Here is a 130244-nt window from a genome sequence, read left to right as displayed (position 1 = left end):
ATACTGATTCTATTTTACTCTTTTCACCCTGAAGAGAGACTACTTAAAACTGGAATGATTGATAAAATGTAGATTACATAGACACAAGAGGGCAGTCTTCTCATACAGATTTTTGAAATAAACTGTCAGGACTTCAAATAATTCTATAGATATTTTAGGTCACATGAGAAAAGAAGGAAAAGGAATCCTAAGCAAAATTAATGCTTCCAGGTGATTATCTTGCCAGGTTTCCTATTTAATTATTGGTAATTCTTGAACTTAAACTAGCTCTCATTAATAAAATAAAATAAGCAGAAAAACATATTTTAACTGCAATAAAATTGCACTGATTAAATGTTTTATGGAGATACAAAAGACCGTGGCGATAGTATCTTATATTCTGAAGCTAGAGTAATTACAACAATGTAGTCAATGGGACACATCCAGCTTTACAAAAATAAAAATAAAAAGCACAGAAACACAAACAAGTAAGAATTTATTATATGATAGAGGAGTCATTGTAACTAACCATTTGGAGAATAAATAAGGTTAAATCCTTAACATACCACACAATAATATTGATTCTAGGTAGATTATATATTTAAATGGTAAATATGAAATAAAATACCAGAGGTAAAGTTGGAAAAAGTCATATGATTTAAAAGTGAAAAAGCCTTCCTGAAAATGTCACCCAAGGAGGGCACCACAAAAGAGAAAATGGCAAACAATTCTTGAGTAAAATCTAAGTTCTTCAGCTCAAAGATGCCCAAAGAAAACTGAAAGAAAACGACAAACGGCAAAAGTACATTTGCAACAACAATAAATGCCAATGATTAATATTCCTTTTATATAAGATCTCATTTAAAAATAATTAAGCAAATCCAGAGTTCCCATTGTGGCACAGCAGAAACAAATCCAACTAGTATCCACGAGGATGTGGGTTTGATCCCTGGCCTCACTTAGTGCGTCAGGCATTGCCGAGAGCTGTGGTGTAGATCTCAGCCATGGCTCAGATCTGGCATTGCTATGGCTGTGGCATAGACCAGCAGCTACAGCTCTGATTCGACCTCTAGCCTGGGAACTTCTAAATGCCACAGGTGAGATCCTAAAAAGCAAATTAATTAATTAATTAATTAAAAATTAAGCAAAATATAATCTCCCACTGGAAAAAAATAAAAAACTTAATTCACACACACCAGGAAATGATCAATAATTAAAATAAAAGGTTCACCTGCTTTTTCTCATAAATTTCATTTATAATAAAGTATGTGAACATTTAAATAACAACAAAGTAACCCACTTGGTTTATTAGATTAGAGAGTGGTAATTATAAAAGAAATTAAACATCTAGTGAGAGTAAGGTTGTTGCAAAATGAGTTTTCATGTTATTATGGATGAATGTATGCCTTCCTCCAGAATTCATGTTATGAAACACTGCCCTTCAATGTGATGATAATAGGAGGTGGAACTTGGGAAGTATGAGGATTAACGAGGTCACGAGAGTGGGACCTTCAGGAATGGGATTAGTGCCCTTATAAGAGTCACGAAAGAGCTTGCTTTACCTCTCTGCTCTCAGTCATGGGAGAAGCAGAAAGGAGCTGGTCACTGCGGGCAGCCTGGAAGAGGTTTTTCACTAGCACTTGACCATGCTGGCACCCTGGATGTCCAGCTTCCAGAACTGTGAGAAATACATTTTACTAGTTTATCAGCTACCTAATTTATGGCCCTTTGTTACAGCAGCCAGAATTGACTAATGGTATTGATAGAATACCATTAGTAGAACCAGAATCCTCGTAAAATTTTCTTTCAAATTTCGATACAGTCAATATGCCTCAGCCTCAGGTTTCTTTAAGTGAGTGAGGTAAAAACAAACCAAGAAAAACCAAAATGTAAAGTTTTTAGAAATTATTAAGAATGTGGCATTTTACTGTCACACATCATCCTAGAATGTGGTTTTCTTGCATTTAAAAATTCTTTTAAATTCTGGGGGTTATTTTGTTGTCTGACTTTTCAATACTGATGACTCTTCTCTTAAACATACATACACACAAACACACACACATTCCTCTAGTCCTTTAAACTTGTTTCATGTTTATATTTCCTAAGTGGTGCACATATTATACGGAGAAAAAAGAATGGAACCTTGAGGAAATATGGGAATGATGTAAGATAATTAGCAGATCAAAGAATGAAGCGCAGTTTTGTCATAAAATGGTTCTCCTGGACAAAATATTTGCAGAAACGTCTCCATTTATCAAAAAAACTTGAATAAGTTTGAAATTTATACTAAGTTAAATATACTTTACACAGAACCTCATTTTTCAGTCACACTGACCATTAGATCCATGTTTATATCTAGGAAAATTGACAATGAAATCAATTCTAGCAAGAGGTAATTATAAGACCTGTTAACAAATTTCCATTTAAAACACCATATGGTTATTTTAGATCCTACGCGTAAATCTTTAGTACCAACGACATGATAATATATTTAGGGCGCTGGAATGAGTCCCATGAGACTTATATTTTAGGTTTCCTCTGCTGAAAAAAGCTGTGAATGTTTGGGCAATTGAACTTCAGCTTCCTGATTTATAGGGTGTTTTTTTCAAGACCAATGTCTGGCACACAGCAGTCTAAGTAATAGTTATTCTGATTATTGACCTCTTAACGACTTCAATCCCTTATTTATTCATTCATTCATTTACCCATTCATTCATTCCTACCCCCCAACCCAAATCAAGTAATGAACATCTACAGTAAACCAAGAAACTTTAATTAATGTTCTTTTCTACCATTGCACAAAGATTTAGTTCTTTGAAGCAGTTCAGTGAATTTTTCTTCAGTGTTCTTCAGGAAAGTACATTACGGTATCCTTCACAATTCTTTCATAAGGTTCCCAATTACTTTGTGAGTACAGTGGACCAGAATGATTGTTTTAGTCCTACTTTAATGGGGGACAAGGAGGGAGGAAGTTGCTGCATGGGCAGCTGGATACTCTGTGGGTAGAAGGTGGAGGTGGTACCAATTTGAGATAAAGACAGACCTGAGATTTTCATCAAAGTAATGGCTTGTAACTGCCTCTCTCCCATTTTCATATATAACCCACAGGCTGATAGTTGGAGTTTCTTATTTGTTGTTTTTTTTTTTTTTTTTTTTCTGAGTATGAAGTTTAATTAAATCATATTTTATCTTTGTGTACAAATTCTGGGTTAGGGCAAGTTGGGGTGAATGGCAGGTCTAATTTGCCATCTAAAATCAGGTCACATGGCCCTGAGCTTGCTACAATCTGGGGATGATGTTTTAACGTCAGGGGATTTTAACTGAATTTTAAAGCAATATAATCACTAATTGAAGAATCTGCGATTCAAGAAGCTGAATTTTCAGACTAAAGTGTTGCACGAATATTTGAACAATTAAAAATGTTCAGACATGCATCAGAGGAATATGCTAGTTGAACCAAAAATGTCTTAGCTCATAATAAATAGAATTTAAGGGTTACCAAATTTTGGCACTTAAGAAAGACAATTTTTTTTTAAGTGTTGTATCAGTTTTATTACATAAATACAAACAAGCGAGTATATTTGTTATTAAAGGGACCAACCACCCACCAGAATGGTATAATGATTACCTTAAGCTAAAAATATCTGACAAACAGCAGCCTCAGAAAGAAAATTTATCTAAACTTCCCTTTACTGACTTAAGCAAAGCCATAATCCCCATTCTGAAGGAGTTTTCTGTTCAGGAGAAGACTGATTCTTAACACTGGCATGTGAGACTTCAGCTGCCATAACCCTCCTTTAGGGGAGCTTCCAGCCCGGAAGGACACTGCCCACAGCGCCTGAATGAAAAATTGTGTGAACAAGCCAGATAGAACCCTCTGTACCTTCCCATTAAAACTCTAAACCACCCCCACCTCCCTTGTTAACCTGGCATATAAACCATGACCCCTGGTCATGAGGAACCCCTCCTTTAGATTGTTCCCAAAAGCTTGTGGATTCAACTTTTCTCTTATGTGATGGTTAGCTCTATGTGCCAACTTGAATGGGCCACAAGGTGCCCAGATTTTTGGTCATACAGTATTCTGGGTATTTCTGTGAGGGTGTTTTTGGATGAGTGTAATATTTAAATGGGTTGAGTAAAGCAGATTGCCCTCCTTAATCTGGGCTGTCCTCATCCAATCTGTTCTGGTCCTGAAGAGAACAAAACGTTGACTTCTCCCTGAATAAGTGGGAATCCCTCCTGCCTGACTGCTTTCATGCTAAGACACTGGTTTTTTAAGTCCTTCAGACTGGAAGCACACCATTGGCTCTCCTGGTCCCCAGGTATTCAAACTTGGACAGGACATACAAAACTAGCTCTGCCTGGTTGCCCGTTTTCCTACTGAATATCTTGGGACTTGTCCGCCTCCATAATCTTGTGAGGCAATTCCTTACACTCCATCAATCATTCAGTCAACCATTCCTACTGATTCTGTTTCTCTAGAAACCCTAATATATCTTGTTAATCTCTGGAGAACTCTAACATATCTTGTTAATCTGTATGTTGTTAATGAATTCACCGTTCTCCACCCCCTTGGACATAAGTTGGTGGAGGAAAAGTTTGTCCCCCAGAAGATTTGATGACGAGAATGAATTGTCTGTGACTCTATCACTCACTCTGAAGGCTGCAATTAAGATTCTGAAACCTCCCACCAATTAAGTGAAGGCAACTTTCACTTGACTTTTTCAAAAGAGAAATGTCCATAATTTAGAATTATGAGAGAAAGCTTTTCAGTTAAAACTAGTTCTCTGGGTATTGTGATTCTTGGTTTGGATCAGTCCTCCCCAGAGATAGTCATGTCCATCTGTTACTGTCTTTTGTGTTACTGTTCTGTATTGGGCTTTCCAAAAAGTGTTTTCTGTAAGAATGAGGATCATAGGGTAGAATACAGGCATAGGTTCTAGAAATCTGTGCTGTGTTTGTGGTGGTCTCATAGACCAATGAGTTTGTGATTCTCACTGGACTGCCGCTCACTTGGACAAATGTGGCTGGAAGTCATCTATAAAACTGGATAAGGCTCTCCTTCCATCTTGATTTTGTGTTCGGAGAGCTCGGTTTACATCCAGAGAGAGCATTCTCGCTAATTTTATGTTTGCTGGGGGTACAGATTGTAGAGTCTGTACCTGGAAGAGGCCTATTGTCAGGTCAGTGTTCTGAGACATGAAGTACTATTATCAGCTCTCAGGGGATTGTCTAACCTAAAACCTTTCCTATCTCATTGCCTTTGTGGTGTTGAGAATTCCCTTCTTATTATTGCCCATCTGGAATCATGGATTAGATGGTTCACGATTGGAGGCATCTCACTTTTGTGGGAGACTGAAGCACCATTCTTATTGCCTGTGGTAACTTATTTTCCTTCTTTCCAGCTATCTTCAGGAGTTACTTTGGATTACAGAGGCTGCATTTTCTGTGTCCTCTTCAGGGGCACCTGTCGTTTACATAGTTAAATTGTATTCTAAACCTGGGAGGTTACCTCTGGGTTTTCCCCTAAAAAGACTTACTGGTTTGTGTTACATTTGAACAGTTTCCCAACTGTCAGCTAGGGGATTTATAGAGACCTCTCATCCTAAACAAATGCCCTCTTGGTACTTCTGGGAGGATCAAATTTAAAGACAAACACAAAAAAGTATCATGGCTAAAAGATTCCTTTAGCAAAATTAAAGAGAAGAAGTCAGATTTAGAACAGAAATTAAAGTTCCCCATGAATTCTCCTCTGCCTCCCTCCTATACTCTCCTTTACTTCCAACTCCCTATTCCTGCCCTCCTCCCTCAAGATCTTTCAGACCTCTGGGCCCCTGTCCTAAATCCAACTCTTCTGAATCCAGGCCCACATCATCAAACAATTCTTTTAATCCTCCCGAATTCTCAGGATTCCCAAGAAAAATCTCTTGATCACCTAACCACCTGCTTTACAACAATTACAGGAGGCTCTAAAACTGACCTCAAAACATGGGGCAGTCAAGTCATTCATATGATTACTGTCAACCCATAAATAGCTCTAGCTGAAGCCTGCGAAATATAAGGCAAGGGTCATTTCACTGTCCTTTTTTTTTTCTTTTTTTAAATGATTTTTATTTTTTCCATTACAGTTGGTTTATAGTGTTATGTCTATTTTCTACTGTACAGCAAAGTGACCCAGTCACACACACACATATACATTCTTTTTCTCACAGTATCCTCCATCATGCTCCATCACAAGTGACTAGATATAGTTCCCAGTGCTATACAGTCACTGTCCTTTTGATCCCACCTACTTTCTGTGACTCTGCGATCAGGCACAAAGCAATCAGACTCAACTAGCCTCAAGCCTTCCATGAAATCCCCATAATGTGTGTACCCTTCACCCCCACCACAAGGAACACATGAATCCCGTACAGTAGCTAATTTTCTAAATTACAAAAGTCCTTTACTTCTGTTTTCTGGAGATCCTACCACATTTAGAGAAGAACTAAAAATATGGGTGGCCATCCGCAACCCCACTTGTAGGGATGCCAGGGAATATCCTTCCCACCTCTGATTATATTAGTCCCGTGACAAGCCAGATAGGCCCCTAGAGAAAATCCTCTTCACTGAATACACAGATGGCCGGACCTTGTCCCACGTTCTCTTCCACATGATCAAGAAGTGGTCCAACTGGAAGCTAATATTCAGGCCACTAGGGAAGCCTTCCTTCCAAAAGTTAACGGGGCTAAAGTAGAACTACGTGCTCGGAAAGGAGCATATTGAGCATATCCCAAAGCCTTTGTGGAAGGCAATGCACACATATTCCAATGACACAACTGAACTAAGTACAGAGGACTCAGAAGATAGAAATATTTTATGTCTTAATACAAAATCCCTATGATAGAGAGAAGCAAATCCAGAATAATGGAATTGAATGGGCAGGCTAGTCTCCCTCCTCCCAGGATTTATTTTCTAGAGGAATAGAGACTCTCATGCACTCCCACTGCACTGTGTATTTACCTCTACTATATTATTATTCTGAAATCTTATTTTTAATAGTTCACATATGCCAGTAGGCCGGGGGTTCCCTGAATGCTGGGACCATACTCTTTCAGTAATGTAACCTTAGCACCAAAACCTATGTTTAGAATAATATCCATTCATTATTGATTGGTTTGCTTAATGAAAATGCCAAGCAGGAAATGAAGAAAACTTGGACAAGGTCACAATGAGGAGCTAATAACCACTCAGACAGAGTGAAGGAAATTGTCTAGAGTAACTTCCAGGGTTTTGATTGGCATGCAGGAGAGCCTGTAATGTATTGCTTGTGATTAACTTGGAGGTGAAACAAAATAACGAAGACACTGTCAGCCTGGGATAGGTGGCTGGGGTGAGGGTTATTTTTCTATCCAGGATATTGCCAGGTTTTTCATATAAAAATAGAAGCAAAATCATTAATTATTAAGATTCAACTAGTGTGTTGGAATGATCAACAGTATCCATGTAAATAATGTTTTCATTTATTAAGTTACCTAAGCAAGGTCAAGTAGCTGAGCCAATTATTGTTAGATCTAGGTTCCTTGAAGATGAGATTATGTAGGCTTTCAGGGATCATTCCGTCCCAGAGTTTATAATACAGAAAAATAAATTAGTATCCTTACATACTGGTTATGTTCTAACTACAATGCAAGGAGTTTGTGTGTTTCTTAATCCACATATATCCTGTTGATGATATATTGGAAGCTCAAACAGAAGTTTTATCAGGAACCAGATAGTAGATAATTTGCCTCTCTTGCTAAGGCAGCTTTTTGCATGTACTGAAGTGTTTTTGCAGGTTGGGCCTGACTGGGAATAAAACGACTTAGCTCACAGTTGGGGCAACGTATGACCTCAAAGACTCATTTTCATCAGGCAGAAAAACATCACCACTAACCATCTCAGCAAGTATCCCTCAGTGCAGACTGGAAAGGTCATGTTCATTGAACTTCCCAGGACTTGAGGTGTAAAAGCAGATATCACCTTTGTTAAAAGAATGCTTTTCTGAGGTTTCTGCAGTTGAATATAATATTTGTAGAGATTTATATGTAAGTGCTCATTTTCACCCATGTGATTTCACCCAAACCACACCCATGCTATCCATTTATTTTTCTTATGGGAAATAAATTAATGACAGACTCAATTCTGATTTAACTAGCTTTACTAGGATGTATAGAAATAGAAAATAGAGGCAGAATATAGAAAATAGAGGTAGAATATGGTCCTGAGCTTTGACTAGACCTGAGCGGTTGCAGTTGGTGTTCCACCAGTTCCTTAGGATGTTATCCTAGGACCAACTCTACTCGTCCAGCCTTCCTTCACTTCCAAGGAAGAGGGAAGATGGGGGAATCAAACAGCCAAGCCATCCTCTGGGAATTGCTACAGAAGCCACACCTGACAGGAGCCACATCCACCCTGAAGGGGAATGTGTCCAGCCCTTAAAGAAATTTAAATGGAGATGAGGCTGAACATCTATCCTTTCATTTTGCTCATAGTCCTGATAAATGGGCCTATTTACATTTCTCTAAGTGCCTGACATCAAGAATGCTTCCTTGGGATTTCCTGTTGTGGCTCAGTGAATTACCAAATTGACTAGTACCCATGAAAATGCAGGTTTGATCCCTGTCCTTGCTCAGTGGGTTAAGGATCCAGTGCTGCTGCAAGCTGCGGTATAGGCCACAGATATGGCTCAGATCTGGTGTTGCTGTGGCTGTGGCATAGGGCAGCACCTACAACTCCAATTTGACCCCTAGTCTGGGAACTTCCATATTCTTCAAGTGCATCCCTAAAAAGGAAAAAAAAAAGAAAAAAAAAAAAAAAAGAAAAAAGAGTGCTTCCTTATCACTGAAGCATGCAGGTGGGCTGAGCAACTGAACAATTCTCTGTCAAGTCACTAAAGCAAGGTCAACAATTGTTGAAACCCTCCAGCAACTGGTCCATAGTGGAATATTGGCTCAAACTGATCAAAGAAGAACATATTTGAAGAGGAAAAAAAAAAACAATTAGGGTAAAATTGAAAGTGTTGAATTTTCAATGCTAATGAGACACCCAGCTGGGTATACTCAGTAGGCTCAGGAGAGAAAGGTCTGGGAATGCAGGTTTGGAAGTAGTGGCAAGAGAGAGAAATCTCACTCACTAATCACCCATCAGTTTATTATATTTAGCCATACAAAGGAAGAGGTTGACTACATATCAGTGTACTATGTCCCTGCACCTGGGGAGTGCTAAAGGAAGGGTAATAATTCTTAGCTGTTTCTTTTATTAAGCTTAAACAAGTTACTAAAAGCATTACATTGGCAATTTCATAATAATCATGTTACAATAAATTAGTTATTGTTTATCTTATTATAGCTGCATTAAATGCAAGAGTTCAAAGGTGATGTACTTGTGTTAATAGCTATACATTTGAAACGATAGCTCAGGATGTGGCACTTCAGGAAAGATTTCAAGAGTCTGTTTTGCATTCATCTTGTTGACCAACTTTAAATCTACGTAATTTTCCTCTTTTTTTTTTTTTAAACTGCCTAATATAGCAACTCAATTAAAAACAAATTAGTGAATATAAGAATAAAAAAAAAAAGATTGTTCTCAAATTCCTAGCTTCTAGGGTCTGAAGTACAATGTGTACTTAAATAGAGTTTGAGAGTGGAGAATTCAAATTGGGAAGATAATTTAAACATTTTTAAGGCAAATAATTTAAGTACTTTTAAACTCAATGATATAGCATTGGAAAAATCAATAACTTAAAATCATATAGGATTGTAGATGATATTAACATTTTAAGGAATGTTTTATGTTTTCTAATAACAAAAGACTTTGATGTAAATAGGTAAATTTGCCTTCTGGTTAGTTCAAATTGGTTGACTTGCTAAAGCTGATATTCAGATAATTCCTGCCTGTGATGGAAGAAGTTGCAAGAGTTCTTTTCAGTTCTAATATTTTAGTTCATGTAACAACATTTCAAAATAATTTTCTTAAAAACATGCCACTCTTCCTTGCTAAGATATTTCTTACATATATAGTTCCTATAATGCCAATCACAATGAAATAATTAATTTAGTGCTAAGGAAAACTGTAAGGCATAAGAATTGAAAAGGCTGAGATGAAGTTAATGTGTTTAAATATATATTTATACATTTTCTATTTATGTAGAAGTATTTTCCCTTTGGCATGATTCTAAATTGCAAAAGCGTGAAATTAAAAAGAAAAATGTCATTTTAAATTTGAATATTCAGAAATATGAAGTTATATAGATCAAGCTACATCAAGCAGAATTTGGTTTCTCATGTTGATCAGATGGAAATAGACTAATATTTACATTTAAAATGCTACTGCATTACATATTTAAAACCAGAAGTTAAGTTCACTTATTCATTTTGCTAAAAACACTTTTATTACAAATATCTGTAAAGTGCTATGCAACATGCAAAAGAAATATCAAAGTATGGCTTTTCCCACTGAATTGAGTGGTTAACTACCAATGAAGTTGTGTGATCCTTTCAATAAGCTTTAATAAATAAATATTTTCATCATTCTAGTTTATGATGAGTTACAAAGCTAACAAAAATATCTGAATAAACCATTCATTTTACATGTAGTGTATTTATCTTCTGAAAATAAATGATCCAGAAATAGGAGACTTGATCTGATGATAAACAATACATATTAAACATTAATGAATTATCATTCTATTCATTGTTACTTATCAAGATTTAAATGTGTCAAATACACTCACTCAAACCTAGTTGGCAATAGAAGTGGATAATATATACCAACATAGCCAACTAATTTTCATAAAATACAGTTAAATCATGGGAAGTAAAGAGGCAGGTATTCCTATTTATATACAATCACATGAAAAGGGAAGGAACCAAGAACTAGCCATGTGATAGTCCTCATTCCTTTGGTATCACAGTCGTACATCCTCACTTTATGTAATAAACCTGTATGAGAGTAAGGCTCTGAGATAACACATTCAGACATAAAAAATAAAGTATTAGTAATAAAGGAAATTAACTCTGCTAATTATGTCTTCATTATGGAAAACATGCAAGTCTTAAATATTTGTATCAGTTTCAGAAAATTCACTACCCACTTCTAATCTCAGCTGGTTTGCAGCTGAGGGCTAGAGGTGGCAATCTCGGAGAGCATGGTGCCTTATCCAGAAGCGCTCAGGAAGTAATTTTTGATTAACAGTTTAGTGCAAATTTATCATCAGTACTAAAATATAGCAACTCAAAGTGCATTTCTTGTTAGTAACACCATTATAAACAGAAAAACACATTTTTTTGTCATTCAAGACAAAAACTGAATAGCAAGTCAGATGTCTTATTTTTATATACTTCAGAGAAGACCAGAAAGCCATGAAATCGGTCGCTTAGTAGAATACAGATTCTTTTTCTTTTAAGAGAACTAAGACCAGTGTAGACAAATTTCATTTGAATGTAACTACTAGTATCTTTTTTTCTTACTCTTTGGGAACTTTTGGCTATAGTCATTTCCTCTATTGTTTTCTGTGCTACTATCACTATCACTAGTCTGTTTTTGCCTCTTTCGTTTATTCATCTGGTAAGGGTCAGAGTCACTCGGTTGTTGGTGAGTCCATTCGTAAGAGCTGGGTCCAGCCTCCAGATCTGGAACACAATTCAGTGAGGAAGACAGCGACGTGCTGTTAGGAAGCGGTGCTGTAACCTCATAGTAAGGAAGCTGCAGTGCTGGATTGTAAGCATGCCACTGCTGTGGAAAAAAGCCCACAAACATTCATCTACCAAAACAAGCCCAAGAATTACAAATAATAAAGTTAACAGTTTGCAGCTGTTATACAAATAACTACAAACAAATAAAACCATGTGTCAGTTCAGGAGGACAGTGACATTTCCAAGTAAGGATGTGGTAGTTTCCTTAAATGGTATTAACATAAAGATTCAAGGCAGTATATAGTTTACCACAGAGAGATTAATGCTGTTCTACAAAAATACAAAGCAAACTGCATATGTAGGTTTAAATCTTCTAGTTGCAATATGAAAATAAAAATGAAACAATATGAAAATAAAAATGAAACAAGTGCAATTAAAGAGTGTATGTTATTTATCCCCAAATATCCAAACTACTGTAATTTCAACATAATGTAACCAATATAAAATTTATTAGTGAGATATTTTCCTTTTTTTGTACTAAGTCTTTGATATCTGATGTGTCATACTTACAGCAAATGTCAATTTGGATACTAAATTTTCATTGAAAATACTTCATATGAATTTAGATCACAAAAAATTTAGTTGGAAAGTAGATATGCAAACCCAGGTTCTTTCAAATGTACTTAAAAGTTTTGCAATAAGCGAACCAAGTTTTTGTTTTTAAATTTAAATTTTAATTAAAAGTAAATAAAATAAAAAACTCAGCTCCTCATGGATGGCTAATGGCTAACATATTGTATAGCACAGATGACAATTGTTGAGACAGACACTTCCTTGTTTTAAACTCAAATTTCTAATTATTCAAATTAGATTTAAGATTAATAGAGGTAACATGAGCTTGTGTGTGTGTGTCTTTCTCACCTCATCAAAGGTGAAAAAATGCCACAAAGAAAATATTGACAGCTTTAGATAAGAACTAGCTGTTTACTAATTATCTCACTGAGAAAAGTTTTTCCAAAAGTTAAATTATCACTTTTGCTTTTGATTATAAAGTGAAAGTGGTTATATGAAAAATGTGAGGCTTACATATATACTGGAGGTTTGAAAAAAATCACACCCTGTGAATCAGAATACCTGTATTCTGGTCTCAACAACTGTCCCTAATAAGTTATATAATCTTGGGCTTGTTGGTTAATATCCCTGAACCTCAATTTTATTATGTATAAAATGGGTAGTTAGAAGAAAGAAAAAAAATCTCCTATGTTCCCCTTTAACAAGAAAGGTCATTGTTATGATATAAATTCCAGAACCATATTTCTGAGTCTTTGAAAATAATGTAGTTTACTCTACCAAGAGGGAATCTTTGCCTTTAGTTAAGAGAGGAAATTCATTTTTTTAAAAAATCATGTCCAAAAGCAATGAATTTGTAATGGATGATTATATTATATAAAATGCTTCATTAAATGAAATTATTCAATTGTAAAAAATCTTGTAAAACAGTTATTTCAATGAGAACTCTATACTCCCATTCTACCTGGGCCGCAGTGCATCAACACGACCATCTGAGCCCTTTCTGTTGATACGCTGGCTGTGTGCCAAGGAACTAGGTGTGGGATTTCAGATGATGGTGTCAGAGCAGACCACCCCCGGGGCACAGTGCTCAGGGCAGCTTCTGTCTTCGGTCTAGGTCTAGATTTGAGCAACGTGGTTTCTACGAAGTTTTCATATTCTTTGTATCATGTTATATATTGAATCAAAGGCATATGAAACTTACCATATGCTGAAAGAAAAAATATTCTTGAGGTAAAGCTGCACTATTAGTTGGAAATAACTGCATGGGAAAGGAAGATCTGCCCATGACTTCTTCATTTCTTGGGAGAGGTAAAAGAAGTAATACAAAGTTAAAATTCCCAGGCACATATGTCTTTTATTCTTTACAAATAGGATAGCTCTTCATATTTAAAAATAAAAACAGCTTTTCTATGAGAGCTCAATAAGATAAATTTAAACATGCAGTTATTACATATGTTACTGTATGTGTGGTATATACATATTATATATAGCATACATTACATTACTGATAACGTAGTAACCTAGCAGTATCTCAAGTCTTATTAATGACTACATACTGAAATCTCAGTATTTAGAATCACCTTTGGCTCTCTGATAGGAAAATATTCATTAATGTTATGGTTGTATAAAGACAAAGAACACAGACATAAAGAAAGCCAAGCAAGTCATATGAATATTAGTGTAATCAGAACCCAGCTAGTATGGTCCTTCTGCCCACTTGTACCCTATCCTATGTAAGCTAATCTAGCCAGTCTCTTTCTTTTTGGTTTTCACTAGCCAATATCTTTCCTTTTGCTTTTCACTGTTATCTTTTAAATTGGTTTAATAAATGGTATAATTTGAGCATCTTAATTTGGTGTGGGAGACTTTCTGCTCCATGACCTCTGGGGATAGCTGAACTGACAGTGTCCTTGGAGGCACTGTTGTACCAAATCAGCCTACACAAAATTTGAAAATATTTTGAAAGTTACCATAGAGAAATTCTAAAAAAAAACAAAAAATAAAAAACAACAAACAACAAAGCAGTAAGATAAATAGTAGAGTGGCTTAATGTCAGAAGGCTTAATTTCAAGCCTAGCGACTATCATTTTTTCTCTTAGTAACCTTGGAAATTAGTTAACTTTTGCATCTCTGTATTTATTCAAGTATAAAATATGATATGGATAATAGTATCTCTATGAACCACACAATGAGAATTTAGATGCTTTAAGATTTAACAGTTATAAAAAGTACATATTAAAGAACACTACAAATATAAATCTCTCCCACCTATTGCTGAAAATATCGACTAGATTTTTTTTCTTTCTTTTTTTTTTTTTTTTGCCACACTTGTGGCATACAGAAATTCCCAGGCCAGGGATCAGATCTAAGCCATAGCTGCAATCTACACTACAGCTGCAGTGACTCGGGATCCTTAATGTACTATGCCGCAGAGGGAACTCCTGACTGAACTTTAAATGAAAATATTTTCTATCACTTTTCACAGTTCCAGGAAAAAAATAAATTCCTTAATTTTATGCTATGTCTAAACAGCATGGTTTTACAATAGTTTAAAATACATCAAAAAATGTCCCTGGCATAATTTGTTTTACCTTTATGAAAAAATACCTTTAATTACCTGTAGCTGTGTGAATTTATCTTAACACAGCTTTCAAAACTTTGGTTGGCTGGTTCGCAAGAGCGAGAACTCCCTTCAAAAGAAACAGAATTATTAGGTTACTTCATGGTACCATTTTTTAGAGTTCTAACACTAAATCATTTTCTAAAACTCCATATAAGATACATGATGTCTTTAATATCCCAAGTAAAATTTACAGGTTGTTTATGTAACTATAAATGACTGAATTATAACTAGACTTTGTCCAAAGCAATGGCTGTACAGAAGAATTATATTGACATGGGGCCATGTAAGATACATGATACTGTTTGGTTCTACACACCTGTAAACTAAAAAAAGTCAGAGACACACCTGAAACTAAAACTGGCAAATAATCAGTATTATTTACCTCCTATGTAGAAGGCATGCATTCTCTAAATTGTACTGACAAAAGTGAATGCAACCTGACAAAGGATGCTCAGCAGCTGGTTTGGGGACATGTCAGAACATGATACGGTCTGTCCCATTTTACCAGACTGTATGCATTAATCGGACAATACTTGAGAGCACCATGCAGCCAATTATCTTTGCAAAGATAAAATAAAATGAACACAAAGTTGCATTTTTCCTTTGCAATAAAGCATTGTTTTCTTATTCTAATTCTTATTTATTTATTAGTAAGAGGAATGAGAACAAAATAAACAAGGGATACATCATTAGGCCTAAATCATTTGGGAAGGGAGGCAACATAAACACTGGAGGCACTGCAAAATAAGCATAAGCACTGCCTCTATCAGTCCCTGAAACTATGAAAGGGCTAGAATAATAGTACAAAGTTCTCTGAGCATCTAATCAAAGATGATCAGTTCTTGACATGTATGCAGGAGGAGGCTTTTGAGGTCAATCATGTCAGGAGAGTTTCCTCCATGGTTACTGAGGGCCAGCCTTTGGCCAGCTGCTTTTACAGGGGATCAGATCCAGGGCAATATAAACAGCATGAAAACCTAGAAGAAGGACTAAGGTACCCATCCTATCTTCCAAACAGTAGATATGTGATACCATGCATTAGCATTGACAAGAAGATCAGCAAATAGGCTTGCTGGATAAAAGCTAGAGTTGTGTGTCTCCAGTTCATTTGAATTGGTTTAATTTTTTATAGCCAATAGCAATTACATAGCTATTTGCTGGATGATAATAAGATAGAACATTTTAAATTTTAATATAGAAAAGGGGCTATAGAGTTGGCAACGTAATTGGTAATATTAATTAATTATATAACATTATAATATCTACCTGTGTTCTGAGAAAATTTAAGAGAACACTGGGGCACATTTTTGGTCTTAGGCTACACAGAAAACAAAATATTTACATCTCTGGAAACACTGCCACCAATAAAACCCACTTGGAAGATTCATCAGTGACAGAACCTACCAAATCGATACTGCACATTAATTGGTCTTCCATATAAACGAATTCCGTTCAGCAAAGCTATGGCATAAGATACCGATTCTGGGTGTTTAAAGCAGACAAATCCAAAAGACTTTGGATTTCCATCTCTGTCTTTGCATATAGTCACTTTGGTTAATGGTCCAGCCTGTAAGAAACTTAAACATTATTTTCTCATAAATCTAGAGATTTTTTTCACTCAAAAAATCAAGTATATTCAACTTCAGACTAAAATAAATCTGTTAGCAATAACAGTGTTATGCAGTTCTGTTAATGATATATTTTCCTAACAATAAATATCATATTTCATTACACTTTCTTGGTATTTTCTAGCTCACAAAAAAACATTTATGATGTTAAGATCGTGAAATTTTAGGAGTTCCTGTCATGGCTCAGCGGAAACGAATTGACTAGCATCTATGAGGATGCTGGTTCAATCCCTGGCCTGGTTCAGTGGGTTAAGGATCCAGTGTTGCTGTGAGCTACGGTATAGGCTGCAGATGTGGCTCGGATCAGGCGTTGTTGTGGCTGTGGTATAAGCCAGTGGCTATAGCTCCAATTTGACCCCTAGCCTGGGAACATCCATATGCTGAGGGTACGCCCTAGAAAGACAAAAAAGAAAAAGAAAAAAAAAAAAAAAGGAAATTTTAGGTAATGGTTCCAAACCTTAAAAAGAAAGATGTTACCCTTATGTTAGGCTTAACAAAATAATTTAGACAGCATTTAAATCTAAGATTAAAGTACTACTTTGTCTACATACATATTAACAGTGCACAACTCACAAATAAATTGAAATGACAAACCCACTGTTTGTTATCATAAACTGGTAACATCACATCAAAGCCTATTTTTCTTCTGACAAGATTAAAATTTTTTACATGAGAAACTAAATTTTTGATCTATACAGAAACTGTATTTTGATTTGGTAATTCTATTTGGTCAATATTCCCTAAAGGAACAACTTTTTAAAAATGTTTAAAGCTTTTAAGTAGGTACATGAATGAAAAATTAAATCCAACAATGGGAGAAAATTATTCCATGGTGTAATATTAAAATAGAATAAAATAAATTGAAAATATTCAGATTTTATTGGTAGTAAAACCTATACTTACCAATATAGAGTAAAAAAGCAGAGCCAAATATTATAAAAAAAGTGTTAATTACAATTAAAGAAAGTTACATCTCCACGATGATAATGATAAGAGGAAGTACTCAACAAGACTTATAAACAGCTAAGATTTAATGGCAAATAGCTCATACTTTTTCATTGTGCTTTTCTCTGTTTTGTTTTTTTCTTTTTAGAGCTGTACCTGTGACATATGTAACTCCCGTCTAGGGGTTGAATCAGAGCTGCAGCTGAAGGCCTATGCCACAGCCACAGCAACTTGGGATCCAAGCTGCATCTGCAACCTATCCTTCAGCTTGCAGCAACACCAGATCCTTAACCCACTGAGTGAAGTTAGGGCCACACCCTCAGGGACACTACTGGGTTCTTAACCTGCTGAGCCTCAAAGGGAACTCCCAGGCCAGCAGGTTAAAGGATTCAATGCTGTTGCAGCTGTGCTCAGATTCAATCCCTGGCCCAGGATCTTCCATATGCTTCAGGTATGGCCATTAAAAAAAAAAAATGCTTTTAATCTAAAGAAAAATGTTAGTTTTCATCTTTAAAATGATGCTCTATTTTAAGATTCAATCTTTCATTTTTATTCTCTGCTTTGCCAGGGAGTAGCTCATCCTCCCTTCTGGCTTCAAGAATACCTCATCAACAAATCTATTTTTCCCACTCATGCCTCTTTCATGGAGACAGTATCCTAGAGACCTCCATGTGGCTGTACTTCAAACTCAATAGACTGAAACTGAATTCATTATCTTTCCCCTTGAAATCTCTACTTCAGTATTTCTTGGTTAAAAGTACAAAGATATTAAACCTGATTTTCGCTCTTCAAAGGATCATCAGAAATTTGAAAGAAATCAGTAAGAGGATAAATATGCAGTAACAAAACAAGCTGCCTTTAATCAGTACTTTTCTTCTTTTTTTAAATCTTTTTGTTTTTTGGCCACATAGAAGTTCCCAGGCCAGGGACTAAACTCATGCCACAGTAGTGACCCAAGCCACAGCAGTGGCAATGCCAGATACTTAACCTGCTGAGCAACCAGGGAACTCCTCATTACCACTTTTCCACTACTGATATTAAATATATGAAATGGATAGAATATGCTTATATGCTTTGAATTTTAAAAATTGAAAGATATGCCTGAGCATTTTTAAAGATAAAGTTCAACAAGGATTATTGTCCGTAGCAATAATTGCATCATAATTGTTTAGTCTCTTTAAACCAGAATGAAACACACAAACAGTGTTGTCAGTTGTCTAGATTTGCTAAATTCTGTTGAGTTGAAGCCATTCTAATAGATAACTCGGTTTGGCAAATCCTTCCAGAAAACAAAGAACTTGGGCAAAAATAAAGACATATGTTTGGTTGCCTGATCTGTTAGAAGAGATGAACATTTTGTTTAGGTATAAATTATATATACATATATATATATATATATGTATTAGATCCATAAAACTGCCATAGATCCAGTCCCTACTGATGAGAAATAATATATGTGCATGTGGAACTTCATGCTTATCCCACTGCCCCCTCACCAGTCCCCACCCCTTTTTTTTTTGGTTTTTGTTGACTCAACATAAAAGAAACTTTCTGGAGAAAAAGAACTGTAAAGTTTTCTTTCTCTCTCCCTTTTTCCCTCCTTCCCTCCCTTCCTTCTTTCTTTCTTTTCTTTCTCTTTTTATTTTTTTTTTAGAGAATTAAGTTTCAAATGGTACTGAGAGAAAAAAATAACTATAGAAAAAGACAAGTATTAGGGTATATTTAAAAGGGCAAGTTTAAAACGATGGCATGTTAGAAGAATAAGCATAAAAGCTTTAAATGTTTTGAGTTTCTGCAGGAAATTCTATCAAACTGTGTGTCTATAATTAATAGACCAGTGCTTTAGTTCAGAGACAAAGATAGAGCCTTTCAAAAACTACATAAAGAAGCCCTTTCACCTCTAGTACTCAAACTTAGCCTCTGAGATATAATTTTGCTATTGTCTCCCTCGGAACTTGCCCTCATTCTGATAATGGGAAGTCACTCTTGATTTCTGTTAGTGTTAGTGTTAGAAGTATTATTAATAGTAATTGTAGTACTTTTAGTAGCAGCTGAAGTAAGTTTCACTTCAGCTTCAGGTTCAGTTCTAACTGGACTAATTTATTCAATCATCACACCACATCATATTGTAGATACTATTACCCTCATTGACTTCTAAGGGAACTGAAGCACTGAGCAATTCCCTTACCTGGCTAAAGTCACATTGCTGACATCAGAGTTCCCACTCTAAACAACCCTGCTATACTATTTGTTCCTCTTTTGTGCAGATTATCTTAAATCATGATAATTAATTTTAAATGTTTCCTTTTAGAAAGACCAAAGGCTATCTCTTAAATTTGTATGCCGAGCACCTGTTTGTCATGTAATTCTGGATCATAAAACGATTAAATGAAAGGCTGGATGAGGATTTCTTTAGCAAGTGAGACTTATGAGCATACAGTAGGTGAGTGCTTATAGGAAACAGGAGGCTTAATCCTGGAGATACCAAGTCTCAAAAAGTTTTCAGAAGTTCATCTTGGTATGAAATACAGGAAATTGGCCAGGGCATCAATCGGTCACAGTCACGACTTGGCTGCCTAAATCGTCTCAAATCTCATTTACTATTCAGGAGTAAAAACACCCTCTGTATAAAAGAGCTTGAGGGAATAAGTAATGTATATGGAAACGTGTTATTAAATCTTTTGCTCTCATTTCCCAATATATAAGGTATGAAGGTTCTTATTACCTCAAGGAAGGCAGTGACAGGGCTGTTTTCTGTTTTGCCTGAGCACACCCAAGGGCCCAGACAGCCTCTGTGAAGCTCTTACTCAGGGCTGGGAGGTTGGGGGGGAACCCAGCCACTGCTCACCGAGGACTCTGCAGTGGCAATGAAATGGGGATGGGGATGCGGAGCACTCTTTGTCACTTCAGCATTCAGCTGCTAACCTGGAGACAGGTGCGCCAAAGCGGAACTAAATTAAAACAGGGGCACAGGATGGGGAGGGAGGGGGCCGGGTTCGGGCGTCCAGGTGCTCCCCGCCCCTCCGGCTGAGCTTCCGGCTCGACATGCCCCGCCCCTCCACCACCCCATCCAGACCGACAGTACCTGAAGGAACAGCTCGTACAGAATCTCTTCCCGCACTCGAGCCTCTAAGTTTCCCACAAACACCGTCCTGTCGGCTTCCTCCTGAGCAGAGAACATCCCTTCGTCTCGGCCCAAGGATGGAGGAGGCCCCGAGACCACGCCCCCTCTCCTTGCCAGCTGGGCCGGCGACCGAGTAAGCGCGCCCCGAGCGGAGCGTGGCTGCGGCGCCACGCCCCCAGCACCCCGCGGTAACCGTCCTCCGCGCCCCCGCCACGCCCCGAATCCGGCTGGGACTTGGGAGAGTGAGTGCGAACGAGATTAGTGTGCAGGGGACCTGTACGTCTTGCCTGTGGAGGGTTCTTCATTTTCCCGGGCACAATATTATTAATTGATTTGGGGCGTATTCAATCAACAGTTTAAATAAAATTACTCTAAGAGATGATTTAAGACGTACTACAACTTACACAACTTCACGGTGAATAGCAGAAGACAATTTGTTTCTAAAGAGTAAATGAATAAATCACTAGGGTTTACAAATTATATTCTTCATAAAATACATTTTGAAAGAATGAATGTATTCATGCATGAATGCGGATTCAGTAGAGCGCTAAAATTAAAGTTCATTTACCCAGGAAGAGCTCCCTAGTTATCCTTGAAAATGGACCCAGAGGTTTTAGGTGGCTTACAGAAGGCTTTTGAACTTGAAAAGACATCCTATACCAAGGAATACTGGAAAGAATATAGCAAATTTTGTTGCTGTAGCCAGAATCCTTGAGGATGGCTGCTGGGTGATTGTAGTAGGATCTGATGTTTGTATTTTGTATCAGTTGTAAACTGTGGACCAGGGTGAAGAATTAGTTCTTAAGGAGGATGTAAAAAAAAAAAATACTGAAAACAATAAATGTAATTAAAAGAAAAGAGGAAGAAAATTTAGACTCTCAACACTTTGATAAATTGTCAACTATTAATTTGGCTTTCTTTCTGATACCACAAGTCTATTTTAGAACCGTGAAATCATCCTGTAAATACCATGCAAGCAATCAGGACTGTTTGGCCTTTACTTAGATGTGGTGGTAATCCATTTTGAATTGAAAAGCCATGCTTTTACATGGTTACTGGACCACAGAAATCATCTTTTCTAATGAAAAGGGATGTATCTTTGGAATCCTGGTTTCTAACTGAACTCTGACATTACTTAATTTTATGACTTTAAATCAGTAGTTTCATTTTTTTGGAATTCTTAAGGAATAGATTGGTCTAATATGATTAGTTCAGTTCATAGATATTTTCTGAGTGTCTGGCGCGGTTTCTAATCCTTGGGAAACAAAGGTAAACATAAAGATCTGCTCTCCTAAATCTTAGCGCATAATGGTAGGAACAGACTTTTTCAACATATAAATACAAAACCATGTGCCTGTATCTTCAGTGGCCACCTTCAGTTATATATAATTTGTCTATAAGTCCTGTCTCCATTTTTTTCTCTTTCCTCTGCCATCAACATTGTTATAGTAGGGCAGGAAGGAGTTGAGAAAACTTGCACATTATAGGCATATAATGATCAAATGGTAAATGATAATGATCAAATGATATGATGATTAAATGAATAGATACTTGCAGATCTCTATTATGTGTAGATGTATTGAATTTTTAAAAATTCATTTGCCCCATAAATCTTATTCAAACCAAGATATTTTCTCTTTAACTTTCCCTCAGACACTGTTTATTTGGGAGCTGTAACTTTAGGTTTCACTTTAAAATAGGCAGTGCAAATATAAGTCATGATCATTTTTTCTTGCTGCACTGAAGTTTGCATCATTCTTTTTCTACAAAGTGTATGATTTTGGTGTTCTTGTCACATTCTCTTTTCTTTTGGTAGTATACAAGTTTATGGTACATGTAAATCTAGAGTAATGTTTTAGTATTGTAAGCTCTGAAAGTCTGCTCATGCAACTGGCTATTTGTTCAGAATTTGATCTCTCGCTCTCTCTCTCTCTCTATTTTTTCTAATGTAAGCTTAGTGTATTTCCTAATTCAAATTAAGTGAATGCATAGTGATAAACCTAAACATTTTATAAATGAGCCTACACCTAGCTAAAAAAGAGATCACTCTACTCCTGGAATTTCCTGGGCCATTAGTCATGTAAAAGGTTTAACAGGTTAAAAGCATGGAAAACTATAAGAAATTACCCTTTCTACAAACATATCAGTATGTCTTATACCCCTAACTACATGAAGACATCAAAAATGAAAATGTTTCTGTATAGATAGATAGATAGATAGATATAAAACTAGCGGTCCAGAGTTCCTTTCTCTCATTCTTTGCCCAGGTGGCTTATTCCCTTCTGTAATTTAGCCCAGGCAGCATCTTCTGGACAGCTTCCCCAAATTCTGCACTGTAGATTAGCTGGCTGCCCCACCTGTGTGGTTCCATAGTTTCCTAGTTACATCTTTTCCAAACCCTTCTCATTGTGAAGCACTATAAGGGTAAATATTCTTTGGTACTTAGAACAATCCTTGACACTCCTATAGATATATCACTAATAGTTGTTGAATTAATACAGTTTGACTAGATGAAGGTCTCTACTTTGTATGTCCAGCAATTAAGTTATGCGTGGAAATCAGTAGATGTTTAATGAAAGTGCATAAATGAATGAACACATAAATGAATGAATGAATGAAGACACTTGGGAAATTAATGGTAAGGGAGTGTGATGGATACTTTTTAAAAATTGATCTCACTTTTTCTTCATTTTTTTCCTTACCCTCATTTTGTCTTTATTCTGATTTTCCTATCCGTATGTCTCAAGTATGGGTTGTTTTACTAATATTAGATATTTATTATAAAGAAATGTAGTATTTAAAGAGGTAACTAAGAGTGTGAAAATCACCGATGAGTCTACCATGTGGAGATAAATATTTTGGAGGAAAACCTTCTTAATTTTGATTTATGCATATATACATAAAAGATATTTTAGGAAAATAAACCTCACTATACATATTTTCTTTTTAGCTTGCCTTTTATCCCCTAAAACCATGTAGTGAAGGTTTTCTACACCAATAAACATTAATTCACAGTATGTATGTAACTAGACAAATCTCCCACTGTTAGACATTTACATTGTTTCCATAGTTGGCTGTTAGGAAAATTCTGAGATGAGTGTCCTTGTTCATATACCTTTGTGCACGTGTTAGTATTTCAGTAGAAAAGTATCTTACATGTTTAGTTGCAGAACCGAAGAATAAGATCACTAAACATTTTGACACATATTGCTTCATTATGCAAAAAGATTGTGCCAAAATACATTCAGACCAAAAATGACTCCCCCATCTTAATAAACACTACTTAACTATCTACTATAATTACTTGAAGGAGCCTAGAAGCATGCCTAGTACAGAGGCTCCATCAATTTTGTATCTTCATCATCATCCTCATTTTCACTTTTCTAATGTGGTTTATACTGTATGCATATCTGTAAAGATTCTTAAAATCATTTTTATATCCATGAACTAAATAGTACCTAAATATTGTCTTGCTAAATTCTAAGCATTTTAGATAATATTTCATCATTCCTCAGTATTTTGCTATTTAATTCAATGAACATTAACAATCTCAACTTTCTCACTATTGACAGTAATTTTAAAATATGAAAATGAAATATAATTTTATATTTTGAAACGGGCATATATTGCATTGTCTTAAATGCCAGCCTGATATTTTCAATATGAGCTCTTTAGAATGGTAGATTCATATTGCAGTGCCACATCAAAAGCAAAAGGAAAGTTACATATTAAATAGAAAAGACATCTTTTAATTTGATTGTAAACTTAAGAATTTCTCTTAAGATGAATGACAATTAAACTATCTTCTTCCTGCATTCTGAAATAATGTGGTTTATGCATATCTTTGTTAGAAAAGTGCAGTTGTTACAGCCAAATGGTGTGAAAGGACCTAGGTTATTTGTTGGTCTCCAGTCAAATTATAGTGGTGGCACCCTTTTAAAACTGAAGTCTCATGTAAAATTTCCAGAGATTAAACAGGTCAAACTAATGATGAGGTCTCATGAGGAGTTAAATTTTTCATGATTTTTAAAGGAATACTGCATTTTGTTTGCAGTTCCTCTGAAACACCTCCTCAGACCTCAGAATAATTTCTATTGATTAATGATGTAAATTAAACATGTCCATGCTTAAAGTATCTCTGGAAATTTACAGAGACTTGATTTTCCCAAAAAACCCAAATTTAATGTTTAAACATATGATGCATGTACATAGGGAATAGCAATTCTCTATTTTCCTCGCCTACTAAAGTCTACTGCTGGGAGGAAAATAAGGGAGAAATTAAATAAACATGTGAAAAGAAATCCTGTAATAATTTTACATTTGTTATATTAAAAACAACTATTTTTATTTTCAAGTTGTAGATCTCAAGAGACAGGCTAGCATTTTGAATTTTAAAATAGCCACTAAATTTAGGTTGCAAAATGACAAATATAAAAAGGTCATATTTTATACTTGGCAACTTGATAGATATGGATTTTTATTATTCATTTTAGGGTATATAAAGGTAACTTAGTTTGTAATCAAAATGAACATATACCACAACTTTTTCTGACTCTTGTCATTTTTAGCATTTTCTAACATCACATTTGCTTTAGGCTTTCAACAAACATATTCTTCCTGACCACTTCTAAAACCCTGAGGTTAAGAGGAATAAAGAAAGATATAATTAGCTTTTCCTTTCCCTTAAATCCAACTGTGTAGCTGAATGTTTTGACTTATTACAGTCTTTAACTTAAAAATCCTTCTCACAACCACAAGTTGAATGGGAGAAAACAGACAACCTCACCTTTTCATAAACAGGGAGGAGCAAAAAAGCCAGGGATATTTTCCATTAAAACCTAGCAGTCTGTGACAATTTTACCAAAGAGAAACCCTAATGAATTTCAGAATTTCTTTTGTTGTGAATCTGAGTGTTTCTTTTACTTTTATCAGATTCCAAATGAGAATATACATTTTTCTCTCTTTGATGTGCTGGGCGGGATCTGGTAAGAACTAATAATTTGATTTATCTTAAAAAATTGTGTATAATCATTATGGTCTGTATTCTGTAATAAGGAATGCTATGATATAATATAAAAATACTATGACTGGGTACTAACTATATCAGATTATTATAAAGAAAGTTTGTGTGTGTTGTATTTGTGTGTTTGGTAAATTACATATTCTGTATTTTATTTTACTTTCCAGATGATTAGTAAATAGAAAATCTTTTACAAGGAGATATAAATACAAATGTAAATATTCAAGATAAAATTAAAATAATTTAGTAATCAAGAAATTAGTTCAGTATTTTAAAATCATGATTTAATAAACATTTTAATTTCACTTGTTTAAATAACACTACTTCTGAGAAAAATTTTTATGTAGGTAAATTGTCAATTGCAAAACAAAAAATGTGAACGTATACTACGACTTTCTCTTTTTGTGTGTCCTATTATGCTAAAGAGAAAGAAAAGCCAAAACAAGTTTATGGTAATGAAGTAGAACTTTATAGTCCTGGTGTACTGGTTTATGGTAATAAAGTTTACTAATTTTAGTAATAAATTTATTACTTTATGGTAATAAAGTAGAACTATTTGTCCTATTTTATGGTAGTAAGAAGAGTAGCAAATTTGAAATTCACAATGAGTAGTTTGCTGTAGAGATTTTGCAAAAGCAGGTCATTTTATTCATTTTAAATTTCCTTTAATAATTTTTTGAATATGTACTTGAATAACCTGAAAATATCAGCTAGAAATTCAAATTATTTCTTGTTTCCAATTGGATATGTGAGCTAAAAATAAATTCTGGAAATGTTTGGGTTTTGAATTAAAATACATAACCTAAATGGTACTAATATACAGTTATCATTTATATTTTACTCACTTGGAATTCTCTTGATAGGCATGTTATAGTTTTTTTTTTTGATGTATAGTATTGGTACCTTAACTCGAAAGTCAAAGAAATCTGAAGTCTAGGGCCCTAATCTTTATGTCATATCATAGTTGACATCATTTTACCTCATTTCAATGTCATAGTTTAGACTATAAATTTATATGGTAGATTTTCTTAGATTATTGTTCTGATTAGTAGTTAGGAAGTTACCTACATTTCAACTGGGGAAAAACTCAGATATAATTGCTAAGTATGCTTCTGACTTTGTTGACCAAATTAAAATATCAGACCTTTAGATATTAGTAACAGTAATTATAAAATAAGAAAATTAAAGATTTTGTGAGTATTAAAATCATTCTCACCCCATGCAAACTCTTACATTTTCTCTCATTTTGCACAAATTCCTACCTGCCTGGGATATTTTGTTGAAATTTCAGTAATTTATTTCACGCAAGTGTGTCTTATTCAAAGTATATATGCCCTTACTTTCTCCACTACAGGTTCTGAAGTACAACTTTTGGAGGGCAGATCTCGCACTCCTCAACATGGGACTCATTATAATTACATCTGCTTTTGAAAAAGGAAAAATTCTTTGAAAAACTGGGATTACTCGGATGGATTCAAAACTTTTTTTTTTTCTTTTTAGGGTCTCACCCAGGGCATATGGAAGTTCCCAGGCTGGGGATCGAATGCCAGCCACAGCCACAGCAACGTGGGATCCAAGCCACATCTGTGACCTACACCACAGCTCAAGGCAACAATGGATTCTTAACCCACTGAGCAAGGCCAGGGATTGAACCTGTGTCCTCATGAATACTTGCCAGATTTGTTAGCCATGAGCCACAACGGGAACTCCCAAAACTTTTAAATAGGCTCAAATGGGAATGGAGAGCATAATAGGACACACACAAAAATAGAAAGCTGTAGAATATGTTTACGTTTTTTGTCTTGCTTTTTTTAAATGATTTTTATTTTTTTCCATCATAGCTGGTTTACAGTGTTCTCTCAGTTTTCTACTATATAGCAAGGTGACCCAGTCACACATACATATATATATTCTTTTTCTCACATTATCATGCTCCATCATAAATGACTAGATATAGTTCCCAGTGCTATACGCAGACAATGTAAAATTTTCCTCAAAAGTGTTAAACAAATGAAATTGAAATAAGATGTTTACTAAATCATGATTTAAAAATACTGAACTAATTTCTCTTAAATTATTCTTTTTCTTGAATGTTTGTATTTGTTTTCTATTTATATCACCTTGTAAAATATTTTCTAGTTATTAATCATCTGGAAAGTAAAATAAAATACAGAATACATAATTTACCAAACACACACAACACACACAAATGTTCTTCATAATCATCTGCTTAATATAGTTAGTACCCATAATCATACAAGTATATATCTATATGCATGTATATTCATTGTATAGATATTCTGTGTACATTTTCAAATTGCATAGATATTCTGAGCATTTTCTGATTCCCAGTAACTGCTTTAATGTTAGTGTGGTTTTTACCATTATTATTATAGCAATTGTCAGCAAACATTTCTGTGAAGGGCCTGATAGTCAATATTTTAGGCTTTGAGGGCTTCAAGTCTCTGTTGTGTCCCTTCAACTCTGCTATCACAGCACTAAAATAGTCAGAGCCAGTTTGTAAAGCAATGTGTGGCTGTGTGTCTAACTAAAATTTAGTAGTGGACACCAAAATTTGGAGTTATTGTAATTTTCATGTCACAGAGTATATTTTTTTACATCCATTTAAAATGTAAAAACGGGAGTTCCCGTCGTGGCGCAGTGGTTGACGAATCCGACTAGGAACCATGAGGTTGCGGGTTCGGTCCCTGCCCTTGCTCAGTGGGTTAACGATCCGGCATTGCTGTGAGCTGTGGTGTAGGTTGCAGACGCGGCTCGGATCCCGCGTTGCTGTGGCTCTGGCGTAGGCCAGCAGCTCCAGCTCCAGCTCCAATTCGACCCCTAGCCTGGGAACCTCCATATGCCGCGGGAGCGGCCCAAGAAATAGCAAAAAAAAAAAAAAAAAAAAAAAGCCGAAAAAAAAAAAAAGTAAAAACCCTGGGAGTTTGGGGTTAGTAGATGCAAACCATTATACTTAGAATGGTTAAGCAATGAGGTCCTGCTGTATAGCACAAGCAACTATATGCAATCATTTGTGATAGAGTATGAGGAAAAATGCTTTAGACTTCAGTCAATTTAAAAATAACAAATATTATCAGCAGAAAGAAAAAGATATTTAGATATTTATTTTTTCTATTATAGTTTATTTACATTGTTCTGTCAATTTCTGCTGTATAGCAAAGTGACCCAGTCATACATATATATATATATATATATATACGTTCTTATGTCCCATCATAAGTGACTAGATATAGTCTGCTGTGCTATACAGCAGGATCTCATTGCTTATCCACTCCAAATTTAATCCACTCCAAATGTAATAGTTTGCATCTACTAACCCCAAACTCCCAGTCCATCCCACACCCTCCTCCTCCCCCGACTATATACACACACACACACAAACTTTTTATTTTTTTGCATTTTAGGGATGCACCTGCGGCATATGGAAGTTCCCAGGCTAGGGGTTGAATTGGACCTGTAGCTGCAGGCCTACACCACAGCAATGTAGGTTCCCATCCATATCTGTGACTTACACCACAGCTCACAGCAATGCTGGATCCTTAACCCAGTTAGCAAGGCCAGGGATTGAACCCACATCCTCATGGATACTAGTTGGGTGCATAACCTGCTAAGCCACAGCAGGAACTCCCAAAATTTCAATAATACTGATTTTTACATTTGTTCATCATTTGTCTTCAGCAGAAAACTTTATATTTTTCATTTCAACTTGCAGGGCTTCCAGTAGTGCTTTATATAGAGCAGTGATAGTGATAATGAATGAATGAACTTCAGCTTTTGCTTGTCAGGATGTCTTAATTTTGCTCTCATTTCTGAGGAACAATTCTGCCAGATATAAAATTCTAGGTTAAAGCTTTTCCTCTTTAACCACTCTAACTATATTCTCTTACTGCCATGTGGCCTCCAAAGTTTCTGCTGAGGACCCTGCTGATAATTTTATTGAGGATTCTCATAAGTTTTTTTATGCCTAAGATTTTATTTTTCTTTCTCTTTCTAAAATGTACCAGAGTTGAGTCAGCTTGATATTCTTTAAGAGTTTCACAGTACATTAGTTTAATTTTTTTGTGTCATATGATGTTTTGTTGGTTTTTTTACGTGATATTAATATTGCCAACAAAACTGATTATGATGCCACAATAAAGCTAAATAAAACAAAGCTAAAAACTCAGATCCTCAGTAGCAATTGATATAATGCAGTTATTCGTCACATTTATTGAGTTAGGTGGGAATTGGTTAGGCACTGGTCTTTGTTGGGTAAATAGGCACATTTGGCCGTTGACTGGCTGTCAGTCAGTGGGGAGATTAACACAATTTGGCTTTTACACCTGTCTTTCCTTTTCTAGCAGGCCCTATCTGGGATATTCTCATGGTGATTGCAGAAGTGTGGAAGGCCCAGCCATAAAGTGCAAGCCCAGTTCAGCATCTGCTTGCATTGCATCTACCAAGGTCCTATTTTCCAGGTCAAGCTGTAATATTTGTGCCCATATCACAAAGTGGGGCAAATCATTCCCCTTTTAGGGAAGAATACCTCAGAGTTACAAGGCAGATGGCATGGATTCAGAAAAGGGCTCTCACTCAGAGGCACCATTGCAATCTAGTATATCGACCTAGTTTCCTTTCATTTTATCTGTGTAGAATATACCTATATCTCCATTTATTTAAAATTTCCCATGTACTACTTTTAACTATTTTATAGCTAAATTTCTTTTTTTAAATGAAAGCTGATTTTTTTAAATAAGCAGACTTTATACAACTATGTAACTGTTTTTGTTTTTTCTCATGTAATTTTATCATTTTAGGCTCTCTACTTTGTATATTGACTTTTTCATTTTCTTTATATCTTTTATTTTATACACTGTTTGCTCTACTTTTATATTTTTTAGTGTATAGAAAGTTATGTGTACTGTTTTACATAGTATAGTGGTTAACAGTTAAAGTTTCAATAATCTCTTAAAGCCCATACTTATCTATTTATTCAATTTTTAAAAGTTGACATCTTTTGAATCCCCCAGTTAAGGAATTTTGATACAAAACTTACTTTTTTCTATACTTCTTTTAACCTACATTTCCATCTTAATAGTATATTGGTTTATACTCATATTTAAATATTCTTATTAAATATTTGAACAAGAGTAACATCTGATATTGATTTATGTCTTACTTTTATAATATTTACACTTACATTGGTGTCCAATTTGTTTCTATGCTCACTTTTGATCTTTATATACTGTGACTTTCTATGGATCAAGTCATCAATAAAATTCTCACTTATTTAACAATGACGATGTCAGGAACCGTACTTAGTTATGAGTGGTGTACTTTAGGAGAATATAAAAATTTTAGGTCACAAACTTTTGCACTTAAAATCTTCATTTGCTACACATTTATCTGTCTGATGTATTGTTTCGGAAGATAAAAATGCAGCCATCCTAACTTCATTGTTCTATTTGTAATCTGAAATTTCTGCCTTGATATTTTTAGAATATTTTTCTCTTTTACTGAAAACCAAACCAGGTTCTGGAAGGTTTTTTGGTGAGTCTGATTAACTTATTTTATCTGGATCTGGGTGAGCCTTTTTCAGTTTGCATACCCTGGTATGCAGGTATTTCCTTAACTGTTCTAACTGCTGTCCTATCCCTCCCCAGTTCCTCTTCCAACTGCCAGGGGAACATCAGTGATTTTTAATCTGAATCATTATTTCCTGTCCTATATCTCTATTCACCATCATAATTTCAATCTCTTTCTTCCTTCATTTCTTACTATAAAGTGAGTTTCCATGTTTTAGCATTTATAATGTGAATTTTTATTCTGCAGTTGCATTTTTGCTTTTCCTGAATTGGAATAGCTTGTTATTCCATTTTTAACTTTATCCTATTGCTTTTTACCTCAACGAATTTCCTCTAATGGCCTCTTGTTTTTGAAATGTCATTTTTCTTGCATTCCAATGAGGGTGCTAAAGAGTTTTTTGCAATTATTTTTACATCTGGTAATAGACAACAGATTTTGCTGTTGATTGATTGTTTTAGGTGGTTTATTTCCCTTATTTTATCACAGGGAGTCTATTGTTTATTTCAGGGCCAGGTAAGATATACCTTAGTTTGGAGTGGACAGCAATTTGTATGAATCAGTTGCATTTGGACTTCTCAGAGTTCTAGCTCATAGGAAGGTGGATATACACAATTCCCTACACAATTGGTACACTGTAGTAAGTACTGATACTGAACTGAGATTTAATTTCCCCTCCTCTCCACTTCCCCATTCCCTAGTTCTTAGGACAAATGAAGTAACAAAGTTTTCCTTCTGTCCAAGTATCTTTCAGCTGTTAACCTGGGAATTGAATAGCAGTCTTGCTTCTTCTTTACTGCCTTTCTCCTCTTCTAAATAATTGTAACAATATTACATATATAGTTAGGGTTAGGGTTAGGGTTAGAATAATTGTAACTAATGCATATATTATGGATTTACCAAATATATACTATATATATGTTGTTTTAATATATATTTGTATGCTAAAACATAAACCTATGAAATACATATACATGTATTTTACTTAAACATGTCATTGTTTGGGGGCATTTAAATCCCCTCTATTTCTCCAGTATTAAAGTAATGTATATTAGTTCATTTTTACATGTTTTTTGGACTATTTTCTTGGGCTAAATTCCTAGAAGTGTAATTACTGGCATAAACTTTACTAATACTTTTGTGAATTTGTGATAAATGTTGACAAATTGTTTTCCCAAATCTTATTATCAAGTTAAATTTCCAGAAGCAGTATAAGCATATGCTCTGAAATTATATTCCTCTTTTGAAAAAAAATTATAATTCTTGAAGAGAAAATAAAAAGCAGCCATGTTTCACTGCCTAGTAATGATTCTTGCTGTTGTTTTGGCTTTGTTATTTCATTTTATGCCCTACTTCCTTCTAGAATGAATGGATGGATAGATATATGTAGGTAGATAGATAGAAAGATAAGATTCACACATTGATGAAATTTGATGATAATTAAGGTATTTTAAGTTTTGTGTGATCATGTATAAACCTTTAATGCATGAGTAAGTATTTACTAATAAAGATTAATATCTTTACATTTAATACAAATGTTTATTTCATTAATATAAATCCTAGAAAGAAAAGCAGAAAGAGTAAATATTTTTAAAACTATGTGTAGTAGTCACACACATATATGTAAAATTTCAAAAGGATATATCAAATTATGCTCTCAGTATCGACATAGATGAATATTTGTTGTATTTACCATTATGCATATATGTGTTAAAAGGATTTTTATCTTTTAATTTGACAGGAAGAAAATTATTTTTGTTTTGATTTATGTTTGATCATTAGTCAGGTAAAATATGTATTTTATAGTGCTTATTATCCATATCTAAGTATTCTGCAAAATTTTCTTAAGGTTCATAATTTTATGGACTTTTATTGGTGTATGTATATATATATGAGTTTATTAACGATATTAACGATTTTAGTCAAACCATTGCTATTTTGTACAGATAAAAATTAATTCTTATTTTTTAACCAACCACATTGATTTCTATACTTCATCATAGATTTCAAGTATATATACCTCAAAAATCTTTTTAAGGAATTCTCTGGTGGCTCAGTGGATTAAGGATCTGACTTTGTGACACAGGTTCAATCCCTGGCCCATGAACTTTCCTATTCTGTGGGCATCGCTAAAAAAACTAAGCATATTTAAGCAGTCAGAGGATTACTTTAAACATTGTGCTTGCTAAATAAATTATGCTAATGTGATAATAAATACAGTCTTACTCATCCTCCAAGTTCAATAATTTTTTGCAACAACAAGAATCAAATCAAATACTATCCTAGTACTCAGCATAACTGATTTTTTTTTTTTTAATTTCAGAGAATAAAGGACCATGCCTTGAATTCTCTCAGCTAAGCGTAAAGGATTCCTTCAGAGATCTGTTTAACCCGCAAATGGAGATATTTCTGATATTGTATACAAGGAAAAACCCGAGCTGTGCTGAGCCCCTGTTTGAGCAGGATAACTCACTTAGTGCTAATTTCAACACAAGCAAGAAAACAGTCTGGCTTATTCATGGATACAGACCAATGGGCTCTACTCCATCATGGCTTCGGAACTTTGTAAGGATTTTGTTGAACCAAGATATGAATATAATTATAGTAGACTGGAACCGAGGTGCTACAACTTTTCTTTACAGTAGAGCAGTAAAAAATACCAGAAAAGTTGCTGTGAGTTTAAGTAGGTATATTCAGAATCTTTTGGTAAGTCTGATATTTTATGTTATATATGTTATATGATATACAGTATGTAATATCATAAAATAAATACTGTTTTCCCATAAGCATTAAGAATTACTGCATTGATATGTTAACATATCGACCATCTTTTCTTTGTGTAAGTGGATAAATCCATACCAAGACATGACCTATTTTTTAAAAAATTATCTTAAAGACCCAGTTACTGTGTTTTATCTTAAAATCATTTAAGATTTCTGTTTTTTGTTTTAACTTTACCTATACTGACTTCAGGATAAGCTAGTGATTCCATGTGCACAGAGGGGATAAACTATAGTCGTTAAATTTCAGAGAAATCTTTTCAAAGGTATGTCTAATATATTTATAATTAGTCAAGTGTGCATTGATAAAACTGAGGGGAAAAACAGCTTGAAAAGTAGCATACTTTTGCCCACCTTGGAGGCAGGTCTCCTTTCCATTTAGGTCCAGGGTTGGTTGAGATGGGTGAAATAAATTCAGGCCAGTTGTAGGTCATTTGTAGTTTGAATGATCTTTGGTTACTAAGTTGATACATATGGAGACCCACTTCTGTTCTAAAGAGAGGTGGTGGTGATGGGCAATGGAGAGTGAAAAGGGTGGGGTCTAATAATGGGGACATTCTTGAGCTTGAAATCTGCCTTTGAGTTGTGTTGTGTTGAACTTCCCAGCCTCTGATGAAATTGAGCAAGCATCACAGATCCAAGAAGCAGTTGCACATAGCGGTTAGAAGTCAGAATGGAGGGCTTCTAAGACCAATCCATCTCTTATCTGTGTGACTTGAAGCAGTGGCTTAACCTTTCTGCCTCCTTTACTTGTCTTTACATTTAGAATAACAAAAATTTATAGTAATATTTAAATATTAAATAAAATTAATTCTTGATGAGTGTTTGGCATATAATAATCATGGAATAAAGTCAGCCATAATTATTTATTTTATATCCCCAAATTTGGACAAGATCAAACCTCCCTCTGCGGAGATTGAAGGGGATCTCATTCTCGGGAGTTCCCCTCATGGCTTAGCAGTAACAGAGAGGAAATCGATTCACCTGTTCTTACTGATAAATTGATTTTTCCTTTTAGCAGTGGTATTCTCTCTAATAAATATGTACCTCACATTGTGGAACATATGAATGTTAAGTAGAATAAATGACTGATTTTTCCTTTTAGCAGTGGTATTCTCTCTAATAAATATGTACCTCACATTGTGGAACATATGAATGTTAAGTAGAATAAATGTGTAGTATTCTATAAATTTCTAACAGTGTTTTTACTTGCAGAGGCTTCACATTAAAGAGAAGGGATGAAAAATTCAGTAGCACTAAAGTAGAGAGCAACACTCCCTTGGGGTTCTGGGCATTGGTCTGAAAAATTTGAAGAAAATTATCAGCCTGTGTCTGGAAAACCTGAATCTAGTTTCTCATTAGAATCATTAGAATAAATATTTCCTATTTTTTTTTTTTTTTTTTTTTAGGGCCACACTCACAGCATGTGGAATTTCCTAGGGGTTGAACTGGAGCTGCACCTGCCAGCCTACACCACAGCTCATGGCAATGCTAGATCCTTTAACCTACTGAGTGGGGCCAGGGATCGAACCCACATCCTCATGGATACTAGTTGGGTTTGTTACCACTGAGCCAAAACAAGAACTCCACTTCCTATCTTTCTATAAGCCATCAAATATGTCACTCTGTAGACTGAACCATGAGCTGCTTCCTGAGAGTGTGGTAGAAGAAATTCTCCCTCATTCAAGGTCTCAATGCCACAAACCTTCCTTCCTAGCCTGGGATTCTAAGATGTGTTCAGAACTTGGCCTTGGAAGATCAGACCTCATCACTCTCCAGCTTGTGATCTGGGGGAATCACTTAAAATCTGTGAATCTCATTTTATCATCTCTGACATAAAGATAATTATTCAGGAGTTCCCGTCGTGGCGCAGTGGTTGACGAATCCGACTAGGAACCATGAGGTTGCGGGTTCCGTCCCTGCCCTTGCTCAGTGGGTTAAGGACCTGGCGTTGCTGTGAGCTGTGGTGTAGGTTGCAGACGCGGCTCGGATCCCGCGTTGCTGTGGCTCAGGCATAGGCTGGCGGCTACAGCTCCGATTCGACCCCTAGCCTGGGAACCTACATGTGCCGCGGGAGCGGCCCAAGAAATGGCAGAAAGACAAAAAAAAAAAAAAAAAAAAAAAAGATAATTATTCACACTGTTCAGTCTTCCTAAAGTTTTTGACACAGTCTACAGATAAAACAGGGAGTTCAATTAGTTTATATTTTGGAGTTAAACAGATCTTGTTGACCTGAAGACCATCTTTTTCCCATATAGTAATAAGTGTATATGGCTTTGGTTTTGGGCAACTCATTATCAAACCATATTTAATAAGCATTTAATAGGTGCCAGGGAAAGTTTCAGGCAATAGAATAAAAAGAAATGTCATAACACTATTGTGAATGTTAACTAAGAGGTTTATAAAGCACTCATCAAGGTAGATAGCACAAAGTAAGTGCCTATATATGTTTAAATATTATTATTATGAAATGCTTTATTCATTATTATTTTGCACATGCTATTTTAGTTAAAATGATAAAAGTTTTTTTAATATTTAAGTAAAACTTTAATGGTATTAAAATGTGTAAAGAAAAGCCAGATATTTTTATGGGAAAAGTTGAACAAAGATATAGTTGTTTTGAAATTATAAAATCGCATTCTTGGGAGTTCCCCTCGTGGCTTTGTGGTAATGAACCCAACTGATGTTCATGAGGACATGAGTTCTATCCCTGGCCTCTCTCAGTGGGTTAAGGATCTGGTGTTGCCCTGAGCTATGGTGTAGATCACAGACGTGGCTCAGATCCAGTGTTGCTGTGGCTGTGGCATAGGCAAGCAGCTGTAGCTCCAATTCGACCCCTAGGCTGGAACTTCCATGTACTGTGAGTGTGGCCCTTAAAGGAGAAAAAAAAAAAAAATCCCATTCCCTGTGTTCCAGGAATAGATTAAATCAGAAAAAAATAATGAATTTTAGAATATTGATTCAACAAGACATAATTTGTGATTTTCTGAAACGAAAATTATAACACTGCATTTTGAATTGCAGAAACATGGAGCATCTCTTGATAGTTTTCATTTCATAGGTGTGAGCTTAGGAGCTCATATTAGTGGATTTGTTGGAAAGATATTTCAAGGTCAAGTTGGAAGAATAACAGGTAAAATATTTTTGACAATATTAAACAGTGTCTTTGTTTTAGTTAGACTCTAAAGTCTTTAGTTCTTAACTGAAGTTTTATATATATAAATATATAAATGGGAGGGGAATGATTAATTTCTGCAGCCTCATATGAATTTTAAGGACATATTAATATAACAATCCAGAAGAAAGTTTGGCCAATTAAATGTAATTTTTTTTCATGTATTAACTAAGAATATAACCTACTACCATGTACTTTTACAAATTTTGATTTATTTTAATCATTTTACAAAAATTTTACTTGAACACTAGAACAGAGAATCAGGAGTTGGTATCCATGTTCTGGACCTGATTCCTCTTATATTTCCTTACCAAGGTTACTGCTTCCAGAAAGCTTAGTAACCAAATAATGCTAACATGGATTTTCAGGCTTATCTCTAGGAATGGTAGTGATTTTAAACTAGGAGGATAGTAGCCCTTCCCAGTTAATTTATCTTTTTAAGAATTATTGAGATCTATTCCCACTGAAGATTTATAATAATTTCAAATGTTAGCACTAGAGTCTTTAGTTAAACAAAGGGGGAGGGGAGAGGTGCATCACTTGTTTAGCTATTTAGGATCCTTACAAATCTTAAGTATACCTTACCTACTTTGATCAGTTTTAACTTCATCCCCATTATACAGATGTGAAAACTGAGGTTCCGAAATGAATGCAGGAAAATCAATAAGTTAGTAACAGCTAAGGCAGGATTTATACAAAGCTCTAGAATCCAAAGCCCATTCTCTTTCAAGCACCACACTAGCTCAGTTTGATTTAGTGGTAATCCTACCTTATTTTAAAGTGTATTTACTCACATATTAGTCTAGTTCCAATGGCTCCACATGCCAAGTAATTATCAGGGTTTAAAAAGCCAGCAAATTTGGTAGTTCTACATCAGAGAAATTTATAGGGAAAGAGGAGTTTCTGCCTCATTCAGTCATGTGGGCCAAATTAATGAGGGATAACAGAAGGTCCTGAGATGAGCAATATTACATTTTATCTTTTAAAATATCTCTTTAAGGAGTTCCCACTGTGCCTCAGTGGTAACAAACCTGACTAGTATTCATGAGGACGTGGGTTCCATCCCTGGCCTTGCTTAGTGGGTTAAGGATCTGGTGTTGCTATGAGCTGTGGTGTGATGTATTCAGTGTTGTTGTGGCTGTGGCGTTGGCCAGCAGCTACAGCTCTGATTCGACCCCTAGCCTGGGAACTTCCACATGCCGTGGGTGCAGCCCTAAAAAGACAAAAGAAAAAAAACCTCTTTAGGATGCTTGTTTACCCATTGCATTGTTGTTCTCAAGGCATTACATTTCATCTCTTCTGCACCTTTTTACACTCTTCAGGAGGTCATGAGCCTAGAGTTTTTTATTTAGAATTTTCAATAACGCTAGACATAATATCCATACTTTATGAAAATTTTAATATATTTTTCTTTTCTTGTGTATGTGGGAAACTTTTGTGAGGAAGGAATGATGAGCTAATAATAAATATGTTTTATTCCACAGCTCAAATTGCATCTAACGCTTAAAATCATTTTAGACCCACAGATAGATCCAGGATGAGCTAGTACAGCATGAGGTTCAAGACAGGACCGGGATGGTATTTATTATTTTATCCCCTCGGGAGTAGTAGTAATTATATTTTTAATTAAATGTAAAGTTGCAACCAGTATATTCCTAAGTACTTTATAAAAATGCTAAAAAAATCCCACAATATTTTACTGAGGCATCTGTTGTGTGGCTTAACACTACATTGTTGGTAAACTCTGAAGACTGGTAAAAAAAAATTCAAATAAAGATGATACTTGCTATTCATTTAGTTTTATTAATCCTGAGGTTTATTTTTGGACAGATTTAAGCTAAAACTATATAGGCTTGCTATGTTTATAATGTAATAATGCAAACATATGATCTAATGAACCCTGTGATACAACTTGATTAATAGATAATTTCATTCTTGAATTTCAGGCCTTGACCCTGCTGGACCACAATTCTCTGGAAAACCATCAAATGGCAGATTAGACTACACTGACGCAAATTTTGTGGATGTCATCCATACTGACACCAATGGTAAAAATGTGGGATTTATTCCTTAATTATTTGAAATTGAAAAGGAGACATAGACACTGGGGAAGAGGAGAACATAGGGAAAGAGTAGTGGAGGAAGCGATGATAAGACTATAATTATATAATGATTATATTTCCCACAAGCAACATTTCTTGGAGCTAGTGATTTCCTGTGGTGTCAAATGTCACTCTTTGCCTTTAGCTTTCCTCCTTCAGTTTTCAAGAACTGCCACATCCTCCTAAAAAACTGAGATTTTATTAAAATAAAAAAAAATATATATATACTTCATCCTGTTCATGCTATTGACAGTTCTATTGACTTGATCACAATTTCCCCCATGCTTAATTTTCCTGATATATTTAGGTTACCATTCTCTCTACTCATTTTCTCACTTTGTTATGAGAACAGATGGAGATGCTTTTCTTAAAGGCTTTCAATTATTTTCCTAAAATGTCTGACTATTGACAGTTTTGGACAGAGAGCACCTACTAGACATTTCAGATAATATTTTAGATGCCCTGACCCCCTTCCTTACTTGAAATCCATGATACTATTATTATTTCCTATACATCAGGGACTTTTTCTTTATGTGTATGTATGTATGTTCATTCAGTGAAATACTATATAGCAATGAATGATTACAAACTAGTAACTACATTTACACTTGACAATGTGGTTTAACATCACAAGCACAAATATACTGGAAATTGAAAGAAGCCAGACACAAAAGCATGCATGAAGTATGAGTCAATTTATGTGTTTTTTTTTCCCAAAATTTGCTAATCTAGAATCTAAAATATATTGTTATGGAGGTATCCTTAGCAGGTAAAGAATAGCAATGGTAAAAATACATATTTAAAAAGAAAACAGTTTTTTTTTAATATAAAAGAGAAAAGCTGGTGATTGGGTTAAGGCACACTGAGTTTCTAGGTTCTGTTTCCTGATATGGGTGTGGTAGCTAAGTGGCTATTTGCTTTATATCCTTTAATTAATTTTTAGTTTTATATTTTATGATATTTTCTGCATGTTATATTTTACAATAAAAAGAAAATTAAAAAGCCATATCTGCTCTCCCCACCCTCCTTGAAACCAAAAGAATGAATGACCTAAACAGACCAAACAAGCTGCCCTGCCCCTTCCATCTGATTAAAGAGAAATGACATGCTTGAATCAAGGGCTGCTTGTAAGTTAATTATAAATATCTTTTGCTTCTTCCTGATTTCTAAGCAGTCTTCTTGGTCTGATTTGATTCTACCTCAGAGGCAGATTGGAGAAAATGTTGGCTAGCATACCCTTACCATACAATCACATCATACATGTGCTTCCCTGGATTGCAGGGAGTTCTAATGAAGTCCTCTAAGTTGTCCTTGGTCTTTCCTTTTGTGCTGAAACCCCTCCCCTGTAATGCACATGCTCAGTGCTCTCTTGCCCTGCTAATACCTCACTGTCATGTTCTGATACATAAGAGAACTAATCAAGGAGCTACATTTTTTTTAGAATTATTTTATAGATATTTAATGGATTCACAGCTGCATTTTAATCCTTATTGCCAGACCCAAGTATTTATCTTGTGTTTTACTGAATCTATTGCTGACCTCACTCAAGAGTTCCTTATGTTGTAGGAAATTTCTTTTATCCCAAACTAAAGTTTGCAGTCTTACTCGGCAGCCGTATTTTATATCTAATCACAGTCCTGGCTATTCTGAGCTTGCTAACCTCTTTCATTCTTAGGGCTTCCCTGAGTTATGGACCCCATATTGGTAATGCACCCAGAATTTGCACCTTCCTCAGTGCCCCAAGGCTCTACAGAATGGCTATCAGTATTTGCAGATGTGGAACTCAAGAGTACAGAGAGATGTCTGTAATGTGACATTTTATATAAGCAACTTGGGTACCCTCAGATTTTGGTATCTTTGGAGTTAGGGGTAGGTGTGGCGAGGCCTGGAACCAATACTCTATGGATACCAGTGGACGAGTGTGTTCTGAAGCTCTTAAGTCATAGCTATGTGTTTCATGTCTCTCTGGCCCAACTTGTTCCAGCTATGATGCAGCATCTTTCAATTTTTCCAGTTAGTGAATTTTAGCATCAAATCCTTCATATTATTATCAAGAAAGAGAATGAATCATCACACTCACCTAAAAGGTCGTAAATGACTTGGTTTCATTTCCTCTAATGCTCTGTCTCACATATTTCACCAACTTCTTTGAATACCCCATGTGCAAGCAGATATCAGCTTGACTTACTGCTTCCATCACATTTTTCACTGACCCTTTGCTCTATTCTCAACTCCTCATGGGAGATTTTCCAAACAAGCTAATTAAAACTGCAACCTACCACCCTCACTAGGCATTTGTTGACCTTTATTCTGCTTAATTTTTCTCTGTTGCACTTACTATTATCTTAAATACTGTATTTTTGCTTACTTATTACATCTTTCTCTACTAGGAAATACTTTCCACTACAATAAGAAATTTTGCTCTTTTCCTTTTTCACTTACGTATTCACAGCACAAAGAACTATGATGTGCCCATAATAAACTGATCAAAGGTAAATGTGTTAAATTAATGAAACATAATTTGCATGAGGAATTAAATTGAGGAGTTAAGACTAGAAAAACTCATCTTTTAAAAAATAGCATTTATTTTCTGATTCAAGTTTTTAGTCACTTTCAGTGGATTTTATAGGATATGTGGCTGACCTGATTATATTTACTTTGTGATTCTTGAGTACTTTTCTTCTCAGGTTTAGGCATTAAAGAACCCTTGGGACACATAGATTTTTATCCAAATGGAGGGAAAAAACAACCTGGCTGTCCTAAATCAATCTTTGCAGGTATACCAATAGTATTTTAGAATAAATTGTTCATGACTCAAAATAATGAAAGAAAATCAGTTTACCTTTTCCCTGCTTAATCTGTGGGCAAGATTTTTATCACTCTTGCTCAGGATTCGGGAGTTATTGGTGGAAAATAGTTTAATTTTATCTTTCTCAGTTCATAAGTGTTACCGTAAACATCTCATTTGGTTATGGGTGAAACTGATTATAATACAGTCTCAACAGTTTTAGTTCATCATTTTAAACATTAGGAGAAATTTACAAGTCAAATGAAGAAGCAAATGTAGCCAAAGTATCATATAACACAAGTTTGGTTTCAGGATTTAATTTTTCTGTTATAGTATTGTACAAACATAGGTTTATGAACTTCTGCACTTGGTTATTCTGTACATACATAGCTGAGCAACTGTTTCAGGTGTGGAATTTGGCTCAAATCAGAGCCATAGTAAGAAATATTCTGAGGTCTGCAGTGGCAGCTGGTCAAGCATCACATCATTAATAGCTGCTACAACTAGAGAAGTTTGGCCAAGAGGATAATGATGTGAGCAGTTGGGAAAGGAAAGGGACATGATAAAGTGTTAATGTCACCAGGTTTCTTAGTCATGTCCAACACTGGATAGAAATGTTAGGGGATAGAGTTCCCATGTGGCTCAGGATCCATGAGGATGTGGGTGTGATCCCTGGCCTCGCTCAATGAGTCGAGGACTGGGCATTGCTATGAGCTGTGGTGTAGGTCATAGATGTGGCTCAGATCTGGCATTGCTATGGCTATGGTGTAGGCTGACAGCTGTAGCTCTGATTGGACCCCTAGCTTGGAAACCTCCATATACCACAGGCGCGACCCTAAAAAGCAAATAAATAAAAATAAATAAATAAATAAATAAAAATAAAATAGAAATGTTAGTGGTGAGAGTTAAAAGAGAGCTATGTGTACACTAGTTACAAAATATGGTAACACTATGTGTCTAGGATTTGTTGAAGTATTGAAATGAAATATATTTTGCTGTTTTAATTATTATTTTAGAAAAATTTGCTATAAATCTCACATACAAGGCATTGTATCCTTAAGTTTTCAATTGTACCATTTGTTTAGTTGCCTGAGATAAAACACTGCATTTTAATCAATACTTTAATGTTCATAAAGTTCACAACATTATGTAGAACTTAATCTTTATTTTTTTCTAACATATGAACTTAATATATCTAACTGCCTGATTTTTAACACTAAAGGAATTGAATTTATTAAATGCGACCACCAGAGAGCAGTTTACTTGTTTATGGCAGCTTTGGAAACAAGCTGCAATTTTATTTCGTTTCCTTGTCATTCTTACAAAGATTACAAGTCTGGCTCATGTGTGGATTGTGACAACTTTAAGGAAAAATCATGTCCTAAACTAGGTAAGAGAGATTGTTCTAATTACTATAATTGTTTGTGGAAAATGGACAATATAATTGTGTTAGTATTTTCTACTGGAAACTTTCACATTCACTTGTGAATATGTTAATGCTTTATGGGAACTTTTTTTATGGAACAGAGAAAATAGTTTATTTCGTACTAAATATTTTTTTCAGATACTTAGTGAGAGAATTTGGTGAACTGCTTTTCTGTGCTCAGTGTAGTGGGTGCATTTGGTGCTCTCATGATCATCCTTGTTCTTGATACATGAAAAGATCTTTTTAAACTTTTTTGTCTTTTTTTTGGGGGGGGGCTGCACCTGTGGCATATGGAGGTTCCTGGGCTAGGGGTGGAATTAGAGCTGCAGCTGCTGGCCTATGCCACAGCCACAGCAATATAAGATCTGAGCCGCTTTTGCGACCCTACACTAAGCTCATGGCAACACCAGATCCTTAACCCACTGAGCGAGGCCAGGGATCGAATCTGCGTACTCATGGATGCTAGTTAGATTCGATTCCACTGAACCATGACAGGAATTCTGATATACCAAAAAAACTTACTATTTATTATCTATATTTCCACTAAAGAAAGAGACTTGTACATTCTTCTTAGCAGTACTGAGTTTTGTTTTGTTTTTTAATGGGGAGACTTATGAGCAAGTAAAGAGGTGTGAACCATGGTTAGCTTTTCATTTGCTATTAGCAAGTAGTACGAATCGTACATGGTTTCACAACTCATAAATCAGTAAACTTGATAAGAGTAGTTAACTGTTGCAACTTGTGATTACTAAAGGCTGCTGGTGGGAAATTATAGAGAAAAAAGAATCCATGTAAAAACCGAATGTTAGAAGAGGTGGAAAGAATCTCAGAGGCTGTTTGTTCAGGATTTGCCAAAAACAATACCAGACCCCAGGCATGTCATGAACATCTAAACATCTGATCAGTATCATGTAGTCTCTCCTAGAAATGTTTCCAAAACCAAAGTGCCTCAGTGAAATGTGTTGCAATTATCAAGTCTGAATTAGCCTCCTGCACTTTTCTTTCACAGGAACTTTATATTAACATACTCGGAGAATTGCTAGGAGAGGCAAGCAATATGCAGGCTTTGCCAGACTTTTTTCCTTATAGACCCCTTCTATCCACAAAATGTCTTGTGGGATTAGTTTTCTTCAGACCTCATTTTGGGGATTGCTTTTCTGGTCCTATTGCTTTTCCATATAAAGGAAAATTGTAACCTAGTGTGAACATATGGATTGCTTAAGGGCACAGTGAGAACGAGAGTTAAACCTCTGAATTTTCAATTCAGTATTCTTTCTACTACATTCAAATCTAAAATTTAGAGGTAGCAATGTGGAAATAGACACATCCATGAAGCAGGAAGCATCTTATAGTGTGTATATTGCATATTCTCAATGTACAAATAATGTTTGTTTCTGAAGTATTTATTATACACACAAAATATAGTGTATATAGGTGCTATCTCTATTTTGTATTGTCTATATAACATGTACATAAGCATATCGTATCTGTATGAATGTGTAAATAGGCAAATTGGTGGCTGTGCTCATGAACTAATTTTCATGTTTAAGTTTTATCTAATCAATTTATTCTGCTGAATTTACTAAAAAGAATTTCAAGTAGAATTCCGAATTTACAATATAGTAGTAAAAACTTCTACAAATGGGCTTTAACCATATGGAGTATATGCTAAACTCTAATAAGATTTCCAGGTGGTAGATTTATTTATGAATCTCGAATTTAAGAGTTGTTATCATAATTAAAAATAAATAGAATGTGAAATTATTTTGAAAAATGATATTACGTTAGAAAAATCCTCAAATTAAATTATTATTATAATTTTATCCTTTATTTTTTTTTAGTGATTTGATATTTTTGTATGCTGTTTGAAGGAAGTCAAATTACTAATGTTCTATTTCTCAATTCTCAGGTTATCAAACTGAGCTATGGAAAGATATCTTAAAAGAAAGAATAGAAAACAGATCTCTCAGGACCACGGTGTTTTTGGATACTGTTCAAACAAATCCATTCTGTAGTAAGTTAACATTTTTTTTTTTTTTCCTATTTCTTGGGCCGCCCCTGTGGCATATGGAGGTTCCCAGGCTAGGGGTCGAATCGGAGCTGTAGCCACCGGCCTACGCCAGAGCCACAGCAACGCGGGATCCGAGCCGCGTCTGCAACCTACACCACAGCTCACAGCAACGCCGGATCGCTAACCCACTGAGCAAGGGCAGGGACCGAACCCGCAACCTCATGGTTCCTAGTCGGATTCGTTAACCACTGCGCCATGACGGGAACTCCTCCGTAAGTTAACATTTTTAATAAATGAGCCAATAATTAGTTTTATATACTAATTTATATTTTTATCCAAAACAAATTTTACCAGGCACTTTCATGGGATTTTAAAATTTATTAGAGCCAGTTGTACAAATTCAAATAAGGATTCTTAAATAAATTGAGCATATGCTTTGTGTAATATTTTCCAAAAAAAATCAAGGTCTTTTGTTTTATACCCCTAGTTTCCTACATTTAGAGTTATGTCAGTGTATAACAGGTTACAGAGTTTAAGACATCTATCTATACTTTTTATGATTATCTTTTTGGAAACTGAAACTAAATTCTATAAATACAAAAAGTGCAAATAAATAGTAATTTTCCCAATATATTTAGAGTTGGATAAGAGGAGAAAATTTGAAGAACAGGAGATAATCTCTTAGAAATATTTTAATTAGACTTATGAGAAGCTATTTAAAAAGTGAAATTATCCTCTTTAGAGATCAAATCTTGAAGTGGTTTATAAATAAAAGCCCTATTATACAAGGATATCATGAAATAAATTTTTTAGTCACTGCCATTGATCTTGGCTACTGTGGAATAAATACTTAAAATAGCTTCTTATATTTTAAAATATTTTAGGCTAGGTAGTATTACCATTTTGCAGGCACAGTTACCATCAATTTTAAGATAGTCTTTAAACATTTGTAGTGTGCCCTGTCATTCATTTGTGATGGATCCTGTCATCCATTTTTTTGGGGGAGGGCAATCCATTTTGAAATTAAAATTTTAATTGAATTAAATTTAGATTCACATGTAGATATAAGAAATAATGCAGAGGAGAGCCTGTGTACAATTAATTCATTTTTCTTCAATGGTAAAAATTTTTCATTAATATAGAATAAATAAAATGTCACTACCACAATATTTATCTTGCTAAAATCCATCCATCTTATTTATATTTCATCACTTGTGTGTGTTTAGCTTTGTACAAGTCAATCATTTAATCATTCTATAGGGCTTTATATTTATCATGACAGCAAAGCTATTGAACAGTTCCATCACCACAAGATCACTTGGGTGGCACTTTTATACTATATATACAATTTTCTTAACCTGACCTTTCTAATCTGTGACATCCATGAACATATTCCTAAAATTCTGTCAATTTAAAAATTTTGTATAAAGGGAATCATTAACTATGTGACCTTTTAATTTGGCCTTTTAAGCATAATTCTCTGGAGCTTCATCTGTGTTGCAGCATGTATCAATAATTCATTCCTTTTTATTGCTGAGTAATATTCCATTGCATATGTGTAGTGTAGTTTGTTTAATTATTCATTTATTGTAGGGTATCATGGATATGGTTAGATTTGGCTATCATGAATAAAGCTGCTGTGACTATTTGCATAAATATTTTTGTGTAAATTTAAGTTCTCATTTCTCTGTTATAAATGCCCAGCAATACAAATGCTGGATCAGAAATTAACTGTACGTTTAACCTTATAAGAAAATGACAGTGTTGGAGTTCCCACTGGGGCACAGTGGAAATGAATCCGACTAGGGAACCATGAGGTTGCGGGTTCAATCCCTGGCCTCGCTCAGTGGGTTAAGGATCCCACGTTGCCATGAGCTGTGGACTTAGGTCACAGATGGGGCTCGGGTCTGGCATTGATGTGGCTGTGGTGTAGGCCAGCAGCTACAGCTCCTATTCGACCCCTAGCCTGGGAAACTCCATATGCCGTGGGTGCGGCCCTAAACACACACATACACACACACACACACACACACACAAAAAAAAAAAAAAAAAAAAAAAAGAGAGAGAGAGAAAGAAAATGACAGTGTTTTTCAGTGTGGCTAACCGTTTTTTATTCCCCACAGTAAAGTATGAGTGATTTAATATCTCTGATTTCTTACTAGCATTTGGTGTTGTCATTATTGTTAAAATTTATCTATTTTTTTTTTTTGTCCTACCTATGGCATACAAAAGTTCCCAGGCCAGGGATCGAATGTGAGCCACAGACATGACCCAAGTCGCTATAGAGACAATGCTGGATCCTTAACCCACTGCACCACAGTGGGAACTTCAAAATTTATCCATTCTGATAGGTGTATAGTGATGCATTGTTGAGAGTTTAATTTTTTTGCTCTAATAACATGATATTGCATATATTTTCTAGTATCTCCTTTGGTCAAATGTGTGTTTCAGTCTTCTGCTCATTTTCCAACTGGATTTTTTTTAACTATTGAGTTTTGAAGGTTCTTCATATATTTTTGATAGAAGTCCACTTTTACTTGTTGAAGATTTTGTCTGCAAAATTTTTTTTCCCAGCCTGTAACTTGATTGTTTTTTCATCTTCTTCATGAGAAGAAGGTGCCATTCCCTTTTTATGAGGCCTAATTTATTACTTTCTCCTTTCACGGAACATAGTTTTGGTGTCTGAGAACTCTTTGCTGAGCCCTAGGTCCTGAAGATTTTCTCTGGAGATTTTTTTCTAACAGTATTATACTTTTATGTGTTACTTCAAACATAGACAATCTTATTTAAATATATTTTGAAAGGCACATACTGCAGAATATCTAAAATAATCATTAAGATTAAGAATAAAGAAATAAACACTTTGACTTTCCTTCTGCATCATGTCTCTTTTTCTGATTCTCCTCTTCCACTTTTAAGGCTTTGTGATTATAATCCTTGGGATTATTTTGGGTCCACTTGGATAATTCAAAATAATTTATTTACTTTAAGGGCAGCTGATTAGCAACCCCAATTCCCTTTGAGATTTTAATTATCCTTTGCCATTTTAAGGTAATATATTCACAGCTTCCATAGATTAGGACATGGGCATATTTGGGGAGGCCTGCCACCGATATAAAATACATATTTGAGTTTTCAAAGTCTACTGGCATTAACATTTACCACTTCAAGTGAAATGTGGGAACTTTATTTCCATTTAGGTTATTTTACATTCTCCACTTTTAAATATTATTATCTCGAGTATCAGATTGTGTGATAATTTTTATTTCAAGTAACAAATATGATTTATAAACTCATAAGGAAAACAATAATTTATTGTATGTATCCATATTTCTTTTTTTCCATTTCCCCTTTTTGTTTCTGATACTCTAAGATTATTAATTTCATCAATTCCTTTGTGTACCTTTCTATAATATTTAAGAATGGGTCTGCTAATGAGAAATTCTTTAAGTTTTTTTTTTTTTTTTGGTCTGAGAATGTCTTTATTTCTCCCATATTCTCAAACAATGCTTTGGATAGAAGATTAATAGTTGAGGTCTTTCTTTTAGCACTTAAAAAATGTTCCTTTTGGTCTCTGTGGTTTCAGTTGAGAAATCTACTGTAACCCACTTGGTGTTATCCTGTAGATAATGTTTTCATCATTCTACTTTGACTGCTTTCAAGATTCTTTTCTTTTTTTTTCAGTTTTCTGAAGTTTAATTATAATTCTTTTGTTATAGTTTCACAGGTCTGTGGAGCTCTGTTCATTTTTTTTCTCGTAGTCTATTTTCTCTCTGTTTCAGACTGAGTGACAGCTTGATCTGTCTTCAAGTTCACTTGTTTCTATCCTCTACCACTTCTACTCTATTATTGAGACTATCTAGTAGGTTTTTTTTGTCCATTATGGTATATATATATTTTTGTCTTTTTAGGGCCACACCTACAGCATATGGACGGAGCCGAAGCCACCTGCCTATGCCACAGCCACAGCATCATGGGATCCAAGCTGCATTTGTGACCTACCTCACAGCTCATAGCATTGCCAGATTCTTAACCCACTGAGCAAGGCCAGGGATTGAACCTTCGTACTCATGGATACTAGTTGGGTTCATTAGCCGCTGAGCCATGACAGGAACTCTGGTATTTTTCACGTATGTAATTTCCACTTTATTTTCCTTTTTCTTTTAAGAGCTGCACCCGGGGCAAATGGAGGTTCCCAGGCTAGAAGTCAGATCGGAGCTACAGCTGCTGGCCTACATACACCATAGCCACAGCAACATCAGATCCAAGCTGCGTTTGTGACCTATACTACAGCTCATGGCAACACCAGATCCTTAACACACCGAGCAAGGCCAGGGATCAAACCCGAAACCTCATGGTTCCTAGTCAGAATTTGTTTCTGCTGTGCCATGATGGGAACTACCACTTTATTTTCTTTTATAGCTTCTATTTCTTGGCTGAGACTTTTCTATTCATATTTTGAAAAAGACTCTGACTTTGAAGCATTTTTTTATGATGGTTTCTTTAAAATTCTTGTTAGTTAATCCCAGCATCTGATTCGTGTCAGTGCTGGCATTAGTTGATTGTCTTTTCTCACCAAAATTCTGATTTTCTCTGTTCTTTGTATAACACGTAATTTTCAACCACCTACTGGACAATTTCTCTATGTTACAATTTGAGTTCTGTTTAAACCTTCTATTTTAGCAGACAGTTACACTGTCTAGATTTTGGCTTTATGTATTGTGAGACTGTGAGTTTATGCTATATAAAGTTTCAGGATTGTCATATTTTCCTGTTGACTTGCTTTGCTTTTTTTTTCTGTTTTAGGGTTGTTTTTGCCTTGCAGGCTATTCTATCAGATACTCTCACAACAACAATTTGTCTCATAAAGCTTGGAATCTTGTGTCTTCTTTTCTATCATCAATATTATGTTCTGTAATATTTTATTTCACTTCTTAATTAACAATAAACAGTTATCAATATTATCATAACATAAAATGCTCATTTATAAGTTTCAGATTTCTACATTTTATATTCTTCTTTCCTCCCTCCACAAATCCTTCCTTTTGAATTTAATTTCTATCTTACTTAAATAGACCCTTAGTGACTTTTCACTAAGTAATGCCTCTCAGTTCATTTGTTTGTTTCCTTGAAAATGTCCTTATTTTTTTTTTTCCTTACGCTGGAATGTAAATTTAGTCCAGGATAGAATTTTACATTGAAGGTTGTGTTTTTGTTGTTGTTGTTGTTATTGTTTGTTATTTGTCACAGCCTGCAATGGGTTGATGTGGGATCTCAGTTCCCAGACCAGGGATTGAACCCAGGATGCAGCAGTAAAAGTGCTGAATCCTAACCACTAGACCACCACTAGAAAATAACTCTGAGAGTTATTTTCATTGAGTACTTTGAAGGTATTAAGTTTCATATTTTAAAATAAATTTCTTTTTTTCATTTATTAGCAATATTATTCCTTGAATATAATCTATAGTTTTCTTCTGGTTAAACTTTTGTTACATATAAACTTTTATTTATCTCTCTTAATTTATGCATGATTTATTGTTGTCATTTTCTGACCTCAGTGGTCAGTGTAAGTCTCTACTAAAATTAAAGAAAATATTTGTTTTATTTCAAAACAAAGGTTCATGAAAACTCTCAGCCGTCTGACCTTCTTCATAATCTCCATTCAGAACAAGTTGGATTTTGTTTTTTTCAGAATTTATGTACCATAAACCTGGAGCGTTTTTCATGTAAATTTTGGGACGCCCTTAACCAGCTGATGCCTGTTACCTGGGGTTTTATTTAGTCTCATGGAAAAAGATTTTTTCCACCTGCGTCCCATATAGAACCAGTTGGAAGACATTTCCAAGTTTCCCTTTCAATGACAAAGATTCCCTGACTGTGCATGAATTTTCATCTTAGCTCCATCACTTTGTATTGTCTCTTGTTGCAGCATGGATGTTGACACTTCTGCCTCTGTCTCCATGCTACACTCAGTTCTCAAGTCCTGTGGAGATCCAGGGCTTTAGTTCTTCTAAAGCCTGGCCTTTAATTTCTCTTAATCTCTGCCTCCTGATATTTTCTCTTACTTCATATGAGCTTGGTTGCATATTTAATTTATGAATTGAACACCCAGAATTTCTAGATACCTGTAGCAGAGGTCAGCTTATTATTAACATCTCAGCATATCATATTGCCAGAAATCATCTGAGCAAGTCTGAACACTCACTTTTTTGGGTGAAGGGAACAAAGTATTTTATCTAAAGCTGGGCAGTTGATTTAAAGTAAGAAGTGTTCCCTTATGTTTTTTGAGTTAGCAATTGATGAAGGCCAAGTATAAATTCATTACCTTATATTTGAGGTGGCACTAAACATCAGGCACAAGGCAAGAAGTTACTCCAGTTGATCAATAGCAACATTAAACAGCTAGCATGCACAATTTTAGTAAGTGTGGTGAATCGCACAAGAAAATTCATGCATTCCATGTCCTGTTTATATACTTTGTCTTTTAAGAGTTGCTGCACAGTACTCAGAAAAACTCACAGAGAGTAAGAACTTTTGGCGTAGCCCAGATGATACTGAGTATAGGGATGAGTTCAGCATCTTTGCCTCTGAAAGATAAACCACTGTTTTGTATGGGCATTTTGAAAAAGAACTATTATGAGCTCACTCTATATAGGACTGATTTTATAGTCATTCCTAAACAACCAGTGAAGTTGTAAATTATATTTGTCAAGCAAATTTAGCTAGGTCTATTAATCAGATAATTAAGGAACCTAATCATAGTTACCTTAGATATGCTATAGATAAAGAAAAAAATGTTGGGAGTTCCCGTCGTCGTGGTGCAGTGGAAATGAATCCGACTAGGAACCACGAGGTTTCGGGTTTGATCCCTGGTCTCGCTCAGGGTTAAGGATCCGGCGTTACCCTGAGCTGTGGTGTAGGCCAGCAGCTACAGCTCTGATTTGACCCTTAGCCTGGGAATCTCCATAGGCTGCGGATGCGGCCCTAAAAAAGACAAAAGACAAAAAAGGAAAAAGAAAAAATGTTTGATTGACCTAAAATCTCATGTTTTGGGGTTTACAGAACTGTTAGCATTCACTAATTATTTGACCAACTTTTTACCATACCCATCACTGTCTGGAAAGCTTTTCATTCCTCATTTTCAAAACTAGTTAAAAAATAATAAGAAATAAAATGTATTACTTATGTACTAAATGTGTGCCACTCATTATTATTTGCAGATATACATGCCTAGATTACATAAATATATGTTCATATGCATATCTGTAGCAAAACAGAATTAAAAAAAATAACATGAAAAAATTTTTTTTTAAATAACATGAATTGCATTCTATATTTTTGTTTTGTAGCCTATTATTTTGTTCTCAGTGTAATTGTTCTGGATAAGACTATGAAGGATGGCTATATTACATTTAAATTATTAAATCAGCTTGGAATGGTTGAAGAGCCAAGGCTCTATGAGTAAGTATAATTTAGTACTATTTTCTTTTGTAAAATATATTTTCTTGAGCACCCAAGAAAACATTTGGAAGATAATCCAAGTAGTGTAAATACTCTATGCAATGAGTCTTAAACTTTTAAGTATTAAATGGATCTCTGGTGTCATATTCTAATTCATTTATTCTATGAAGGGAGCTAACTGAATATGAAAAAGACTAAATAACTTGTTTGTTATACATTTATCTACCACAAAGGTTAGAAGAAGAGAGGAAACCTTCCACTTAATTTTGAGCATCGATAGAATGTGTTATAATGAATAAAAATACTATTCCATTATAGTTTATTACTTTAAATTGCTTAACATTGTATATATAATGTATATCCAATGCATACATTTATGTATGATTCATTACTTATTCTATCAGATACATGGTTTGTTGGCTTTTGAATTCAATTATCCAACAAACAATCAGCAGTAATCAAATGTATTCAGGCCTTTCAAAAAATAATGGGGATCCAAACTGACATAGCAATATTACCATTCTCAAAGAGGTCTCAGAATACTAGAGGAGACTAATGCATAATTACAGGTCTGAGTAATAAGTTTTATACTAGCAGAACACTTTTGCGCTATGGGAGTACAGAGGAAGAGGCAAAGAAACATTTGAAAGAGGGCTATTGCAGTCAGGGGATAGAAGAGAGTCTTTAAAAGGCAGGGAGATAGGAAAGTATGAGACTTCAGTAACACAGACTGCAGTTCTGGGGTAGTTGCTTTAAACTTGTTCAGAAGGCACTCAAATTATGAGTCTTAATTTCCTTTACCAGCATCATGTTCTGTGCAGAACATGGTGAGGTATTGAAACATTTCATTCAAACACTTGATTAGTCCATTTTTTTATGAAAATATAAAATATGAAACCCATACACAGGGTAAATCTGTCTATCTAAGCCTGACCAATGGCTTTATTGTTTTTCTATTAATAATTATTTGCTGATAAGTTTAGTCATGTTTTAGGATTTTAACTGTTTTAGTTGCCAGGAAAGTCAGAGACTTTTAAATGATATTTTATTTCCCTTTTCAAAGTTAAAATAGGAATGCTTGCTTGCTGTAAAAAAAAATGTGTTATATTATACAGTAGAAAATGAGAATCATCTATAATTACATAGTCCAGGGATATTCAAATTTTTTCATTTGGTTTATACCCGTTCCTCTTCCTCCTTCTCTCATCTTCCTTCTGCTTCCCTTCCATCTCCACCTCCTAATTTTTCTCCTTTCTTCCTCTTGTAATGCCCTGGGGCATGCACACATTTTTTTATTTGGCAAAATTAAGATTCTTTTTGTAGATATGCTCTGCATTCTGATTTTTATATGGGATTCTATAATGAGGTCATTTGTCCTATGTCCCTAAAAATCACTTACACATCATAATATGATACCAAATGTATTAATATGGCTATTGTAATAATTTATTTGAAAGATAATGAGGACCTGGATAAAGTCAGTGGAAGTGGGTTTTAAAAATTTAGAATAGATTTTTTTTTGGTTGTGCCCATAGCGTGTCTGTCCCTAGGCCAGGCATTGAACCTGCACCACAGAAGTGATCCCAGACACAGCAGAGATAGCACTGGATCCTTAATCCACTGAGCCACCAGGGAACTCCAAAATAGATTTATTTTCATGATTAATTAAAGATATGAAAGTGAAGTGGAAAAAAACTGAAGTGACTTTGCATTTTAAGCTTGGCAACTATTTAAATTATGGTGCCATTCACTGAGGTGGGAGATACATGGAGAGAAGCCAATTTAATCATTCAATAAAATTTCTTGAACTGTACTAGAAATTAAGGACACAATTTAGGACAAACTAGATTCCTGTCCTTCCATAATTTTTGTCTAGTAAGCAGATAAACTTTATAAATAAAATGATGAGGTTCATCATTACTGTATTCAAACAACTTTCAGTGAATATCTATATTAAGCTAGGTACTGTGCTAAGGGCTGAATATACTCTGTACTCTGATGAGAAAAACAGACATGGTCCTACCCTTATTAATTTTACAGTCTAATAAATGATACACAAATAAACAAATCATTATAAAATATGTAAATAAAATGTGTGAAAAATGTCTTGAGGCAAATTTTGGTATGTTTGGGAACATAAAATAGGGGATGTGAAATCGTGGGTTCACTAATACTTTCTCTATGGACATTTTATATTAGTTGATACCAAAATGAGCAGCAGCAGTTGGTCTGCTCTATTGCATTACAGGCAGAGTGTCCAATAAAGGCCAAACTCCTGAAGGAGGAGGGAGCATAGCCCATGTCAGGTGCTGAAGGAAGTTTATTATGTATGAGACTAGAGGCAGGGAAAGGACAAGAATGATGAGAGAGGTAGAGAGGACCTGGATTTTGTAGGAATTAGAACTTATAGGACATACTCAAGGATTTTTATTGTATTCACTGGGCAAATGAAAACCAATGAAGTGTTTTAGCTGGGGAGGTCCTGTTGGGGCTAGGATTGGATTTTTATTTTGGAAAAATGATTTGACCATAATGAGCTAGAGAGAGAAAAGACAATATACTGATGCAAGAATGAAGGCAAGGAACAATGGTGCCATGAAATAAAGGGTGGTGAAGGTGGAAAAATGAGGATGGATTCAAAGCAGATTCAGAATATTTCATCTATAAGGTCAGTAGGCATTTAGGATCAATTAGATATAGGGGTTGAAAGAGAGGATGATCTCAAAAATTTAGCCTCGTTGTCTGGCTTGGAAAAAAGGTGTTGGCACCATTTAAGAAGATGAGGATATTTCTAAGTTTTAGGGGTATTTTTTGTTTGTTTTGTTTTGTTTTGATGAGAGGTAGGTGTTGGGAAAGATGTCATTAAATTTGAACTTACTGAGCTTCAGGCATCTTTGAGATATTCAAGTAGGCAGGGGGAATAACAGTGGATATATGTGACTGGATCTCAGCAGACATGGCTGAGCTAGAGGCAGACACTTTGTGTTCAGGAGCAAACAGTTGGTGTTTGGAGCCAATGGAGTAGATATGAATTTGTAAAGAGAGACAACATGTTTCCATCTGGAAATGTTGACTTTGAAGTATCTCAGAAATCTAGATAAGCTCTTAGATGGAAATTAGAGATCTGATCAACCATGTTATATTCTGTGAAAGAGGAGGTAGTCACTCTTCCAGGAAGGACCAGGGATGGGTTTTGAGGGAAGTAATAGCAACTGTTGTTGGACCTAGCTGGTGTAGAGAATCAAAAGGAGAAAGGAGCAGGGACAAATATAAGATTGCATGCATTTTGGGTATCCCACGGGTTGTTTTTCAGCTATTTTATATGTGATTATTGCCTTTGCTCAAGTAAATCATTGTTGCTTCAAAAGAAGAAATTTTTTCAATAGATTTTTTAAAAACATTTCCTTTCCTCTTCTTTCCCTTCCCTTCTCTCCTTTCCTCTCCTTCATGCTTTTCCTTCCTTCCATTAGATCTCCCAACCTTCCTCCCTCCCTTCTTTTTTCCTTCCTTCTCCTCTTCCTTCCCTTTCTCCTCCTTCTTACACTCCTTTGTTGTTTCTTTTGGAGTTAGGCAGACCCACGAAATGATACAGTGGCGGAGAATAACAAAGGATTATTATTTGAGGACATAGCCTATTCAAAGAACAGTCATAGTTGTTCAGATTTCTATAAACAGAAGCAGAATATGACTTCTCCAATCTTAGATAGCTAACTGTACAATCTAGACACCTAGTCAGAAAGATAAGATGTACCACTTTTTCTCAAAAAAAGTTTTTCCACAAAATTTGAGTGTGGGGATACATATATTATTATTAATTTATTTTGTTTTTAATTACTGTTTAAATTATTTTAACACTTTTTAGCACATATTTTTTGTTTGGCCTTGTTCCTGTAAGACTGGTTTTTCTATCTAACATTGATAAGATTATATTGATTTTAAAGTTGTATTCTATTGCAAATTACTCATATGCCGTGTATCAAATTTTCTGTTTAGGAAGAACAAATTATTTTATAAACGTCAAGAAGTCAAGATTCTTGCTCAGTTTTTAAATGATGTTGTAAATATTTCAAGCATTAGTTTGGCATATTTTCAGAGCTCAAATCAGCAATGTTCCAAATGCAAATACACTATCCGGCGTCTCATGTTAAAATCACTTACATATCCAGAAAGGTAAGAAAACTAAATTTTGATTTTAATGTTATCTTTTACACTTGAAAATATTGCTTTGATAAGGAGTTGTTTGAAAATTCACATAGTTAAATAACTGTTTATCATGTGCTTTAGATTATATTTTATAAATATTAGAATATCTAGAAGGTACAAATTTTATTTGGCTTGGATGAGATCTGGAATCAATGTTACCCAAGTGAAGAAAAAAACACATACAATCATTTCATGAGACGTAAGAAACACGAAAAAAGTGAGACAAATCATTTCAGTGGATTTCTGGGTGGCTAGGAATCACTTTGGTTGACTGCAAAATTTTCTCTTTATTTCTCTTTAATGTACCTGTATTTATATATTTGATGTCCTAATTACCTTTTTGTGATTATCAAACATAGTAAATAATAATATTTGGAGAATAAAATAATAAACAAAATAAGTGATAAAATATGCATTTAGATGAAGTCTATATCAACAGAGGAGAGCTGGGAAAATTCTTTAAAGTATAAGATATTTTGTAAGCTTTTGGTATGAGAATATTTAGTCATTCAAAAGTCAATGAGTGAGATGTCACTGTAAAGGAAAAAAAAAGGCACTTTTACTTTGCATTTGATTGAGATACTTACAAAAATACCAAAATATATGGATGTTTTCAATTAGGAATATTAGCAACACCCATTCCTTAGGAAAGAATAGCAAAGAAAGGAAGAGAAAGTTTGGGAGGTCATGTTTAAAGGACTAGAGCTGCAGGATTTTTAATCTTCAACTGACCTCTGTTGAAGTATTGTTGTACTTGTTATTGTTGTTGTTAATTAATTAATTAACTAACTTACATTGCTTTTTTAGGGCCACACTTAGTTCCCAGGCTAGAGGTCAAATAGAAGCTGCAGCTGCTGGCCTACATCACAGCCATAGCAACACAGAATCCGAGCCACATCTGTGATCTATACCGCAGCTTGCAGCAATGCCAGAGACTTAACCCACTGAGCAAGGTCAGAGATCAAACCTGTATCCTCATGTATACTAATTGGGTTATTAACCCACTGAGCTACAATGGGAACTCTCTGTATCTATTAATTTAACAATGCAAAGCATCTACTAAATATAAGAGCAGAAACTACATTCGTAGCCCCCAAAAATAGTTTTTAAAGAGGTCAAGGTTGTTCACCATTTATATTCCATAGTCTCCTCCATTCATACCTCTCTGAACAGCAGGATGGTGAGTATGAATGAAGAAGTCTAATAGATTTCCATATGGCTTAGCGGGTTAAGGATATGACATTCACAATTGCTGTGTCTCTGGTCGCTGCTGTGGTGTGGGTTTGATCCCCTGACTGGGAACTTCCGCATGCTGTGGGAGCAGACAAAAAAAAAAAAAAAAAAAAAAAAGGATTCTAGTTGTTTCAGTTTACTGACATCCTCTGTTTCTGGCACTTGAATGTAAAGGATTTATGCTGTCCTGGAATCAAGTATCCTCTCTATATATCATAACTGGAAAGAGAAGCAAAAGAGTTTCTTCCTCAGTTTTGAAGAACCATATGTTGTAAGTCTTGGCCAGATGCCAGAAATTTTAGCTAGAATCTTTGTACATAAAACAGCCCACAAGCTCACTATGAGAAAGAGGGATTTAGTTCCATACATATGTGCAGTAAAAAGGACCAAGGATGCTCTGTATATGGGCAAGTGCCAGGGCTAGACTCTCATCTCTCATTGTTCAAGCAGAGGTGAAGATGAAAAACACAACAACAACAAAATGGTACTTTGACTTCATCATCAGCAACATAAAGATCCAATAATCAAGTTTAGAAATAAGTTTGACTTTTTAAAAGATTCATGACAAGAAGTAGGAAATTACATAAAGCATTGGTTGGTGTTCTCAATAATATTTAAGAAAACAGTAATCCATGAAGGAGCAAGTGAAGAGCAATGATGAAGCAACTGCCTGAGATTAAAAGGAAACAGAGTGAAGAAACTAAAGTCAACATCAAATTTAGTATCGACATTAGAAAGAGTAGAATTGATCAAAAATGTAGAAAACATTTTAGTAACCTACAGAATGAGGTGATATAAATAATAGAGAAGACTGGGAAATTTATTGGGGAAAATAATTAAAACACAAAAATATAGATACCTAGTGTTGCTGGTGGAGACACAACAGAAGAACTAATTACAGATATGATGAAAGAAAACACTCCTCAACTGAATAGAAGATACAAATCTCAAATTGATAGAATAAACTAAGAACCAGGAAACTAAGAGAGCAAAATTTAGACCCACTCATATATTTCATTTTTAAAATTTGGTGATGAGTATAAAATTCTGCAGTGTAATCAAAGAAATCTTCATGGAATGGAAGATTTAATGTTGCAGCAATGGCCATTCTTATTAAACACACATACGTTTTACATGACTCCAATCAAAATCTGCAGAAAAGGAAAACAATCTGGAGTTCCCTCGTGGCTCAGTGGGTTAAGGATCTGCTGTTGTTACTTCTGTGGCTCTAATTACAATTGTGGCATGCAGGCTTGATCCCTGTCCTAGAAATTTCTACAAGCCACAGGCATAACAACAACAACAACAACAACAAAAACAACAATAAACTACAGAAGAGATGGCTCTTCATAATTAACATGAAGTAACAAATTATTGACATGGGCCAAGAAAATGTGAATAATGAGAGTAATGTTTATAACTTTAACTATAAAACAGTAAAGCAAACTCCAAAACATTTAAAAAGTTTGATACTGGCAGAAGAATATAAATGCATTTAAGAGAGTAAAAGGAAAACTCCAAAACATGGTTTTGCAGATGATGTCAGAAACTTTTCAAGTGGTGACACAAGAATAAATGATTGACAACTGAAAATGCCTGATATCTTAATTATAACATAGCCAAAATTAGTTATAGATAGAGTAAAAAATTAAATATAAAATGGTAAGCAGGAAACATAGGCAAATTTTTGTTTGAAGAATAATGAAAACCAAGACAGAGCAACTCAACAGAAAATGTTGCTCAGTTTACCTCCATACAGATAAAAAAATTGCATGTCACAAACATTATTAACAAAAGAAAACTTTTGTAATACATGAAATATAGAAGGACTAAATTATTTACATATTAATAATTTTTACAAAATGTATAAAAGGACACATCCCAGCTGAAACAGAGAAATACTTTTTTGGTTAAGACAAAAAACCTGGGTTAATTATAGATTAGTGTTTTCCTCTCACTCTCCACATCCAGTCATAAAAACTGTTGTCCCTACCTTCTAAACATTATCCAGAATTTAACCAGAATCTCAGCAAAAGCTGAAGACCTCACAATGGTTTAGAAGATCCCACCTGACTTGGGAACTGCACCTCTACTATCCTACACCCTTCCACCCCAGCTCTTCCTTTACTGAACTGGTTTTTTGGCTCTAGGCTTGAGGGCCTGCTTGCTGTTCCTTGAACATACCAGGCAGGATCTTTCTTAGAACCTTTCCACTGGCTCTTTCCTCTTCTTGGAAATTTCCTTCCCTAGACGGCTAACTTGTTCATCTCCCAAGATTTTCCTCAGATGTCATCTTTTCAATGAAGCCTTTCTACCACTCCCGATCTCCCTTACCCTGCTTAAGTTTTACTTTGTTTTTACTCATAGGACTTATGGGTAATATACTATATTCTTATTTATTACACCTTTTGTTTATTGTTTGGCTATCCTCATGTAAAATTTAAGTACCTGGAGGACATTGATGTTATCCATTTTGTTCACAGGAGTACTTCAAGTGCCTAAAACTGTGCTTGGTACACAGTAGGTACCAAGTGAATAGTTGTTGAATGAAGAACCACAGAAACAAATAAATTGACAAAGGACAATTTAAAAAATTAAAGGGATAAAGATTTAATAGTCATATTTTAAAATATGTAACCCCAAGAGTATTCAAATAAATTAAAATTAAGTCAATGAGATATATCTCTTCCAAATTGGAAAAAAAAAAGTCTTTTGTTGCTAAAATTATACAGAAATTGCCACTGTGCTTCACTGCTGCTAGGTGTATACACAGGTAAACATATTCTGGAAAGGATTTAGGAAAATATGTCAAGAACCCTCAGATGTTAATACTTTGGGCCCATTATTTCTTCTAGAATTTTTACCTTAGAGACTAGGTAGCATAGGGTAATGTTCAGAGTGCCTCAGCTTGAATTGAATATAAATTCAATTCCTTACTAGCTCTGTGACTCTGGCAAACTGATTAATCTTTTTGTGTCTCAGTTATTTTTTTATCTATAAAATTAGAATAGTGATAGTCTACTTCATAAACTGATCAAGAAGTTTAAACATTGTAACATTTATAAAGGATATAAAATATTTTCTGACATACAATAAGTATTATACAAATGTTTGTTAAATAAATACAAGGAAATAGAAATGCACATAAGTATTTCTATGGAAGACAATTTTTTCAGTCTGATTTGCAATGCTGAAAATTAGAAATAAATTAACTGCTCAGTGAGGCACTTGATACATTTAATATGGAATATCCATAACGTGAAACATTAGGCAGTCATTACAATGGCAAAATTACCATAACATTTGGTTAATGACTCATTTTTTAATGTAACAAATACATGTGTATACCATAATTATGAAAACCTTAATGAAATTATTTTTTCTCATAAAGGGATATTGATAAATTGAATTTATACTGATATTAAATGAAGGACTTTCTTAAGTTGTAATTTGCTATATACATTAACAGTTATTGCTTTTCTTGGTTGATATATGAAAAAATTAACATATACTAAAATTGGTATTTACAGAATGTGAAATTATTGAATATTTTTATATTTAGGCAAGACATTTTTTTGGATTTTGAAGTTTATTATGTGCTTAAAAAATTATTTCCATATCTACCTCTTAAATTTAAAAAATTGCAGACTCTTTAAAAATGATGAGGCAAATAATAGTTTTTGGTAATTATCAGAATTGAGATCTTTAGTTCCTCTAAAAATAAAAACAGTGAGGGTTTGCTGTTTTATTATTAGTAAGTACTGTTATCTAATTTATAGCTCAAAAGGGAATGGATAAATTAAATAATGCCATATGGATTGTCTTCATCATATGCCAGCTGGAGAATAAAACAGATATCAGGGAGTTCCCATTGTGGCTCAGTGGTAACAAACTCAACTGGTATCCATGAGGATACGGGTTTGATCCCTGTCCTTGCTCAGTGGGTTAAAGATCTGCTGTGAGCTGTGGTGTAGGTCACAGACACTTGGATCCTGTGTTGCTGTGGCTGTGGCATAGACTGGCACCTATAGCTCCAATTTGACCCCTAGCCTAGGAACTTCCATATGCCATGGGTGGAGCCCTAAAAAGCCAAAAAAAAAAAAAATTAAATAAAAGACATCAGTAGTAATTAGGAATGTAAATCAAAACTAAAAAGAAGTATTGCTTCCCCCCTATTAGAATGGCTATCATCAAAGAGACAAGAAATTGAGTTGGCTAGAATGTGGAAAAAAGGGAATCCTTATGAACCACTGGTAGGAATGTAAATTGTTGCAATCATTATGGAAAACATTTGCAGATTCCTCAAAAAATTAAAAATAGAACTACCATATGATCCATCACTTCTACTTCTGGGTATATATGCAAGGGAAGTGAGTACAGGATATGGAAGATTGAAGAGATATCTGTACTCCTATGGTTATTGCAGCATTGTACAATAGCCAAGATATGGAAGCCACCTAAAGATCCATCAAAGGGATGAATGGATGAAGAAAATGTGGTGTGTGTGGGTGTAATGGAATATTACTCAGCCACAAGAAAGAGGGATATCCAGCAGTTTGTGACAACATGGTAAGGTCCTGAGGGCATTAGGGCAGGTGATGTAAATCAGACAGAGAAAGATAAATATTGTATGATATCACCTGTGGAAGCTTAAAAAAGCTGAGCTCATAGAAACAGAGACCAGAATGGTGGTTAATGATGCACTATGATAACACTATGGTGGTAATCATTTTATAATGTGTAAGTGTATTTAATCAATACCACATTGTATACCTTAAACTAACACAATGGTATGTAGCAATTATATCTCAATAAAACCAAAATAAATAAAAAGTAAACAAGCGAATACAGGGATGAACATGCAAGGATGCACAAAAAGTTACAAACTATAGAAGTGATCTTCTGATAGCTTTTAATTTTATCTTTTATTTTTTGTCATATAAATAATGTGTAATGTTGGAGATGTAAACAAAATATACTTCCTAATAGCTGTGGACAGTCTGGTAAACACCAGTGCACCCCATAATTTACTTCTGTGTCATGGAGGACTTATGTATAAATTCATCCTTTTCCAAATTAATTAAATATTAAAATTAGCTTTGGCCTCTATGCCTTACTTCATGTTAACTTCTCCAGTTATTTAATATTGTATTTCATTAAATAGTTTCAAAATTCTTTGACGATATTATACATAAAACTTAGATTTAATGAAGGTATTTGGTTTAAAGCAGCTAAAGAACTGTCTTTAGGTCTTTAGAGAGTAACCTCAGAAAACCAATTTACAGTTATGCTATTTGTGCTGAAGTCTTTATCATTTCATTTTTGTCTTTTAAACTGCCTGGTAAAAGATCAAGGGTACTTTGGGAGAATGTGGGGATTGGGACTCTAGAATTCTTAAGGCTGTATAAATGTAATGATTTTGTCAAAATGATTTTATGTTTTTATAAATTTTGTTCATTTATTCTGAAAACTGTCCCCAGCTTTACCATTCACACCCCATTTTCTCCTGGGTCCTCAAATGATGCTCTAGCTCCGTGTAATGTTGACAGGTGATACAGATAAAGAACTCCAAACTATGTGAACAGTGGGAGCAGCCCCTGTGTGTTTCTTTTTGTCTTTCTGTCTTTTTAGGGCCTCACCTGCATCATATGGATGCTCCCAGGCTAGGGGTTGAATTGGAGCTGCAGTTGCTGGCCTATGCCACAGCCACAGCAATAAGGTATCCAAGCAGCATCTGCAACCTACACCATAGCTCACAGCAACGCCAGATCCCTAACCCACTGAGAAAGGCCAGGGATCAAACCAGCATCCTCATGGATCCTAGTCGGATTTGTTAACACTGAGCCACGATGGGAACTCCATGTGTTTCTACATGTAATGTAAGCTACACCTCATAGAAGAATTAAGTGGTTTTAGTGTATTTGGAAATGAGTTTTCATATAAAATTTGAGTTTTTAATGAACAAAAGTTTTTAGAAATTCAATGTTAATTATCATATGAAGGGGCAAGATATTTTATTCATATTCTACTTCTAAAATTATTTGTTTGGATTAAAATTTTTTGCAACTATATAAAAATTTTTAAAATATTTTATAATTCAGATATCTTTCTAATTTGCCTAAAAATTATGACACAATTTTAACTGGTAATTTTGTAATTGGGCAATGTAATCAGAAAGTTTCAGGTTATAATCCTAAAAACTCAGCACATATCCTTTTATTATGCTGTAAGATAAAATTATAGGTAAAGGCAGACAGGCATGTTCACTATTATATGACTGTCTTCTTAATCATGTTTTAATAGACAAATGTTATTATATACACCTCCTTCACTGGTTAAATAAGAAAATAGGGTAAAATCATTGGGATATGCTACAGAGAAAAATGTAGTCATGCATGTAATTTTAATTTTTATGTAAAATTTAAACAGTGGACAGACTATGAAAATTTACTAAATTTATAAAATGTAGAAGCATTATTTCTACTCAGGGAAAAAAAACCAAAAATACATTTTGTGGGTGGTTAGCAAAACTCTTAACATTCCCTGCTGGCTGGGGATGCTAACAGATGCTTGAATGAAATAGATGATTTAGGTTTAATTATCTAGGTAATTACCATCACCATTTAGTTGCCTTTTCTATTTAGATCTACCCATACAGATAATGTGCCAATTAATGAGAATCAACACTGCCAGATTATTGAGAATGTGAGTTATAAAAATGTTATGCCTTACGATCCAGATTCAAACAGTAATTAGCTGTCTGTAACAAACTATGAGAGAGACTACACAAACAACATAGTTCTCCTGGGTATTCCCAGTAGGCTAGTAAATTTAGGGACTGAGAGGAATATTCATATTGGAGGCACCCAGATGATTTCCTGAGAAATGTTAAGCTAAAGCTACTTTTAAGAACTTTACTTAAAATATAGTCTTTTTGGAATACAGTTCTATGAGTTTTAATAAATGCATAGTCATGTAACCACCATGCAATTAAGATATAGAACACTTCCATCACAAAAAACTGCCTTGTGCTGCCCTTTTATTTTCAATTTCCCATTCCTACTCTCTGGCAACCTCTGTACCTAGATTTACCTTTTTCCAGAACATTATATAGATGGAATTGTATAGTATGTGGCTTTTTAGGTTTGGCTTCTTTCACTGAGCCTTTATATCTTTATAATTCATCATGTTGTTGTCTATATCAATGGAATGTTAGTAATGAATAAGATTTCATTGTATGGATATACCACAGTTCCTTTATCCATTCACCCATGGGAGGGAATGTAATTTGTTCATATTTTTTGACATCTATCAATATTTATCCAAAATAAATATCTGCCTGAAGGTTTTTATGTGAACATAAGTTTTCATTTCTTTTGGATGAAAGAGAAAGAAGAGAGATTGCTGGGTCATAGTGTGAGGGTAAATTTAACTTTATAAGAAACTGCCAGATTATTTTCCAAAGTGACTCTACATTTTGCATTCTCAGTGGCACTTATCGAATTCCATTGTTTTCTTGCACCACAAACTGCACTTTCACCAGATTTTTTGTTGTTTTTTTTATTTTTACTATTCTAATACTTGTGTAGAGGTAGTTCACTGTGTTTTAAATTTGAACTTTTCAAATGACAGATGATGTTGATGACCTCTGCCATTTAATTGAGGGTATTTGCATCTTTAAATTTAGTGTAATATTAGATACAGTTGATTTTAAATCTGTTCTCTTGCCATTTTGTTTTGTTTGTCCCATCTGTTCTTTGTTCTGATTTTCTCATTGTCTGCCTTCTTTTGGATATATTGAGGTCTTATGGTTCCATTAGATATCCTTTGTGGGTTTATTATCTATAACATTTGATTATGTTTGTGGTTTCTTTGGGGTTTACAGTATATTATTACATTACATTATCTTTATTTCATCACAGTCTACCTTCAAGTTAATTTTACCACTTCAAATATGAGAGCCTTACAGTAGTGTAATTCCATTTCTCTCTCATGCTATTGGTGGCATACATTTTACTTGCACATATGCCAAAAACAACAATACAATGTATCATTTTTTTAAAGAGATATGCCTATTAAAGATACAAAGACTTAAGAAAAGTCATATATATTTTTCGACATAGTTATCATTTCTGGTGCACTTCTAACCCTTATGTAGATGCACATTTTCATCTGGTATAACTTACCTTGTGGCTAAAGATGTTGCTTTAAGATTTTTTTTTTATAGGGCCTAATGGTTGTGAATTCTTTAAACTTTTGTGTGTCTGAAAAAGTCTTATGCTTATGATGTACAAGTGATGTCTTTATTTTGAAAGATAATTTTTCTGGGTACAGGATTTTGGTTTGATAGTTGTTTGTTCTGTTTGTTTGCTTGTTCTACCTCTTTAAAGAGGTTGCTGTACTATCTTTTACCATGTAATGATATTAATGAGAAATCTATTACTATCTTTCCTTTTTCCATGAAGAAAATTAGCATTTTTTTTCTCTGGCTGGTTTTAAGATTTTTCTCCTTTATCAATGATTTTAAGCAGTTTGATTATGATGTGGTTTCTGGAATTTTTTCCATACCTCTTGTGTTTAGTATTTGTTGACCTTCTTGGATCTATGAGTTTAAAGATTTCATCAAATTTTATCTAAATTTTTAACTTTTGCGATTTTTTTTTTCTGTGTCCCTTCTCTCTCCTCTCCCTTATTAGGCTGATTGAAGTTTCACTGATGCTCTGTGAATTTTTTTGTTATTATTATTAAAGTATAGTTGATTAGAATGTTTCCTCAAGTTATGTTTAACAGCAAAGGGACCCAATCACACACATTTCCCTGTGCTGTACAGTAGGGGCCCATTGCCCATCCATCCCAAATATAACAATTTGCAACCAAAAATCTCCAAAAGGCCCATCCATCCCACTCCCTCCCTCCCCCTGGAAACCCTAAATCTGCTGTCCTTGGCCATGATCTATTTTTGTTTTTTTAGGTAGGATCATCTGTTACATATTTTATATTCCAGAAATAAGTGATATCTTATGGTGTTTGTCTTTTTATTTCTGGCTTACTTCACTTAGTATGAGAATCTCTAGTTCCATCCATGTTGCTAGAAATGGTGTTAGTTTATCTTTTTTTTATGGCATATACCAAGATATACCACATCTTCTTTGTCCATTAATCTGTCGATGGGCATTTAGGTTTTTTCCATGTCTTGGCTATTGTGAATAGTGCTGCAATGAACACAGGGGTGCATGTATCTTTTTCTTTTTTCTTACTTTTTTTTTTTTTTTTTGGTCTTTTTTTGCTATTTCCTGGGCCGCTCCGCGGCATATGGAGGTTCCCAGGCTAGGGGTCGAATCAGAGCTGTAGCTACCGGCCTACGCCATAGACACAGCAACCCGAGCCGCGTCTGCAACCTACACCACAGCTCACAGTGATGCCAGATCGTTAACCCACTGGGCAAGGGCAGGGACCGAACCCGCAACCTCATGGTTCCTAGTCGGATTCGTTAACCACTGTGCCACGACGGGAACTCCATGTATCTTTTTCAATGGAAGTTTTTTCCAGATATATGCTCAGCAGTGAGACTGCTGGATCATATGTTAGTTCTATATTTTGTTTTCTGAAGTATCTCCATACTGTTTGTACTAATTTACATTCCCACCTATAGTGAAGGAGGGTACCTTTTTCTCCATACCCTCTCCAGCATTTGTTATTTGTTGAATTGTTAATGATGGCCATTCTGACATGTGTGAGGTGGTGCCTCACTGAAGTTTTGATTTGCATATATCTAATAATTAATAATGTTGAGCATTATTTTCATATGCCTGTTGGCCATCTATATATTTTCTTTGGAGAAATGTCTATTCAGATATTCTGCCCATTTTTCAATTGGGTTGTTTGTTTTTTTGTTGTTGAGTGTCATGAGTTGTTTGTACATTTTGGAGATTAGATCCTTGTCTGTTGCATCATTGGCAAAGATTTTCTCCTATTCTGTAGACTGTCTTTTTTTTTTTTGTCTTTTGTCCTTTTAGGGCCTCACCCACAGCATATGGAGGTTCTCAGGCTAGGGGTCTAATCGGAGCCCCTGCCCCGGCCTACACCAGAGCCACAGCAGTGCTAGGTGTGAGCCACATCTGTGAACTATACCACAGCTCACAGCAACGCTGGATCCTTAACCCACTGAGCGAGGCCAGGGATCGAACCTGCAACCTCATAGTTCCTAGTCAGATTTGTTTCTGCTGCGCCATGACGGTAACTCCAATTGTCATTATTCTTCAAGTTTACTTTTCTTCTGTAATGTCTAAGCTGATATTTATCCTATCCAGGGTATTTTTAATTTCAGATATTGTAGTTTTCACCTATGCAAGTTTTATTTTAATCTCTTAATATCTCTCATGTCTCCACCTAACTATTTGAACACGTGAATGAATTGTAGTTATAACTCTTTCAATATCTTTGTCTGTTGATTCTCACCTCTGTTCTGGGTGTCTCTTGGTTTTGATTGGTTGACCTTCACATGGGTCCATTTTCCTGCTTCTTTTCATGCTTGGTACTAGATGCCAGACATTGTGTATTTTGTCACATTAGGTGCTCCATATTTTTGAACACTTATAAATATTCTTCAAGTTTATTTTCAAGATGCTGTTAAGTTACTTATGAACAGGTTAATTCTTTCAGGTCCTGCTTTCAAGGTTTTTAAGGCAGGCTTGGAATAGTGCTAAATTTAGGGTTAATTATCCCCACTTCTGAGGCAAGACCATTCTATTCTCTTTACTCAGTGATCATATGGCAGGTGGGAAGAGGCACCTTTGTTAGTGCTGGGAACCTTATCCTAGCTAACTTTTTAAAAGAATACTATATGCATAAATATGGTGGTATGTTATACAAAAGCCCTAGGGAGCTTTTTCAAATAAAGAGACATGTATTTTGTGTAATTTGGTAAAATATATATAGATTAAAATGAAAACTAATGGTATTTGAATTCTAGAGAGATTATTTTTTGATTTCTTCTGTTTTTATTAAAGTTTATATTTATAAATGTACTGCACTCATTTCTGCTAACTCATGGTGAAAAAAGCATTGGAAATGCAATAGTCAGTGCTCTTTAAGTTAAAAAAAACACTAAATATTGTTCTTCTCAGGATAGTTGAACATACGTCACATCTTTTCTAAATTATAAAGTTTAACTTTTTTTATTATGAGGAGAAGGAACTATTAATGACATAGGATAAGTAATCTCAAAGTAAGAGACCTAGCAGTGGAACTAGATAGGCTTTTTACAATGCAAAAAAAAAAAAAGAAAAAAGAAAGAAAGAAAATCTTTCTCACATGTTTTGGTAATATTCAACTTTGGTAGGCATGATGATCTTACCTAAACTGTTTTGTAATGCTTGCAGAGGACTTGTAAAATATGGAATATTTAATAAAAATATACATTTACTACATTGAACATATTTCAGTGGTAACAGGGTTGCAAGATTTTATTGTAGAAAATAAATAAAAACACATTTGCCTTAATATATTATAAATATATGAACAGGACAACTAATGACTAAGGTAATTTATTAATAAGTTTAATGACACTCTTTTTCTAGTATGAAAAGTTAAAAATGAGGTGGATCAGGGAGAATCCAGAGCATTGAAGACTCAGTGAATAAGAGTCATAGCATGACAGATGAAAAATTTACATAAGTATATATACATTTGTTAGTGGAAGTGGTAAAGTCATTCTTCTGCTTCTTCCTTCCTCTCTCCCTCCCTACAGTTCTTCTTTCTTTCCTTCCTTCCATCTTTTTAGGGCCACACTTGCGGCATATGGAACTTCCCAGGCTAGGGGTCGAATCACATGGGATCCAAGCTGCACCTGCAACCTACACCACAGCTCATGGCAATGCCAGATCCTTTAACCCACTACGTGAGGCCAGGGATCAAACCCACGTCCTCATGGATGCTAGTCAGGTTTGTTACCACTAAGCCACAATGGAAACTCCCCCACTTATTTCTTAATAATGGAGAAAGGATGATGTCTGATTTTCAATTATATTCTGATCTCTGGTAATTTAACATAAAGCTATTTTTGTTAACATCTAAAAATCTTATAAGATTGAGGTACTGTCATTTCACATTTATTTCTATACTATTAAACTTCCTAGATGACTTTATTATTTCAAATGGAAAATAATATAGTATCCTGTATTAGCTTTTATCATTAAAGATGAATATGTCTGTATTTTATTACTTTTCAAATATTAGATATAGGAAATTGATTTAAAATTGAATAATTTAACCTAACAATAATGTTAAATATTTTAAAAATGTATTTAATGATGTCTTAATCAAGCTAGGAGACAAGGCTCAATCTATCTCTTAAACTAGAGCAAGTTCATTTGTCAAATAAAGGTGAGCCACCAGCCCCCGTGCAATTGAATTGGTCTCTTTCCTTCACTAAGTTAGTATGACTGATGCAGGAAATTTCCGTTTATTACTACCATTTTTTCTTTAGCTCTTTCTCTGAACTTTGACCCATCTTTGCTTATTCATTGATTACTTTTTTGAAGGTTTTTGAGGTATTAACAGGAAAAAAAAAATATGACTAGAAGAGATAGCTGATTTACCACAGCGACTTGACTTTTCAGAAATCTTCAGATACTACATACACAATCTCTCCAAGATACAGAATACTTTAAATTTTATGTCCATTTTAGTAGGTGGCAGAGGACTGATTAAATCATTTGGCAAAAAATTGCCTGTGCAACTCAGCCCAACTCTTGGTGGCTGATGGTTTGGTGGCTATCACAGTAGAAGAAGTGGCCTAGATACTAAGAGTTGAGTTCACTTTTCAGCTATTTCAGTATCCAAAATATTTTTTTTATTAATGTATGGTTGATTTACAATATTTCTTCAACTTCTGTTGTCCAGCAGAGTGACCCAATCACACACAGTTCTCTGTGCTGTACAGTAGGAGCCTATTCCCTATCCATTCCAAATGTTACAGTTTGAGTCTATCAACCCCAAATTCCCTGTCCATCCCACTCCCTCCCCACTCCCCTTGGCAACCACAAGTCTGCTCTCCATGTCCACAACCTGTTTCTGTTTTGTAGATAGGATCACCTGTGCCATATTTTAGATTCCACATATAATTTATATCATATGATATTTGTCTTTCTCTTTCTGACTTACTTCACTTAGTATGAGAATCTCTAGTTCCACCCATGTTGCTGCAAATGACATTAAGCCAAAATATTTTGCATTCAATGTAAGTATTCCAATGAAGCAGCTATGAGAGGGGTTGTTGAAGCACAGAGAACTTTTTCTTTCTAACAAATATTGTATCTGTTCATCCCTATGTAGTCAAATGAGACAGAGTAGAAATGATCCTGTAGGTTTGTTTCAACTCCCTGCATTTTAAGAAGTAGTTAGAGGCATAGAATATTCTAATATTTATGAGAAGAAAATAAACTTTATTGTTTTACTAATAGTTTTTTTCTTTTTTTCCTTCATAGACCACCACTTTGCATCTATAATTTTGTACTTGAAGAAAGCAGAGAAATAGTTCTGAGTCCTAACATATGCACACTAACTGAAATATAAGATGCCTTTTTCCATCAAATGTAACAACTTGTTTGTGAACTAAAGAACTTGTAAGTAGGAGTAATGCAATTCATATTTCTTTTAGAATGTATTGCTCAATCTGAAATTCAGATATTTCTACTTCTTGAATATGTTTTTAAGAACCAAACATATAGGATATTTTAAAATGCATATGGCAAAACATTCTGAAAATATTTTGAAAGCTGTTTATTTCTGTTTACCTTCATTAAATGTTTTTCATTGAGTGTTTCCCTTAGTTACTTATTATTAATAGATAATATGTCTTTAGAAAAAAAAGAGAAGCTTATTACTTCCACATACTGTCTAAATAGTATTGTTTTCCACTCAGACTGCAATAATAAATAATTGAATTTTTTAATTTATAAATTTATCATTTAGAGAAATCATTTGGATTAATGTATATCTTGTTAACATAAATGCACCTTCTTTTTAGTGATCTATTTGGTATTTTGTAGTGCTTTGTAAATAAAGTCTTTGTTTCTGTGGAGCACAATAATCTATGGGCCTGTCATCCTTAATGTCAGATCCTGGGTCTGCCACTTACTAATGGTGTAATCTTGAGTAACTAAATTTACCTCACCATGTTTCAGTTAGCTAAGAAACTTAGCTGCAAACTAAAGTTTGCAGATGCAAACTATTACATTTAGAATGGATAAGCAATGAGGTTCTGCTGTATAGCACAGGGAATTATATCACTCGTGATAGAACATAATGGAAGATAATAAGAGAAAAAGAAATACATATATGTATGACTGGGTCACTTTGCAGTACAGCAGAAATTGTCACAACACTGTTAGTTAACTATTCCCTAATTTTTTAAAAAAAGCTGAAAAATGTCTTTTGCAGAAAATTTTTTTGTGAAGATTGATTCAACTTTTTGATTGGAATCTGCCTGTAGTGATAATAAAAATAACAACAGCTAACACATATAACACTGTTTTCCTGGCACATTTTAATTCTTTATATGTATATTAATTTATTTAATACCTACAAAAATCCTATGAGATTGGCCTTGTTATCTCCACTGATGAATAACTGAGACACAGGAATGTTAACCAGCTCATCCAGGATTATGTACAATACCAGAATTGAAATCTAAGAAGCCTCTCTCTTCAATCTGTAGTTTTATTTATTTATTTATAATCATTTATTTATTTTTGCTTTTTAGGGCTGCATCCATGGCGTATAGACGTTCCTAGGCTAGGGGCGGAATCCAAGCTACAGCTGCCAACTTGCACCACAGCCACAGCAATGTGGGATCCAAGCCATGCTTTCAACCTACACCACAGCTCATGGCATCACCACATCCCCGACCCACTGAGTTTAGCCAGGATTGAACCCACATCTTCATGAATACCAGTCAGATTCGTTTCCATGGCACCAGAATGGGAAACCCAGAGTCTGTAGTTTTAATCCTTATGTTAATGCTTCTCTAAGGATCAACATGTTAACTGCTATATTTATAAATGATCACATTCAAAATAAAGTCATCCCTGATTATCCTTGGCAGATTGGTTACAGGACCCACCACAAATAGCAAAATCCACAGATGCTCATGTCCCATAGTTGGCTTTTCATATCCATGTTTCCACATGCATGGATTCAACCAACTGCAGATTACACAGTATTAGTATTTATTGAAAAAAATCCCTGCACAAGGACCCATGCAATTCAAACCTGTAGTGCTCAAGGGTCAACTATAATAATCTAAATGTCCTTAGTGTTCTTCAATTTACACATTTAGCCCAGGAATATCCTGGGCCTCGCTTATATCTGAATGCTCCCAGGGTTTGTTTGTTTCTAAACCAATCTGTCAACTACAGTCAGTCTCTATGCTTTTGATTTCCTGCTGTATTAGTTTGCTGGGACTGCCATAAAAATATCACTGACAGGGTGGCTTAAACAGCATAAATTTATTTTCTCAGAGTTCTGGGCTAGAAGTCTAAGATCGAGGTGTTAGCAGGTTTAGTTTCTTCTGAGGCCTCTGTCTTTGCCTTGCAGAGGGCAACCTTCTGTCTCTGTCCTCACATGGTCTTCCTCTGTGCACTGTGTCTCTTTCCTGTGTCTGAATTTCCTGTCATAAGGAGACAAATCAGAATGGGTTATGGCCCACCCTAATTGACTCATCTTAATTTAATCACCTCTTTAAAGACCCTATTTCTAAATATAGTCACATTCTGAGGTACTGGGAGTTAGTACCTTTCAAATGCCTTTAGCATTTGAACTTTGTGGAGAAACAGTTCATCTCACAATACCTTCCATCACTCAGTATCTCTAAATTGATGACCTCTGCTACTAAGACATTTGCAAGTGAATTGGGGCCACTGTTGGTGCCTATCTAGAAGCCACTAATATGTTAAGACTCTTGATGTATTAGATGTATGCTCCAGGCAGAAACTAGTAGAAGGCTCTTCATATTTTGCTTAGGGGTTTAAGCAGTGCTTCCTGTACCTCTACTGTCTTCCAGTCCTTGAAAACAACTCCTTCAGTTTCTGCTGCAGCCCTTCACTCCATAGGCCTCTGATGCCAGATACTGTCTCTCTCCTGTCACTAAGGCATTTGCTTGCAAACTTCTCACATTCTTAAAATCACGAACACAACATAATTTCACTCAATTAGTTTGCCAGATAGCCTCAGAAATTGTGAATCTCAGTTTGTGACATTAATGACATTTAAAATTAAATAAAATGCATTAGAGATATGTTACTAGGTGCAGAAATCCTGCTCCAGTATTCCTGATTGCTTAGTGCCTCAGGATAACAAAAGAAACAGTAACTAAATTGTCTCATAGCTTATCGAAGGACCTTGTAACCCTCATAACAAAAACTTCTTGTCATAGGTGATAGAATCTTTCAGGGATAAGATATAAACTTAAGAAATGTTCATAGGTTTTCATATTTCAATATCTTCACCAGTATCCTAATCCCCTCCAGTTTTGTTTTTTTTTGGTTTTTTTTTTGTTTTTTTTCCAAGATGAACAATGACAGAAAGACTTTGGAGCTTGTCTTGGGGGTGAGGGAGGGAAACTTCTCTGATCCACAATATGTTCATAGCCTTCAAGCAATATTTTAGTCATATTTTTTCCCAAATTTGTAGAAATCATAGATCAAAAATAGTATTAAGAGGGAAAATGCACTTTTCAGAGGACCATAATGAGGCACAGGTATTTTATAGCATTTATCTAGGACAACAGAGGGAATAGATAGCCATCACATGCAAAATGCTTTACACCAGGCTGCTCTGATCAGATGTGGAAAGCTGCAAAGAGGTGAGCTGTTTTAATACTTTATCCTTCAGGATGTCTACCTAGGACCAGTCACAGACTGGGACTCAACATTGGTGTTCAATGTCCTTTCAACAATGTAGTATTTTTAAGTTAATATGAGGACTTATCTAATTAAGTAATATGTTCCTTATTTTATTAAATATGCTTTGTTTGTTCCTCCATTGAATAATAAGCTTCATATTTAAAAAAATATCACCAACAAAGCAACAAATCATACTTTGTTACCCACAATGGTTGCTGAAATGACGAGTGGATATAATCAAAGAGCAACGAGATTTCATTTAACAAATTACAATTTTAAAAAGTTACATCATTCAGATAAATTATAGTACCATTTCGATTTATCAGATGATTGTGTGTGTGTGTGTGTGTGTGTGTGTGTGTATAGTATAGAGAAGGAACAATTATATAAGAATACTTACAATCTGTTATGTTCATAAAAGTGTTGTACATTATAACATTTATGCATTTAGCTCTGTTTTTCACATCATTATCATAGTAAATATGTAATGATTACTATGTGCCAGTCTGTATTTTAAGTCTTTGACTTGCAATATTCCATTTAGTCCTTACAAATGCCCTACAAGTTTTGTAGCTTTATTACCTTCAGTGACTGAGGGGATATAAATAGAAAAAAACAATCCTTCAGACTATTACTTCAATACTGAAAGATATATTTGTTGCGCTTTGATAATGATTCTATTGGGTATATATTAGGCATTATGTAAATATTTGCAAATGAATCTATGGATGAATGGGTGAACAGAAAGCCAGATCCTCTGGATAAAAGGCACAGGATAAAAGAGGGAACCTGGCCCTGAGAAATTTGGATGTGGCTGGTCAGTGTCTGCCAACAACCATGGAGCTTGCTGCATACAAACATCCTGGCAAGTCACCAAACACATGTGCTGGTTTTCTGTCTGTGCTTTTAGGATCTTAGGATGAAAACACTGCTAAAATTTACCTAATACCTGAATCCTGCGTCAAGGCAATACAACCTACCTCTCCAAGTGGCATAAACAACATTGCCGGAGAACACTGGAGACAAAAGCATTATGAGATGCAGGACTTCAATGCAGAGATAACATTTTCATTGATAATTTCTTTTATCCTATGAACATGTGGACATGAAAAAAGAAGGAAAAAAGAGAGGGGAACAGCTGGTTATGCAGATGGTGTTGATGAGTTGAATTTGGATTTCTGTACCATGGCTTAAGTTTCTGGAATGTGAGGCCCTTGGCTAGGGGTAGAATTATATATCTTACGAGGACATGGAAGAATGTGTTTGCGTGTAGGCTAGCAGTCATGATTAAAGTGTCTTAAGTGGAACATAATATTGCAGAAACAGAATATTATAGAAGATTCAAAGCAAGAGATCATTCACCCAGAGTCATTAGGACCTACTGAATACTCTTCCAGCTTTCCTGTGGGTTCCTATCAGCACCTGCCGGTTCTTAACTCGGATTTGCCCTTACACTTTCCTTCCCGCTGGGACCCTTTCTTGGCCTTTGCAATGGTTAACTTGTTATCTCTGTCAATTTAGTCCTTCCTTTGCTTTTGCCTCATCCTCTTTTTTTCCCCAAACATGCTATTTCATGTCTCTGTTACAGCATGGGGTATTATAACTCTTTCTTTACTTGTTCATATCCATCACTAGAATGTGATCTTCCTGAGAGTAAGGAATTTCGTGTTATATACACATCTTTGTATTTTCAGGGTCTTGATGAATGCCTGGCTTGTTTCAGGGGCTCCATAAATATTTGATGGGAGACTAAATGCAAAACTAAATAAATGAAGCAGAAAGTTTATTTCTGACTTAGTTGGGGAAGAGTGGGCAGATATTAGCAACTGCTGGCTATTTAGAAGAACAAAATGTTTCAAGTGGTTGTGGTTAGAGAGCAGAGAGCTTTCAGTACAGCAAATTTAAAATTATCTGTACTTGATATTTTTTTCTAAGAGTGTAGTAAAACCAGATTTGATTTTAATACTAGATGACATTTGTCAAGACAAATAGAGTATTTAGGAATAATTTACATTTATTTATTTATTTATTTAATTTGTTTTTATTTCTCCAATTTTATTTTTTAATTATTTCCCCAATACAATTTTTTTTCTACTGTACAGCACGATGACCCAGTTACACATACATGTACATATTCCATTTTCACACATTATCATGTGCCATCATAAGTGACTAGACATAGTTCCCAGTGCAACACAGCAGAATCTCATTGCTAATCCATTCCAAAGGCAATAGTTTTTTAGAACTGAATTCCAGAATTCTTTTACATATATTGTTAAAGTATTAAAACATTAATGCTCCAAACATACAGATGAACAATATATTTCAAGTATACCCTTAATAATTCTCTGGGAAAAGAAAACAATTTGTTGAGTTCCCATTGTGGTGCAACAGAAACAAATCCAACTAGTATCCATGAGGATATGGGTTCGATCCCTGGCTCCACTCATTGGGTTAAGGATCTGGCATTTCTGTGAGCTGTGGTGTAGGTTGCAGATGTGGCTTGGATCCCGCATTGCCGTGGCCATGGTGTGGGCTGGCAACTGTAGCTCCGATTCAATCCCTAGCCTGGGAACTTCCATATGCCACAGGTGTGGCCCTAAAAAGCAAAGCAAAAAAACCCCCAAAAAACAGAAAACCAACCAACCAACCAAACAAAAAACTCCAACAACAACAATTTGAGAGTTAAAAAAATAAAATTTCCTGCAGGCATGGATTCTGAAATCATTGGAGCTTTGTCAGGGGAACTCATTATAAGTTTTCAAAGGATTTTTCACTTTCTCATATTTGTCAATGTTGTGATTTCTCTTTAACACAAAATTAATTAACAAAAAGTTAATCTGAAAATTAATCACAATATTAATCACAATATTCTAAACTTCAGGAGAAGATGCTAATACACAAACACAAACAGGACATTGAGGCAGATAGCTGAGCTGAGAATAAGGGAGAAAAGTGACCCACAGCTCTGTGATTCCATTTCACTTTTCATCTGGAGGTATATGGTCATTTATCTACTGGAAAATAATTACTTCTGAGAGCAAGAAATTTTCCAACCTCAACTACACTCTCCCCATTATTTCACTTTCCAGTAATCAGGAGCCCACATGTCCAGGAAAATTACGTTACTGGAAACAAATATAGACAGTCAACTATGGTTTGGCACCTGTGGAAGATTGTTTTGGTGAGGGCCCCGAGTTTGTTCAAATCTCCCTGTAGATAAACCCCTCAAAGCCTGACTTTGGGTTTGAACATGTGTCTTATCTTGGATATTAGGACAAAAACAAAATATGATACAAGCACTTGAGTCCTAAAAAGTACCTGATGCCCTTGGATCCTAGACACATCATGTTAAAATGTCCAAGGTAGGCTCCTGGAAGGATGAGACATTGAATGGAGGACAACTAAGACAGTCCAGCCAAAAGCTGCCATCCAGAGAACTGACCACAGACACCGAGGCAGGCAGAGCTGTCCCAGAACTGAAGATGCACAAAATCACGAACTCAATAAAGACACTGTTTGGGATCTGTTTTAAGACACTTTTTTGGGATGGTTTGTTATACAGCAAAAGTAAAGCAATGTATTTTCTGAAACTTGAAATAAGTAGAGCAAGGATGATACAATAAGTTGTGTGATATATAAAAAACTGATAGATACCAAAGAAAATATATATCTTATAAAGTATGGTATCTAAGATTATATATATATATATATATAAAACTCTACCATCTGCAAACAAGGCTGTGAGTCTTCCCTTCCAAAGTTATTAGTAATAATAATACTATTAACCAACAAAACACAATGGAGTACACTGCCCTTATGACAAATAAGAATGCTGTAGAGTGGGAGGATATAAAAACATACACAGAAACGAATAACTTCCCTATATTATTAGCTAGAAAGCACTGAAAATGCAATTGTAAAAAAGATCTAATTGACCTTTGCAATGAAGAATATACCTTGTACATTATTTTTATAAAACATTGATTTATTTTTATGTTTATAAACCTATTGATTACAGAAAATGGAAAAATAAAATTAAAATTCAAAATTAAAACCTCATCATTATGAGTACTTTTCTGAGATTTCTCTTTCTCTCCACTTCACTGATTCACTCCAAATCTGTTATCTTTGTATAAAAAGGTACCTTAAATTTTTTTAGATCATATTTGTCAAAAACATAGAAAGTTCTGAGACACTACCCAACTTGCAAACTAACGAGTTTTTCTGCCAAGTTTTATGGGTGCTGGCTAAAGATTTCTGGTTCAGAGAAAATATAACCTCACATTAGCATAGCCAGAGTCTCCAGGTTTGACAGCTCCAGGTCTCACAGGGCAATGCAAAGAGGGCCAAGTGATTCCTGAGTATCAGAGTGCAGGACAGAAACCCAGGCTTAGGAACTCAAGTCTCGAATTAAGGCACTTCACTTGCAGAACTTTCTCCCAGAGGGAAACATTATATTATCTGTATCATACTGAACAGTAAACAAGTCTTTCCTTTACTCCAGAAAGAGACACTGTCTTATATCCCATAGCTGTTTCCTTATAGACATCCTCCAAAAGATATTCAAGAACTAGGAGGTCAGTGCTTACAAATTGTACAGAATTGAGAGAGACCCAATAATTGTATCTACCCTCCCCCATGTTGCCTACAAAATCCTATTAAAAAAAAAAAAAACGGTTAGGGTGTTCCTGTCGTGGCTCATGGTTAACAAATTTGACTATGAACCATGAAGTTGCGGGTTTAATCCCTGACCTTGCTCAGTGGGTTAGGGATCTGGCTTTGCCATGAGCTGTGGTGTAGGTTGCAGACGCAGCTTGGGTCCCGCATCGCTGTGGCTCTGGTGAAGGCCGACAGCTACAGCTCTGATTAGACTCCTAGCCTGGGAACTTCCATATGTCGAGGGTGTGGCCCTAGAAAAGGCAAAAAGACAAAAAACAAACAAACAGTTAAAAAAATATACAACAATATACCTTTAATGTGCTGTCATATTCTGGAGTTATATTAAAAATTACTCTAAATTCTGAGTCTAGAAGGATAACAGGGATTTAATTTTATTTAGTATCGCTCTAAAGAGTAATAATTATAATAACTATGAGTTATTAAATTTATAATATTAAGAAAGAAACAATAATGTTGTAAGCTGATGTACAAATAATGCCAGCCACCATCCCTAGCTGTAATAGTGAGCGCGGTGATTATTTTCTGCGGTAAAATGGAATGTAGCTTGGCACAATTGTGGTAAGATTAGAACGTATGAATTAAATGGTAAATTTTCACACATAAGTGGGGCAAGTGGAGTTGGTTTCTGAGAAAAAAAGAATCTTGACAGAAATGCCCATGAAGCATACCCCTTCATGGTAAGAACTGCCAGGACATCAGAACACCTACATCAGTCAGAACTCTGTAGAGTCCCCTATGTACCAACTGCTATGGTATGAGGAGCAATCAAAGCTAAACTCAACATGCAACACCCACATTCAAAGCTACCAAGTAAGGAGTCTTAGTCCATGGTAGCTCTGCATCAGCCTGAGAAGGGGATTATTTTTGAAACATTTTATCAAGATTGTAAATATACTCTGCTCACTTCCTCTGGGGTTGACCATATTGAGTGCATTTATTTATAAGTGTGGAATAAACATATAAACTACGTGTTTAGGCGTAAAATGTCGTGATGAACAAATGCACAGTAGAAAACAATGCAATGCCTCTATCACTGTCATTATTTTTCCCCTGCAATCTCATCTTACAAAATAAGCTACAGAAGGAAATTGGTCATCCCTCAAGATTTCATGTCCTAAGCATTTCTGAATGCACCTCACAGAACCGGAGTGCCTGGGTTCTGACTCTATTGGAGGATGGCTCCTGTCTAGTGATGTGGTGCTGGAAAAGGGTTTCAAGTCCAAGCCTGGGCATCAGTCCTGAGTTCAAATCTTGGCTCTGCCACTTACCTCCTGGGTACTTTTTATCTGACTACCTAAGTCCCCCCTGCCCCAGTCTCCTCAGCTGAAAAATGGTGAGATTAATTACACTTTCTTAACAGGGTTGGTATGAAGATTAAATAACTATACTGTCTAAAACATAATGACAGAATTAACAGAGATTTAGTAATTATCATAATTACTACCTCTATGCTTGGAAGAGACCAGAAGCAGGACATCGGTAATTTGTGTCAGCTAGTTCAGGAATTAAAGTGTAGCCATGCTGCACGGACAATCATATGTCAGAGCAATATGTGTTCTAATGTCATTAAAAGCTGGTTATTTGGATTGATTGTAAACCAGATGGTCTCCAATTGAATACCTCCTGAATTTTTTATTTCATTAAAAATTTCTTCAGGGGAGTTTAAGCTTCATTGCAAAATTGAAATGAAACTATAGACCTTCCATACACACCTCCTGCTTACACACTTGCAGAGCTTTCTGCATTACCAACATCCCCCACCAGAGCAGTACATTTGCTACAGTTGATGAATATACATTGACACATCATAATCACCCAAAGCCTGTAGCTTACATTGTGGTTCACTCTTAGTGTTATACATTCTATGGGTTTGGACAAATTCCACAGTTTTACTTTTTTCCAGAATGCCACGCAGTTGGAATCATACAGTATGTAGCCTTTTCAGATTGGCTTTTTCACTTAGTAATATGCATTTAAGGTTCCTCCATGTGTTTTTATAGCTTGGTAGTTCATTTCTTTCCAGTGCTGAAGAAATGTACCATTGTCTGGATATATCACAATTTACCATTCACCTACTGAAGGACATCTTGGTTGCTTCCAAGTTTTGACAATTAGGAATAAAACTGTTATAAACATCCATGTGTAGGTTTTTGTCTAGACATAAGATTTCAGTTCCTTTGAATAAATATCAAAGAGCACACTTGCTGGATCATATGGTAAGAGTGTGTACAGTCTTGAAGGAAACCAAGAAAGCTGTCTTCCAAAGTGGCTGTACAATTTGCATCGCTACCAGCAATGAGTGAGAGTTCCTGTTGCTGTGCATCATCATCACCATTGGGTGTTGTCAGTGTTCTGGATTTGGGCCATTCTACTAGATATGTGGTGGAATCTCGTTGTTTTAATTTACATTTTCCCTATAAGATATGATGTTGGGCATGTTTTAACATGCTTGTCATCCTTATATCTTCTTTGGTGAGGTGTCTCTTAAGATTTTTTCCCTATTTTTTCAACTGAGTTGTTTACTTTCTTGTTGAGTTTTAAGAATTCTTTGTATATTTTGGATAAGTCCTTTATCAGATGTGTTTTTTGCAAATGTTTTCTCCCAGTCTGTGGCTTCTCATTATCTTGCCATTGTCTTTTGAAGAGCAGAGTTTTTAATTTCAATAAAGTCCAGCTTAACAATTACTATTTCATGGATTTAGAGTTTATAAAGAAGTATACACACACACACATATATATACAAAGTAATGGCCATGACAAAGGTCATTAAAGTTTTCTTCTATGTTATCTCTTAGGAGTTTAATAGCTTTTCACTTTTCATCTAGGTCCCTGATCCATTGAGTTAATTTTTAAGGGTAAGTTCTTTGTCTGGATTATTTTGTACATTGATGTCCATTTGTTCCAGTTCCACTGTTGAAAAGATGACCTTTGCTCTCTGAATTGCCTTTGCTCCTTTGTAAAAGATCAGTTGAGTATATTTATGTGGGTCTGTTTCTGGGCTGTCTGTTCTGTTCCACCAATCTAGTTGCCTATTCTTTTGATGAACCATCATGACTATTGTAGCTTTATAGCAAGTTTTAAAGTTTGGCAGTATCAGTCCTCCAACTTTGCTCATCTATTTCAATCTTGTGCTAGTTATTCCTTAAAACATTTTTTAGAGAGTGCATATCTGAAGACTTACTTTTGAAGCTTTAAAATATCTGTAAACACTCAAGTGTTCTTCATGCATCTTGAAAAATGTGAGGTTGCAGTGAGCCTTCCTCAAGCATAATAGTATTTGGAATATTAAAAGGGAAACATTTGAATTCCTAGATACAAGGAAGTTATGTTCTATTAGGAAGGCTACCTGGTTGAAAATATGTTGCCATACCCTGTGATGATTGCAAAGATAATGATCACTCCAAGGTCTGGTGTGAGCAGAGGCTGAATATCAGGGACACAGAGGTTAGGGAAGACCTGACTGATAACAGAGATGATTAAACCAGCTCCTGATAGATGTTTAGGGATTATCTCATGCAAAGAAAAAGGTATAGAAGAGAATATAGTTTGGTACAATTGTAGAGGAGGAACCAAGAAGGGAGAACAGATGTAATACAGACAGGTCAGATTATATGAAGTTTGTATATCATAGAAAAGGAGTTATTCTAGACACGGCCTTTTTAAGATTGTCTGTTAAGAATAGGGCATGAGCATACTTGTGATTTTAAAAAAATGTATCTCTCATATGCCTTATTGGAGAGGTTGTTACCAACCTTTCTGCCAGAGTCCTCAACATACTGAGATATGATAATAAAGGGAGTTGTCAGGTAAGCAGGGGAAATAAAAGATGGAGCATAGTGATACACTGGAGTTTTGCCACAACAGCCTGGTAAGAACAAAAGAAACATTCACGTGTTGTGTAGATGTGGCCCTGAATGTGGCATAATCTTTTTCATTCCTTTTCTAATACATGTTGAGACTCCCTTTTGAGCTCCAAAGGGAAAACCTGTTCTGTTTAAAGTTCTGTTAAGTGCCCTCAAATGCAGTGAGTGACAACACAAAAGAAACAATTAAGGATTACTGGTAGTTCCACTTGAAAATTGTGTGGGTTTTATTTTGAAAGAACATATTACAGCCTTTCTTTCTGGCAAAAGCAGAGACATGAAGAATACAACAGATTGAGTTGACCTACATAATAGAGATAAAATCTGGATAGTACCTGCTACTTGAAGGGCTACCAGTAGTGGTGATCTGAAAATCCACGTCTGGCAAACACAAAGATCTTAAATGAGTTAGATCAATAGTGTCCAGGTCCAAATTGCTTCACATCTCTGTAATTCTGTCTCCAAAATAAGATTACTTTTTGTTTGCTCATTTTTTTTTTTAAAGGAGATCATGAAGAGTTCCTATTGTAGCACAGCAGGTTAAGAACCCAACTAATATCCATGAAGATGTAGTTTCGATCCCTGGCTTCGCTCAGTGGGGTTAAGGATCCAGCATTGCCACGAGCTGTGGTATAGGCTGAAGATGTGGCTTGGATTGGCATTACTGTGGCTGTGGCGTAGGCCAGCAGCTGAAGCTTTCCTTTGACCCCTAGCCTGGAAAGGCCCTAAAAAGGAAAAAACAAAAAAACAAAAAACACATGATGAGGGTCTTAAATGTTACTTTTATTTTCTCTTTCTTTCTAGGAAAAATCACTATATATATTTACTTATGCCCCCAGGTGGGGGAAGGGAGGGAGTTAGTGAATTTCCAAATTTTCCCATTGAGAAGATCCAGCTTTTCATGTGAGCAAAACTGAATATATAAATTATTTATAGATGTTATGTTGTGGATAAAAGTGAAATATCTACTTATAAGATTTATTTATTTATTTATTTTTGTCTTTTTAGGGCTGTACATGCAGCATATGGAGGTTCCGAGGCTAGGTGTTGAACTGTATAGCTGCAGCTGCTGACCTATGCCACATTACCAAAATGTTACAGTCACCATATTTGTAGTATAAGATTGTGATGAAATAAAAAGAAAGGGAAAGAGTCAAAGGGTACAAAGGAAAGAAAATCCACAAAACATTATAACCCTTATCACACTGCATTCAAATTATTTGTAGTGTGGTTCTCCATTGCATCCTAGCTCCTTAGAAATAAGGATTAAATATTTTCAATAATATATCTCCAGTATCTAGAAGGCACTTAGCATGTAATCAAATCTTGTGTGTCTTATTTAAAATTTGGGCATAGCAGGAACCTACCTCAACATAATAAAGACCATATATGACAAACCCACAGCAAATATCATTCTCAATGGTGAAAAGCTGAAAGAATTCCTGCTGAGATCAGGAACAAGACAAGGATGTGCACTCTCGCCACTACTCTTCAACATAGTTTTGGAAGTCCTAGCCACGGCAATCAGAGAAGTAAAAGAAATAAAAGGAATCCAAATTGGAAAGGAAGAAGTAAAACTATCACTATTTGCAAATGACATGATACTATACCTAGAGAATCCTAAAGTCTCTACCAGAAAACTGTCAGAGCTCATCCACGAATTTGGCAGAGTTGCAGGATACAAAATTAATACCCAGAAATCAATGGTATTTTATATACTAACAATGAAAGAGTAGAAAGAGAAATTAGGGAAGCAATCCCATTTACCATCGCATCCAAAAGAATAAAATACCTAGGAGTAAACCTACCTAAAGAGACAAAAGACCTGTACTCTGAAAACTATAAGCCACTGATGAAAGAAATAAAAGATGACACAAACAGATGGAAAGATATACCATGCTCGTGGATTGGAAGAGTTAATATTATCAAAATGACTATACTACCTAAGGCAATATACAGATTCAATGCCCTATCAAATTACCAAGGACATTTTTCACAGAACTCAAACAAAATATTTTAAAGTTTGTCTGGAAGCACAAAAGACCCAGACTAGCCAAAGACATCTTGAAAAAGAAACATGGAGCTGGAGGAATCAGGCTCCCAGACTTCAGACTATACTACAAAGCAACAATCCTGAAAACTGTATGGTACTGGCACAAAGACAGAAATATAGATCAGTGGAACAGGAAAGAGAGCCCAGAATTAAACCCATGCACCTACAGCCAACTCATCTATGACAAAGGAGGCAAGAATATACAATGGAGAGGAGTTCCCATCGTGGCTCAGTGGTTAACGAATCCCACTAGGAACCATGAGGTTCAGGTTCGATCCCTGGCCTTGCTCAGTGGGTTAATGATCCGGCATTGCCATGAACTGTGGTATATAGGTTGCAGATGCAGCTCGGATCCCACGTTGCTGTGGTGTAGGCCAGTGGCTACAGCTCTGATTGGACCCCTGGGAACCTCCATATGCCACGGGAGCAGCCCAAGAAAATGGCAAAAGGACAAATACATATATATATATACATATATGTATATATATATACACACAATGGAGAAAGGACAGCTTGTTCAATAAGTGGTGCTGGGAAAACTGGACAGCCACATGGAAAAGAATGAAATGAGAACACTCCCTAACACCATACACAAAAATAAACTCAAAATGGATTAAAGACCTAGATATAAGACCAGACACTATAAAACTCTTAGAGGAAAACATAGGCCAAACACTCTCTGACATAAATGACAGCAACATCTTCTCAGATCCACCTCTCAGAGTATTGACAACAAAAACAAAAACAAAGAAATGGGACCTACTCAAAAGTTTCTGCATAGCAAAGGAAACCCTAAATAACAAAAAGACAACCCACAGAATGGGAGAAAATCTTTGCAAGTGAATTGACTGACAAGGGATTAATCTCCAAAATTTACAAACACCTTCTGTAGCTCCATATCAAAAAAACAAACAACCCCATCAAAAAATGGGCAGAAGATCTAAACAGACAGTTCTCCAAAGAAGACACATGGATGGCCAAAAGACACATGAAAAGATGTTCAACATCACTCATTATTAGAGAAACGCAAATCAAAACCACGATGAGGTACCATCTTACACCAGCCAGACTGGCCATCATCCAAAAGTCTACAAACAATAAGTGCTAGAGAAGGTTTGGAGAAAAAAGAACCCTATTACACTGTTGGTGGAAATGTAAATTGATGCAGCCTCTCTGGAAAACAGTATGGAGATTCCTCAGAAAACTAAAAATAGAACTACCATTTGATCCAGCAATCCCACTCCTGGGCATCTACGCAGAGAAAACCATGACTCGCAAAGACACTTGTACTCCAATGTTCATTGCAGCACTATTTGCAATAGCCAAGACATGGAAACAACCCAAATGTCCATTGACAGAGGAGTGGATCAAGAAGGTGTAGTACATATACACAATGGAATATTACTCATCCATTAAAAGGAATGAAATACCGGCATTTTTAGCAACATGGATGGACCTAGAAACTATCATGCTAAGTGAAGTCAGCCATACAATGAGACACCAACATCAAATGCTTTCACTGATATGTGGCATCTGAAAAAAGGAGAGACTGAACTTCTTTGCAGAACAGATACTGACTCACAGACACTGAAAAACTTATGGTCTCTGGAGGAGACAGTTTGGGGGGTGGGGGATGTCCTTGGGTTATGGGATGGAAATCCTGTGAAATTGGATTGTTATGATTGTTATACACATACAGATGTGATAAATTCATCTGAGTAATTAAAAAAATAAAAATTTAAAAAAGAAACCAAAAAATAAAAAAATAAAATAAAATTTGAAAGTATCTCCAGTATTAGTTTATCCTACTCAATTTCTCTGTTTTTTTTTTTTTTTTAAAGCAAATTACATTCCCTTGCATTCTTCCAGGTAGAGTATATACACCTGTGCTTTGGTGTTTGTGATTTTTTTTTTTGCAATTGTTTATTTGCACCATCTATCTCCTACATTAGAGCAATAATTCTTCAAAGCCAGAAGATATGTACTATTCATCTTACCATAGTGATGTTTACTACTTAAATGATTCTTCAGTCTGGAGGGACATTCATAGTTTCAATAACACAGATGACAACCTAAGTTTTTGTTTGTTTGTTTGTTTTTGTTTTTTGCTTTTTAGGGCCATACCCAGAGTATATGGAAGTTCCCAGGCTAAGGGAAGAATCAGAACTACAGCTGCCAGCCTATGCCACAGCCACAGCAACTCGGGAGCCGAGCTGTGTCTGCGACCTACACCACAGCTCATAGCAACACCGGATCCTCGACCCACTTAGGAAGGACAGAGATCGAACTTGCATCCTCATGGATTCTAGGCAGATTCGTTTCCACTGACCTACAACAGGAAGATCACAACTTAATTTATTAAATTCTATGATGCATGCCACTGACACCTCAAGCTATAGCGAAATTTAATTTTTTTCAAGAAACAGAAAAGTGGGTTGTATATATTAGAAATACATCCACTAAATTAGGTAAATAATGAGAGATGCTTAAACCTTCAGTTCCCTAGAACATCTACCTAATCAGAACAATACATTATCCAAAATCAGCATATAAAAAAATTTTTAAAATACTCCAAACTACATTCAGGTTTCATTTCTTTTTAATACTATTATGAGTTAGATTATAAAAAGCATAAGGTCAAATTTTTCCAGTAAAACATACAACATAATTGTCACAAGAGGGCAGCCTTTTAACATGAATTGTTCAAGGAATTTCAACTATTCCTTGAAATTTTAAGACAGTTACTTTAATCCACATAATAACAATAACACAATACAAAACATTCAAATTGACATTTTGTGCAATGTGTTTTTTCATTACTACTAATGAAAAATATTTAAGATCCATAAGCAAAACAAGAGCTGAATTATCTCATGTAGAAAGATGCATTTATAGTGGTTATGTCTTTTAAACAGGTCAGTGGCTGAGTTAAGTGCACCCAAATTTCATGTGATCGAATGCGAAATTCTCCTCTGAGCTACCTCAAATTCTAACCAAGCAAAGACAAGCTGGAAGCATCCAGAGTGATACAGTGCCCAAGGGCAAGTGAATGTACTTAGATGCATGTTTCTAATTTTTAAACTCTTAAAGTGTCTAAAGACACAATGCTATTTGGATATATTGATAAAGAGTAAGTTAAGATGTCTTTGTGTATAGCTTGTCTTGCATGTAAGACACACAGAGGGGACTCAGATCAGCAGCATCAGCATCTCTCCCTGCTGGGGAATTCCCCCTGGTTGCCTCTCTAAAAGTCCATATTCTTTCCAGGAATAGCCCATAGTGCTATAATTGCCTGGCTCCACCTTGCCTGAGCTTGCTCCAATCTGTTTCTTTACTTAGAGAACTGGAAGCTCTCCCAACCAACTGAAGTTGCACAAGCCCTCCAGGTAATTCTGATTGAGAACTTCTGGCGGGTGCCGGCAGAGAACAACAAAGGCCAAATCCCTCTGTGTGAATGAACGACTGCATTGAGTGTTCAGCCTTAATACTTCACTCCTATCTGCAGTCTCATCCCCAGTAACAACACATACTTATCTGTAGGCTATGCCCCCCACCCCCATCCTTGTTTCTAGGACCAATCCTGACCTATGGCAGAGGGACTGAAAAAGCTCACACTGCTTTTTTATCCAATCTGCCACTCTGTGTCTTTTGATTGGAGCATTTAGTCCATTGGCATTTAACGTGATTATTGATAGATATGTATTTATTGCCGTTTTAAACCTTGTTTTCCAGTTGATTCTATGTTTCTCTTTTCTTTTTTGGGTTGGATGGTTTTCATTTATTTTATGCTGGAGTACTTTTCAGTTTTTGTGAATGTAATGTTTGGTTTTGACTTGTGGTTGCCCTGTTTTTTAAGCACATTAAGCCCTTCCTATATCTGCTTGCTTTTGTCTGGTAGTCATATAGACTCAGACACATCATTAAAATAAAAAAATCTATATTTTCTTACTTTCCTTCCCTACTTTGTATGATTTTGATGTCTTTTTTTTTTTTTTTTTTAACATCTTCATGTTTAGATCTGTATGCTGGCTTTACTTAAGTGATTGTTTCCCCCATCCTAATTCTTCCTTTTTTCTTTTCTGTCTCTCTTTCTTTTTTAATTTAGAGAAGCCCTTTCAGTATTTCTTTTAGAATGGGTTTAGTATTGCTGGATGGAATTAGAGACTCTCATACTGAGTAAAGCCAGTCAGAAAGAGAAAGACAAATACCGTATAATACCACTTATATCTGGAATCAAATACAAGGCACAAATGAATCTTTCCATAGAAAAGAAAATCATGGACTTGGAGAATAGACTGGTGGTTGCCAAGGCGGAGAGGGAAGGAGTGGGGTGGTTGGGGAGCTTGGGGTTAATAGATACAAACTATTGCCTTTGGAATGGATTAGCAAAGAGATTCTGCTAATCAGGGAAGCCCTGGGAACTATGTCTAGTCACTTATGATGGAACATGATAATGTGAGAAAATAGAATGTGTACATGTATGTGTAACTGGGTCACCATGCTGTACAGTATAAAAAAATGTATTGGGGAAACAACAATTAAAAAATAACAAAAAAAAAGAAAGAAAGAAAAAGCTCACACTGAAAGTTTTATTTCTGCATCACGTCTAACAGTTATGGATTATTCTCACTGTGATCTCAGGTTACACCATTTATTTTCAGTCCCACGTCGCTCCTCTCTACCACTGTCTACCTCATAATTGTCTAAATAATCTGGTAAGTTTCTATCCCCAAAGAATCTATATTCCTGAGTTCCTGTTTTGGTAACTGATTCAGTAGTTCAGTTATTCTTACTGCCTGGAAGCCCCAGCAGACAGCCTTCTGCCTTGGCTTCTTTTAAAATTTTGAATTACAAGATTTCCTAGGGCCTCATTTTATTCTTAAATTGGATTTTTGCTTTTCTCTTGCCAATTTTACTCAACCTAAAGGCCTAATCTCTAATTTCAAGTATTGACTATTCTAAATGTTCTATTGTGGGTGATACACTCTTTCATCCTAGACAGTATTGCCAATCCATTTATCTTGAATGTAACTGAATTAATCTGTATTACTTCTCAGTAGCAAGGATCTTCTTTACTAGACTCTGAAGGGGGGTCAGTAACAGCATGGGATCCACTCCTTTCCCTCTACCCAGCTTGGTTCTCAGTAACTATATCTGCTCCACAGAGTTCCAAGATAATGCTCATGAGTCAGTGTAGTTTCAGAGGCTGATACAAACTATAAAATAAACTGGTCTTAAATATGGAATTATAGTGTAAAGGGGTAGGAAAGAACTGTTTTTTCTTTGTTAGATATTTAATTGTTCAACTATACCCACTAGTTTATGGGTTTGTTTGTTCATTCATTCATGGAACTCTTGGGCAAGGGATCAGATCCAAGTTGCAGCTGTGGAAACACTGGATCCTTTTAACCCACTGTGCCGGACCAGGGATTGAGCCTGCATACTGGCATTGCAGAGACACCACTGATCCCACTACACCACCGTGGGAACTCCTGATTTGTGAATCTTAAAAGTGTTTTTTTGTAGCTGCTTTTTGCTTTTGTTTTTAAATTAGTGAAGAACAATTCTTCCCCTTAAAAATTTGCCTTTTTGGGGGGGGGGTTGCAAGTGGAAATTGTAGCTGATCTTTAGACTTTTGATACTAAGCATTCTTGAAAGAATTTGGGGACTGCTCTAGGACTCTAGATAAAGCATTTATTCCTTAAAAGAAAACTAAATTATATCAGTGTTTGTACTCTTTAAAAATTTAACTATGTATTTAAAAAATATATATCATAGGAAAGAGGCATGATATATTTCCAAAATTAGAGATATAATACACAACAGAGAACAACTGTTGTGATATGGCATGATTATAAATTTGTATATATTTTATTTAGATATGGATGACATTACATAGGGCACAAAAATATTGTCAGGCTCTTTCCATTTTAAAACCTAAGTCAGGATCCAAACATTTTGGAACTACAGCTATAGAGAAGTGCTCTCCTAGATTCCTTAGGTCAGGGTGTAGGTGGGGAAGAGGAAAAAAAACAAAACAAAACAAAACAGAGGGAAAGCAGCTTAGATATCAATTTTCAATTTCTAAGATGGCTTAGAAATTGATGGTGAGAATCCTCACTTCAGATTGAGTCTGGTACTGGGGAGTGGTTGTTGGAAATAGATTTGGAGAATCCAAGAAGAATAAAAAGCAAGATCCCAATGTCACCTCATACCAGCTCCTACAGAAGCAGAAATGTCTGCAATATGGTGGAATCAGTTTGTCCTGAGCAGCCTCTCTGTGACTCTGTCCTGGACATTGCTTTCAAGAAAAAGTGAGGCAGAGTTCCTGTTGTGGCTCAGTGGTTAATGACCCCAAGTAGCACCCATGAGGATGCAGGTTTGATCTCTGGCCTTGTTCAGTGGGTTAAGGATCCAGCCTTGCCGTGAGATGTGGTATAGGTCACAGACATGGCTTGGATCCCACATGGCCAGCGGCTACAGTTATGATTCAGTGACCCTTAGCTTGGGAACTTCCATATGCTACGAGTGCTGCACCTAAAAAAAGACCAAAAAAAAAAAAAAAAAAAAAGTGAGTCACTTAGTCATATTAGTGCACTTTCTGCAGTAGGTGGAGTGACAAGGGAGTTTCATCATATCCTCTGGACCTGATATCAGGAATATGTGTTCCACAGACCTGGCAGGTCTGAAGAGGCCTTGTGGTTATGCTTAGAATGAAGTGGACACAGCAGTGATCTTCAGGGACTAATGACTAAAGATCTAATAAGAGTAAGTTTGTCTCCATGGTTAACTTTTGGTGCTACTACCCCACCACTGCAAAAGCTCAACAGTATAGAAAAGCACCCGTTGGTCCTCAGAATCTAGATGCAATTCGAGGGATAAGATGAAGGCAAATGTGAGTGAACAATTAAGTTTTGCCATCTGGTGTTCATGTGTGTGACATGTACACATATCAGCTACCTTCATACATTCAGTGGCAATTTACAGCAACTTTCAGCCTTGTAACTAGGAGAAAATAACTTTTTCTTTATAAAGTGATCCTTGCCTTTATAAATGTGTAAAATGATAGGTAACATTACACACCCGTCAAGCCAGATGTAAACATAGAGCACATTATGTTCTTTACCCTTGAAGGTGGATACAGCCAAACTTTGTTTGAGATAGAGTTGAGTTTATTTAAACTAGTAGGATACAAAATCTTCATTTTTACCTTCTGATGGTAAAAATCACAGTAACTCATCAATTTTCAATCTAAAATATAAATATTTCAAGGCATTTTAAGCTTCATTTAACTTCTTTTATATCAGGAGAGAAATTCATTAAATCCTTCAGAAGAGCCAAAAGCAAAAGTTTAAAATATAAACTATAAGGGAATTTGGATGGTATATCAGTGAAATATCATGTAAATTTGCACTGAAAATTTTTTATCTGCACATAGTAAAGCACTGGAGCTAATCATTATGGTCCATTTTGGTCTCAAACTAGAAGAAATATGATTACAGTTGAAGAGAATTATTAATGACAATAATTTAAAATATATACATTAAGTATGTTATGAATTTGGCTAGCTTTTTGTAGCATTAAATTTATCTTTATAATTTAAAGTCTGGCGCCCCATTAATCATTTTATGAATTGAATGTAATTAGATAAACTTACTTATCAATTTATGACTGAAGGATTTTTAGACAAGCAAACTGCCAAAGAAGTACCTATAAATTAAATACTTTTAAAAGGCATTGATAGTGTTTAATGTGTAAAGATTATGAATCTAAAAATTAAACCATTTCTATGTGATGGTATAGTTGTTTTCTGTGTATTAGCAGCATTTCAGCCTAAATGATAAATGCAGTCGGGAATTTCATGGAATAAGGTAACTCTATTCTTGGGACTTCACATTTCTTTTTTCTTTTTTTTTGTCTTTTCTAGGGCCGCTCCTGTGGCATATGGAGGTCTAATCGGAGCTGTAGCCCCACAGCAACGTGGGATCCAAGCCACGTCTGCAACCTATACCACAGCTCATGGCAACGCCGGATCCTTAACACACTGAGCAAGGCCAGGGATCAAACCCGCAACCTCATGGTTCCTAGTCGGATTTGTTAACCACTGCGCCACCGATGGGAACGCTTACATTTCTTTTTGATTCTAAACTGAGTGTATTTCACTTTCTGTCTTTAAGTAAACAGCAAAATTACCTGGGTAATTTTCAGCTACTTTCCTAGGACTAACATATAACTGGAAATATAGTCAGTTGTCCATAAGTATTTGTTGAATAAATGGATACTATACTTGCAAAATAACTAAATGGTCAAGTTTATAGTCAAAACTGGCTTTTACATAGGAAAGAAAACTAACTTTGGAGAAAATTAATGAGGCACATGTGGTTGAATAAGGCAGAGTCAGACTGCACAGTGGAATCACTGGGAAATTAGTAACAGACAAACAGACAAAAAAAAAATAGAAGTTTGGGTGTCATCTCTTATGAAAATAATTCAGTTCTTACAGATATTTTTAAATTTTCAAGGAAATCTACTGTGGTTTGAAAATCACTGGATTAAGTGATGAAAAAGACAAATGATGTGACAACTTTTCCAGTCAATTTAGAGAAATTACATTCCATTGTTTAGAAAGAACAGAATTTAGAATGGAATAGAATTTAATCAGTATTTTTTCCTCCTTATTCTTCATATTGGAAATTTCCTCTTGATCTGTCTTAAAAGTTTACTGATTTTTCTTCTGCCATCTCTGGTAAACAATCAAGTAAATACAAGGAATCTAATAATATCATATTCCTTGTACTGCTCAACTTTAGAATTTCTATTTCCTTATTTCTGTATAGTTTTTATTTCTTATTTGAGATTCCCCATATATTAATATGTATGACATGCATTAATTTAATCTTGAACTTGTTGTAATAGCTAATTTAAATTCTTCATCTTCTGATTTCAATATGTAGGCCTTCTCAATGTCTCTTTGCATTGTCTGCTTGTTTTAATGTGTTATATTTTCCTGTTTCTTTATGTTTATTTTTAATTATATACTAGATTTTGTGACTGATATATTGCAGAGACTCTTGAGTTCTGTTATTTTCCTTTGAAAGGGGTCCTCTTCTAATATTATGTATGTATATACTCAAACGTCATTCCTTCATGGTGGGGAGTGATTGAACTCTCTGATCTAATTCCCCAACTATCATTTTCTGCTGGGGTCTAATGCATCCCCAAGGGGTCTATGCATGTGTCCCCCGGGATCACCCGTAATATGAATGGCATTTATATGCATATTTCAGAGCTTCACTATCTGTGACATTTTCCTTTGTGATTTTCACTTGCATGGGACTCTCTCCTACCACACTCAATTTCCCATCTCTTCTGTTCTTTTAGCCTGGAACTCTGCATTCTTATTCAAGTTAGAAAAACATTACTGCTTGAGTTGTAGTCATCTAAGTGTTCACAGATTGCAGAGTGTCATCAGATTTATATAAAACTGTATTAATGCAAACTTAACCAATGCAGTTATCATTTTCATACTCTGATATTTCTGCCTATTTTCTTTTTCATGTTATGACATTGAATGTGTTTTTTAAATGTTTTAAAATATTTGTAAAAATGTTTTTATTAGAGTTTATAATTTTTCCTCTGCAATTGGGTTGGTCATGTATGATTTACTACAATATCATTGTAAGTTAAAGCTTTGTACATCATGTTTTGAAAATCCTCTCTACAATTAAAGAATTTTCCAAGTTGTAAATCCTTCTGTAAACAGAAGCAAGTCTTCAGTTCTTAATATCCCTTGTAGGCAGATATGTGTATGAAACTTAGGCCTGGCTAATCTGATATACCCATACATTTGAATGTAAGAAAATTGATAAAATGATACCATTTTAGTTGGTGCAGGGAAGGACAGCAATAATCAAATTTCACAAAATAACTCTGTCTTTAGTTATTATTTTCCTGTGGATAAGTCATTAACTTCATGGCACAGAAGCAGAATTGGTGTTGTGGTAATGGTTGATTCCTGATAATATTCTAGCTTTGTTCTTTTTTTTCCTTCTTAAATGCTATCTTTTTCTTATTTCTGGTTCTACTACTTATTATATAATCAATCCCTCATATACACTTTGATTCCAGCCTTTTTTTCTAGGTTAAGCTGGATTTTTGTGGGCAAAATTCTCACTTTTAAATGAAGGGAATAGTTTTGGTTGACATTAGAAATAACAAAAGAAAATAAGGAACTATCACATCTTATGATATTAGTGAATCATTGAAAATTCAACAATCTTTTCTGAAAGAGGGAAGTTTCTAATGTTTCCTATCAAGCTCAAATCCATATCATTAAATTACATTTATACTTCATGAAGGATTTATAGAAATATGCAATACTTAATAGCATCCACATTATTGTGGGGCAGGAGGAGATGAATAGAAGACTGAAAGAGGTAGCCCTGTGCAGTAATCCTAGTGGGGACACAGGTGTGTGCATGAAGCGTTAATACTTTCTATCGTTACATTTATAAAATAAAAGTTAGGTTCCTGTAAACTTGCTAATTAATATGATTCTCACAGACATGTCATTAACCTAAACAGTTTAGGTTTCCTGTAGATAGACTGCATGTATTCTCATCTTTAACCTTTTTGCAACCTTCCCTAATTACAGATTTCATTGATTCTTAATAGCAGAGGAACAGCAGTGGTTTATAAAGTTATGTTCTAATTTGTTTTTTACTAATATGTGAAGTGATTTTGTCTTTTATTTCACCTCTGGAGCTAATTACACATTCTAGGTTAACAAAAATTCCTGATCACGCTATCATTGATTTAAACTTTACAATGAACTCATTATTTCCATGCATTACTAGCCTGCATTATGGTGAGATGTGGCTAATGAGTTCTCAAAATGTTGTCTGAGAGGTTAAATAGTACCTCAAATAAATGCCAATGTTAATTTATTTGTGTGAATTTTCAAAAAAAAAGTTTTCTTTTTCACCCCAAAGGGCACTAATGAATTAGGACATAAGCACTCTCTGGCTAATGAAATTTCAAAAGTTAAAGTAGAGGATTTCATTTTTTTTCCCTCATACTCTGATGGTTATATGTTTGTTTTAAAAAAATAAAACACTGAAAAAAATTTTCAATAGCTGTCTAGTGTCTATTTTATTCAAAGCGGTAAGCTACTCAGTTTAGCTGGTTTTTGAAATTTGAGCAAACTGTCTACCTTTTGTTTACTTACTAGTCCAGGCCTCCAGAGTTACTGGTATATACGAAATCATATAAACAGTCATTAGATACATATAGAAAGCAGACAGCATTCTGTAGTAACCTTTGTGCTTATAAATTCTATGCAACTGGACACTGATTTCTTCAGTTTATAAACTGTGAAATACAAGAGGTAACAATAATCTATAATTTAAATTATGTAAAATTTTTGATTGTGAAGAAAATTTTTCCCAACTGCATATAAATAGAAAATGGAACCTATGAATAGCTGTCTATAGGTGAGTAGGTGAAGACACCATGACTAAAACAAAATTTGGTAAAGTTTCCAAAAAATACTGAGTGCTATAGTACCCTGATCACGAGGTACAGGCAGGAGACAAAAGACGAGGTAGGGGTGAAAAGGAGAAAAAATAGAAGCAATAGAAGTAGTCCTTTAAGCGGACATGTTTTTGTAAGAAAATCATCAGATGGAAGATTATTTCAAAACCTGACTTTACCAGGTAGAATTTTAGAATGTAACACAGAAGATGGATCATCTGTTGATGTAGATCATGCCAGTACAACAAGCAATAAAGACTATTTATTGGAGTCTTAAAAGTGGATGAATTGTTTTTATCTATGTTAAGAGCAATAGAAACTTGATTTTTAGGGGGTGTGATGACTTCCTGAAAATATCCCCCAACAGATTTTCGAGTTGGCAAAAGCTCAACTTTAAACAACTATCTCCATCAATGTGTGCAGGATATTTACAGCTGGATTTTCAGCAAGTTTCAAGTTCTTCTATTCTGACATGTCTAGAATAGGAATGCCTACCAGGATAAAATATTAAATGGTAAATTTAATTGGATCTTACAAGTGAAATACTAGGCTACCATCATTCTTCCTTCTTAATGATTGATTTTCATTCTTCATTCATGACTTTGTAGGTGGAGCAACACTCTTGAGACCTTCTTGTGAGACCCATGGTCACAAATATAACAGTGATGTATAACTGATTAGCCCACTTTCAGGGGACTGGCAAATCTAATTAAAAATAATATCCTAATTGGCATATCTTAATATGCCGGAAAAAATCTAATAGTATTTGGAAGAGTATAAGCTTGAAAAACATTTCTATCAAATTTTACAAAACACAAAGTATACATTTTGGTTTCTTGAAGTTTGGGTACTGTGTATAATGCAGTGAATGTACCAGTGTACAACATTTGCTTATTAAATGAATTTATGCAAAAGCTTTGGGACAGCTGTCCAGCTCTATATAAAGTTGATGTCTGTGTTCAGAGTCTCTCCCTTAGAGGTAACCCACATGTCAAAAGATGTATGGGCTGTGGGTAAAGCATCCCAAAACTGCTGGTCGGAAATGTGCCATGAATAAGTAAACCTCAGTAGCCTGCATTTTCCATCAGTCTTGCAGACAGCAAACACAACATTGCAGGTCAATATCTCTACACATTTCTGTATATGGCAAGACCAAGGAACATGCCTGGTTAAGATATGCGCAAGCTACAGGACATGTCTGTTACCAAGAAATTTATTATTATATTAAATTCAGTAAATAAAATAATGGTATAACAATAATCAAGACATAAGCAGGGTCTTAACAACTTTACCTTATCAAGGCAAGTGAAGTTTAGGGTCTAACCCGAAGTTAGATCACTGGAACAAACACCACTAGATAAGGCTACCCAAGGCACAAAATGAAGTTATCAATATTCAGTAGTATTTTCTCTTTCCCTTTCTTTCTTTCTGTTTCAGTTTGGTGAGAACACTTAAGATCTACTCTTAGCAGATTTCAATATAGAAACAAAGTCTTGTTTATGCTAAGAATCCAATAAAACACAGTTTACACAAAGTATAGTTAAGTATATAAACCATCACCATGTTATTTATTATAGTTCCAGAAATGACTTCTCTTTTTCTTTTTGTTTGTGTTTTTGGCCATGCCCATGCCATGTAGAAAACTCCTGGCCAGGGATTGAACCCACCCATGCCACATCAGTGACAACGTTGAATCTCTTAACACACTGAGCCATCAGGGAACTACTTATAACTAAAAGTTCATAATCATTCACAAACCAACAACTCTCCATTCCCTCCCATCTTCAGCCCTTGGTGACTACTATTCCACTCTCTGGTTGTTTGAGTTAGACCTTTTTAGATTCCACATATAAGAGGAACAGTATTTGTTTTGTCTAGTTTATTCCACCTAGCCTAATGTATTCCAGATATATCCATGTTGTACCAAATGGCAGCAGTTCCTTCTTTTTTTATGACTGTTATATTTCAGTGCATATGTGTGATGTGTGTGTGTGTATAATTTATAAATATATAATTGTTTATATTATATATATAATTTCATTTCCTCCAGCTATATATCCAGAATGATTGCAGGGTTCTATGATAGCTGTATTTTTTTTTTTAATTTTGGGAGTAATCTTTATATTGTTGTCCTATTTAGAAATTTTAGCAGTCAAGGTATAACCCAGAAAAAAGCAATAGATTTGGTTTGGAACTGTTGAAGAGGCATTTAGCACTTTAAATCTATTCAGATTCAGATTAAGCAGGAGGTAAGGTAGCCTATTCATTCTGCACCAACCCTTTATTACTGCCAATTTATCTATGGATTCTTCCATTTCAGTGTTCTCTAGATGGCTGTGGGCATGGCTGCCCTCGGTGTTGGTAGAAAATGGTGCCATATATAAGCAACACTTCACTTGCCAGGTCTACATCATCTCATTGACTGAGTTTATTTTGTTGTTGTTGTTGTTGCTCTAGAGGACAAGGTGACATTATACAAAACAGTAGTTGGGAAGTTAATGTAAGATGCTTCTGTAACAATGACAGAATGGAGGAATCAAATGTAAGTAAGTGAAATATCTGAGAGCTGTTGTGACCCTGAAACTGTATTTTATGGGATTCTTATCATAAACAAGACTTTGTTTCTATTTTTGATAGAGCTACAATGTCCATTTCCCATGATGTTCACATAGTATCATCTAACAGTGAATTAATGATAGTATCAAAGTACCCATTGCAACTTTAACAAAGGAAGTATGTTTGCTAAATTCTCAATACCTGAAGTGACAGTTGACTTCCTTCCTTCTCTCATGGATGTCCCCTTGGAATAAACTGGAATCTTATAAATCCTAGAATCCTCTAATGGTACATAATGAAGACCACCTGTCAACAAATCAGATTAAAAAGTTACATTATAAGAACAAGTATTTTCTTGTTAATCTTTAAGCAGAGAAGATATAGGTCTGTAGTGAATATTTCTGTAGTTATTACAGACTACATAACAGTCATGGGTCATGATTTTCTGGCTATTTATCGTTAAAGACAGTATTTAGTTTGGGAAATGTTACTTGATATGTGATGTGAATAGTAAGCACCATTTATGAGACTCTTTCAGTCATTTTTTGGTCAAATCTGGTGTATCCAAGAGGCATTGTTAGTGGTCTTCATTGTCAACACTAAAATACAGGGATATCTCTCTATGATTAGGTAGGATTTTGGCTTTCTCCTATATTTCTGGATTGGGGAGCTGGGGATATACATTTCTTTTCCACATCCTTCCAAATAATCCTTATGTATGCTTTTCATGGGCTTGCATTTGGAAACAACTGACAAAGGAAGAATCCTCCATTTCTTTGCTCTGGAAAAATCCTCCATTTGTGTGTGTGTGTGTGTGTGTGTGTGTATGCAGTGATAATTTTCCTAGACCAATGTTCTATTTTTGAAATTGTAAATTTTGGATAGTGACTGAAAAGTGTAATTCCCTAAAGTAATAAAATTTGACTCAGGTGAACTGTGTTTTATGCTAGAGTTGTATAGATTCTGAACCATCACTCACTCCTCCAGGGTCCTTGCTAAGTTTCAGGGCAATATTAATGTTTCCTCTCTAAAGACAGTCATGAATCGGGTAGTTTCTATTTATTAGAAACATGTACTCCAAACTCAGCATCTAGGTTGTGATAGCTATTGAAATGCACCATAAATTTAATTTTCATAGAATCTACAACTCAATTTACACTCATGTTAAGTTTACATAGCAATCATCAACACTTTCAAGAAGTTTTCTTTGGTATTTCCAATCTGAATTGGGTATGTCTCATCAGCTTTTGTAAGACTTACCAGTCTGCATTTTACTTGTTTGTCAGCACCTTAGGCTGGAAACTAGTTCCATGTAGGCAGAGACCATTATTTTTTCTTATTTTTATAATGCCTAGTATAGGGTTAATTGCCATAAGTAGATGGTAGGGCCATAATTTCTGAGGAAATATATACACATTGTAGGGACACAATATTCAAAGAAGATGTTCTGAGCAAGAATAAGCAATGTCTGGAATGTAATAAAAGGTAAATAGTTACATTGTAACATGATCTGATAACTCATTAAAAGTAAGGGTGTTGATAGTAATCTCTACTTTGCTCACCAACAATAGATTTTTAAATCTTAACGGTTGCACTGAAAGACAGTAGATTTCACCCTAGATGTAAAGGATCACTCGATTGTAGACACACATTGCTGATACCTCTGATTGGATGTTATTGGTATTTCTGAGGAATGAAAATTGATTTCACATGGCCAAGTCATGTAGGTGTAGTTTTATTAGTCAGGAAATAATGATATTATAATCAAAATAATTTACATATAACAGATTTTTACATCTGTCACTCTTTAGAAAGAACTTCAAGTATGTTATTACTTATATTCTTTCCCTTTACTGCATTTGTCTCTTGTTATTGAACTGTCATATCTGCTGACTTCAGAAAATGTCTTTTTCCCAACACTATTCAATCATCTTTTTTCCTTTGTCAAAACTTTTAAGTCTCAGGGTCTCCAAGAGAGTATCTCAGACAAACCTCATTAGTTTCCAGTCACTGATTCACCATTGTGATCTCATCCTTAGAGGCTTTCCCTTCCCCTTCTCAATTTAACATGGCTTTCAAATATGCTTTCCAGTAAAGTGGAGTTGTTTATATGGTTTTATGTTTCTTCCTGTTGCTTTTATAAGCATTTATCCATATTGACATTGATTTCTATCAGGCCATGAACTATTCAAGGTAAAGAAAAGGGTACAAGATGGCCAGCTACTCTTTATCTAAAGCCAGGCACCATTCTAAGGGTCCTATAAGCATAAGCTAGTCTAATACCAGCTTATAAAAGAGGACAGATTGATGCACATGTAAAATTAAGACACAGAGAGGTAAGGGGACTTTCCTCCAAATCACACAGCTACTAAGGGAGATAAGTTAGAATTTGAATCCAGAGCCCGTGCATTTAACCATCATTTGTACTCCTTTCCTAAATTAAACTCTACTTACTAGTTGATGACTTCAGGTCTCAACTATACCACTCATTGATTATCTGGATGTCATTACAATTTACTCCATATAACTCCTTCTCTGTAAAATGACAAAGTCAGGAAGTTTCCATTGTGGCTCAGTAGTTAACCAACCAACTAGTATCCACAAGGATGTGGGTTCCATCCCTGGCCTCACTCAGTGGGTTAAGGATCCAGCATTGCTGTGAGCTGTGGTGTAGGTCACAGATGCGGCTCACATCTGGTGTGGCTGTGGCTGTGGCTCCTATTTGACCCCCTAGCCTGGGAACCTCCATGTCCTGTGGGTATGGTCCCAAAAATAATAATAATAATAATAATAAAATGATAAAGTCAGTATATACCTCATAGTTACTATAATGATTGCATGCAATAACACATAAAGGCTTGAGAAGGAATAGGCAGATGGTAGGCTTTTATTTTCTCAGTAGTATATCAATGCCATAGGGTTGATGTTAAGTATGTTCTGGCTCAATGAATAAAATGTTAATGCTTAGTAGTGTTCGAGATATTTTTAATATAAAGTTAACAAATGTAGTTATTTATTTAACTAATATTAATTTTGCTTTTCTTTTTTTTTTTTTTTTTTGGTCAGTGTATGCACTTCTTATGTTTGGTAGAATAATTCTTAAAGGCATCTTATTTTACACTTGCCTTGGTAAATGCTAAATTCTATCATGCAGGAAAAAGTTTTGTTATTGTTTGTACACTGGTTTAATATTCACTTTTATTCCCTGTGTGGTAGTTTAATTGGTGTTTAGAATAAAGCTTGCCACTTATTATATGCTTTCATAATTGAAAATTTGTTTTAATACCTTCTATACACTATATACATATATTGTGCTTTCCTTTATTTGCTTAATTTTTTACTGTTTCATAATCATGGCATTAAAATCTCATAAAATGTTATTTGGGGGCTTGCTGGAAATGTCATCTACATAGTAATGGCTCAAGTTTGTAGCATCTTTATAGCATAATAGGCAATGGAATTCATAGCAGAGTAATAAACATCTCTCTTTAGGGTATGTATTTGTGATTGGTATGAATTTGCTCCCAGAGGGCAGTTGGCAAAACAGCATTATGACTGTGTGCAGGAGAATAAAACAAGAAAAAATATCATTTGAACGGCGCAGAATTATTTTTTTTTGTCAGAATCTGAAGTCTATGAATGCTACCCTTGTGACCTCTTAGTTTAGATTTCTGAATGTCATAAATGGACAGGATTTTCAGGGCACACCTGGGTGCATAATATGAATTCAGAAGAATACTGTCTGAACACATCTTTAGAAACTTGCTCTAACTTAGCTGTATCAAGCAAAGAATCCCTGTTGGATGTAGCACTCTCCATCTCTTCCTATGGAAGTAGCTCTGGATATACAGCTGGAAAGTTTTACACATGACCTGATGAGGGAGAAAGTTTAAAAGAAAGTGCTAAATTTAATTCAGAGGAATGCCAAATCAAAAAACAATTAGCTTTCCATATGTTCTTTTCTCCATAGGTGCTATTCTCAAGACGGCTTAAATGCATTCAAATTCTGTGAATAATTACAAAAGTCTTCATTAGCAACATCCAAGCATGCTAAACTTCTTGCTCTGTGAGCCCAAGCACATGGATGCAGTGTTTCCTTTGGATATCATGAAGGCAAGTTCAAGTAATCAACTGATTTTCCCCATCATGTTTACATGCCAGTACTATAATTTAGAAACTAGAACTACAGAGCCAACTTGTGTCAAGTTTCTCAGAATCTCAGAGACTGAATGTTTGCATCTGCTATTTTTGCATGATTAATCAGGATCTTTGCCTAGTTATGAAAAAAAAAAAACACATTCCCATTCCCCAATTACTCAGAAAATTGGACAGTTTACAGTCTTCAATATATTATGTAATTCTGGTAATAGCATAATATACATAAAGGGAACTTCTAACTAGAAGCTAGAAGTTATTCCTAAGGCTAAAATATATTAAGAAGAGATCCTTGGTATTAAGGATAAGACCCTCAGTATTGATCCAAAATATGTAATTGCAAGTTTAGATTGGGAAGGGTTCAAGTGTTAGATAAATACACTATCAAAAAAAGTCTTCTAGGAATCCTAGTGGAAAAAATTGTTGGTGATTTTGAGAGACTCATGGAGAGGGTTTGAGATGCTAGAACCCTAAAGATAGATAACTATCCCAGGTTTAATAAAGCAAATGGTGAATTCCAAAAATGCTCTCTCAATGAGCTTCATATTGATCCTGAGCACAATTTCAGGAAGGTCCATTAAATGGGTGTTTTGAGAGCACTTAGGAAAAAAAGCTGGCAGCAGAAATTCACTAAGAATGAGTCATGCCAAGCTTATCTCAGTGACATCGCTACCTGACCAAAAAAAATGTAGGTTTTAGACATTGACTTTGGATATTTCCAGGGTAAAGATACTGTGGGGCTACAACTGCCCTTTGCTTCAGCCCACAGCTTCTCCTCAGGCAGATTTCTGAGGAAAATATGGTTAACTTTTGATCTAGAAATTTATATTGTTTGGCATTTAAACTATCCTTCATCTAATCATTCTATGCTCAAGTTATTAGATCATATGAATGTACCCTTAACAGGAAGCCCAGAGAAAGCTCACACTGCAGTCTTATAGAGAAGACTTTCTTATATGTTCTTTTCTGTTTAATGTTCTTTTAAAAGACCTATTATTTTGCTTCAGCAATCAGACTACCAATTACTTGAAAACAGGGGCCATATCTTTTATCTTAAAGTACTTATCAAATGTTTTTCACATGGGCCTTTAACTTTTAATTACTTGATTATTAGACAGTGCATAAGCCATAGAAGATATATTTGTTGCTTCCATCAGAGACATTCTCTATTCCTCTAGTTAACAGAACTCCCACTTTACACAGAAATTGGACATCATGTACTTCGATGAGTCCTCCTCAGCCCTAGAATGAATAGTGATAAATCTAAGACAATGATTTCAGCTCTATCTGACCCAAAATCTCTTATTCATAACAAATTCTTAAGTGGCCCATTCACTGGTATAAAATGTTAGTGAAGACATATGTATTCAAGTCATTAACAAAAATGATGTCCCAACTAATGTAAAGAAGAAATAATTTGAAATAAACTTATAATTAAAAATGTGCATTGTTGTGCTTTAGCTTTTGCATATTTAAGTACAATGGAAGGTAAAAAATGTTCACGTCTGCACCCAGATCACTGCAAATGCAAAACAATACATACGGGAGTTTCACTGGAGAACTTAAATACTGAAACAGCCATCTCCCTTATTGACGTGATTGATTTGGACTGGCACATGTGATATGCTCTGTTTGCATATCTGTTCCTGAGTTGTACTCCACACTCTACCCCACTTCTATTCTAGGAGGATGACCTGTATTGAAAATATCAGTAGGCTCCCTTGTTCTTTGGCTTTGGTTTGTGTTTAAGAGATTAGAGAGCAGAGGAGAGAGGGTCAGATCTTATTCCATAAGCTCCCTCCCTACTTGGTCTCCTTGGCCAATCTGTGTTTCTTGAAAAAGTCATGCTTCCTTCTTGTCTCAAGGTGGCTTCTTCCCCATGATTCTCTGCTGCTATTAACTCAGAGTTACGTGCAGCTCACTGTGGTGCCTCTCCTATCTCCCCACACATTTGTAAGTAGTCTCTTTGTAAATAAATCTTTGTTATCTTAATTTGAGAATGCTCTTTTTTTTGGATGGGAGTACAAATATTTCTTTGAGATCATTATTTTGCTAAGGATTGAGCAATTGAACAGACATTTTGCCTAAACCCATGATGCCATTTCTTTCTTTTCACCCTCAAAATTACCAGGATAATTTCTTTAATGATCAATTTGCATGTTTAAAAGGCATTTTGTGCCATGTCATATGATACATTCAATATTATGCTATATTAATTTAACTGTTATATTATTTCAATTATGTAAGTACTGTTTAAATCCATGATGTTTTTCAGTATCATATGTGAAGCAAAACACATTTATTTATAATAGGCTCCTGTTGATTTTTAATTTTACAAAGATTATGTATTTATGCAAACCTCCTCTGAATTTTCAGCTTCTGATACTAAGATTATGGAGTATAAAAGAGGAAAATGAATCAGTGTCTTATTCTAGTCTGAGAATCATCATTTGGCTACCCATCCAACAATGTGTGTGAACTTTTATCTACACTGTGTGTGTGTGTGTATATATATATATATAAAACACCACACTGACTAATGTTGGGAAAGGTGAATCTTCTGTAATGTCTTCATGCAGCTATCCATCTCACTACTCCTTGGTATTTTCTTTTTAAACCTTTTTTTTTTTATTTTCTGCTGTCAATAATTATCTTTTAAGAGATGAACAAGTATGAAAAGTTCAAAAAGAAACAATCTAAGTAACTAGCTCCCCTATCTCAAGAACTTTTCATTTTCAAATAATTCATTTTCCTTCTTTTCAAGATTTTTCTTTACGCTTTAAACACCAGACTTTCCTATTTTGTTTTCTATACCTTTTTTAAAAAGGCACCTATAGTAAAGAAAAAATAAACTGACATTTCGAATGCAGTTGCAAATTTTGCATTGCTATGGAAAAGTATTATCAGCTTACAAAGGAAAAAACAAACAAAAATACGAACCAAGGAAGCACAGAAGGTAGTAATCACATTTAGTTGTTTATCATGGGATCATCTTTATAATCCATCTGTTTTGATTCCACAGAGCAAATTGCAAGTAATTAGGAAGTTTTTCCTCATTTTATAGATTTGGGCTCAAAAACTTGCAAGGCCAGTGCCACACAATTTTATTTACTTTTTTTTTTTGGTATTTTAATTTCAACTTGAGTAAATGGCCACCAGGTGGATGATGGAGGCTTATGGAACATACTGAGAGCCTTCCTACTGCTTTGATGATGTAAATGCTACAGTATACTTTCTAAAGAAGCATACTTTTATTTTTTTTCTGTTTTTGGGGCACACTTGTGGCATATGCTAGTTCCCAGGCTAGGGGTCTAATCAGAGCTGCAGTTGCTGGCTTACACCATAGCCTCAGCAATGCAGATTCGAACCTGGTCAGCAACCTACACCTCAGTTCTCCGCAACTGTGGAACCTTAACCCACTGCGTGAGGCCAGGTATCAAATCCACATCCTCATGGATACGAGCTGGGTTCGTTACTGATGAGCCACAATGGAACTCCAAGTACACTTCATTTTAAAAAGACAGCATCATATCAACAAATCATAAAGTTTAAAAGGCAAATGTGTTATGGAACCAGTTCATTCTGCCTGACTCACAGCAAGCCAAACAGCCGAGCTATTGAGATTTGCAGCAGAGATAAGCCTATTCGCAAAGCAGCCAAGTCAGGAAATAGAACAAATCCCAAACCCACCTTCCAGAAAGTAAGGGGCTCCAGGTTTTCAGGAGATAATTGGAAAGAAGCCATTCGTCTGAGGCAGGGAAAGCGTGGGAAACATGACCAGAAAAAAGTGCCGTAGTCTCCTCTGCGCAGGCGTAACTAGGCTACAGGCCTCTGCATGTCCTATGCGTGAGGTTTTCACCCTCTTAGGTCAAAAGGTCGCTGAGGGGACGCTCGCGCATGCCCAGCATAAGGGTTGGTCTGCCAGTCTGGTCTTAACCAGCAATTGAGCTAGACGCAGATGAGGCCAAGTTCCTGAAAAATAACTCAGACAAACATCTTATTGTTTAAGCTACTTAAGGCTTGGAGAATGTGCAAGTCTTAAATGACCTTGATCATTGAAAGCAGGTGAAATGGATTTAACCGAGGGTTTCACGTGGTTGGCGATGTTAAAAATTAAGTTCCTGTGTAAAATTAGTTGCCATTGTTATCTTCAAATATTTTTAGCCTCTTTAAAAGTAAGTCTGGTTTTATCCCAGGTGTGTGGACCTAATGATTTTATACATTTGAAACTTAAAAATATTTTTATGTTGCCAAGGGGGAGGAGGCGGGAGTGGGGTGGTTGGAGAGCTTGGGGTTAATAGGTGCAAACTGTTGCCTTTAGAATAGGTTAGCAGTGAGATCCTGCTGTGTAGCACTGGGAACTGTGTCTGGTCATTTATGATGGAACATGATAATGTGAGAAAATAGAATGCATACATGTATGTGTAACTAGGTCACCATGCTGTACAGTAGAAAAAAAATTGTATTGGGGAAATAACTATTTAAAAATAATAAAAAAGAAAAAAATACATATGTATATTGGGCATTACCTGCATATCAGCTTTTCTAGGTGCCAGATTCCTGTTTTTAGCCATTGTGATGGTAGCAAATCAGGTATCAGGAACTCTAGCTTCTGGAATGGTCTTGATTGGTCATAAGTGAAGTTGGCTGTGAAGTGGATTCAGCCGAGATACGTGATTGTTTGGCTGGGTTTTAAATTGACCCAATGAGACGCTGCCTGGAGTCTAGTAAGTCAAGAGGAGAAGGTTGGGCAAAGTTACTGGTAGTTTATGACGCGCCGCTCTGAGCTGGAGAAGAGAAGGATGGTGAGTTGAGTATTTGATTTTGTTTTCTTGATAGTTAAGGAAGTTTGGGTAAATCATTCCCCATTCCTTATTCCTTTAACTCAGGGCCAATTTGGGACATGGGCTCCACTGAAAACAGCATTGAGATACAGCATAAATATTTGAGCTTCTGAGACAGTTGTTCTGGCACCAAAGATGCTTCTTTTCCTTTTATCATCTGGAGTGTGTTTTTTTTTCTTGCTGTTTGTTCCCTGTGAATGAATGTTGGATGAAATAGAAAGTGGCTACGCTGGAGAATGGAAAGAGCTTCTAGCAGTGGTACAAATGAACCAAGAGCAGCAAAAGTAACCTTTTGTGGACCAGGGGAGAGGGCCAAGAGAACCACACTGCTTTCTATACTTTGTGAGAGTGAAATTGTCAGCAATATATATCAATAATTAATTAGAGCCTTTTTAGAAAGTAAGACTTCTAATAGATAAATAGCTGAAGTCCCTCCTCAATACTACACATGACCTGTGGACAGATTTTAGTCATCATTAATTATTCATTTATTCAACAAATAGATATTAAGTTCAAAGTCCTAAACTACGTAGGGAATTAAAAAAAAAAAAAAAAAATGAAGGGCACTCTTGGAGTTCCCGTCGTGGCTCAGTGGTTTATGAACCCGACTAGCATCCCTTAGGACATGGGTTCAATCCCTGGCCTTGCTCAATGGGTTAAGGGTCCCGTGTTGGTCTGAGCTGTGTTGTAAGTCACAGATGCAGCTCGGATCCTGCATTAATATGGCTATGGGTAGGCCTGCAGCTACAGCTCTAAATTCGATCGCCTAGCCTGGGAACCTCCATATGCTGTAGGTGTGGCCCTAAAAAGACCAAAAAAAAAAAAAAAAAAAAAAACAAACAAAACAAGGGACTCTCTCTGCCTCATAAGACATTAAAATCCTAGCTGCTAACAGTAAAGTGAGGATTTCATAACATACACCTGGGCTGTAATTATAACTGAGATTCTGATGGATCTGTTCTGTTCTTGTAAACTTCCTATCATTCCATTCTCTCTCTATCCCCTCCTTCACCATAATTACCTACTTAGATGTTTGTTTTTAACTATCTGGTTAACCTTAAGCAGCAATAGTTTATAGTTTGGAACGTGAGACTTGATGTTAAGCAATGGCTGACGTTCTCTTGATTCAAAGACCTCTGGAAAAAAGAAGTTAGTAGCCAAAATTCTTTGGAAATTTTCTTTCACACATCTGGAGTTGAAAAATTATTTACCGTCTACTCCAGTGATTTTTTTTTTAACAGGCATTCATGCAAGTCAATTCTGGTGGGAGTTTAGTCTTCTCCTCCATTAACAAGTAGTACATTCCTTACTTAAATTCAGTATAAGTAAAAATCCCATATATATAGACTATTTTTTTTTAAATTACTGCTATGGCATATACCAGACTGTAGGTTTTAGGACAGTCCAGGTAATATTTATGCTTTTTAACATTTTCACGAGTGTTCCTTTCATTACAGTTTATATAACTTTAAAGTTTGTAAGTTATTACCTGCTAATTGGATCACTAACTTAAATCAGCATGACTAAACTTATTTTCCTATTTATCAAATTGTCTAGATGCTTTCTTAGAGCCCTCTTACGGCTTTTTGAAAATAGAATAAGAATGCTGTTTAAAATTAGAATTTTATAGTGAGAGAGGTTATATATATACATATATTTTTCTAGGTGTTCACAATGGATACATTACTTTTTCATGTGTCAGCTTATCATTAAAAAATAAGTCACTCAACTCTGACTTTGAATTGTGCCTTGTAAAGTGAATCTAGGCAGTGAGAGGGCATGTTCCACCATCTATAGTTTACCAGAAAGTACCGATCATCAAACTTAAATGCATATTCTTAACCATGGAATGTTTCTTCAGCTGCCAGGAGTTACCTCAAATGTTGAGCTTGGAACAAGAGCTAATTAGGTATGCATTCACCCATAGTGATAAACTCCTTGGCATTGGAATGTATTATATATAATCTAGAATAGTGCAAGGATAGTTGGACAGTTTCTGCTCATTCAAGAATGTGTCTTATTTCCAAGAGATTAAGACAGAATTACCTTAAAACCCAAAGTAGTAAATGCCATGGTGGCCTTAGAACTGCTATCTCAGTGGAAGCTTCTCCACAAGGAGGACAAATCTTTTGTCTCTAGATGGTATCTTCCCAGTTGGTTTTAAGGGATAATAGTAAATCTCTGGTTTGAATACACAGGAGATTCCACATTAATCTCTATCTCTACTCCTGCCTTTGTGAAGTCAAACTTGATGGCAGCAGTGATGGCTTCATGGGGGAAGTGGTTAATCAGACTTTTAGTATTAAAGTTCTTTTGTTACTAGATCATCAGAGTAGTCTTATAATAATACCCATAATCTACTGTACACTTGTATATTTTGATTCCTTTTTTTAAAAGATGATTTTAAATGTAGAGGTTTCATGCTCTTGATTGGTACATATGGCTCATTTATAAAATACTTGTGCTCTACTGCACTGTTGATGGGAATGTAAGCTGGTACAACCACTATGGAGATACCTTAGAAATCTATACATAGAACTACCATATGACCTAGCAATCCCACTCTTGGGCATATATCCGGACAAAACTTTCCTTAAAAGACACATGTACAAGCATGTTCATTGCAGCTCAATTCATAATAGTCAAGACATGGAAACAACCCACATGTCCATTGACAGGTGACTGGATTAGGAAGATGTGGTGTATATAGACAATGGAATACTACTCAGCCATAAAAAAGAATGACATAATGCCATTTGCAGCAACATGGATGGAACTAGAGACTCTCATCCTGAGAGAAGTCAGAAAGAGAAAGACAGATACCATATAATATCACTTTATCTGGAATATAACATAGGGCACAAATGAACTTTTCCACAGAAAAGAAAATCATGGACTTGGAGAATAGACTTGTGGTTGCCAAGGCAGAGAGGGAGGGAGTGGGGTGGCTGGGGAGCTTGGGGTTAAAAGACATAAACTATTGCCTTTGGAATGGTTTAGCAATGAGATCCTGCTGTGTAGCACTGGGAACTATGTCTAGTCACTTATGATGGAACATGATAATGTGAGAAAATAGAATGCATACATGTATGTGTAACTGGGTCACCATGCTGTACAGTAGAAAAAAATTGTATGAGGAAATATTAAAAAATAATGAAAAAAATTAAAATACCTGTGCTTGTGAATATATTTTCATAATATTTAACTAGCTATCTAAGCTATCTGTGCTCTTGTCAGAAAATCACTAGATGAAGAAATGTCTGATATAACATTCTTGTGACACTTGAAAATTTTTTTAAGTTTGCATGTTTAATTTATTTCCAAATAACTGTACATAACTTTAACCATTCTCCATACTAGTCAGAAACATTTGTGTGGTTAACATGTATGAAAATGCATTGTAGAGAGAGTTCCTGTTGTTGTGGCTCAGTGGTTATGTGAGGATGGGGTTTAGATCCTTGGCGTTGCTCAGTGGGTTAAGGATCTGGCATTGCCACAAGATGTGGTGTAGTTCGTAGATGCTGTCGGACCTGGTGTTTCCATAGCTGTGGCATAGGCTGGCAGCTATAACTCCGATTAGACCCCTTCCCCAGGAACTTCTGTATGCTGGAGGTGTGGCCGAAAAAAATGCATTGTAAATGAAACTATGCTTGAATATAAATAGTGTTGAGCAAATATTGTCCTAATTAAAACTGCTGATTTTCCCAAGGATTGAAAGTCCCTAGGTCTGTCTTTATCTTTCATCCTTGAATCACAAAGTCGTCTCATTATAATGAGCCAAGAGACTATTTGATAATTAATAATAACTTTAATGTTCTGAATAACTGCTTAGGACACAGCCAATTTGTCATAGGAGTGCAAATTATATATTTCTCTTTAAATAGGGTAAAACATGGACACTGTCAATTTACACTCTATGTATACAGCTAACTTCAATTTGTCCCTGGAGGAAAATTTTAATTTTGCTGGTCCAAATCACAACACAAGGTGCTAATAAGCTACATCTTTATTCTCATTTTAAAGTTACTTCTTTTAATTGTAGTGCAACTTCAGTTTGATGGAAATGAAAACATATTTTATGGTCAAGTTCCTTAAGGGGATCATTTACCTTCAGTCATACTCAGGATGTATTCACTTTCACAGTGGGGACAGGAATTCATTAAGCATTTGTTAAATTATGCAGCCTTCCTTAAAGATGTCTCTAAATTACATTTCCCTTGTTATATAGCTAGTTTTCATGTATTCACAAATGAAATACATTATAATTATTGACGCAAAAGCATAGCATAAAGTTTAGAACAGAAGTAGTTTCACTTGGAAAGAACACAGTTAATGAATTATCAAAGCAATTTTATTGGTTCTCAGATTTACCATAGAAGAAATAAAGCACTCATTAAAATTTCCCAGCACTTAAGTCCATTTAAGGTCTATTTCATATGCCCTTAAGTTCTTCAGTTGTTATTACCAGTAAAAGAAGAGCACCTGATAATAAAACCATTCTTCTCTCATTATCTTCTTATGAGTACACAGAATACTGTCTCCATTCTGGTAGGAACACTGTCTCTCTCTTTCAATTGGTGTGGATGTGAAGAGAAAATGTTAATTTTGCTTCCTGTAAATTTAGGTCTCAATGGTTGAAAGTCAGTCAACAAACTTACCTCCATGTCTTGTAATTCCCACTTGGCTTCTATATAGATGCTGTGATATTGTGACTTATTTATTTATTTATTTAATTTTATTTTTTTTTGCATTTTCTTTTCTTTTTTTTAAAATTTTTTTATTTTCCCACTGTACAGCAAGGGGATCAAGTTATCCTTACATGTATACATTACAATTACATTTTTTTCCCCCACCCTTTGTTCTGTTGCAACATGAGTATCTAGACAAAGTTCTCAATGCTATTCAGCAGGATCTCCTTGTATATCTATTCTAAGTTGTGTCTGATAAGTCCAAGCTCCCGATCCCTCCCACTCCCTCCCCCTCCCATCAGGCAACCATAAGTCTCTTCTCCAAGTCCATGATATTGTGATTTATAATAGATGTATATTTAGGAATTTGTCCATCGTTCCTGGCTCACAGGTCCCTAAACCCTTGTAATTTCCTGAGTAATAAGAGCATCTTTTATATTTGGTCTCGTCTTCAGCTGCTAAAATTGCTTCAGACTGATAAAAGTGAAATGTGTGTCTTGTTATTCATAACAAGAACCTTTCAACCACACTTGAATTTGTTAATGAAATGACTTCTGGAAATCTCCTTAAAGATGGTTGTGATTTCCAGGGGAACCAACCAGAAATGGTTCCACATCCTGATTTCCAGGAGGTCAATTCAGTCACCAGTGGCCATTAGAATGCCTGTGTAATGAAGCCTTATAAAAAAATCAATAAAGGAAAGAGTTCAGAGAGCTTCTGAATTGGCAAACTCTTGGAGATTTGGGAGAGGAGTGCACTCAGAGCATGGAAGCTCTGAGCCCTTTCCCATAACTTACCCTCTGTACTTCCTTATCTGGCTGTTGATTCATGTTCTTTGATATTCTTTGTGATAAACTCATAATCTAATGAGTAGATTGGTTTCCTGAGTTCTGTGAGCTTTTCTGGCAAGTTAATTAAAGGAAGGGGTTATGGGAATCTTTGACTTATAGCTTTTTAGTTGTGAAACATGGGTGACAGTGTACTTGCAGTTGGCATCTCAAGTTAGGGGACAGTTTTGTGGGACTGAGGACTTAGCTGGTGGGATCTGTGCTGTCTTTGGGAAGGTGGTGTCAGATGTGAGTTGAATTCTGGGACACCAAGCTGGCGTTGGGGAATTGCTTGGTGTGGGGGGAAGCATCACCCATTGGAATTGAGTGCAGAATCATTAGATGTTGAAACATAAAGGAAGACAGCTAACCTTTATAAAGACAGACATACATTCTAAATATTACTTTTTTTTTAATTGCCACACTCATTTTTCTAATGGTTCACTAGATGGCTAGGATTTCAGTTCACAAGAGGAGGAGATTGCAGTGGAACTCAGATTTATCAGACTCTAAAAGTCACATGCTTTTGTATCTCTATACTGAACAGAGAAGAGAAACTGGACTCTTCTGCAAGCAGAGAACCAAAAGTTTTCAGTCAGAAAAAATGAATTATCTTTAAACTTTGTAGATAAAATAAGTGGCAAAATATTGACTAGATTTAAAAGTAGTGACATGGGTAGCTAGGACATATGTCTGGTGACATAGTAACTTAAGCCTACTATGAATACCTGATTGAAGATCTCCCTCCTAAGTCCCAAATCATATGTACAGCTGTGTTTAATGTTACATGAATCACTAATATCAGCCTCTGAAAACTGAATTATCAAAGGAAGATGAAGATTTTCAACAACAAAGATCTTGTCTGAATAGTAAGAAAAAGAGGGCTCTATTCCCCAGGCAATCTGGTTAATAATTTACTTTGCTCAATGTTATAAATACGACAACTGAAAAAATCATGAAAAGTCTTCTGTGTGATCAATGTAGTTGGACTTAGCTCTACTTGGGCATCAAAAGGGCAGATTTTCTGTCAAAATGGTTTGCTGTTCTCTTCTAATTTCTACTTCTAGGTAGATCTAGAATGAGGATGACTTAGGTAAAATAACCAGGGATAAAAATTCCAAGCCTCTAATCATGGCTTGGTCTTTCTGGTGACCAGCAGCCATCCTGAAACTGTCTGTGGATCCCTTCCCACACTAGTCATCTCATTAGATATAAACTTACCTGCAGTTGAAATGCTCCTCTTACTCATGTCACTCAGGAAACTATATGGTTTTAGGATCTCTGTGCCATGATCAAGAGACAGAAACCAGATACATACTAATGATATCACAATGTCACACCATCCTATCATATTCACTTTCTCCTACAGGACCTACCCTAGACCTATGGTCTTTATGACTATGTATGTGTGTCCTTGAAATTGTGTTAAAACAGAGACTACTGGGCCCTACCCTTGGACTCTCTTGAGTCAGTAGATCTGAAGGGGAGCCTGAGAATATGCAATTCTAACAAGTTCCCAGGTGGTGCTGATGCTGCAGGTGCAGAGAATTTACTCTTCAGAATGACTGGCTGAGACATTGTCTAAACAGCAACTCCCATGCTCACAATTGTTATGTACCCTATTCTCTAAACTCTTCCTTCAGTCGTTTAGTTTTACAATCTTTCAGTCTCTCTGGGACCTCCAAATTGCTGACTTAACACATTAGCATCAACCCTCACTCCTCTGATGTCCTCTCCTCTTTTCCTGCCTAAGTTCCATGGTCAATCTCTCCCTTGCATATACCTTCAACTTCTTGTTTCTCCTTCACTTTGTTGAACCAGCTTGGAAAATGATCAAACCTAGTTCCAAATTTCCATCTAATCTTCATGTATCCCTGAGAAACTGGATGTATGGAGTAAATCACAAAACATGCCATTTTATTCAGTTTAAATTTATAACCAAACTTCAGAATTACCTGTGAATCCATCATCTATATATGCTCCAATCCACTCTCTAATTCACGTAGGTAATGGTTTTACCTCTTCTCCTGCGTCTTACACCTCCCCAGAGATCATTCATTTTGGTACCTACTTCCCTGAGAACACTGAATCAAGACAAAGAGAACTTTCATGGACTCCTACAACCATTTATACCTACTTTACTATATCTGCACCCATATAAATTACCTTCTCTGTTATTACATGTGAACTACCTGGCTCCTACCTATGCATTCTCTGATCCTTATTTTACAAATGAATATAATAAGAATGAAGTTAATGTTCTTTATTTTACAAATGAATGTAAATAGAATGAAGCCAACGTTATTTTCTCATAACATAGTTTAGATTCAGACCCATGTAGTCTGTTTTTAGAGCTGGAGATCAAAATCAGTGCATTTGGAAGGGAAGGATCTATTAGAAAACAAGTGCTGGAAAAATTCTCGATGAATGTGCTGACTGAGAAGACACTTTTACTACAATGAGCCTTTTGAAACAGACCTTCAGCATTCTCATCTGGACCAAATTCAGTCACTTCAGAGCTGACTAGGGTTAGAGATGTCTAAGAGATTTCTAAGATCTGTGAGAAAATAACAATCAGGAGGTAGAGTTAAGAGGCTTACCAGGCACATTGTCTTAAAGACATTTCATTTAAAACATACTTCTTTGGTCAAAAGTAACTTTAGTAACTGTCTGCCACCTGATCACTTCTAAGCTATGACAGGGAGAAGGGTGGAGAGAAGCAGAGCTTTGATACCTGAAGCTGGGGTAAATTTTATATCCATGGAAGAAAAGACCTCAGAAAGGGAAGGTTCAGGACATAGCAAATGAACCTAAAATTTTATCTTTTTGAGAAAATGTTGATTCTATGCAAGAACAACTGATGGTTTTGGAAAAATAACTTTGTCATTCATCTATGTCAGTATATTCAGCAATAATTTATGTAGTCATATATGCTGTTTTTAATAGTACTTTAAGAAAAAGCTTTATTTCTAAGAAATTTATATATTAAAATCTCTAAGTCATACTTAAAATTCAAAACCTGTCAACTATTTAGACAATTCTACATATAAATAACTTTTATACAAATGCACACACTCCATGAAAATAATGACACTGGTGTCTGGTGGATTGAGTTTTCTTTCATTTTATAATGACAAATCTGGTTAAAGCCCAGCTTCTGCACAGAATTGCAGAAAAAGTATCTTGGAGATTGATATATATGTAATCTACTTTTTAAAAATCTTCTCTAGTTTCTTAAAATATTATATATTCTCTGACTTTGGTTATACCCTTAAGAATCTAGATTTATGTTCAGCTGCTGCAAAGTAAACACTTTGTCTACTCTGTTTTGGGGGTCCTTTTAATTACTATAAAATTTTTAATAAAAATGGTGGATAATAGACTTGTGGTTGCCAAGAAGGAGAAGGGAGTGGGATGGATTGTGAGCTTGGGGTTGATAGATGCAAACTATTGCCTTTGGATGGATTTGCAATGGTATCCTGCTGTGTAGCACTGGGAGCTGTGTTTAGTCACTTATGATGGAGCAAGATATTCTGAGAAAAAAGAATGTATACATGTATGTGTAACTGGGTCACCAAGCTGTACAGTAAAAAAAAAAATGTATTGGGGGAAAAATAATAATAAATGGATAAATGGAAAGTTTGAACTTGTATACTAAACTTTCACTTTGCATTTCAACTCTTAAAATAGGTGTCTATACTCGACATTCACTTTACATTCGTTTCATGATGTATTTCAGGATTTATATCTTGAGCTATAGAATTCCCCCATCCTTTTAATTATGTTAACAGCCTTTAGTCATTCAGTGTTGCCCATCCCCCTCCATTAATTCATATCTCGATTTTTCCAGAGGATGCATTTCCATAGTTCTGCCTTGTTATAAAGTTTATTTTTTTCCTTCTAGTTTTTTTTTTTTTTCCTTGACTGCCATCCAATTTTTTTTGGCTTTATCAGGATTTTTCATTTTATTGTTTGCCACTTCCTTTTTTTCCCTTGCTTTTCATAACTTACTGCGGTTATATCTGCCTAGGCTTTTAGTTCCCTTACAGATTTGTTTTTAAGACTTCAAACTTTTTCATTTTATTTTTAGCTCATGAAACTTGCAAAAGTCTGTACCCTTTTGATTTTCACTTGCTTCATCGACACATTCTTGTGTTTTGTTTTCATTTTAAAATGCCAGAAAAGTAAAATGTCTCAGCAGCTTGGTGAGTGGAATAGTTTATTTATAATTTCAAAAAATTTACTTTTTGTGAGATCATTTACTTATAGGTTAAATCTTTGGTATAAATTCCTTTTAAAAAACTTATATTTCTGGAGAGTTGTCTAATAATCGTTTATCATTCAGTGCAACCATCGTTGTAATATTTTTATTCTCCCACTCAGAGAGAAATTAAGATGTGTTGCTGTTAGTTGCATCTAAATGTGAATGTATTCAACTAGATATTATTAAAATGCCATTAAACTTAAGTGATGTTGAAAAGCATAAAACAAAGTGTATATTTTTAACTTTCTCCATGTTGATTCCCCCTCTCCTCAACATAAAGAATCATCAGTGGTGTGCTGGCAAAGTGGCCAGAAGAAGAGGAAGTAGAAAAGAGAAAAGCCCTTGTTTGTAAAACTGGTCCATTTTTATGGTGTGTTTCTATCACTATGCCCAAGTTCAAGATATTAGCAGTTTAGCAACCAGCTCACAAAATTTCCAAAATTTAATAATTTAATAATCAGCTGACGCAATTGGGTACAGACCAGCTCAAGTCAGCTCTAGTACAAAACAAAGTGATTATTAATTTTTACTAGGTTGTAGATATCTTTGAACATATATTGTAATCTGTACTCAAACAAAATACTTACAAACAGATTTTGACAAAACTTTGCAGTTCTAACAATGAATCCCTGTATAATTTTCGCCTTTCTATGTGTACCTGTGATTTAAAGGGTTTGAACATTATGGCTTACAAATGGTAATTTATTATTTAATCCCAACACTTTGCTTTCATATTTTGGAGCCAGACATTTAACTGCAGTTTTAACTATACTTCTTCAGGGAAACATAAGAATTTTAAAAAGAAATGGGCCTTTGTTTCCAAATAGTATAATCCTCTTTTTCCTGAAGTCACCATAGTAATTTTCTTTCAAGGATTACAAATGATTTTTGTACTTCCAATTTCTAGCTATCTATGTTGGAACTCTATATTTTGAGATTCTACATTAATTTCTTTCAGAGAATGTGAATAAAAACAACTTTTGCTTGCCAGTATATTGAAAAAGCAAAATTTTCTTTTTCATATTTTGATAATTTTGTCAAAAAACAAAATCATAAATTCATTAAATATCTGAAAATTTCTGTTCTATTGTTATAAAAGTAAATTCTAGATGTCTTACATGTAATGAATAGCCAAAAAAGAATAAGATAATTCTCAGTTTCTGCTTCAATGATTCTTTGCTTTTAGTGTGTATAATTAAAAGGCATAACTCCCCATTTCAAGTTTTAAATACAGCAATTAATTGCCTGATTAGAAAGTAAGTTTTCTATCCATGTTATCTGGAGTCACACTTGTAAAGAAAAATCACTTTAATTTCATTGCTGATTAAGTTTGCAAATTTAAATCTCGACTTAATGTGATGAATTTATTTACTTTGTGCTGACAAGACAGTATCTTGAGGCTTTGTTTTTCAAGTCAGTCCTAAATCTGCAGTGTATCAAAGTCTCCTCATTATGCTTTGGATGTTATGGTAGATAAATGGTATCTTCACAAAGATACATTCATTCTGGTATTGAAAATGCCTACTTAAAATTCTGCATGGATAGTTTTATTGAAAAAATATGTAGGCAAGTCATTAATTATATACAAAGACTTGGAACAAATTCTTATAAGAAGCATAGCATGCCTTCCATTAAATGTATACATTTTATACAAAGTTACTGAGAGTCTTTCTGAGGTTAAACAATAAATCTTAGAAATTTAACCACTCTGTTCCACGAAAGGTAATTTTTTTTCTTTATGACACATAGGGAATACACTCAGATCTTAGCTTTGCTTAAATAACTAGACAGTATTTTCAGTGCATTTTTTTTCCCTTAAAAACCTAGTTGCTAAGAGGAAATTGCTCAGTTATTGTCCTCAATTTCTTTTGTTTTTATTTTGTAATTATTATTCTGTTTTGGTTCTCCCTTAGAGTTGTGAAATATCTTGAATCAGAAAAATGCAAAGAATAAAGAATGCATCCAGCCATAAAACTGAATCTGGAAAAATTGTTTTGTTATAGATTATACCTTGAATTTTAAACACCATTTTATTCAAGGTACATGAAATATTTCCCAGCTCATATATTTCATAATAGTATAGAATTTATTGCTCCTTTTTTTTTGAGAAAGAGATTCAGCAGATAAATTACCGCTTTATTTCTTATATTTTAACTTTGATATTCTAAACTTGTCAATTTATATGGATTCATGAAGAGTCTTTATATGTAAAAGTCTCAATCTTTCCCCCCCCTCAGTTAAAAACTACAAATAATAACTATCCATGCACAAATGTGTTTTAAAACCTTTAATAATTGGTTAATTGACCAAAAAGAAACCCATAAATATGCTTAAAATTCATAATGTCTTGACCAACATGGATTGAAAACAAACATTTCTGGAGGGGGAGACTAAAAAGCTGAAATATGATAATTGCTATCAAGTAGAAGAATAGTACAGCATTTAATAAATACTATTTTTTTCTGATAATACACTAGGTGGTAGAATTTCAAGAGCCGCTTCTACAAATGCCATTTTTGGTGATGGTATGAAATAATTGTCTGCATTCACTATTGTGGGCTTAAGAAATGACAGTTAAATTCTTACCAAGTTAAGAAACCTTAAAACAGCTCTTTCTGTATAAAAATGAGCCATCTTGCTTATTCAAATTCTAATTAGAAAATTCTCCTTATTCCTTCTTCTACATGAAAAAATGCACAGGCACCTTACTTCTCTAGGCAAGTAAATCTTAATTACTGTTATTTTGGATCCCTAGGATCAGGAATATATTATTTCCTAGCTGATATTTCCAAAAGTTTCTCAGGACAAAATGAGCATAACATTAACTGCTTGTGGGGCTTCTCCTTTGGACCTATTCTTTTGGCCATTTCATTCTGCCATTGAAAAATAGAAGTTATAGAGCTGTATTAACCATCCCTTATGTCAGATATTGTGGTATATATTGAGGGAACAGGAAGGAAAACTAAGTAATCCAGAAATCATTGACCTCAGTTTGCTTGAAGTTGATCTCATGTGCTCTATGGCTGAATTCCAGGTAAATCAGGAGACAGTTCAACTGATGTGAACACTGTACCTCCCAGGATGCCTAATGCCGGCCTTGAAATGTTGGCCAAACTTGACTCCTGGCTTCATTTGCTTACAAACTCAAATTTCTCTTTGTTACATAAATAAATAAATGAATGTCAGCCACTTACTTAAATTTTCTCGCTTTTAAGCTTCTCCAATGTCACTTTTGCTTGGCTTCTTTATGACACTAAAATCACATATTCTTTTTTCTGGTCTTTTGTTTCCTCAGCTACTCATAAAGTCCGATGCCCTGAATCCTCCTTCTGCCCACCTACCCCTGGCCAAGGCACCAGGAGTTGGCCTTCCATTCTCTACTCTTAAAATATATACTCACTTTGGGTGATTTTAATTATAATCATGATTCAGAAACACCTGTGATTTTTAAGACTCTTGCATCTGGACCTGGGTTTCTAACATCTTTTCTCAGGTAGATACTCATGTGCAACTTGTGTCTGGGTCACTTCAGTTGAAAGTTCCAAGGAACTCTCAAACTCAACATGCTCATTCCTGAACTCGTCATCTCTGCCTCTTGTCCCACTCCCACTCCTCTGTGTCAGCCCACTTCCTTTCCTCCTTTTCACACGCTGGTCATTGAGATCACACACCTGGTCATCAAAGCAAATCACTCCAGCCTCAAGGTCACTTCCTATCTGTTCATCTCACCCCACTGATTAAGTCACCAGATAATTCAGGTTTTGACTTCAGATCTTTCACCTTTGTCTATCCTATTTCCACGGCTGTTGATATGTCCCTCATTGCCTCCCTTCTGGACTGTATTATACACTTTTTTTTTTTCTTTTTAGGGGTGTACCCATGGCATATGGAAGGTCCTAGGCTAGAGATGAAATTGGAACTGCAGCTGCTGGCCTACACCACCGCCACAGCAACTGTTTGCATCTGACCTACATCACAGCTCATGGCAATGCCAGATCCTTAACCCACTGAGCGAGGCCAGGGATTGAACTCATGTCCTCATGGATACAAGTCAAGTTCATTACTACTGATGCACAATGGGAACTCCATACTCTTAAAATATATTTTTATGTATTTATTTTTATTTTCCTACTCTGTACAGCATGTTGACCCAGTTACACCTATATGTACACATTCTATTTTCTCACATTATCATGCTCCATCCTAAGTGACTAGACATAGTTCCCAGTGCAACACAACAGGATCTCATTGCTAATCCATTCCAAAAGGCAATAGTTTGCCTCTATTAGCCCCAAGTTCCCAATCCATCCCACTCCCGCCCCCTTCCCCTTGGCAACCCCAAGTCCATGATTTTCTTTTCTGTGGAAAGGTTTGTTTGTGCTGTATATTAGATTCTAGATATAGGGGATATCATATGGTATTTGTCTTTCTCTTTCTGACTTAGTTTACTCAGTATGAGAGTCTCTAGTTCCATCCATGTGGGTGCAAATGGCATTATTTGGTTCTTTTGTATGGCTGAGGAGTATTCCATTGTGTATATGTACCACATCTTCCTAATCCAATCATCTGTCAATGGACATTTAGGTTATTTCCATATCTTGGCTATTGTGAATTGTGCTGCAATTGCTATACTAACCAAAGCAATCTACAGATTGAATGCATCTCTATCAAGTTACCCATGACGTTTTTCACAGAACTAGAACAAACAATCCAAAAATTTATATGGAACCACAAAAGACCCAGAATTGCCAAAGAAATCCTGAGGAACAAAAACCAAGCAGGAGGCATAACTCTCCCAGACTTCAGGCAATATTACAAAGCCACAGTCATCAAGACAGTGTGGTACTGGTACTAAAACAGACATACAGACCAATGCACCAGAATAGAGAACCCAGAAATAAACCCAGACACCTATGGTCAATTAATCTTTGACAAAGGAGGCAAGAACATAAGATGGGAAAAAGTCTTTTCAGCAAGTGATGCTGGGAAACCTGGACAGCTGCATGCAAATCAATGAAACTAGAACACACCCTCGCACCTTGCATGAAAATAAACTCAAAATGGCTGAAAGACTTAAATATAAGACAAGACACCATCAAACTCCTGGAAGAGAACGTAGGCAAAACATTCTCTGACATCAGCCTTATGAATATTTTCTCAGGTCAGTCTCCCAAAGCAACAGAAATAAAAGCAAAAATAAACCAATGGGACCTGATCAAACTGACAAGCTTTTGTACAGCAAGGGAAACCAAAAAGACAACTTACAGCATTGGAGAAAATAGTTTCAAATGATGCAACTGACAAGGGCTTAATCTCTAAAATATACAAGCAACTTTTACAACTCAAGAGTAAAAAGCCAACAGCCTGATTGAAAAATGGGCAAAAGACCTGAATAGGCATTTCTCCAAAGAAGATATACAGATGGCCAACAAGCACATGAAAAAATGCTCAACAGCCCTGATTATTAGAGAAATGCAAATCAAAACTACCATGAGATACCACCTCACACCAGCCAGAATGGCCGTCATTAATAAGTCCAAAAATAACAAATGCTGGAGGGGGTGTGGAGAAAAGGGGACCCTCCTACACTCTTGGTGGGAATGTAAGCTGGTACAACCACTATGGAGAACAGTATGGGGGTACCTTAGAAAACTATAAATAGAACTACCATAACACCCAGCAATTCTACTCTTGGGCATATATCTGGACAAAATTTTCCTTAGTTTATTTTTAAATTTATAGTTGTTTGCAATGTTGTGCCAGTTTGTGTTGCACAGCAAAGTGACCGAGTCACACACACACATATACGTGGATTCTTTTTCTCATAATTCTACCATCATATTCTTTCTCAAGAGATTGGATGTAATTGCTTTTAAGTGATCTGATTCCCTCTTCTATTTTTACTCCTCTACAATCTACTTTTTTTTTTTTTTGCCCTGTCTCTCAAGTCTTAACAATAAAACCAACAAACCAGCACCCTTATTCTGAAATGCAGAAATGGAGGTTTTCAGAATCTGGAGCTGGTATCTAGTAGCCTTGGCTTTGCATTGAAAACACCTTAGAAATTTCTTTAAATACATAGGTTCCCAGGCTACTCTTCCTGAGGTTCTGGTATAGTCAGTTTGGGGCAGGGTCTGTGCACCAGTATTCCTAAAACGCCTGAGAGATACAAATAGGCAGAGATACAAATAGAAGTACCTCTGATTGAGTCCTTTTTCACCTTTCTCACCTATCTTGTTTAAGTAGGGGCCTGAATGTTACTCTTCCACTTACTCAGGCCCCTGTGACTTTTTATGCTTGATTCTTGGCCAAGACACTCTTTCTGTTCAGTTGCCCTCCCACTTGTCCCTCTTCCTCGGTAACCTGTTTAAACTGTATTCAAAACAGCTGAAAAGTCAACATTATTAAGACACCTTCAAATGAAGCTATAGAATGCCCTTGGCTTTTTAAATTTTTTTAATATTGAAGCTTATACGCTCTATTGTATTTGTTATATTTTCTGTCTCTCCTGCTAGGCTGTGAACTCCTTTTGAGAAAGGACTGTTTTGTTTTGCTCCGAGGTCCTTCCTGTCTCCCATGACCTGAGATAGAACAGATGCTCATTAAAGGATTTTTTAAGGTGAATTTAAGGTATTACAAAAAATAGAAGAACAGATGCTCATTAAAAGATTTTTTAAGTTGAATTTAAGGTATTACACAAAATAGAATTCTGTATATGATCTTAATAGGGACAAATGGCATCAAAATAATTTCAACCCACCTCTTACCATCTCTGCTGCTCTACTGTAGTTTTTTTTTTTAAGTTTTATTAAAGTATAGTTGATTTACAATATTGTGATGATTTTTGCTGTACAACAAAGTGATTCAATTATACATAATACATGCATCCATTCTTTTTCAGATTCTTTTTTCATTTAGATTATCACAGAAAATTGGGTAGAGTTCCCTGTGCTATTATAGCAGGTTCCTGTTGGCCAGTCATTCCATATGCCACAGTGTGCATATACGGCTGTGTTTCTTAATAGCTACAGCTCTTGGATGGAACTCTTTTTCCAAGCCACTAATGCTCGCTAGGTTCCACTAGGTTCCCCTGACAGTGTTTCTCCTTTTTGCCCCATTAGATTTAGGGGTATTAAGTGTTTCACATGGTTGCTGGTCCCTGGGTGTCCCTCACCAAGCGTTATTAGTTTGACAAAGTTCTTTCATTAAATTCTTTGAAGTTAACCTTTTTGTGTGTGCCACCTGCTTCCTACCAGTACATTGTTCATGTACATAGCGAGTGTGCTTCCATCTCAAGGCCTTTGTACTTGCTGCTTGCAGTATCTGATAGGGGCTATTCCTATATATTCAAATGGCCCATTCATTTACATCATTAACATCTCTTCAAATGAAATCTTCTCAGAGAGGCCTTCCTGGATCACTTTATTGAAAATAACCCCTTCTACCTTTATCCCTGCTCAATTTTCCCCATGGGATATCTTACAGTATTCAGTTTGTCTTATATTATTTACTTATTTACTTGTTCATTCATTCACCCACTTCTACTCTGGAATGTAAGTTCCTTGAGAATGATTCCGGCCCCAAAATAGGTGTTCATAAATTAAAAGAAGTTACATGAGTAAAAGTTACTTTTATTGCTGAAACCTCAGGAGTTCTGTTCTCTGACTCACCCTTCTAATTATATTCTAATTATTCATTGGTTGGATTAACAAGTTATTTGCTCATTTTTATTTGTAGTATGTTCATCATAAATTATTCCTTCGCAAGATTGATATATTAATACTTTGAGGCATATAAATTTCATGTAAATATCAACTGCCTATAGTTCTCTTTTTCCAAAATCTAATTTAATGTATTTCATTATACTTCACAAGGATTTAAATGCCTTTAACTTCTAGAACATGTCCTTGGGAGGAGGGCAGCATTGTGTCTTTGGTAGATCAGAAGAAAAATTAGTCAAGCAGAAATAAAATGATTTATGTCATGTACTTGGTATGCCTAACCATTCTCTTCTTTCGGAATCCTAAACCTCTGCTTCCTTGGTGCTGCATTTTTCTTGTTCTATTACTGATGTTAAGCTCTTATTTATCTATTTTTTGACTGAACCCTGATCCATGGTGTTTTGTTGCTGCTGAAGACACTATTAATTTGCATTTACTGTTATCATTTTACAAAATTCTGGCCTCAGCTTCCTGATAAACTCAATGTCACCCATCCCTTGTCACTCAGTACCTAGAGATTGACTTTTTTAGTTTATCTTTTGACAATTCCTCTTGCCAGTTCTCAGGCTCTATTTATTTGAACACATGAGTTCTAACACTGAATATTGAAGTAGGAAGTTGTTTCCTTTTACCACATGTTAGTGGCACCATTGCTTTTTTTTTTTTTTTAATTGGATTTTGTGTGGTTATTTAATTCTTTTTATCTTTTTTTTTCTCTTAAGTCTCAGGTTTAAATTGATCACTTGTGTGTATGGGTTTGCTTTGTTTCTGTTTTTTTTTTTTTTAAATAGTGTCTGTTCTCATCTTCTTTCTTTGCTTTTTCATTATCAGTATTCACATAAAAGACTTGGTTACCTGTCTCCTTAAACACTACAATAATGGTAAGGAACTTTAATGCTTTATTAAGTGCTATGTGCCATGCAGTATCCTAAGCATTTTGCATCTCATTTCAGACTCAAAAAAGCATAAAACTTTTCTGATCCTCTTAACCCAATGAGAGTCATCAGCTTTCATTTGGCCTTTTGTTGATACTGACTAAATATAGTCAACAGTAATGTGAATCTGTTTAAAAAAACAAAAAGAGAGATGATGATTGAAATCATAATGGTAATTATAGTTATTTTTATAATTATGTGCAGCTAGTATGCACCTCCCTTACCCACATGGGTACTATACCACTTGACAATGCTATCCCAGTGCTATGTTCAAAATATTCAGTCAAGAAATAGAGGCTACTGGTTAATTTTCTGCTTTCAGTCTTCTTTCTGGTTAGTCCTCTCCATCCACAGTTAGTAGAATAATTTTACCATTTTACCATATTATCATTTAAAATAAGGCATTCCTGAATTTATTAACTTGTCCGTGGAAGGTCCCATATCTCTGATGTCACATCATTGTTTGGATGCCCATGACACACTTCTTATCCATAACTTTCTCTTATATTAAAAAAAGATCCTCTTCCCAGGAGTTCCCATTGTGGCTTAGCAAGTTAAGGACCTGATATTGTATCCATAAGGATGGGGTTTAATTCCTGGCCTCGCTCAGTGGGTTAAGAATCTGGTGTTGTCACAAGCTGTGGTGTAGTTCACAGTTGCCCGCAGATCTGACGTTGCCATGGCTGTGATGTAGGCTGTCAGATGCAGCTCTGATCCAACTCTCAGCCCAGGAACTTCCACGTGGCACAAAAAACTCCTCCCCAAAGCTTTTTAACTATGTTTTTTTTTAATATTCATACCAACTATTCATTGTGTCTTTATCTTACAACATTTAAGTAGGAAAATTAATGATAGGCTGTAGAATGAATTCATTAAGATTCTATATAATTATTTGGATCATGAAATCATACAACCTTGGATGCAGAATTGGGCCTCCTTTAGAGGTCATTTGATGGGAAATAATAATCTCTGTAACAGTCCTGAAAGCTGTATCTGCTTGCATCCAATTAAACAAAAATTACATATTTTGTGTAATAAGTTCTTTGTCAAAGAGCCAATATAATTACTACCAATAATCTTTATGAAATGACACATGTTTTGAGAGTCTTTGGCTTTTTTGAGATCTATAATTTCATATTCTCTTAAATTTCAGTTTTCAATCATTTTTATTTTTATTTAAAATTTTCTTATTTAAATATAGCTGATTTACAATGTTGTGCCAATTTCTCCTGTACAGCAAAGTGACCCGGTCATACATATGTATGTATATATCTATACATCTCATTAGCTTCCATCATTGTCTATCCCCAGAGATTGGATATAGTTCTCTGTGCTATGCAGTAGGACCTCATTGCTTATCCATTCTAGATGTAATAGTGCGTCTACTAACCCCAAACTCCCAGTCTATCCCACCCCCTCTCCCTCTCCCTCGGCAACCACAAGTCTGTTCTCTTGTTTGATTCTGTTTCTGTTTTATAAATAGGTTCACTTATACCATATTTCAGATTCCACATGTGATAAATCATAGAGTATTTGTTTTTCTCTTTCTGACTTAACTTCACTTAGAGAATCTCTATGAGAATCTTCAGCAATTATTTAAACAATTTTTTTTTCTTTTTTTGTCTTTTCTAGGGCTGCACCTGTGGCATAGGGAGGTTCCCAGGCTAGGGCTCTAATTAAAGCTACAGCTGCCGGCCTACGTCAGAGCCACAGCAATGGCAAATCTGAGCCAATCTGTGACCTACACCACAGCTCAGGGATCCTTAACCCACTAAGCGAGGCCAGGGATCAAACCCACAACCTCATGGTTCCTAGTCGGATTAGTTAACCACTGAGCCACAATGGGAACTCTGTCTAGCAATCATTTTTAAATTAAGAGATCTACAAAATTCTAAGCCTCTCTGGTTTAAATATGTGAGGACCAATTGCTTTTACATATACAAGGACCAATTTCTTATTCTTGAATTAAACATGGAATACCCTAAGGTTATGTACATCTTTCATGCATTTCAAAGCACTCACATTTTGAAGTATATTCACTTTTTGCACTGTGTTAGCATCTCCTTTGAGAGAGTGCCAGAAAACAGAATGTTTGGCTTGTGGTAGGACAATATATTAACTTTTTAATCATTATTTTTTTAAATGTGCTTTTATTAATCTTACTTTATAGTTTTATCCTTTAATACTAAGTTTAGTAGTATTAGCATAAATTTAGCTTGTGGCAAACTAATTCTTTCTGATCTTTGCAAAATAAAATACCTTTTAAATTTTCCATCCTATATTCATCCATTGGTTAATATGTTTTTCTAGCATTTCTAACTGGACAAATTCTAAGTAATAATATAGCTGCTAAGAATACTGAGAAAAATATAAAAATCTCATGTATAGAAGGAGAGCAAGACAAATGAACCCAAACTTATACCACATTGTGATATGTGTTTCAAGTTTGAGTATCTTAAATTCTTATATTTCATAAAACTATAGAATGTGATACTTTTTGCTACTAAATTTGGTTTTATGTCCTTAGGCACATTATTTCTGAATCTTGAATTAAATAACCTAGCATATGTTTACAGTCTATATCTTTATCCATTCCATTTATTTCAATAATGAATAAGTAAAGTCTAAAGGAAATTGACATCTTGAGATATTACTGGAAACATCTCTCCAAGATGAAGAAGGAATAAGAGCAAGGATTTAAGGCACATATCCACAATATGGCCAATGTACTAGGGTTCTCTAGAGAAACATAACCAAAATAAATACACAGAATATAATACATTAAGAGTGTCCCATGAGGAACTGGACCACATACTTGTGAAGGCTGAGAAGTCCCATCTGTTGTCTACAAGGTGAAGATCTAGGGGAAAAAAAGCTGTAGTCTGAAGACCTTAGAACCAGGGAAGCTGAT

At 35.3% G+C, this 130244-nt stretch overlaps 2 protein-coding genes across 2 annotated transcripts; one reads left to right on the top strand and one right to left on the bottom strand.

Moving 5' to 3' along the window:
• RBM11 (RNA binding motif protein 11) lies at positions 9126-20449 on the bottom strand. Its single transcript, XM_021069840.1, has 5 exons — positions 20355-20449; positions 16234-16406; positions 14824-14896; positions 13408-13504; positions 9126-11733 (listed from the first exon to the last, which is right to left on the bottom strand). Exons 1-5 carry the CDS (start codon positions 20447-20449, stop codon positions 11449-11451), a joined length of 723 nt encoding a protein of 240 aa, XP_020925499.1. The 3' UTR covers positions 9126-11448.
• LIPI (lipase I) lies at positions 20448-72511 on the top strand. The gene is made up of 11 exons (XM_021069839.1): positions 20448-20502; positions 20574-20714; positions 33453-33835; positions 36934-37042; positions 39031-39132; positions 41874-41963; positions 43197-43364; positions 45310-45414; positions 52761-52872; positions 56866-57042; positions 71796-72511. The coding sequence occupies exons 1-11, from the start codon at positions 20448-20450 to the stop codon at positions 71881-71883; spliced, it is 1530 nt and encodes a 509-aa protein (XP_020925498.1). The 3' UTR covers positions 71884-72511.

The sequence above is a fragment of the Sus scrofa genome, chromosome 13, assembly GCF_000003025.6.
Source record: "Sus scrofa isolate TJ Tabasco breed Duroc chromosome 13, Sscrofa11.1, whole genome shotgun sequence".
Lineage (NCBI taxonomy): Eukaryota > Metazoa > Chordata > Mammalia > Artiodactyla > Suidae > Sus > Sus scrofa.
The sequence above is the reverse complement of the archived record's forward strand: the minus strand, read 5'-3'. Positions and strand labels throughout refer to the sequence as shown.

What these genes read in the sequence shown, in the direction of transcription:
- LIPI (XM_021069839.1), top strand. Translation starts at nt 20,448, where the DNA reads ATGCCCCGCCCCTCCACCACCCCATCCAGACCGACAGTACCTGAAGGA. An exon ending in AGTACCTGAAGGAACAGCTC is followed by an intron (nt 20,503 to 20,573) that starts GTACAGAATCTC and finishes CTTCCTCCTGAG; the next exon opens with CAGAGAACATCCCTTCGTCT. An exon ending in GGTATATTCAGAATCTTTTG is followed by an intron (nt 33,836 to 36,933) that starts GTAAGTCTGATA and finishes TTTGAATTGCAG; the next exon opens with AAACATGGAGCATCTCTTGA.
- RBM11 (XM_021069840.1), bottom strand. Translation starts at nt 20,449, where the DNA reads ATGTCGAGCCGGAAGCTCAGCCGGAGGGGCGGGGAGCACCTGGACGCC. An exon ending in TGTGCCCCTGTTTTAATTTA is followed by an intron (nt 16,407 to 20,354) that starts GTTCCGCTTTGG and finishes ATAATGTTTAAG; the next exon opens with TTTCTTACAGGCTGGACCAT. An exon ending in ATTTTTTCTTTCAGCATATG is followed by an intron (nt 11,734 to 13,407) that starts GTAAGTTTCATA and finishes TTTTTTCCACAG; the next exon opens with CAGTGGCATGCTTACAATCC.